This window comes from Siniperca chuatsi, linkage group LG11 (genome assembly GCF_020085105.1).
Source record: "Siniperca chuatsi isolate FFG_IHB_CAS linkage group LG11, ASM2008510v1, whole genome shotgun sequence".
Classification (NCBI taxonomy): Eukaryota; Metazoa; Chordata; class Actinopteri; order Centrarchiformes; family Sinipercidae; genus Siniperca; species Siniperca chuatsi.
The window spans coordinates 2,754,749-2,898,927 of NC_058052.1; the positions used below are offsets into that span (position 1 = coordinate 2,754,749).

The 144,179-nt window shown below is 39.7% G+C and overlaps 2 protein-coding genes across 6 annotated transcripts; one reads left to right on the forward strand and one right to left on the reverse strand.

Annotated features, from left to right (window-relative positions):
- The first annotated feature begins 3,004 nt into the window (after positions 1-3,004).
- On the forward strand, positions 3,005-89,322 carry hspa12a (heat shock protein 12A). Of its 5 annotated transcripts, none has more exons than XM_044214477.1 (12): positions 3,005-3,406; positions 31,730-31,806; positions 34,101-34,228; positions 50,441-50,627; positions 52,262-52,366; positions 52,773-52,889; positions 61,901-62,072; positions 66,570-66,656; positions 69,415-69,519; positions 69,617-69,875; positions 81,900-82,003; positions 83,313-89,322. In XM_044214477.1, the coding sequence occupies exons 1-12, from the start codon at positions 3,364-3,366 to the stop codon at positions 83,942-83,944; spliced, it is 2,016 nt and encodes a 671-aa protein (XP_044070412.1). In that variant the 5' UTR covers positions 3,005-3,363; the 3' UTR covers positions 83,945-89,322. The 5 variants fall into 5 exon arrangements, with proteins under 5 accessions (XP_044070412.1, XP_044070413.1, XP_044070414.1 ...); XM_044214478.1 differs by having other exon boundaries at positions 34,104-34,228; XM_044214479.1 differs by lacking the exon at positions 66,570-66,656.
- An 11,461-nt stretch (positions 89,323-100,783) lies between these two features.
- Positions 100,784-128,724, reverse strand: LOC122884652 (inactive pancreatic lipase-related protein 1-like). The gene is made up of 13 exons (XM_044214837.1): positions 128,702-128,724; positions 128,564-128,618; positions 127,046-127,197; positions 126,128-126,247; positions 121,585-121,719; positions 119,386-119,494; positions 118,529-118,648; positions 118,127-118,243; positions 109,619-109,737; positions 108,131-108,260; positions 107,213-107,327; positions 106,322-106,489; positions 100,784-100,924 (listed from the first exon to the last, which is right to left on the reverse strand). Exons 2-13 carry the CDS (start codon positions 128,616-128,618, stop codon positions 100,855-100,857), a joined length of 1,410 nt encoding a protein of 469 aa, XP_044070772.1. The 5' UTR covers positions 128,702-128,724; the 3' UTR covers positions 100,784-100,854.
- Positions 128,725-144,179: the final 15,455 nt, after the last annotated feature.

The window sequence follows — 144,179 nt, forward strand, 5'->3', positions numbered from 1 at the left end:
CTCCTCCCCCAAAACCTCTCTTTCTCTCTCTAAACCTCTCCCGCTCCTTCTCCCTCTCTCTACAAATCCCTCTCTCTCTTTCTCTCTGAAAACCGAACACGGCAGCGGCGGACGGCCGCCCACCATTGAGTCTGGTTCTGTCCAAGGTTTCTGCCTCCTAAAGGAAGGTTTTTCTTGCCACTGTCGCCTAATGCTTGCTCATGGTGGGATTTGTTGGGGCTCTCTAATTAACATTATAAAGAGTACGGTCTAGACCTGCTCTATAGGAAAAGTGCAATGAGATAACTTCTGTTATGAATTGGCGCTATATAAATGAAATTGAATTGAATTGAAAGTTTGTCTGTAATTGGTTACCAAACTTTTGAAGGCGTGGCCTGATGTACTTAATGGGCCATATATGCGGTTTCTAATTACAGCATAATTTAAGTGTATGGTGTCTACAACATATAATTTCTAGTTTTGGTCTAATTTGATACAAAGTATGGCTTATTACGTCTTATTAGTAAAATAAAGTCCAACCAAGTTTCCTGTAGAGAACTATGTAATTTGTTTGGAGAGATGTCATTATGAGTTCCAAAATTTTATTGACGTGCACAATAAAGATAAAAATGTGAAGAGTCTTTTGCAATTAAACTCCATTGTGACTTCCTCATATTTTAAGGGGGTAGTGAACCCGTGAATGGTATAGGATACCCCCAAACTAAAGGATGGAGAAGACAAGAAGGGAACAACAAACCAGCACGAGAGACTCAAATCTTACCTCTAATAAAATATATGAAACTGAAAATTAGACAGAGAAATGCATAGCTGAAAAGAACATATTATGATGTTTACCCTTATTATATTAAATGATGCCATGAATAATGGTGAGATCACATTGACCATGAGTGATGAATGAGGTCAGAACAACCATGAGTGATGAATGAGGTCACGATGACCATGAGTGATGCAAGAGGTCATGCTGACCATAGTGCATGAGATCCCATGACGAGGGGTGTTGCAATGAATGGGGTCACGTTGACCTTTTGCTGAGGTCACGTTGACCATGGTGAGAGAATGTGGTCACATTGACCCTAATGGTAAATTCAATTCAATTCAATTCAATTTTATTTATATAGCGCCAATTCATAACGGAAGTTATCTCATTGCACTTTTCCTAAGTTCAGCTTGAGGTCACAAACAGATGGCCGGACATTCTCCTTCAGGAGTTTTTGGTAGACATCAGAATTCATGGTTCCATTTATCACAACAAGTCTTCCAGGTCCTGAAGCAGCAAATTAGCCCCAGACCATCACACTACCACCACCATATTTTACTGTTGGTATGATGTTCTTTTTCTGAAATACGGTGTTACTTTTACGCCAGATGTAATGGGACACACACCTTCCAAAAAGTTCAACTTTTGTCTCGACAGTCTACAGAGAATTTTTCCCAAAAGTCTTGGGGAACATCAAGATGTTTTCTGGCAAAAATGAGACAAGCCTTAATGTTCATTTTGCCCAGTCTCTTTCTTATGGTGGAGTCATGAACACTGACCTTAACTGAGGAAAGTGAGGCCTGCAGTTCTTTGGATGTTGTTGTGTGGGCTCTGAATAACTGAAGAACAAAATGAAGACTTTGGAGTGGCCTAGTGGAGATAAGTTGAGCAACTATTTGCGAATGTTTATTCAACATCTGTTGCATAATAGCCGAACCTTATATGGATTCAGATGTGAATTTGATACAGCATTCCAGTGAGGCTGACAGACGAAGAAGAAGAACAAAATGAAGACTTTGGAGTGGCCTAGTCAAAGTCCTGACCTGAATCCTATTGAGATGCTGTAGCATGACCTTAAAAAGGCAGTTCATGCTCGAAAACCCTACAATGTGGCTGAATTACAACAATTCTGCAAAGATGAGTGGGCCAAAATTCCTCAGCAGTGCTGTAAAAGACTCATTGCAAGTTATTGCAAACGCTTGTTTGCAGTTGTTGCTGCTAAGGGTGGCCCAACCAGTTATTAGGTTTAGGGGGCAATCACTTTTTCACACAGGGCCATGTAGGTTTGGATTTTGTTTTCCCTTAATAATAACAACCTTCATTTAAAAACTGCATTTTGTGTTTACTTGTGTTATCTTTGACTAATATTTAAATTTGTTTGATGATCTGAAACATTTAAGTGTGACAAACATGCAAAAAAAAAAAGAAATCAGGAAGGGGGCAAACACTTTTGCACGCCACTGTATATATGTATGTATGTATGTAAGTGTATATCAGTTATCATAACGCTTGTTATCATATCAGTTGATATTGTAATTTAGTGTTGCATATTCCTAGATTTTCAATTCATTAGCACAAATCAGTTGACACACAGTAAGCCTGGAGCTTTTGTGGAGTTTGGCAGCCCCAGGGCAGCTGCCCACTTTGCCAAGTTGGTAATCCAGCCTTGATTGTAGGCATGTAATTATTCCATGACATCCATGTAATTCATCCAAATTAGCACAAAATACACATCATTTCAAGTAGGTTGTACGATAGATGATTGACCGTTCTCTGTTTCACTCAAACATCAGTGTGAACCCTCCCTTCCCATGACTGGACAATAACCCTTTGGGCTGTCATTGGTCTTTGAATAGGATTTTCAAACTCCTAAAAGCTGTTTTGGGAGCACTGAAAAAAAAGTTACAATAAAATATTTGCAATATGTAGTCAATATGTTGAAAGCCAAATGGTACTCAAATCCCAATGATCACAGACTCATTTGGGCCCATGTAGACATACACTGCTGATACACTTAGCCCAGTGGGTTCCTGCTGGATCCCTATTTTACATGTTCTCTTTACAAAAAAATGTGAGACACTTTTGATTGACAATATTTCAGCACCCTGTTGTACATATGGCAAGTTACTCATCTGTCCATTTATTCATAAAGCTTGTCCTTCAAATCTAGCCTACATGAAATCTGGACTCACACATGTCTGGAGAGTACAGCATCCCTACTGCCTGTCTTGAGCAGAACTGCAGCAGACTGGGCAGCAGCAGCATTCCTGGCCTGGACAGCCTGTGATGGGAGGGGCGGACAGAACAGCAGCCGCAGTCTGGGGTCTAACATCCTCTCGGCTGAGGCTCACTGCCACCCCCCCCCCACACCTAAAAATCTTCGGACCCCAAATCTTCTCCATGTGTTTTTTAAAGGCTTTTCCATAGAACAAGAGGCGCCAAATCGAAGTGAAGTGAAGTTGAAAGGAACACCGAATTAGCAGCGTGGAGGCTGTTTTGTTGATGTTTTTTTTTCTTCTTTGGCCCTGTATTCCCAGTAAACCAGGAAAATTGCTTGGTGTAGCTGTATCGGAGAGAAGGCTCGGGAGGAGGTGAAACTGCGGGACATGATGACTGAGAAGGAAACGGCGTCAGAGAACATAATAACAGGTAAATAAGCTAATTTCGTAACCTCTAAACAGTATTTTTCGTAGTTTTTAGCAGTGGTCATCTCTGATAGCAATTAATGTGCGCACACGTACGCAGTTTGTGTTTCGGTGTGGTCGTCTGTGGTATGCATTCACGTGCGCTGTAGTGAGATTTCTGAGGTTCGCGATCAAAGTAAAGGCTGTTGACACAAGATATTGTTGCATTACGGTGCTATTCAATTTGAAAAGTCTTTCTAACACCTCAACTGCAGTGCAGGGAGGCTGTATGAGCTATGAAGCACTACCTTGGCTTTCCAAGGGCAATCTCAGAGTACAGGACCTCGCCTACTGGCCAGCACAGAGCAGCACTCTCCAAACGAACATGGCGATATTAAAAGTGTGTCATTCTGGCTTATGTTTTCCAACTGCGGGGCTGAACTCGGTGTGTCAGGTTGTTTACAGTTGGCTGGAGAACAGATCGGCTCAGCTCGATCCTCCATAACGGTGCAGTTTGGTCACATGGCCCGTCCCACCAGAGTTGTGACTCAATGCAGCAAAAAAGTCTGCACCGTGTCCTCAGGTAACGCAGTGTTCATCACCCGCCCAGACGGTGCTGCCGGTGTCTGACCAGGGTAGTACTGAGGTGCGTTTCAAATCACTGTCACAAATGTCCGCGGGTTTTATAAGTTGACTATGTTTTTGTCTGCATGATGGATATGATACGTTTGTCCAGTCGTTCTTCTGTCATAGGTACATACCGCAATGTCATAACAGTCAGATGAATTCCATTGGAATTTCTCTTATTTTATTGTTGCTCGCTTGTCTGAAAGCACAACCATACAGTAATTCCTAATCATTATGCAAGATACTTTACAAATACTCATACAGTACAATTCGGCATACACTCAATACACCAAGCAGCGTTTACTTGAACAATGTTTCAACTTTTAGGGTTTCTCCATCGTGATTTCACATCATAATCCACTGAGGAGGGCGATAGTGAGCAGTGTGCGCCATTGCCATTAAGTATGAAATTTAAAATGCTGCCATGTAGGTATGCTGATCATTTCAGTAGCTTTTACTAATTTGTATGACATCATGCATCTTGCTGAGCTTTAAAGAACACGCTTTAAATTAGGCAAAAATTAAATGGAGTTTTGTTGGTTTCCTCTCAAGAGATATTGGGACTAACCTTTCCCAGGCTTTGCAACGCTCCAGTATTTTGTAATGTAACTGACTGAGTGCCATAGAGACTGCACCTTGATTATGTTTTGTAGGAATGAGAGCTGATACCAGACTTTGTGTGATTTGAACTCCTAAAGCTAAAAATGGTTCCTTGTGTTATTGAAAGATAAACTTCTAACTTGTGGGTTCACAAGATTAGATTTAGCATCTAACCAGAACAGAAGTGCAAAAAGTATAAAGTGTATGAGAGTATGCACGTATAGAGGTAAAATATAAATAAACAGTAGATATATAAGCTAAGATAAACAGTATGAACAGTCTGTAGGGGCGGGGCTGTCACCATCACCATGGTGCAGAGTTCAGCAAGGTGACTACTGAGGGGAAGAAGCTGTTCCTGATCCTGCTGGTTCTGGAACAGAGATTCCTGTAGTGTCTCCCAGAGAGGAGGAGGGTAAAGAGTCTGTGGCCAGGATGAGAGGTGTCCCTGACGATGCTGCGCACCCTCCACAGACACCGTTTGTGCTGGACAGCGTCATTGGCAGGGCGTGGGGTACCGGTGATGCATTTGGCAGTGTACACCACCCTCTGCAGTCCTTTCCGGTCTGAGACAGAGCAGCTGCCATACCGTACTGGATGCAGTTGGTAAAGATGCTCTCAATGGTGCAGCTGTAGAAGTTCACTAGAATCTGAGGAGACAGATGGACTTTCTTCTGGGGTCTGTCGGTTAGGAAGTCCAGTATCCACTTGCAGAGGGAGGTGTTGATGCCAAGGTTACAGAGCTTGGTGATCAGTTAGGAGGGTATGATGGTGTTGAATGCTGAACTGAAGTCAGTTGGTGAATTGGAGGGTGTCCATTGTGTGTAGTAAGCAGATTTTGAGATGAGCCAGGACCAGCCTCTTGAAGCACTTCATGATCGTGGGGGTGAGTGCAAGAGGGTGAGTGTTTTGGCACTGGCGCGATGAAGGTGGTTATGAAGCATGTGGGAACAGCTGCTTGGGCCAGTGGCAGGTTGAAGATGTCAGTCAGAACTTCAGTCAGCTGCCCGGCACAGGGCCTCAGCATGCCATCAGGGCCAGCAGCCTTTCATGCATTAACCCTGCTCAGTGCAGCACACACGTCGGTGAGGTGCTGGTGGTCTGCAGGGAGCACAGCCTTGATTGATGCCTCTTGGTTGTCCCCGTCAAAGTGGACATAAAAGTTGCTCATCAGTAGGGCTGCCCCCTAATAGTTGACCAAACCGTTAGTAGATGAGAAAAGTCTTAGTCGACCAACTTTTCATTAGTCAGGTAGTCGACTGAAAAAAACACAATGCTCAAACTCCATTTGGGATGGAGCTCCGTCTTGTCACTGGGATGGAAGTATCAGGGGATTGTTGCATCACAGACCTTTTCTCTTGTAACACAGGAAGTCACTTACCAGTGCACTGCTGCTAAACGTACTAGCTGCCATTAACTAGTTAGCTAACTTAGTGGTCCTATTTGCTGACTCTACCCGGACTGGGAGCTCGGATAAAAGAGGCCCTTTGTTCATGATTTGTACATGTTGATGTGCTGGCTGAACCCTCTATGGGCAATGTCAGACTGAAGATAAAGCAGGTATGTTGTTAGATGCCAAAAGTGCTGGACAATGTATTGGGCCTCCAACCAGCTCGTGCCTGCCCCAGCACTGCCCTAGATTCAGTGTCACTTCCTTCATTGTTTTCTGTTCAAAAACCCCTCGCTTCACCTGCCCACTAAACAGCACATTAATTGACATAGTAGAGTGGACTTTGGTGTTGCTGTTGCTTTTTTTTTTTTATTACATATATTCGTAAGCGTAAAATACAATTAAACTCATTAAAAAACCTAGTGCCAAGACTTCACAAGGTTCGTAAAAGTTCAGGAAGCACCAGGTTATGTATTGTTGACCTCCTGCAGTGGAAAGGGCTATAAGTGACACTAGAATAAAAATATCAGTCTTACAGCATATATATTCTCATCTTTGCTGTGTCCTGCAAACTCACACAGGTGCTTTCTAATTACCCTGACTGATTAGACCTCATGTCAGGTTAATGTTAGGTGGAGTTTGGAATTACCGTGCGTGATGTCACAAATTTCAGTGGGCCAATAAGAATGATCACAGGGTAAGTGGTCCTGCCCTGACATGTGCAACAAAACTAACTGGAGAGTGATGGAGATCAAGGCCATTTTGTATACACCCACACAGTGCTGAGAAGAGTCAGGTCTAGTCAGGCAACATAAGTGAAAGTACCAGTGAGTTTTTTAGGGGCTTTAACTGTTCTATTTCTTTTAATTCACTATGCTCATCCATTCTATAAAAGAAAAGGACTGGTCTCATTGTTGTGGGAGACTTAAACTCAACACTTTCTGCAGTTGTCTCTTTACAGAAATTATGCATTCTCAGCTGCATAAAATGTTGCAGGCCATACATTTCAATGTAATGTCATTTAGTAATTTTGTGAGCTCAGTGCTTGTTGCCATGGTAATACAACTTCCAAACCTTCCTTTCATGTTCTTAAATTAAACTGACAGATAGATAAGTCGTAGATAAGAAAATGGTATCAGTTAGATGACTCATGCAAAGAGACACAACATTATACATAATAATTAATTTTATGATCATCCATGAGTGAGAGGTCAAAGTTAGATGTCACTCTGCTGAATCATGTCTTTGTCTTTTTACTAACTGCTTGAAAGCAGAGTCAAATTGCAACATCTTCTTTACAGGCAACTGTCCAGAATGTCCAGTGACTAAGCAGACATTTGCTTAAGAAAATAGCCATCCAAATCAGGGATAGCTCCTAATTTCATTAGTTTCCAACTACTGCTCCAAACCGCGAGTCCTCATTGTGAATGATGAAATGAAAAGCAAAGCACGTGCAGTAGGCATCACGTCTCAAAAATTCGGAGGGGCACGACACAAGCCGCGATGAGTTGCAGAGCCTTCGTGCTCGACACAAGAAATGTGATGATGTCATTTTTGGCACACGCACCCTTGGGCTGGGAACACTGCGTCGAGCATAAACCGAATTTAAGGTGTGGCTCATAGCTGATAAGGCATTTTCCCTTTAGTCACCAGTCCTTCTCAGATTATTGATAGATTTTCTGATATCTCTGGGGACTGTAGTATAGAGCAGTGCAGGGAACACGGCAAATTGACGTCAGTTGGAATACCACTCAGCTTTTTAACTAGACCGTAAAGAACATTTCTACATGAGAAGTAATTATTGGCTAATAAAGTGTTTTATCGAGCATGCTGGTTCAATGTTTCAGGCATATCAAAAATGTATCTACACCCACCCAAATACAGCACTGTTGAAACTATGGATACTATAAGTTCAAAATCAAGGCATCAAATAGAGTATGTCAATGTCAGGCCAAACAGGAACACCTCACTATAAGAGGAACAAATGTCAGCTAGAAAAATACAGCAGGATGTAAAGGAAGTGTTAGGATAACTCAGGTTTCCAATTTTTAAAGGTGGACAGTTCTGGGCATCGTCGCTGAACAGTGGTCCAAGGTGTTTACCATGTTACAATAGAATCCTAGGTTCTGCTTTATGTCACATTGTTCATCGCATGATGAAGTTTTATAACTTCAAAATAATATAGAAAAGTATCGTGATTAAAAATTCCAAATTGCTGAAATTCCAAGTTTTCTGTGCTAAACATTCAGATTATCACCGTAGAACAAATCCTTTTCACAGGTCACCCTTCCTCCTGTCCAGTTGTTCCCACCATACGTATTAAGAAGGTCTGGGTGATCAGTTATTCTGTGGCTCCTATACAGCTCATTTTATGTTACCTCTCAGACCGAAAATGGCAGTGCATTAAAGTGTGTGTTGCTTCAGGTACCAATGAGAAGATGAAACATGGACCAGGCTGTTTGAGTAATAGATCCAGGAGGTTGGAGGCTTATCAGAAGCTTAGCACTGCATAGAGGTTTATAATACTCTGGGGATTTTACAACTCTGGAAACATATAAGGTGACAACTGTTTTATTCTTTATCTCAATGGTAGCAAGGTAAGCAGTACGTTGTTCAGATTACAAAGTAGTCTACCAGGAACATGTGCTTGCATTAGGGGTGGGCGATATGACCTAAAATTTATATCACTGTATTTTTTTTGTTTTTTACGGTAATGGTATTATATCACGGTATTACACAAAAAAGCGATACTCCACTCAAAACATGATTCTACCTCTTTTCACTCTATTGGCAATGTAAGGGAACATATCTTAAGAAAGAAAAATTATTAAAACGTTATGTGTTTATTGGCTCCACATAGGAATGAAAATGAGGTATACATGTGTAGCCTGCCCCATAATGTAGGTTAATAAGTAAATGTAATATGATTCTCAGAGTTAGACAAGGGGTAGGATTAGGCATCTCAACAGCATTTATTTGGCAGAAAACCCAAAGTATATTATATAAGTACAATAGTCAGTGTACCACGGGACATGTCTATCAAGTACATTTACATACAGCATATGGCCCTCTACCTGAGAATCGCCTGAGAATGCTGTAAATGGTGTTGCTGAAAAGTTCTGCTGAATTCTGAGGCAGACAGGCACGCGGTTTAGTACATACTTAGTTGGGTGTCTGCATACTCGGACACGTTCCATATGCACAGTCAGTGCACTTCTAGCAAACTCACAGTTGAGACCTGAGCTCTGGGTTTCATGAGAACAGATGCTAGTGATGTTTTAATGCTCACAAAAACAGTGATTGTTTTTTTTTATTGAGCATTCACTTGATACATCACAATATAGTGCAATTGAGGAAATGCTGAATCTTTGTATTTTTTAACATTTTTGTCATGAAGTTCCACTTGTATCAGTCAAACTGACTTTCTAAGTTGAATATATCAAGATTACTATTTGCTGCTGCAAATCAAGTTCAGCTGCAACTAAAATAGTTGAAGCTTCCAGTCTGAGTGAGTTGGATAGAAAACCAAAAGGTACTTAATTTACATAACTGTGTTGTTGACGTCTATTTGTGAATTGTGTGGGGGAGGCTGTCACACAGGTTTGGTTGGTGGTGGAGTGTCGAGGGGATTTAACACCCTGACCATTAACTTGTCTAAGACCAGCTCATACCACTTGCACTCATGAAGACTGTGTGTGACACAGGGAGCTGAACTGTGCAGTCTGTAAGTATTCAGACAGTTTTGTTTTGGCTCTGTTATTGGATTTGAAATGAAACAATGACTAAGGCATGTAAATGTTGACTTTAAGACTTATTTTGAGGATGTTTACATCCACATCTGATGAACTATGTACAGAGGCAAACAATGAATAACACATCACATTACACATGCCACTGTATGTAGGATTTAATACAACTACCTTCAATATGTTATCAAGTTCAAGCAGCACTGGTCATTCTTTGTTAGACGTGGAAAGAATTTGTACACTAATAAAATTCTTTTTGGCACTTAATTTCCTGGCGATTTGTCTAATTAAATAAAGTGGTAAGGGTTGGAATGTAAATTGACTGGTAGTTCTCTAGTTCAGCTCTGTCTTCATCAGAACAACCTGTACCACAGCACATGCACCACTGCAGATTCTGCACCAAACTGCCTATCCATCTCACACTCCATCTTTCCTCATGAACAATACACTCAGAGTGCTGAACTCATTCACTTGGGATAACAACTCACTCCCAACCTGGAAGGGACACTTACCATTTTCTAATATCTTATCGCACACCGTACAATAAAATGGCACCATAAGATGTTAAAAGTGTGTTTATATGTTGAATTTCGCCATGTTATCACGACAGCTTCCATGTCATTGACTGGCACTGCTAGGCCCATCCTCTTTGAACATAAAGCCTAACCCATGCCTGAATTGTTGTCATATGTACTCATATGGCTCTCCGGCTATGTTGAGGTAGGTGCTGGTTAAATGACTATTATTTAGCTTTAATGTCTTGGAGCTCTGGATGCTCCATGCCAGGTAAAGTACTGTACTGCAGACAGATGAATCTACAGCTGGTACATTTTAATATATAGTTTAACATTATTCACTTTAGTGATGAATAATTCCCTACTGAGCTGCTGAACCTCTTTATATAGTCAATTTTTCCCAGTTTTTCATAGTTAAGCATGTTCTTTAACATTTTATTGTCAAATCTATTAATAATGGTAGTAGTAGTTTGAACTGAGAAACAATTTATTCAAATAGTTCTCTGAATAGGGAAAGATAAATGACATGAATTTTAGGGCAGTAATACTGCAGCTATGATATTGCATAAAAATACAACAAAAGAAAAATCCGACATTGGGTGAGAAGGCTGACACATATACTCTTTTTACACCAAAATTAGCGCATAAATGGCGTTTTTTTAAACACGGGTAACGGCCCCTAAAATTATTAACAGCTGATTAACAGCTATCCCATCCCGTTGATGAGTTTGCCTCTCTTTTTTTTCCTGATGTGTCACGGTTGACTTCACAAACGCGCCGGAAAACAATTAGTAAACAGTAGAAAGCAGCATAGTGGCCAGTCATAACGATATGGTGGATGCTGTGTCTAGTCAATAGAATTCATAAAAATAAGATGTAGCTGCAGTGTTTCTTGTTTAACAGCACCATGCTAGGCAGGTGACAGGTGTGTTTGCGGCGTTTGTGTGCTCTGAAAGACATCACAGCGCAGATATAAAGTCACACAGCTGATGGACTGTTAACCTACCATGCTAATATTACATAAACATATGGATGTGACCGATGGATGTTTACAGACATCCTTAGATAGAACAGAAGAAAGAGTTGTGCCGGAAAATGGGTGTAAATTAGCGTGTCCACCCGGGTGTCATGTTTCTATCACTGCTGATCGGAGCTGGAACCAATAAATACCCATGACTACTGCAGAGTAATTTGACCCAGGAATGAATGCCAATTTTACCCTTTCCCACTGAAGACAAAAGCCAGATGTTAGTGGGTTTTTTTGTCCAGTGTGAAAGGGGCTGTAGAGACAAACAACCATTCATGCTCACACTCACACCTACGGGCAATTTAGAGTCATCAATTAACCTAACCTGCCTGTCTTTGGACTGTAGGAGGAAGCCGAAGTGCCCGGAGAAAACCCACGCAGACAGGGGAGAACATGCAAACTCCACATTGAAGGGCCCCTCTTATAAATACATATTTACATAAAATTAAAAAAAAAAGGGAGGGAGGAAAACAGGACTCACTCATTTGGAAAATGAAAATAATGTTAGGAAGTCTGTACTGTGACATATTTCTAAATATTCTCTCTGCAGATATTAAAGACAAGTCTTACCTTATGTTGACGCATGAAACCTTTTGAACACTTTGTTTCTACAAACTATACAAATTTTGATTAAATACACACTATAAGCACCAAGAGTTCAAAAGCAATATGCTGAGTCTTCAGTGAGATGGTGATTGGTTTCATATGTTGCTGTGGCATGTCAAGAATGTAAATCAGAGTGTTTGCTTTTTGGTCAAAACAAAAGTGGTGCATTTCCTTTGCTGCTGCTGCGAAACTCGTCCACATACCACTGATCTACAGTGGTGTGCAAAAGTGTTCGCCCCCTTCCTGATTTTTTGCATGTTTATCACACTTAAATGTTTCAGATCATCAAACTAATTTAAATATTAGTCAAAGATAACACAAGTAAACACAAAATGCAGTTTTTAAATGAAGGCTGTTATTATTAAGGGAAAACAAAATCCAAACCTACATGGCCCTGTGTGAAAAAGTGATTGCCCCCTAAACCTAATAACTGGTTGGGCCACCCTTAGCAGCAACAACTGCAAACAAGCGTTTGTGATAACTTGCAATGAGTCTTTTACAGCGCTGTGGAGGAATTTTGGCCCACTCAGACTTTTGAGTGGCCTAGTCAAAGTCCTGAGCTGAATCCTATTGAGATGCTGTGGCATGACCTTAAAAAGGCAGTTCATGCTCGAAAACCCTCCAATGTGGCTGAATTACAATAATTCTGCAAAGATGAGTGGGCCAAAATTCCTCCACAGCGCTGTAAAAGACTCATTGCAGTTATTAGGTTTAGGGGGCAATCACTTTTTCACACAGGGCCATGTAGGTTTGGATTTTGTTTTCCCTTAATAATAACAGCCTTCATTTAAAAACTGCATTTTGTGTTTACTTAGGTTATCTCTGACTAATATTTAAATTTGTTTGATGATCTGAAACATTTAAGTGTAACAAACATGCAAAAAAATAAGAAATCAGGAAGGGGGCAAACACTTTTTCACACCACTGTATATTGTGTATCTACTTTGAACTTGATGACCACATTAGTCCAGTACACAGGTCTGTAATCTCAGTAAGACAAAGATGTCTTTTGTCTTCCTCCAGGACTGTAAACAATGGTGTAAATAAAATTTTACTCTTATCAAACCTTTTATGAATGGCCATTTCGTATGCATTCATTTGTAAAATGTGGATAGCCTTGAGTCCTTAAAGCCCTGTTTTTCAGTAATGTATACAATATGTTACTCTGTGTTTTGGTGAAGAAAAAAAGTAGAGTGCCCGAAAAACTGGATTATAGCTCCCCAAAAGGTTTTATTGGACTCAAAAAGACAATTTATATTAGCTTATCACAGATATACTGGTAACAACATATACGTATGCTGGCTGATAAGTAAAGAGAAATTGCAGTTCAGAAGTGCCAAAGTCACAAATTAGTTGGGCTACTCATGTAGACAAACACAGGTAATTTAGAATATGATGTCTTTGGACTATGGGATGAAACTGGAGCACCCAAAAATCCATGCACAGGGAGAACATGGAGACTGCAAGAGCAAGGGGATCCATTGGCATTCTTCAGCTTGTCTGCCGCTTGCAGTTTCTGTTCTGTATTGGAAAAAAGCAAAATACATCTCAAACTAATACACACATTAATGTGGAGCAGACACAAATTTAACCTTGTTACTTGGAATTGAGGAACATTCTCCCTGCCTGTGGTGGTCTTAACTACAGTGGTATTGTACTGTCATAACATTACCGACTACAGACGCTGTAGTTGGTATCTGTTCATATACTGGAAATACACAAGAAAGAACAGCAGCCTCCTGATAAGTTATTAGTGAATATGAAGCAGAATTAAATGCTTTTTCAGTTAAATGTAAGTCAGCTTGGACAGAAATGTATCTGTAATATGTGAAGCTGCACTGCTAAACTGTTAAATAATTCATAGGCTGTTTAAAAATGCACACAACCCAAGAAAAGCTTGGCTGCAGAATCAGATCTGAAACATGAAGGTATTTGGTGATGTGTGTTGTTGTCAAAGATTACTACAGATAATGACGTGCTGACATGGATGTCAACACAATAGTGACTTATTTTTGTCTAATCTGGGTTTAGAGAATTGTCTTCAGTAATCAGGGACTGTTTAAGCGGAGACTTTGCTATTATCAGTTTTTCCATTACAGACAGGCAGGAAGGAAAGCCATTGTTCAGCAGAGAGTTTTAAAGCATTTCCTCAGAGTGTGACCAAAACGCTCTGCCCTCTCTAGCAACTTGCTCTGTCTTTCTGTCAGACATCTCTGTTCAGTTTTATGTAAAAGTCTTTGTTTCTTTGTTGTAATGAACAACGCAGCACTTGGGTCTTTTAAACATCTGTTTCACTAAAAGTAAAAGTCTGGCTACTTTGAAATGTGAAGCAAATTTGAAGGTAGTTAGTACAAGGAAATTAATGATTTAAAAGTCTAGTAGGCAGTCATGAATCAAACTACTGGTCTGTCTGAGCAGGTGGCACTTCAGAGTCTAAGTTAAGTTAGCAAAGAAGGAGCTCTGGTCAAAAAATATCAATATGAAGAAGATATCAGATATAATGGAATTCTTTTTCCTTTCATGTGATAAAATTAATGATCTTTCCTAGCTTTAAGGTTTAGGGTAGTATGACTAATTTGAACTTGCATTGTAAAAACTTTATTTCAGCACTGTTCAGGAAGTGATAAATGTAAATGTAACTTCCAGGTACTTTTAGCAGTTAGCGGCAGTATTGCCAATTTTGATTGGTCAAACAGGTGTGTCATTACATCACAAGCACCACTGCAACAAACACAACAGTAAGCGACACAGTGTTTCCCACAGGATTTTGTTAGACTGTGGTGGGTGGACCTCTAAGGGGGTCCGGGGGCATGCTCCCCGTAGGAAAATGTTGTACATTTTAGTTAAATGCATCAATCTGGTGCACTTTATGAGCAAAATTAAGAGGCTAGATCTCTCTCTCTCCCCCAAGAAAATTTTATGTTATTTGACTAAAAACTATGCATTTTCACATACTTTTGGACTATTATCATTACAATATTTATTAATAAAACCCCCCACAGGTTGTAGTTTTTCACATTGCACTCAGACATTGGCAAGAAAAAAAGTGAAACAAATATGCTCTCTGATGAAATAAGCGGAATTATTGTAATTCAGCCACATTGTAGGGTTTTCGAGCATGAACTGCCTTTTTAAGGTCATGCCACAGCATCTCAATAGGATTCAGGTCAAGACTTTGACTAGGCCACTCCAAAGTCTTCATTTTGTTCTTCTTCAGTTGCTGGATTTTCTTGCTCTAGTAACTACCAAGATGGCCATGAGTAGCAAACTCAAATCCAGTCTTCAAAACAATGATGGATTGCCTTCCATGGGTGTTAAGATAGCAGCAAACTATGACTGTGTGAATGTTTTAAAGCCTGCTTCAGACACTGATATTGTGCTGCCCTGATTTATCTCAGTGTGACTGTGGAGCAGTCCAGAGAGCACATCTTGCTGTTAAGATGTCTCTATTAGAGACAGTCTGCCCGGACTGGGATAAAGTTATGAAAGTTGTGTGTTTTTGTACAGTAATCAGTGAGGCCCCGAGCAGATCTGCTAGGCCGAGCATATCTGGTACTTACACTGGCCCCCAGAAACACTCCGCTCTGGCGGCGCTGGGTGTATAAAGAGAACTGGATACAGCGACTCACAAGCACTGGGTGCTGCCATGGCTGTATTATTAGAACTGGATACCGGATCCAAAAATGGTGCCTATTCATTCCAATGAGAATTGCTTGTTTTCTAGCTTCTGGATTTACTTCTGGGGTATGCGGCTCACTGAATATACACAGTAGTATTTCTCCCACTGGCGCTGCTCGCGAGTGGCCACTAAAAGAAAAAATGGCTGCAAGGCTGAGTGGCGGCACCGTATCCAGTTCTTATTATACATCCATGGTTGCTGCCCCTTGGCAGGCTCCCAGAAAGTTGGCCAATCAGGGCTTTTAGGGAGGGGGGGCTTTAAGGAGACAGGAGCTAAAGCGGCTTTTTTCAGACAGAGGATGAACTGAGGGTCTGACCAGTATAAGATAAATAAGAATTTTTTTGAACTGTGAATCATGCAAAGCTACTCTAGTGGAGTCTCACAATAAAAATATAGAACTGGAAATGAGCATAATAGATCCCCTTTAACATATATAGTCACAGGTCTTGGTTTTGGAGGTTTGCTGAAAATCATGCAGTGCACTCACCCCCACAGTCAGACTAATGTATATTCCACTTGACAGAGGGTGAGAACAAGAATGCCTTAGATCTGTTTAAAACATCATGCCATAGAGGAGTTGTGTAGTGTCACTGCAGACTGATATATCAGGCTGATGTTAGCCTTCAAAAAACTGTCAGTGTCATTCACCTCTGATATGATGAATATTTTATAATAACCTACCTGAAACAATTTCATTAGTATGGCACAGTACTATCAGTATAACTTTAAGTATCCCTGGGTGTTTTATCCACCATGACAACAATAAAGAATGTGTTTCCTAAAAATGATTAGATTTTAGGTGTTGAGCAAGCTAATAGCAGCTTAATTCCAAAAATGTGATGGCATTCATCCTCGAAAACCCATATCATTGTATATTATAGTGTTTGTCCAGATCTGTGTGTGCTTTAGATGTGACACAGTGTGTGTGGATTTGTATGCGTGTGTAGTGGCTGCAGCTGTTGTCAGGCTGTTTCTCTGCACTGTGTGTCTGGGCTGATGGCCAAGTGGATGCAGTCAGCTGGGAGAGAGGAGGGTAGTTTCTCTCTCTACATGGCATGAATGAATGGGACCTCAGATGGGCAGAAGAAACAGCACATTCTCTCCCTAAATTCATTTTGCTGTCGCCCTTATGAATGTGGCTCTTTCATAGTCTATTTTTTGTTGCACTTGTTTGTGCCTCTCAGTTTGCCACAGTGAATTTAATGAGGCTCCTCTTCTGCTATTGTAGGTAACAGGCGGTGCCTTGCTTTGTATCTGTCTCTGTGTTTCATCAGTCTTAGACACCACTGCCTTCTGAATCAGGCTCCTATTGTACATCAGGATCTCCCAAGATTATCTGTAAATTTATTAACAAGTTTATGAACATGTTACATTTTAAATATTAAAACCACATACAGTTTGCCGATTGAATTATAGTATAGCTACACTCTGTAGCTGTCAGACCTTGGGGCATAATTGAGGTCAACCTGTAGAATGTCTTTTTGAACAGAATTTGTATTTGCATGATGAACAGGCAAGATGTAAATGGCCATTGGACGCAGCGGACATCTCATCCACAAAAATTAATTATATATGCAGACAAAATAATTGATGAAAATCCTAATTGACCAGCACAGTGTGTTCAAGTTAGATTGCTATCTTGATTGGCTGGAAGAAATCTTTGGTTGGCCTCTTTATTCAAATGGCAATACCATTTTGCAATTGGCAATTTAATATGCAAAGTGACAATGCAATCCTCAATTCAGTTTGTTCAGTTTCTCTTTATTGAAATGGAAATTTATTTTGCAAATGGCAATTCAATGTGCTAGCGAAACAGCGCTTCCAGTCTATTTCATTTACTTGTCACCACGCTTTTTTGATGTCAAAATTCAAATGGAAATGCAATATGTCAGTCCTCTCATCAAGGCGGGTCTTCAGTTAGGACGTCACTTCCTCGTTCAGTGATTGGGTAACAGCTGGCACTTCACTTCGACAACGCCAACACTGTTCTTCTTGATGGGTAAGTTGCTGTCTGCCTGACATAAAGTCCAAATGTTTAACCTAGAGTTCAGACATTAGTTTATTACAGGAGGGCCGTTGTTGCCATTTTGTGTTTATCTATATCCTCATGCTGAGGCATTACAAGCTAATGCTAGCTAGGCCTGGGTAAAGAGGCCTGGGTAAAGAATTTCCCCTCCGGAATCAATAAAGTATTTCTGATTCTGATAAAGTTAGTAGTTTGCTAACAACCTAAGCTAACGCTAGCAATGTAGTAAGTTTAGTTTACTGCTATCTGTCTGGGATTTAGATAGTAGTTATTGAGTGTGTTGATGTTTCCTGTTATTTTGATCTTAATATGCAGCAATGATTGGATAAGTAAATGTAAACCAATAGTCATTTCTTTATGTGTGCTGATAAAGTTAACACTTGAAAAATACTGTAAATTTGTCCTATATTTATTTGTCCTAATACCTATATTTATTGCAGTTCACGTGGAAGATGTGGGGCTTTGTTAGTTGAAATTATTAGCCACAACACAATACAACACAATTGCACACAAAACATTTTTTTTGTGTGCAATTCAATTTTCTTCAGGTGAGGAAACCAGGCTGGTTCAGTGGGTGTTGAACATGAGGAGAAAGAAGTGGACTCCCTCTGGCACTTCCTCCTCTCAATTCACTCTGCAGCAAGCACTTTGAGGAGGATCAGCTCGTCACAGGTAGACTGATCTCATGCCACTTAAACAATGGAGAAATGTAGCCATAACACTGCTCACAAACCTACGGGCCTTGTCTGTCTTCCCCGGACTGGCAGCAGCTGTTCTACCTGCATCGCTGGCTGAGGCAGATAATGCAGTGTGGAGGGCAGTGATGCCATGCAGGTGATGCAGGTCCGAGCTGGATACTGGTGACCTCCTCAGGTCATTCAACTGCACTGGATGAGGAGGACATCTGGTACTGGTTTTACTGGTAGGGACTGGTCAGAGAAGGTTCTTGACCTCAGAACAACCCAGATATCATCCACACCAAGGTTGGTCCACATGGTCTCCACAGCTCTCTAAGCCCCACGCTGTACTGATGATCCAGTCTTAGGCTGTGGATGGAAAATACATGTAAATACAATGCAATAGTACCTCATGTAGCCTGATGTAGGGTAGTGACAATAAGTAAAAGTTGGAAAACCCTGACTAGCTAGCTACCATATGTTAATATGACTGCAGTATTCTCCTGAAATACTGAAGAGAATTATATCGTCCAGAACAGTCTGCTATAGTGCCTTACGATAATCAGAGAAAAAAATAAAAAATACTGACTTGTGTGGTATTGTGTGGGTGCAGCATGGTCCCAGCTGTCAGAAGAATGCATTTCTCTGGAGGGGAGAGAATTAAAATTTAATCATTCCAATAACTCTCTGTTGATCGTGCTATATATATACTATAATACTACTGTAATATGATGTAAATTTTTGCCAGATTTAGACAAAAGGATCATGTTAATTTCCATCTGCTGTTTCTGGAATGAACATTAAGGTAACACACTAATAATACAATAGTAGTGTCATGGTTTTGGGGTTTTTTCTTGTTATTTCCTGTTTTATTTTGTTATATTCTCCCTATCTTTTGTGTCTGTTAGTTTTGCTTCCTGTCGTTGATTGCTTTGAGTGTTTTCACCTGTGTCTCGTTGTCTCCCCTACCTGAGTGTATTAAGTCTGTGCCCTTCCTTTATTCAGTGTCAGATTGTCATTGTACCCTGTGTCAAGTGTACTGGCATTTGTTTCCTGGACTATTTTTCTGTTTCTTTTCGACATCACTGGATTTGGGTTTTTCTGCCTGTTCATTTACGGATTTGTTACCTGTGTTCTGGACTGCCTTTTCTGAGTTTGATGTCTGCCTGCTTGCGAATCCATGTAAACCCTTATGCAGCCATTAAATCCTTGAATTGCATTTCTCTGCCTCCGTTGTCTGCATTTTGGGTCCTACTCCTGTTTTTCTGGTTCCCCTGCTTGACAAAGTAGTAGCTTTGTATTATGGTAAATAAAACCCAATAATAAAATAAAACTATCACTGTTAATGCTTAATGCACCAAGTTAATATTATATTAAGTTAGCTAATGTGAATAGTGTGAATTCACAAAACCAAATTTGAATGTATTTTTGTCTTCATATGCACAATGAATGATACTGAACTGATTGGATTAACCAACTAAATATATTAGTAAGCAGTGCAAAAACTATTAATCTACAAGCTTCCTCTGACACTTCCTCTGACTCTTTTACTCATTGAGAATCTATGTTATGTTAATACAGCAAGCTAGTTGGAATATTGTTTATAATACTCACCGGTCTTGTGAAAGTGAACCGATGACACTGGAAATCCCAGGGACAAGAATCAAGTGGCCCTTCTTTTTCTGCTTGCTGAGCGTGGAGATTGGTGGGTCACTTGGATCATCTCTAACCCATTATTATCATAAAAATATAATAAGCATGTTAGTGACTAGTAGCATTAGCTTTTCAGGACTAACGGAGGAGGCACTGCCATGGCCTAACCTTTGTCCAAAGAACACGTGCCAGCTGTGGTATTTTATTGTTGTATAGCATAATAAATATTATATATTATTTTTTTAATGGAACTTGTTTATCTAGTGAGCAATAAATACGCATCAACATTGCAAAAGTGTTATCACCTATGGTCTTTGACAGGCTACATTACAGTAACGTTAGGCTACAGGCTCCCTCGAGTAGCCCTGAAAAGGGACCCCTTGGCCTAGTGGCTTGTGTTGTTTAGGAAAGTTGGGTTGATAACGGATTGAAATGCTTTTGTGTTTACCACAGAAATTATTCTGCCATTGCTGTTGCCGCTAGCACTGTAAATTAGTGAGCAACCAGCAGTAAACTTAGCTAAAGTTAGCTTACATTGCTAGCATTAGCTTAGGTTGTTAGCAAGCTAGTAGATACGAGATAAAAACATAATGCCAACAACGGCCCTGCTGTAATAAACTAATGTCTGAACTCTAGGTTGAACATTTGGACTTGATCTCAGGCAGACAGCAACTTACCCACCCATAAAGAACAGTGTTGGCGTGGATGAGGTGAAGTGCCGGCTGTTACCCAATCACTGAACGAAGAAGTGACGTCCTAACTGAAGACCCGCCTTGATGAGAAGACTGACATACTGCATTGCCATTTGAATTTTGACACCAAGCATTAAGCAGCAAAAAGCATTATGACAAGTAAATGAAATAGACTGGGGGCGCTGTTTCGCTGGCACATTGAATTGCCAATTACAAAATTAATTTCCATTTGAATAAAGAGACCAAAACACTATGGCAATATGAAATGCAATTGATTGAGCTTTCATTTAAATATTTAATCAAAATAATTCAAACTGAACTGAGGATTGCATTGCCACTTTGCATATTGAATTGCCAAATGCAAAATAAATTTTCAAATTGCATGACCAAATTGCACATTTAATTGCCATTTGAATAAAGAGGCCAAAAAACATCCATAGAAATCAAAGACTACTGTCATTTGATGATCAAGCATGTTGAGCATGTTAAAGAACAGTTATTTTGGGAGTTTCTCAGTTGAATTTTTCTTAACCTTAAACAACATCCAGGGATTGCAACCAAAAAATAACAAAGATTTTTGGGGTTTGAGGGTGTACCTAACCCCAACGTCCCGGGTTCAAGTCCATATGGTGACACGTGTCCCCTCTCTCTCAGTGTAACAGCTGACAAAAACACCACGGCCCGGTATAGCCCGTCTTTGTTGTGCCAAGTCGTGATCAGCTGTTCCATTTCGGCTTCACAGCAGAGGGATAATTGTGTTGGTGGTCCCTGAGGTAGGCCTCCTTCCTCAAACCAAACCATGACTTCCTTTAAACTAGACAAAGCATAGCAAGTCTTGCTGTGTTCAGCTCATGTTCACATCATATGGGATAGATGGTACAGATGGGAAGACATGCGAGCGTCCATGTCATCGGACAGCTCAAGGCGGTTGTATGATTTCAGGGATGGTCATGTGAGAGTTAAAAATACAGGAAGAAATGCTAAAGACAGCCACAGTGAACTGTAAGATGTAGACATGCAGGCAACAGGCTCTTACCTGCATACCTCCTACATGTCATAATGGTAAACAACATCTTTTACCATGCTTTGCTGTCTTACTGAAGACCATTCGCATTCTGAGTGGTCGCATTTGCTCCTGACTCGGCTCAGCTTGAGTATCCCCACCCTTACTGAAAGATGGTAAAAACCCCCAGTAAGTACCGTCTTAGGTGTGAAGCAGCAATTAAGTGCTCGATCAATTATTTAATTAGATAAATCATTTATTTAGATAGAGATAGGTGGGGAGAGACAGAAGGGATGACATGCAGCAAAGGGCCCGCTGCCTTTTTTGTTGTTTGATGGCCAAAGGCAGGAATGACTTCCTGTGGCGCTCTGTGGTGCATTTTGGGGAGATGAGTCTTTCGTTGAAGGTACTCCTTTGTTTGACCAGCACGTCATGGAGTGGTTGAGAGACATTGTCCAAGATGGCATGTAGTTTGGCCACCATCCTCCTCTCTGACACGACCGACAGAGAGTCCATCTCCACCCCCACAATGTCACTGGCCTTACGGATCAGTTTGTTGAGCATGTTAGCGTTCGCTACCCTCAACCTGCTGCCCCAGCATGCAACAGAGTACAGGATAGCACTGGCCACCACAGACTCATAAAACATCCTCAACATTGTCCAGCAGATGGTTAAGGACCTTATCCTCCTCAGAAAATAGAGGCGGCTCTGGCCCTTCCTGTAAAGAGCTTGAGTGTTCTTAGCCCAGTCCAGTTTATTGTCCATGTGTACTCCCAGGTACTTGTCATCCTCTACAATGTCCACACTGACCCCCTGGATGGAAACCAGGGTCACTGGTGCCTTGGCCCTTCGTAGGTCTACAACCAGCTCCTCAGACTTTGTCACATTGAGCTGGAGATGGTTCTGCTCACACCATGAGACAAAGTTACCCACCACAGCCCTGTACTCAGTCTCATCACCACTGCTGATACATCCCACCACAGCAGAGTCAACAGAAAACTTCTGAAAGTGGCAGGACAGTCCCCTGAGGGGCCCCGGTGTTGCTGATCACACTGTCTGACACACAGTGCTGCAGATGCACATTTTGTGGTCTGCCAGTCAGGTAGTCAACAATCCAGGACATGAGCGGGGGCAACCACCTGCATCGCTGCCAGCTTCTCACCCAGCAGGGCTGGCCGGATGGTGTTGAAAGCACTGGAGAAGTCAAAAAACATTATCCTCATCATGCTTGCCGGCTTGTCCAGGTGGGTGTAGATGCAGTTCAGCAGGAAGATGATGGCGTCCTCAACTCCCAGCCGGGGCTGGTAGGTGAACTGAAGGGGGTCCAGGAGGGGGTCTGCTGTTCCAGCACCAGTCTCTCCAGGGGCTTCATTACATGGGAGGTCAGTGCCACCGGTCCGTAGTCTTTGGAGCCACTGGGACGTGGTGTCTATGGCACAGGAACGAGGCCGTCTCCTTGGTCTCCCTGATCTTCACCTTGAGGTCAGCCTGGTTTGCCCTCACCTCCTCCCTATTACCCTCGGTAAAGGCCTTCCTCTTGGTTTCAGGATGTCTTTGATGTCCTTTGTTACCCAGGGTTTGTTATTTGGAAAACAATGGACCATCTTAGTTGGGACAGTGCAGTCCACACAGAAGTTAATGTAGCCAGTGATGCACTCAGTAAGCCTGTCAATGTCCTCTCCATCCCAGTTTATCACCTCAAAACATCCCTGAAGTTTCTTATAGGCCTCCTCTGACCATCTCCTAACTGTCCTTGTGGTCGCAAGCAACCTTTTAACCAGAGGCACATAGCAGGGTTAGAGGTGAACCAGGTTGTGTTCTGACCTACCCAAAGGGGGGAGGGGGGAAGAGCTGTATGCATCCTTAACATTAGCATACAGCAAGTCCAGTGTCCTCTCCTCTCTAGTAGGACAACTCACATACTGGGTGACATTAGTCAGTGTTGTTGAGACACTGACATGGTTGAAGTCACCTGAGACTAATATGAGTGCAGGCAGCATGCACATTGGCGCATGCGCACGATATCACACGATTTTTACCAGGTGTAAACGGCTGCTGTCTTTGTCATCGTGGCTGAAGAGTTGCTGGTGACGTTTTCTGAGTGCAGGTTAAAAGCCTGTATTGGATTAGCTGCTCTTTTCATCAGGCAGACCCTTGGTGAAAGTGACCTTAGTCCAGCAAATGAAAGGATGAATGGACTGATTGATTTGTTTTAGTCAAAGCATCAAGTACGTGATCATTGTACTAACATGCTCTCATGGCTCAGGCCTATGAGTAACAGTTGTTATGAGTGCGAATAGATTGGAATGCGAAGCCAACAGGATGTCACTGCTCCTGCTGAGAGAAAAGAAAATAAGAGTCGTAACCTTTTCAGCTGCACAGTCAGTGCTGCAATGTCAACATGAGTTCAGCAGGCTTTTCAAAGGAGTACAAAATTTCCTGTTTAATTTGACTTATCCTTCTCCACTGTGTGGAGCATGGATGTCTAGCCCGCCAGGACCCTGGATGCCCTCATCTGTGCTGTTAATACTGTTAAAACTAAAAATAACTTTGTTGTTAAGTGCTAGGGTTGTAACAGGAAAACCAATTACTTTTCATAAAAGTATGGATTACTTTAATTATTATTTCTATCTGAGAAGCAAAAGCTGGCACATTAAATTGTATAGACTGATTGTGTATTCATATGCATTTGTATTTTAAAAAAGTACTTCCCTAAGCAGAAGTTAGCTTATGCAATGCTTGAAATGACTTTCAAGTGTCAGATGGTGAACATTAGACCACTTCAAATACTAATACTAATATATTGGGGCCACTGGTCAGGTTGTTCTCTCCTAGGGGGGCATCTTAAACACGCAAAAAAAGTATTTATTTTAAACAATAAGTTTTGACCATATGCATGCTGAAGCTGAGAGTACCTGTCATATTGCTCTGCATGTTTAGAAGAATAATAATAACCGCTTGAGTCTGTATTCCTGAAGAATTTTAGCAACTTTCTTCTAGTAGATGAGACAGTAGTCACATTAATGTTGATGAAAAAAATAACCAGTTGTGTTCTCTCTCTTTAAACTGTCTGCGCTCCAGGTAAACTTTTATTTTTGGTGCTGGTGGTTTTATGTTGACAAGTTGCACAGTCGGGTTCAGCTTGCTTAAAACATTACTGTAAATGTGAACAGACATTTTTAATGCTTCAATTTTGCAGCCTTGCCAGAAAATTATTAATTATTTATTTGCTGACCAGATATATAAGGCAATAAATTCTATACACCCCTGCTCTCTAACACTTCAGTAATCAAGTAATGCCATATTGTATTGTCAGTATGAATGGAGGGATTTATGTCAGTATGTAACTGCCTTGAACTATTTTATTTAAAAGTTAGTATTAAAGGTCCAGTATAAAGGATTTATTGGCATCTAGCGTTTGCAGTTGGAACCATTAGGAGAAACTACGGTGGTCGTGAAACTTGTGGAAAACGCAAAAGGCCATATCTAGAGGCAGTGTTTGGTTTGTCCGTTCTGGGCTACTTTAGAAACATGGCGGTGCAACATGGTGGCCTCCGTGGAAGGGGACCCGCTCCCTATGTAGATAAAAATGGCTTAGTCTAAGGTAATGAAAACACGATTCTTATTTTCAGGTGAAAACAAACTTATAAATATTATATTCCATTTCTGCCAATAGCTCCTCCTCTAAATGTTACATACTGGACCTTTAAAAAGCACTGAGTGAAACTGGAATTGACACCAATACTAATGATTTCTACGGATGCCAACCAATTCCTGTAGTGATGACTAGTTAACCATCATTAGTTACTTCATCACCATGAGCTACTGACATGTTGATAGGCTTTTTTCCTTTGTTACATAGTGTTTGACCTCTGTAGAAACATAAGGATTAGGGATAGGTTAACAGGTTGGGTTAACCCTAAACAACTGGAAACAAAAAAGCTAGGTTTGACCTTCATACAAATTACAGTAGAATGAAGCAGGGACCAAATTCATTCTACTATATTTTTGTGGATTATTCAAAAATTTCAAGGCCAAACACACTTTAAGCAAATGATTGTAATGTATGTAACACAGTAAGTGACCTATAGCCTAAGCGCTGTACACAATATGATTGGTATGAGTTCATCTCTTGTTAACGTTTTTGTGTTGAATTAAAAGTAGGATTGAATAAATCAACGTAGATAAAAACCGTTGGCATTCACAGAAGACAGCTGCCTGTTTAGAACTCAGTAATGAAATTTCTTATTATATGGAGGTAAACAAACTGAGCTAGCACAATAAAAAAGAATGGCTGAGCCAAACCTCAGTAATACAGCACTTGAGATATAATTTACTACTTGAGCAATCACTTTATTTCTCTAATCGTGATTAGATTTTTATGGCCATTGTTGGGAATTAATACTCAAGGTTGTAAAGGTGATTTTGGGAGTGGGCTGCCGGGGCTGCAGAAAGATGGGCTGGATGGTGGCTAGATGGAGTCTAGCCACAGGTGGTCTGTAATTCTGCACCGTAATTGCCTGGCAAAGTGTATTATGGGTCTTAAGACCACTCATCCACTCTGTAGGGGTGGACAAGAGAAAAGGGTGAGTGAGGCGGAAACTAGGATGGATAACATGATGTCCCGTCGTGAGACAATTCTGCCAGACACTTACAATATGTTGAGGGGGTGTTATTATTGTGTGTTCAAAGAACACTTGTGAAGGCTATTAAGGCAGACTAATGAAAATGATGGTAGCAAATAGGGAGACAATCTCCAATTCAATTGAAATGTCATTGTGTTTTAAAGACAGGTGCAACAGACGTTTTCTGCTGTTTGAATGGAGTAGATGTTGTTAGTCTGCAGCTCTGCACCAGGAAAGGAGCCATCTTTTCACTTCTCGTACATTTACAACCTGAGACTTTCCAGAGTTTAGTTTCAGAGCCTCTGGAGTCATTTGGTGTTCAGTTCTTGGTTCTGGGCCTCTTTGGCCGTGCTGGTTGGACACCCACTGTCCAACCAGCACCTCACAGTAGTTCCTCAAGCCCCTTTCTCGTGAGTTGACGGTCTGGACGTTGGCATGTAAATAGTCGGGAACATTATTAATTGTTTCTTACAGTCGGGAACAATGTGCAACGGCGATTTTGTTCTTCGTATCGTGCAAGATGGCGAGATGAGAGAGCTTCTCCTGATTCGAGGGGAAGAGAAAATAAGGAGACAGGTTATTAATGTTAATGTTACCACCGTACTTTGTCCTTGCTGCTTTCTACTTTTTATTAACCCTGTTTTTGTGCGTTTGTGATGTCAAATGTTTCACATCAGAAAAAAACAGAAAGGCAAACTCGTCTACTGGCAGTGGGAAGGGAGTCAATCACCTGTTTTTAGCGGGTTTACCCACGTTTAAAAAACCTGCATATACGCGCTAATTTTGGTGTAGCGCTCATTACCCTCCTGCCAGTTACAGGGATCAAACCAAGAAAATCTTTAGCCACCTGACCAATCAGCCTCGATAGCAACTTGTTCTGCTCTGTTTCAATGGCATTTCTATAAAGTGTGTTTGTTATGGAGGATTAAAGTCCAAGTAGAAAATTAAAACAGATACAATTAAAAGATTGTTATTTTACTACACTACTAGGAATAATCAAGCCATAATTAAACTTAAAAAAGAAAAAGGAAATTGAAAAAGCAAATTTTAAATGTAAAATGATCATTTGAAAATGTAAAGTGGCAATGAAAAAAAGTGAAATTTAAAATGCAAAAGCTTAAATGGAAATGCTTAAACTGAAAGCTTAAATTGTAAAGATGAAATTGAAAATGGCAATGGAAATAAGATAAAGGAAACATCAAATATGAAACTCAAAATGGAAATGGAAAAGCTTTAATGGAAATACTTAAATTAAAAGGTTAAATAGAAAAAACTAAATACTTTTTTTTTGCATTTGCACATTACCATTTGGCATTTTAAATTTCATCTTTTCCATTTTTCATTAGGCATTTGCCATTTGGTATTTCAAGCTGTATGTAAATGAGGAGGCATGGCCCAAATGTAAATAGAAAAAACAGGGCAGGGTAAAATGTGTAATGTAATGTAATGTTAATAAAAAATTTGCTTCTTAAACTGCAAAACTTTAAATTGGAGCGCCATGGCTCGAGGTGTGGAGCTGAATACGGTATTTGGAAAAGTACAAATTATGGGTTTTTACGAATATTTATTTCGTACAAATATTTTTAAAATGATTTGTTTTCGCTAAGAAAAAATAGTCAAATAAAAGCGTGCAGTTCGGGTCTCGTAGCATAGGTAGCAAGGTGACATTGCTGTCTCCGTCACTCTAGAGGTAATTGGCTTAGTTGACTGTTGTCTGGGAGACGGGTTTGAGACCCAGTGTGGGAACCTTCCGTTGCTGCAATAGTTTATTAACACTTATTTTAACATTTTATTGTCCTAAAATTAAAAGCGTAATGAAAAAACAGGATTGTTACACCTATTTCCACTTTTATTCAAATACAAATACAAATAATTTTGCTGCCTCAACAAATGAACAGTTAGATTCTGTTAGACAGCAGAACAAATGACTAACTCCACATAATCATAACTGAATTACTGTAATAGTAGTTATTAAAAACCTGTGGCTATGAGTGGCAGCCAAATGAGCTGTCATATCTTTCTAATTTCAGCAGGGGATCTGCTAAAGTAGAAGCAAATAACATAAAACACAGCAAATGTGTACTGTTACTGTATAGTCATGTAAAGTCTGTTCGTATTTACTGGTTAAGATAAGATAAGATTGTACTTTATTGATCCCCTAGGGGAAATTCAGGTGCCACAGCAGCAATTACAGGGACTACAGAAATGTAGAGTAGGGAATAGCAAGATATAACAAGCAAAATACAATAAGCAAAATAAAACAAGGTTATATTAGGTAGGTATTATAGATCATATAAAATATAAAACACTGTACAAGATCAAATAAAATTCAACTTCAATTAAATGCAAATACCACCTAGAATTATTATTATTATTTTTTTATTTTTTTAAATAGTAGAATAGTAATTGTAGTGTTAATATTAATAAATGAATAATAATAGGAATGACAGCTATAGGAAAAATAATGTCAGTATTGGTAACAGAGCCATAACAACAACTGTAGTAGTGGTTGTCGAGCAGGAACAAGGGGGCAGCAGGTGGCCCACAACCACAGATCCAGTTTCTGCGGCTCCAGAGGCAGAAATACCTGACAGAAGGAGAGAGGAGAGAAACGAGAAAGCACAAAACTATGGGAGAGAGAAGATGTCGAGTTAGTAACATGCAGTAATGGGATAAGAATGCATACAGATGGAGAGGGTGAGAAGGAGAGAGGAAAGAGGTGCGTCATGGGAAGTCTCCCGGCAGTCTAGGCCTATAGCAGCATAACTAAGGGATGGTTCAGGACTCACCCAAGCTAGCCCTAATTATAAGCTTTATCTAAGAGGAAAGTCTTAAGCCTACTCTTAAATGTGGAGATGGTGTCTGCCTCCCGAACCCAAACTGGGATCTGATTCCACAGGAGAGGAGCTTGATATTGAAGGCTCTGGCTCCCATTCTACTTTTGGAGACTCTAGGAACCACAAGTAACCCTGCATTCTGGGAGCGCAGTGTTCTAGTCGGGTAATAAGGTATTTTGAGATCTTTAAGATACAATGGTGCCTGACCATTAAGAGCTTTGTAGGTGAGGAGAAGGATTTTAAATTCTATTCTGGATTTTACAGGGAGCCAGTGCAGAGAAGCTAATGTTGGAGAAATATGATCTCTTTTCCTAGTTCTTGTCAGTACATGTACTGCAGCATTCTGGATCAACTGGAGAGTCTTAAGGGACTTATTCAAGCAGCCGGATAATAAGGAATTGCAGTAGTCCAACCTAGAAGTAACAAATGCATGCACTAATTTTTCAGCATCATAACCAGTGAGCACTTCTAGGAACACTGCGGCAGACCGATGATCCAAGACACCAAGTGATCCTTCACTGTGATGTTCAGATGAAATATCGTCTGCAGGAAAGAGGACAAGTCAGTGCAACAGAAAAACAGTGGAGCTTGCTTCATACACTGCACTGCTTCAGCAGTCTAACCCTGGTGCAGAGTGTATTGGATCATGTCTGTGTCTTATACAGATACACTGTTGTGGAGCAAACAGACTTTCACTCGTCTTTATACTTGTGCATACAGTGAAGTGATCATTGAACGTGATTTGATTTAATACATGACCATGTTTCCTTGTTGCTGTGTACTCGGGTCTAATTCAGTACTTGGAGGTTATGATGATGCTCAAATGACAACAAAATGTGCAAGCTTTTCTAAATGAGGAAAAGGGTTATATATTGTATTAAGATACTAGCAGAGACATTTTAGTGTAGATATGTGCTATAATGTTAGTTAACAATCCATTTTGGCATATCCATGAGTAAACTAGATGTCTGTCTGCTTACACCAGTTAAGTTACGTTAGCACAATCAGCTGGTCTTCACTGTTAGCCAGCGTCTCCAGCGTCTCCTGACGCAAATAACAATAGCGCGGGAAGATGATTTTTTTCTCAGAGCATATTGCTCTCTAACTGACACTGTCTGTTTATTGTTTGCAAGTGGCCATGGTATCAACGTAATGTTAGTCATGCATGCCAGCAAATAACAGCTAATATAGCTTATCACTAATGTTAGCCTCTAACCTGCTGCATTGTGTGCTGCTTTCTCGGCGTCAGACCCATAGGGAATTACAGCAGTTGTTAACGCTCCTTTCCCTGGTGACTTTGTGTGTGAGGCCACATGGACAGAAATGTTAGAACACTTTCATAAAGTTGAAGCCATTGCCTTATAAATAACAGTCCTCCCTCCGACCCTGCTCACTCTACTTCCTCCGTTTTCTGCATTTTCATTGCAATGTGGTCTTTAGCAGTCAGCTCCCCCTGCTGTCCATAAGGTGCCTCGGCACCCCAGCCATTTCAAACCCTCGCTCCTGCCTTTGGGCCACGCCTCCTCATTTACATACAGCTCGAAAACATAACATTTCATAATATTTTCATAAAAGAATGTCAAATATTCTCTGGTTTCAGCTTATCAAATAAGATAATTTGCTGGGTTTTTTTTGTCATATATAATAGTAAACTTAGTATTTTGGATTGATGGTCCAGTCAAAAAAGGAATTTAAAGATGCCACCTTGGGGTCTTGGAAATTATAATAGGCATTTTCACTATCTTATGACATTTTAATAGGCAAAATTATTAATAAAAAAAAATCAAGAGAATAAACAGCAGATTCATTGATAATGAAAATAATTATTAGTCGCAGCCATACTTTTGGCTCTAGGCTAGACTACAATTTCTTTTTTTTAATCAATACCAAAACAGCAAGACAGTATAACTCACTCACACACACACACACACAGACTCCTATCACACTCATAACTGTCCGCAACAGCAGGTAGTAACTAGAACAAACCTGAGGCAATTCTAGCTCTGTCATTCACAGACACACCCACACACCTTGGGTGGCAGAGCTGCCATGCAAGCTGCCCATCGGGAGCAGCTTGGGGTTCAGTGTCTTGCTCAAGAACACTTTGACATGTGGACAGAAGGAGCCAGGGATCAAACTGCCAACCTTGTAATTAGTGGACGACCTGCTCTACCTCCTGTATTATGATTATAAGACAATAATTTTCCTCTCTGACACCTATATATTTTCGTTGTTTGACAGATGATTCGTTCTCAGTCCGTTTCTGCAGTAAAGATGTCAAGAGATACTTTGAACTCATTTTCACTCGTTGCACAGTACACGAGCTGTCAGAAACTCCAGTAGGTTAAAGCAGGCTAACTAAACACACTTAGTGCTGACTAATTCTAAAATTGACTAGTCATCAAATATAACACAACCTACACTTTTTCAAACGTAATTTCCAGAAATAGATATTGTCTTATATATACCAATTTTGCCTTTGAGTACCTTTTTAAATCACTATTCAAATAAAATGTATTATTATTATTATTATTAATATGGTTGTACATAGCATGTAAATAAACAAATAAATGATTTAACATACAAAATTAAAGGTACAGTGTGTGACTGGGACATGAATATCTTTCTCTATCTGTCTTCCTCTACAGATGCGATGGCTAATCCTTCTCCAGCAAAGAGCATGGGTGACCCTGGAATCACCCCACTGTCTCCTTCACACACTCAGGTTACTCAATTCTCTTATGCACATGTACTAATTTCTGTACTTACTATTATTCCATACATATGATTTGTGTATAATAAATGACAGTACATGTACAGTGGTGTGAAAAAGTGTTTGCTCCCTTCCTGATTTCTTATTTTTCTTGCATGCTTGTCACACTTAAATGTTTCAGATCATCAAACAAATTTAAATATTAGTCAAAGATAACACAAGTAAATACAAAATGCAGTTTTTAAATGAAGGTTGTTATTATTAAGGGAAAACAAAATCCAAACCTACATGGCCCTGTGTGAAAAAGTGATTGCCCCCTAAACCTAATAACTGGTTGGGCCACCCTTAGCAGCAACAACTGCAATCAAGCGTTTGCGATAACTTGCAATGATTTTTTTTACAGCGCTGTGGAGGAATTTTGGCCCACTCATCTTTGCAAAATTGTTGTAATTCAGCCACATTGGAGGGTTTTCGAGCATGAACTGCCTTTTTAAGGTCATGCCACAGACCTTCCAAAAAGTTTAACTTTTGTCTTGTCAGTCCACAGAGTATTTTCCCAAAAGTCTTGGGGATCATCAAGACTTTTGGGAAAATACTCTGTGGACAAAAATTTAACTTTTCGGAAGGTGTGTGTCCCATTACATCTGCCGTAAAAATAACGCTGCATTTCAGAAAAAGAACATCATACCAACAGTAAAATATGTTAGTGGTAGTGTGATGGTCTGGGGCTGTTTTGCTGCTTCAGGACCTGGAAGACTTGTTGTGATAAATGGAACCATGAATTCTGCTGTCTACCAAAAACTCCTGAAGGAGAATGTCCGGCCATCTGTTCGTGACCTTAAGCTGAAGCGAACTTGGGTTCTACAGCAGGACAATGATCCAAAACACACCAGCAAGTCCACCTCTGAATGGCTGAAGAAGAACAAAATGAAGACTTTGGAGTCCTGACCTGAATCCTATTGAGATGCTGTGGCATGACCTTAAAAAGGCAAACCCTCCAATGTGGCTGAATTACAACAATTCTGCAAAGATGAGTGGGCCAAAATTCCTCCACAGTGCTGTAAAAGACTCATTGCAAGTTATCGCAAACGCTTGATTGCAGTTGTTGCTGCTAAGGGTGGCCCAACCAGTTATTAGGTTTAGAGGGCAATCACTATTTCACACAGGGCCATGTAGGTTTGGATTTTGTTTTCCCTTAATAATAACAACCTTCATTTAAAAACTGCATTTGGTGTTTACTTGTGTTATCTTTAACTAATATTTAAATTTGATGATCTGAAACATTTGTGAAACAAGTGTGACAAACATGCATGTTTGTTCTCCTGTCAGCATTGGTTCCTCAAAGCCTTCCTTAATATTAACTAATCTGTCATTCAAATCTTTTGACAAAATATTTTTTGTTCAGATACTGTTTGACTACTACAATACCTGTCTTGGGAGAGTCATATTATATTTTATCTATACAGCAGAAGCTTTCCTTCCATACTTGTGTAAACAAACAGTGTCTGGTTTCTTTGCTCTTCCCCCTTTTCACTGGCTATTCATTGTTTCTTCTTACTCACTCATGTATCTTACATAACAATGTTATAAACACCACAGCAGGAGGACTAGATTGGGTCACTGCAGCAACAAACAGTGATAGGACAGTCCACAAAATACAGGAGGAACATACTTTCTGAACCAGCAACTCTTCCGCCACTATGCAGCTCTCTATCTAACAAAATAATTTAGAACATGATTATTTTAAGAAATTAATTATCCTACTGTAAATAATACGGTGTAGTCCCTCATTCGTCCAGGAGTGTTTATCAGAGAAAGGTTTTCAGTCGTGAACATCTGGACACTGTTTTCAGAATCAAGATGTTTGGCTCCCATCCGGAAGTCATTCTCAATTGTGAATGACTTCCGGATGGGAGCCAAACGCCTTGATTCTGAAAACAGTGTCCAGATGACTACGACTGAAACCTTTTCTACGATACTGTAAATAATGATCTTTTCATTACCAGGTCCCAGTCATGCAGTAATGAATTATAATTATTATTTTAGTGCTGCTGTGTGGGTTCATGTCTGTATTAAGTAATGATGCTAGTTTACTATTTTGAAATTATTGATGTTATTGATCTGGATCCATTGTTCTTCTGTGATTGCTTTTGAACTGTTGCTGTTGGTGGCTGTTGTGAATGTGAATGGGCTTGTTACAGCTTAAATTGCTTGTGTTTGTTACTCTTTTATTGAAGGCAATCAGCTAGTCTCATGACATGTCATCGCATGTCCTAACCCTGTCAAACTGCATATTTTCTGTACAGCAGAATGACACAGACCAGGTACCATCAGGGCTGTCCTTCGTGGTGGTGGTTGCCATTGACTTTGGCACCACGTCCAGCGGTTATGCTTACGCCTTCACTAAGGAGCCAGAGTGCATTCACACTATGAGGTAGGCCAGCCCTGCAATGCAGACACTGACAAGTGTGGGGGTGGGCTGGAGTCACATCAACATAATGTTATTTTGCTGATAATGGCCCACTTGCTTTGAACATAGTAAAAAACAATAAGTACATGCCTTACATATGCTGAATAAAATAATCCTGGAGTCATTGTAATGATTTAGAAATACCAAACAGAAAGAAAACGTAATTTGCAACTGAATTGATACATTACATCCCTATTTTTTGAATGAATTGGTCAAATCAAAAGGCAACAGATTTGTTCTTAATAGGCCCTGAAAACAGCTTCTTACTGTGAGCGATGGTAATACCTGTCCCAGTGGGCTGGAATCACCGAAGATACATTTGGTGAGTAGCCAAACGTAACAAACATTGTCATCTACACTATCTTCCTCCATTTTCCCAGCAATGTACGGCATCTAAGAAAACAAAGAGCACATTTATCTGTTGTTTTAAAGATTGTGACTGTTAGCTAGCTAGCTAGCATAATTCACGTCAGTAAAGCAGCCGAGCCCTCTCGATAAGTGAAGTTTTGTCAACTAGCCAGCCAAAAGTTGGCTTCAACTGATTACTGTAAACTCTGATAAAATGGTAAATCTCACTGAATGGGAAATAACTTAGTTAACTAGAAAGTATACGCAGATGAGAGCAAATCATCCACCAGTCATTCTATAGAAGTTTTGACTGGACTGTATTAGTTGTAACCCACAGAAGACAATCCACAAATGTGTACCATGACCCACAAATATTTCACTATGCACAAACCGTTTTTTATTTGTGTTGTGTAAAGTCATATCCACAAAAATAAAGAGTGATTTGAATATGCATATATGCATAACTTACTCTGTAAAAACATATTTTAATTTAACATAAAAATGATGGAGGTTTTACAAACGTAAATAGTTTCACCACAATTAGAATCATAGCTAGGCTAGCGTTAGCATTTAACAGAAGCCTGGAATGGTATAGCCAATCAGAGGCAGAGTAGGGACGGGTCTACAGATGACTCTTCTTTCAGTACAGACTGTACCGTCAGCTCATGTGAGGGTTGCTAGTAACTGCACCTCACATTGCGGATTCCTTTTTACAGATCTGCTGCTGTACGAATTTGACAAAATTCTACAAATAAATAGGAGGGAAGTCACAAATGTCACGTGGCCCACAAACTGACAGGAAGCAATCTACAAATGCCAAAACCCTTTTCACATGTTAAAATGGATCCACAAATGCATAAATATCACTCATGCATTTTTTGTGGTGAAACTACAACCTATATAATTTTTATGTGAAATTAAAATACATTTTTCAGAGTAAGTTATGCATATTTGCAAATTGCTCTGTATTTTTGTGGATATGACTTTACACAACACAAATAAAAAAATACATGTTGCATAGTGAAAATATTTGTGGGTCATGGTACACATTTGTGGATTGTCTTCTGTGGGTTACAACTAATAAGTCCAATAAAAACTTCCATATCATTCCGTTAGAATGCTGGGTTGGAACTGGTTGTTTACTAATGCACGATGATAAGCACTTTGAGTAGTCAGAAAGACTAGAAAGGCGCTATATAAGTACAGTCCATTTACCATTTACCATAAGCACTGATAAAACAATGTTCATTACTAATTGAGTGCCAAATAGCTAGGTAGTTAGAGAATACAAGAAGGCAATAAAATAATTATTTAACTATAGCAAGTTTTGTCTTAAAGCTTTTGGCCGTGTTTGGATGCCAAACAGTTATTTGCCTGGTATACAAAAGAGTCATATATATATGTTATATCAGAAAGTCATGTGTATGTTGTACAAACATGCACTCCGTTTATTCTTTCCATTACAATTCCTCCCTTTTTAGCATAAATGCAATGCTAATCAAACTAATTAAGAACAAACGCTAAAAGTAGGAAAGGGAAAATCAAACAATCAAACAAGTGGGGAAAACCTCAAGTGTCAGAGGAAGAAAAACCCCACATGTACTTATTATCTTATCAAGCAAACTTCAATTCAATAGCCTATCATTAGCAGTCGTTATATCATAACTGGACGCAATAGAAATGAACTAAAAAAACTGAATGAGAGACTAAATCAAAGAACGAAGTCATAAAGAATAAGCGTGCATGAATCAACAGAAATGTAATCATTAGGTAAATAGCTCTAGCAGTAATATATGATTTCATGAACATGTTATTCTAAATTCGCATCATACTTCAAAATCCAGTGTGGTTATATGCAATTTTATTCTCCTCAAATCATATCATTGTCAAACGGTGGAATCCATTCAATAGAGCTGGATGTTTCTATTGGCATATTCACATACTAACCCATATATGATTTAATTGCAGTAGCAATCATAGATCTGAAACACGGAATAACACAGCAGGTCAAGAGGAGGAAGAGCACAATAATTAGGAGCACAGGTGCCAACATTTTCATCAACACGTTCTTCCATCCTCCCATAGTCAGCCATGACCACATGTCCCATCCTCCCACACTCTGGGAGTCTTGGCTTTTCTCCTCATGCAGTATGTCGTTCAGGTGGGAAACAATATGAGTCATATTGTCTGTGATATCTGGAACATAGGTGCAACAATCAGTCCCAATAATATGACAAACTCTTCCTTGACTAGCCAGCATCAAGCCCAAAGCCATACTGTTCTGCAGGGCCACATTTTTGATCCCCCTGCATGGTAAGAGTGAGGGTGGAAAACCCCACCTCTTCCAGGGGTGTCAAGTTCTCAAGATCTACAGACAGGTGGTCTATCTTGTGTGCAGTATTCACAGTCTCCCACCACCCCCGGTGACACTCTCGTAGTGGATCGGCATGCTCTATGTGGTAAGTAATAATGAGCATAGTGGGTGTGGAAATGAGTGGGCAGAATGTTCACAGATGTTATCAGCTTAGCAAGGTAACAGGTGCCACACCACCCCGGTCTGAGAGACTGATAAACATGTTGTCCAAATACCCACACGTGCTCTCTTAGGGATCCAAATCCATCCTCTGTAGGCATCAGGACGATGGGATTGTCGCTTCCTGGTTTAAGCTGGTGGTGTCGGTCAGATTCAGCTGAGAGATATATGGCTGAGGTCCCCTGCATTCGTTTTGGGCTCCCTTGTTCCACTCAGTGCCACATGTTGCAGTGACAGTATGTTTGCATGCTGAAGTCCTCAGGAAGTGGTCTCTAGATGTATAGCACCGTCTGGTGAACCCAGCAATGCCAGCCTGGGATGTTGGATTGGTAATCATGATGGGCCGATGAATCCCTTGCTGGGTTATTTGGCTCATGTTCCAAAACCTTGCTGGGTAGCCATCGTAGTTGGTGATGCTGATGTTACATAGCTTGAGTGCAGCTCTGGTTAGTCACTACTATAATGACAGTAAGTCATTATAGTTGCATACCATGCGTTGTCTTCCAGCTGAGCTGGGATGTTGGGGAAGATGGATGGCACCTCCCTTTTGACCCCTCCTTCTTCTAGGGTTATTTGTGATTTGAATTTTTCCATTAGTGAGACTGATGACAGGACGATGATGACAGCGAGTAGCACCCCGCCTCCGTGGCCTCTCAGTCCGTCACCCCTCCATCGCCATCTTTCGTTTCAAGTGTCATCTTATCAGTTGTGTCACCTCTGCCTACCCCCTAATCAGTGTGCCCATGATGTTGGTTAGGGAGGGTAGTGGTTCTAGGTGGTCCCAGTGGAATTTCTAGGTGTGCTCAGAGAAATACCACCCCAGGACCGCTACTCCCCTCCAATACCCCCTGAATGCACAAGGGGAGGAAGGCTCGGTTCACTCACTGATCTTGATCTACACTTGTCTGGTGATTGGCTGCTGGCCCCGGCTCTGGTACTCATTTGCAGTGGGTGGTGTGGATCCACGTAGCTCTCTCTGCCACCTTTACAGCCGTTTCAGTGGTGAGCAATATCTGGTAGGGACCATTCCACCTGCGAGCCCGCCAGCTCTTTCGTCTGAAATCCTTCACCACAATCCAATCACCACGCTCCAAGTCATCCACTTTCCTCTCTGCTGCCTTTGGAATGGCTTCCTTCACCTGTTTGTGAATATCAGAAAACACAGAGTTTGCACAATAGCTTAGCATCTCATCCTCACATTGGCTGGTGTCAGGAAGTTGTCTTTTTACTGGTCCAATACCAATGTTTAATGGTCTGCCAAATAGGATTTCAAAAGGGTCTCTCAGGAGGCACATGGGCCGCCTGTGGGATTTGAATACTTCTCAAGTTATTAAATCCCTTTGTAAACCAGTATCTGTTCAGCTCCAGCATCATGCTCCCTTTTGCCGATGGGTCAACACAGCATAATAATGGAACAGATACTTCGGTAAGCATGGTTTGGCATTTGGTACATACCACACTTTGTGATAGTGCAGCCTGCCTTTCGCCACACTGTTTTTTCCTCTGCCGTTGTTCTTGTCTGCAGTTCCTGCAAATCAGCTGTAGGTGTCAGAGGTTCATTAGTTAATGCAACACACTGAGTGGTTGGTGTGTGTTTGGCAACAGCTTTTGCTTTCCTATCTGCTCTGGCATTCCCCTGTGAGATAAGATCAAGGTTGTTAGTGTATGCTCCATATTTACAAATGGCAATCTGTTTAGGTAACAGCACAGCATCCAAGAGTTTCGCAACCAGTCTGTGATGTGCAATGGGTTTGCCTGTAGATGTAAGGAACTTTCTGTTTGCCCAGAGTCTTCTAAAGTCATGTCCCACTCCCCCTGCATATCTACTGAAAATGTTCACAGTTTGGTCATTAGCACATTTACATGCTTCTGTTAATGCAACTAACTCTGCTGCCTGTGCTGAGTAGTTTGATGGGAGTGGTTTAGCCAAAATTGTTTCATGCAATGTTGTTACTGCAAACCCTGCAAGATTTTTACCAGTTGCTGGATCTCGTGATGCTGAACCATCACCAAAGAGCTCCAGATCTGGATTGATCAATGGTGTTTCCTGCAGATCTGGTCTGGGGGAGCAAGCCTCTGTTATCACTGCTACACAATCACACAGTTTACCATCTTCCGCTGTAGGGAGGCGAGTTGCTGGATACTCACTGTACATCTCTTAACAGTGATATTAGGCATTTCAAGCAAAATGGTGTTGTATCTTAACCACCTGGCTGTTGAGAGATGTGATGTTTTCTGTTCAAGCAATATCATTGAAACCACATGTGGAACAGTGTTAGATCAGCATAACCCACAATTTCACATGAGGCTATAACAGCTTTCTTTGCAGCAGCCACAGCTCTCAAACAATTTGGCAGCCCACCTGCTACAGAGTCAAGCTTGCTGGAAAAATAGCCCACTGGTCTCAGTTTCCCTACCTTGTTCTTGTAGTAGCACAGAAGTGATGAACGCAACCCTCTCATCAATAGTCTGTGTGAAAGGTCTGTTACTGTCAGGGAGACCAAGAGTTGGGGGTGTCTGCAAGGTGATAGAGCAGAGCTAGTGTGTCTTTTACACAAGCTTCTCTTGTTTTTGAACAGATAATAAGATCTACATATTGTTGGAGTGCACTTCCTTCTGTCAATTTTAACATTTCCAAATTGTTCTTTAACGCATCGTTAAAGATTCCAGGACTCTCCAAATACCCTTGGATGAGCTTGGTGAATGTAAAACTCTTACCTTCAAAAGAGAACGCAAACCAATACTGCCTGTCAGGATCCACTGGGATGATGCTGAAAAAAGCATTAGCCAGGTCAACAACTGAAAACCACTTGGTGGCACCTGTGAGAGTATTGTGTGGGGGTTGGGAACATTGGGTGTTCGTGCATGTACTGCTGCATTTACCGCCTGTAAGTCTTGCACGAACCTCCACTGTTGTGGCTCTCCGGCGTCCTGGAGTTTTCCGTATGGGGAAAATAGGAAAAACAGGTGTCCAGACTGGAGATTTTGCACATGGAATTATCACTCCAGCTTTTAAAAGAGAACCAAACACCGGTTTAATACCTTCAACAGCCTCCTTCTTCAAAGGATATTGGTTCTGACACGGCCTGTATGAAGATTTTGGTGTGATTACCTCAGACTCAGCATCTTTGATTAATCCTACATCATACTTGTGTTGTGCCCACAAGCAGGATGGTACCTGATTTAACTGAATTTCTGAGACGTCTTTCTGAGTCTGATGTCTTTACCCAACCAGCAGCTTCCTCACAACATCTGGTCCAAGGGCCCAAGCATTCCCATGTATCCTGCTTTGCTTTGAACTGGGGGACATGAGGATATGAGTTAGGGACTTGAAACAAAGATTTACAAAGTGGATCATTGAAAGCTACTGAGACAGTGCATCTTTTATTATTCCAGTACCACCAGGTCAGCTTTATTGTGTTTCTCTCTTTGTCTTGCCTGAACCATGTGTCCTCGAAATTTTTATCAACCCCAAGGTGTACATGTGATGTCCAGTGCACTCTTGTGACGACTTGATGTCTATTCGGGCATAGTTATCTGGAAAGAGAGCTTTGACCTCGGTGGTTAGAGTGTTGTTTACAGAGCCAGCAGATGTGTGAGGCAGCTTCCATACATAAGCTCTCTGCTACTGTGTTTCACATACTTTGATGCAGTGTCAGAAATTCTGGCTACATTGATGCTTCGGGAGTGGAAATCAGGATAATTCCTAATCTTATCATCATATCTCTTCCGATAATATTGATCGGGCATCGTATAGATTACAAAAATGTTTAAAGCGTTTCTCAATTTCTTAACTGCATGACAGTGGTGTGGTCTTCAGTGGCTTGTGTGTGCTCAAGGTAAGATATAGCCTCACTTATCAATATCTGTGTGTGTGGTTGTGTCTCACATGCTTGTGCGGGAGTGTGTGTATCAGTGTGTGTCTTATGCAGGCAGTTGTCTATGTGTGTGTTCACATGCTCTTTTGTGTCAGTGTGGGTGCTCTTATGTAACTGATGTGAAGAATGCTCTGTCGTCTCCAGTTCAGTGTTCAAGTCAGCCCCTTCCTGACCTAGCGTCGACACCCCGTCTAGTCAGTCAGCCTGACTGTGATTCTCTGGGCAGTCCTTTGTCCAATGTCCCATTTTGCCACATTTGAAACCGTCAGAAAGCATCAGTTCTTCCTCGTCCTCTCCCCTTTCCTCCACGTCCTTGTCGGCCTTAGCCTCGGCCTCTGTTCTGATTCTTGTACGCCCTCAGCTGCGCCATCTGTAATCTGTTTGCCAGCTGCATACTTGTTTGTCTTTTGCTTATCTTTGAGGAATATTTATGCATGGATAGCGTGTCTCTCTATTGTCTGAAAATCAGTTGTGAAGTCCCATCTCCTGTTGCCACCTACACCATCGGTGCAATCACTTTTAAGGAGGTGCAGGAGTTTGATCGGGCCAGAATTCTTTGTTGCTTCGAGTGTGATGAGGTTTGGAAAGGTGATTGGGGGTGATTGGACCACCCCAAGGTGATTTGTAGGCCTCTTTGTATGTTGGAGATGTGGGAGTGAAGGACTTTGTTGATCCTTGTCCTACCGTTGCCTCATCCGGGCCTCTGAGAACTGGGTATATTGAGGCCACAGTCTGTGGCTGAGGCCGTGCCACTGCTGGTGCTGCTGCTGTAGCTGCTGCTGCTCGTTGTTGAGGCTGACTTCCTCTGACGGGGGCCAAGTCCAGGTCCAGCTTGGCACACTATGGGACATACTGAGACACAGAGGTGTTTGTTGGATCTGTCCCTGCCTTTTTTAAAATTTTTTATCCCTGATATGTGCTTCTTGTTGCCACAAGCCTTACAGTCTGCTTTAAAATGCTTATTTATTTTCTAATTTGTCTCTTAATATCTCTGTCTGTTTGAGACAGAAGCTGCCGGTAGATGGAAACCCAAATTCATTTATTAAACTATATTACTGCTGTGCAATATCCACCGCCTAATAAGCTGGTTAAATCTGCTACACTTAACTTGACAGTACACATGATTGCACTACTATTACTTATATTATTACATTGTACTGTACACTTACTTAGCATTATACTTCATACCCACTTGTACTTATTTTGATTAGGTGTATTATAGTGTATCATATTTCGATTTGCTTGCAGACATATTTATTATTATGTCTATTTCTATTCTATTAGTACTTCTTCTCCTGTGTGATGTGATAGTGAGCAGTTGTAACAAAGAGTTTCCCTTCAGGGATCAATAAAGTATTTGTGATTCAGATTTTACCCAGATGTCCAGCTGGTCAATGCTGTGCTTACCATAATTAGTAATCATGTAGTTTTAGGGGATTTCAACGAGGGTGATAGCAGATTTGATTTTTCATTCTCAGAAGTTTTGCTATTGTTAGACCCCATATTTATTCTTTAACCCCAATTCCCCAACTACAATAACTTTGTTTGATGTTTTAAATAGTCTCTTTGTGCTCTTTAATATTTTGGCTCGATTATTAGGAGCGCTTCTGCCACTGTTAAGAGGAGAAAAAAGGACCTTGAAGCTGGCTGCTAGGGGAAATAGTTTACAGACTCACTTGAGAAAGGAAAAAATTAACCCTTCAATTCCCCTAAGAGCAGGCTGTTTTATTGCCTTCTCAGATTATCTATTTGGCATTCACTCCTTTTACTTACTCTATCTATTTTTCACACATTCACTCTTTCGTGCATCCATTAATACACTCACATGCATCAATATTTTCACATGTATAACTGTTTAAGCACTTTACACAACACACCCCAAGTCACCACTCACTCCTCCCTTTTTAAAGATGTGTTCCAAACTACGAATCTTTAAACAACCCACGAGGGAACCTAATGTGTGAGGCAAGAGTGTGTAGAAAAGAATTGTAGCCAAAGTGTAGAAAAGAACCGGTCTGTAAGAAATACCCCTGTCTGACAGTGAAAAATCTGGCCAAAATACTGCAATAATTCACACAACGGTCCCTGACCTGCCCTGCTGACACGTCTGTCACGCACACCCCTTACGGTAGTGAGAATCGGCATACCCCGAGCCCCGTTGAATAAACTCACCAGAAAGAGAGTGTTGCCACAGCCACTAGGTTCACTGGATCACAGCGGTGAGCAAGCCCCCGTCACTCAGGGCGGCATGCCCCCACATCTCCACCTTTCCTTGCCGGGGAGGTTGAGGTACAGAGTCCCAGACTCCAGTCTTAACCTGCAGCTCCGAGCTCCCAAGTCCTCTCACACGAGTGAAAACGCAGACAACACCAAATTGTAGTGGTAATTCTGCAGAATAAAGAAACACTCAAGGCAACCACTTGTCTTTCTGCAGGTTTACTTCAAACGTCTGCAGACGGACTCACAGCAGCAAAACATACATCAGTATAATCTGCTCTGAATGAGTGGAGAGTGAAAGGAGCATCAGTTATTTATCCAGTCATCAGGGTCAGGCTCCTCAGCCCGGGGAGACGAGTGTCCCTGAAGTCTGGACACAACAGTCAATAGCATGTTTTGTAATTCCATATCATCATTATCAATGAACTGTTCTCATCACGCAGTCCAAACAGTCATACACAGATCAAGTATTGACACCAAACAGTTATGTGCCTGGTACACAAAAGAGTCATATATATATGTTATATCAGAGAGTCATGTGTATATTATACAAAAATACAGTCCATTTGTTCTTGCCATTACAAGCGTTATCTATAATAATAATAATATAATAATGGTCCATAATGATGTGAAATTGCATTTTTGCTGTATTAAGTTACAGCTAATACAAACTGAACATTTCATACTGCTGCAGCTTCACATTAAAAGCATTTAACTGGCGAAACACAAGTTGACTTTTATTACGAGGTAGTCACAGGAAATGCAATGTGTTTGAGCTTGACCTCTACTACTGCTACTGACCTCTATCGCTCATCAAAAATGCGTCTAGAAAGAAGACAACAGACACTTTTTGACAGCGGATCAGTTTGAAATATTGCAGGGAATAATGGAACAAGAAGGAGCAGCCACAGTGAGCTGTTAGATGAAGAACTGCAGGCGACAGTCTGCATACCTCCACTCCTTTCACTGTGTCCAGCTGTTCGCAGACACATACCGTGTGCAGCATAAAATCAGATCATGGTTGCTCACAGAATGATGGAATAAGGCCAATTTTTGCCTGACTTCTTTATTAAAATGACAATAGTTTGTTTTGCTGCCCCTGTCCTGACAAATAGAGCTACTGCTCAGAATGACTTCCAATACGATGTGCACATGTGCAGTGTGTTTCAGAGGAGAAAAAAATATTCCAGAGGACCCACTCATGGTGGAGAGCTCATCCATGGTGGAGATAGCAGTCTTCTACAGGTAAATTAAATTAAATAAGATTAAAATGTTATCTCTAAAATTAGCAAGGAAAAATATTATATTTCTTATTTTTCAGGTGTTTCGAATAGCTTATAAGAATAAACATGGAAATAACGTGTTTTTTTACTTTTTTGCTATGAAGTAGTTCTGTCAAAATTAATGTGTTCATTTTTGAATTAATTTGAAATATTTAACGGGTTAAAAAAATGAGCGTGATCACGCATTACTGTCTTTCAGACGCTGTAGCAGGCTTTAAAGCTAGAGTAGAGATACTGGTATCATATGAAACTAGATGACCTAAGGCAACTTCACCTGCAAAATCCTCCCTCGCAAGGATAGTTTTCTGCTTGCGGATACTGTTCTGTGTACTGCATAGCCTGCAACATGATCGACCCTGACACAGAAAGTGACAGTGTGAGCATGGTATAAATATAAATTCTGAAAATGTATAGAAAGAACAAGATTTATTGGTGCTTCTAGTAATAGAAGATAATATAGGGTTCCAGTACTTCATTATAGTCCACTGTTACATGTATCGTGTCACACATGAAATTGACAACATGATGGTAATTTCTGTCCCTGTAAATGTTTGATTATATAAAATATTTTGAACTAGTACTCTCAGTCTTCTATCTTCTATTGAGAAATATCTGACCACTATTTTTCTCCTCAGGTGCAGTGCAACATTTGTTTCTGATGGGTACATCATGACTGTCTGAAATCTGTCCATGCAAATGGAAATGAAAATTACATTTGCTTGAAATGTAGAAAATAGAAATAAATAGGTTACATTTTCTTGAGGAATTGTGTGTGCTTATGAGATAACAAATAATAATAAAGATAAGTCATAAATGTGTGTGTGTCTACATGTGTTGGGTGCTCATTATGTGCTACTCTACTTTTAACCATATTTATAGTAGTCCATTCTGATAGATATTTCCTACCTTACAGAATGAGCTACTCTACTTTTAACTACATTTATAGAGGTAATAGTCCATTCAGATAGATATTTCCTACTTGACAGAACAAGTTACCTTACTTTTAATCCCATTTATAGGGCAACATCCTGTGTAACATCACCTGTAATGGAATGTATTCTTTTGTCCATCTCCATGACTGTCATGTCCCCTAGACCACTTTACATTGAGAAGACATTTTTGGCATTTATGCTTAAAGTCAAACATTCCCTTTTTGTGTCTGTCACTGTCCGACATGATGCTGACTGCTGTCGTAATATTTTCTAATTTTTTGGGTCACCTAATACTGACTAGTGACATTGCTACATTTGTTATGTTTACTACACAGAGTGTTGGACAGCATAGCCACTGAGCAAAACATCCCTAGTTAAACTCCCTAATGGGGAAAAATGATCCACTGGACTTGGATAAATAGAGAAGTTTGCTAGGGTCTCTAAAGGATTCAGCTGTGATTGGACTTTGAAGTAAAAGTCAGGTGTAAGCTGACTGGATTGATTGGTTTTGGTTCGCTTTAAGTAAATACTATGGTTTTGTCTGAGAGAATAGACAAGTCGGAAATGCAGGTGTGACAGCGTGGGTCGAAGCGAAGGGTAGAGGTGGTGAATCAGGAGCGTCTGAGGAAATGGAAAAAGCAAGCAAGAATATGGCTTCTATAGTCTGAGCAACATGGGGGATGCTGTATCCGGAGCGGATGATGTGGTTGCAGACTGACGTCAAGTCAAGGGGAAGGCGGCGAGGACTTGAGCTGGCTCTTGACGAAGAAGTCCTCTGAGAAGTGAAGTTACCTAAGGATGGCTGGAGGCCAGACCCGGGCTGCTGTTTAGGAGTTTAGGGAAGCTAAAGCCGCGAGGGTAAACTTTTGATGGTATGTGTTTTGATGGCCATCATGAAATGGGCATAGATAACAAAACAGGGTGGAGGGGTGGTTATGTTGTACTGGTCGTGAAGGTAGCAGGATCTCCCATGCTGACAAGTAAGATGAGACGGTTGAGGGCGATATGCTGTTGATGATGTCACCCGGAGGGGCCAAACCTCTGAACTTTTGAAATTAGAAAAATTAAAGAGTCAGCGATGGTGTTGGAATGGCCGGGAACATGAGCTGCGTGGAGAACATATAGGTGTGTAATGGAGTGCCATGTTAGGCACACATGAACTGGCTTAGTGTGGGTGGGAATAGAGCAGCAAGAAGCTGGGTGAGATGGGGCACCACATGTGGGACATGGTAGGGCTGCACGTTTGGTGAAGATGCAGCAGGAAATTTCATTGTCAAGTGGGCCCCTGCATGTGTGGCCTGCTGAAGATGGGCTGTGGCTTTGGAGGCAGAGTGGATGTGATATGGTAGAGCCTCCAAAACAGATGGCCAGATTAAGGATGATAGCCATGTAATTGTCTATTTCCTGCTGGTAGGTGGGAAATTGTGAACAAAATATCTCTAAGAAGTGCTAAAGGTAAAACTTCTTTAAGCAACCAAGTTGGAATGGGGTCTAAGAGACAGGTTGATGGCTTAGATGAATTAATTGTTGAAGTTAGTTGAAGAAGGTTGATAGGAGCAAAGCAGTCAAAATATATATCAGGTTTTACAGTTGTATCTAAGGTTCCTGTGTTTGAAGATAAATTGGTACCGGTTGAGGGCAGGACGTGATTAATTTTTTCTCTAATGGTTAAAATTTTATCATTAAAGAAGCATGAAGTCATTACTACTGAGGGCTACAGGAATACATGGCACAATAGAGCTGTGATTCTCTGTCAGCCTGGCTACAGTGCTGAAAAGAAACCTGGGGTTGTTTTTATTTTCCTCTATAATTGAGTGTCGTTTGCAGTGAGCCTGCAGCACTATCAACAATATGGTCAATTTGGGAGGGGCTGAAATTAGCATAGGAGTTATATTGAGACATTGTACAGAATTAAATGCAGATGGGATCGCTTACTTAAATTTAGCTACAGCACTATCAGATGATCTAGAGTAGGAGTTTTTGCCTAATGGCGTGTAGTCCAGAAAGGGCACTGGCATCCCGGTGCCAGGTTCCCCTGCTAAGTCTGGCTGCTGTGGTTGCTCGAAGTAGGTGACAGGGGGCACTGGCATCCCGGTGCCAGGAGCCCCGGCTATTAGTAAGCTGCTGCGGTTTCTGGAAGTAGGTGACAGGGGGCGCTGGCATCCCGGTGCCGAGGACTCTAGCTGTAGGTGCAATCAATTAAATTGGGCTATCAGTATTATCAAAGATAATAAATAATAACTAATTGATTCAGTCTCACAAAATACACTAAACTATTAATTTGGAACTCTGATTAATAATTAAATTAATAACTACAACCAAAATCAGAATCAATTGCTAATAGGTTGAAGGATTAGGAGTTCAACATAGAAGAGGTTGGCAGCATTCACTCTTATGCAACATTAAAGAAACCAGCATGTATAGCCACAAGAATTTATTAAAAAGATCATAAAAGCAAAAACACACAATATGAAATCAAATTAGCTAAAGAACACAAGGAGTGTGTATGTGAGAGAGGGAGCACGCGCGTGTGTATGAGTGTGTGTGTGTATGAGGGTGTGCATGTCTGAGTGCGTGCCAGAAAGAATGTGTGTATGTTTCTTTGTTCTGCCTCCATACGTCGCATGTACACGAGCAAGAACACACGTGGTCAGAACAAAGAAAGCATGTGAAGCTGGAGCTTCAGATTTCCTCTCCGCGTGTCTGGCTATGTTTAAGGGCAATTCAGGGTTTATGTGTGTGGTCTGTGTAGGATAATAGTGCCAAGTTAAAAGACTTAGTTGCATGCAAAGACTGTGTGAAGTATAACGCTAACTGACATCAACTTAGCATGTAGCTACCAAATAAGCTAGCAGATGAGAACACATCACAACAATAAACCTAATCAATACATGTCACGCTGCCATAACTAAGAAAGTTGATGCTGATGAGAGTGGAAAGAGAGTTAACTAAAGGTAAGTGGGGGGTTTTGTTACCCGGTCGGGGATATCCAGGAGATATCCGGTAACAGGTACCGGAAGTCACTGGAAAGAGAGGTGCGACTGTTTAAGTCACACAAACTAATTCACATCTGGAGTCCAGTGGTCCCATCAGAACATTAAATTTAAAGTCTCTGCTCACCACTGAACCCTCTCTGGACAAATCATCACTACGCACTGTATTTGCAAAAGTGCCAGATTACCAAGGCAACAAAATGCATAGTTTCCTTTTCAATTAGTGTGTTTACTTGCACTAAATGATCAACTTCACTCTCTTGTTTCCTTGGACCTTGCCTGTACTGTGGACTTTTGTATTTTTGCCTGCTCCCTTTGTTTGCTTGTTGTACTTGTTCCCTGTTTTTGACCGCTGCCTGCCTTAGGCCTGTGGTCATTCCCTGCCGTTGGTCGCGGCCTCCATGTTCTTTCCCTGTTCTGCCCTTGCCACTCTGGAAGAGCTCAGATCCCCCAGTGTTTGCTTGCAGTATGTAATAAAGATGGTTGCTATCTCATCCAAATACCACTTCCTTGTGTTCTGCATTTGGGTTTTTAAAGCGAGCACATAACAGTTTTTGCTTGAACACTCCCTCCTTTTCAAAAAAAAAATGCATTCATATCCAAAGCGCACCCCCAAAAATAGACACTCCCACTCTCATCTGTGACAGATTGTTGCTTCATGCCTTGTACGTCCATCTTACCCCCTGTCTTCATCAGATTCACTTCAGCCATATTTTTCAATCTTCAGTCCATAATTAATAGAGTTTAGGAACCTTTTATGTGGAAAATGCAAAGAACTGCTGTTGCAAAGAACACTTTAGACTGGGACCAGAATCAATTGATAGTATAATTAAGTGGCTGTACATAGAATTTACTAAGTCAAAAAAGGGCATTTACTGTGAAGTAATTGTTTAAGTATTCAGGTAACTGTTGGCTTGCTGTAGTAATCTGATTTGGTAGACTTCAAGTATGAGAAACCTTGGAGTAATTGTGGTAGGTTATTAGAGAAACCCAGACAGCATAGCTAGATTTCTGCTGGCGAAACCTGATTTTTCAGCCAGGTATAACCAGGTTTCTAACAGGTTTTTTTTTTTCAAGAGTGCATGTGCATGACAAAACCTTTAGACAGTGGCTTGCTTTTAAGGTGCAATAAGTATGTTTTTTTTTACTGCCACATAGCACAAAATTATAATTATTTCTTGTATGTTCTTCCTGGTAAAAATTGCCTGGTACAGAACAGCAGGTACATTTTACATGTATACACTTATTGGAAATAAATCAAAGAACAGTAATAGATTGTGTTAGCAGTGATAGTCACATTTACTGAACAGACTAAAAACAATGGGACATACAGAAACACTTCTGCACCAACAGAAAACTGAAGGCAGAATCAAAACAGCTATAAGCATTTATAAGCATCAAAATCAATGAAACTGATTTTCTGGATTACGCTCACAAAACAGCACAGTAAAGAACACAACTGTCACAACAACAGCATAGAATTGTTGTTATTTCAGATGAAAATGTAAGAGATATCCCACCAACCACATATTTCTTATCAGTTAAAAGCTGTTCCATCCAGTTTTTCCCAGATCTCCCAAATTAGTTCCTCTTTATAGCCATTCATTATACCCATCATACACTTCTCCCAAGGAACAGAGATAACACTAATAATAGCTGCCCTCCATTTGTCCAGAAACACTGTGGTAGCTCAATTAGCCTAGAAGATAAGTTCATATGCCTTTTCTGACAGAATTGAATGACTGATTTGAACCTCATATGAGTGTTTACAAGTTAACTGTGAATGTTACAAAAAGCATGAATTGAAATGTGCTGACTTTTCACTATCCATATAGCATCTATTACAAGCTATTTTTGTACCTTTTCACCTGGGAAATTATTAGCTGACATTTTCAAGGTGCTAACAGTTCCAAAAGTCTATATTTCATTAATACAAAAACAGATATACAGATTTATGGTACATATATTGATAACTGACTTCTCTGCTCGCAGGCGTTGGGAAGGTGGGGACCCTGGTGTGTCCAATCAGAAGACTCCAACCACAATCCTGCTGACTCCAGACAGGAAGTTCCACAGTTTTGGCTATGCAGCACGTGACTTCTACCATGACCTGGACCCCAGCGAGTCCAAACACTGGCTCTACCTGGAAAAATTCAAAATGAAGCTTCACACTACTACAGTAAGGATACAAGCACACTGTATACACGCAGTGATTAAATGCAGTTCTCCAGGTTACTCTTCTTGCAAGCATGCCAAGCAGCAGTACAAGCACACTCCATCATCATCACCCAGTGTCTTATCTTGGCTGATGTTATGTACTGTGTTACAGTTTGGTGAGCCTGAGCTGATACTGCAGCACACTGTTGACTTTTCTGCCAGTGGCTGTTGGCCCAGGGGTCCCTTACTGCCCATAATTCTCTGCAGGACATCATCATGATGACACCATCAGCATCTGTGTCTGCTGTGGTGCTGTAGTCAGACACATGTTAGCAGTATTAGAGCACATGTTAACCTGTTTATACTGGTCATTTATTAAAACTCAGAGCTGGTCCAGTCACCATTTTCATCAGACCACAATAGTATTAGTAATTATCCCAACACTTGCAGCATATTTTGAGTAAAAGTAGTGTATGGTGTTTAATAGTACAGCCAGTTTGGAGAAACAGACAGATGCTCCACCACAGACGCTCAACAGTAGCTCAACTTAGATTGATGTTGATTTTTTTTAGGGTGAACTTTTTTTGGCGGTTAAAATACTTATTACTGTTGATACCCATTCACAGCAATACAGAGCTGAGCGTCTGTGGCAGAGCAGTCTGCTTCTCCAAACTGGCTGTACGCCGAGTACCTCATACAACCCCACTTAAAAAAAACTGAAATATCCCTTTAAGGCTGGCAATATTCTATATTTATCTTATTGTCAAAAAAAATCCCATGTGCAAACCCAAACCAACAATTAATTGATCCTACTAACAAGTATTGTGTGTGTATCCAAAGCCTGATATATCTTATTCCTCCCATGTTCCTTCACTACCATGAACATACACACTGTAGTTTATTTGGATACAATCTCACATACACCACCTGCTGCCCTAAATACTCTAGAGCACCAAATATGGATTAATCCGCAGCAGATAAAAGTCCCCAACAAATTCACTATTTCCTCCTATTTAAGTAGTATTTATTAAAAACTACCGTGACCAGCGGTCTTAGGAAATTACTGAGCCCTTTTTAAAAATGAAACTATATATTTGTGAGCTGTTTTTAAGGATTTACATCTTCAGTAGGAACCAATAAGCCTGGGGCTGAGAGCCACAGACAGGCTAGAGAAGTATTGAAAACTTGGTTGGTTTTGGTCTTTTCATGGGATTTGTTAATGATAAGAAAAATATAGAATAACACCAGACTTATTGTTAAGCTTGATGATGGAGCTAGAAAAAAGGTCACTGGGTCACCAAAATCATTAGGAATCATCCTCTGGTGACCATGAATATTTTATGGTAGTCTGGCTGCTGGCTGTTGAGATACACCGTTGATGACTTAAGTGTTGGATCAATGATTTAATTGATGACCAACTGACTGACCAAAATCATCATCTTTAGGCCCTGTCACTAGGACAAAAACAATTATACTGAGCAGTGTCACAGATCCGCAGTATGTCAGATCCACACAGAAGATGAAAATGTAATTGCAAATCTAGAGATCATATCCCCTCTTCATATGGTGAATAAGTCTATGTACTCTTCTTCTGCAGTGTTTTGATTTTATGTCCTTCATTCAACTCTAACTTCAATGTCTTCTACCTGCAATCAGAATCTGTCCATCGACACAGACCTCCAAGCGGCCAATGGGAAGCGAGTGAAAGCTCTGGATATCTTTGCATATGCACTGGCCTTCTTTAAGGAGCAAGCACTAAAGGTAACATATCCTTGTCAGTACTGATGTATCTTCTGTTGTATTACACACACAATGCAGTTTCTATTTTGATAACTACCTTCTGTAGAATTTAGGCTTAATCCCAGCATGGACCCTGAAGCCAATGTTCAGTTTGCTCCACTTACTTATTTTCAATATAGTATTCAAAAATACCTAATCTGACAAGTGCAGGTGGTATTTTGTGACATAATGAATAGCTCAGGGAACATGTAATTTTTCAGAGGGGGATGAGTAGAAAAGGGAAAGCGTAAGCAATAAACCTGCTGCAGTAATTCTTGTTTATGAATTTTAAAACATTTTACCCAAATGGTCTGAGCCCACAGTGTCACACTAACCCTCACCATGAGTTTTCTAAACTGTTGGTTGTGTTTGACTTTTCTTCTTGCAGGAGCTGAGTGATCAGACAGGCGGCGAGTTTGACAACAATGATGTGAGATGGGTGATCACTGTTCCTGCCATCTGGAAAATGCCTGCAAAGCAGTTCATGAGGGAAGCTGCCTATAAGGTAGGCTAAGAAGCTTCATTGATGTTTGTACACTGACATTTGTTTCCAGACCCCAGCAGGCATTTCTAGTCTGAACACAACTGGTTTGTAAATGACTGATTCCAAATCTTGAAGGAAATTGTAACAATATACTGAGAATGACAGCATCTGTTATGATGGTTAAGTAGAATAATGTCTGTGTTAGAACATTCACTGTAGAGAGAGTGAGGTGGATGCTAAGGGCTGCTGCAGTGTCACACAGTAATCAAGACTCGCAGTCATACGTGACTGCCGTATACACACATACAGTGACCTACAGACTGTGGTGAGGACATACAGAGTCAGTCAGACAGTCATCATTATAGAGACACAAAGAGACACAGAGAAGAGAAGGAAGGAAGGAGAACTACCGAGAGTGATAGAAAACACAAAAATAAACCCTCAACCAATACTTCAGCTAACCTCAGGACCAACAAGGTAACACATCTTACACATTTTAAACAATGTGAAAGGGGTCAGTCTGTGATATTACAAATGTAAAACCATCTTTGTGATGTTTAATGAATTGTTTTTTGTCATTAATGGAAAGAACAGGAATGATGTGATCACTCATTTGATTCTATAAAGTGTTCTCTAGTTATCTAGTTATGTTCCTTATATGCAGGAAAGTTAGATCAGTGTCCATGGTAACGTCCAGATGTATTGCTTGAGCTGTCTGAGATAGTGTAGTAAATTGCAGGCTCTCTTTGGTATTTTAGACCAATAACTAGGATCTCTTTTCCTGATTTCAGGAAATTTTGGGTCATCTATAAATTTATGTCAGAGATGCAGGTTTGAAACGATTAAAGGGGGCTCAGGATCAGCAGCTATATAGAGTTGGGTGCTCCATATGAAGTGATTAATCTTCAGTATAATTCGCTAACAGAGGGTTAAAAAGTAATAAATAGCTCTGAATATCAATTAGCTGTCAGGGCAGGTAGCGAGACATAGTTATTTTTATGTATTAGTGTTTAGGATTCAAAGGACTTATATAGGGTGATTTCCAATTCTGTTAAAGTAGCCCTGCAGTAGATATACTATACAGGTTATCAAAGGATTAATAGTGTTGGTTTTCAAAATCAGATCAAGTAGAGGTTAGGTTCGAACTACAACCCCTGACTGGGTTAGCTTGCAGGGTGTGTTTAACACTCAAGTACCAATCAGTAATACTAATCATATACAGTATATATAGTATATGCTGTGTATGTGTATATTTTGAAGCACATATAGGTGTCTCATCACAGAATCTCAAGAAATAATGCCTTTGTCTGCTTGGTCAGGTTACATTTATCCTTGCACTCAATGGAGGGTCCTCACAAGCAGAGAATTTTAAACCTGTGTGTCTCCTCAGACCATTAGTGTATGTGGTCATCTGGGTGTGGCTGCCTGCAGTGAAGAAAGAGGCAAGAGGTTGGAGGAGGAGAGAGAAGTGACAGGTCAAGTGTAATGAGTGGGGGAACCAGGGCTCTGCATGTGTGATTGTGCGTTAGTGTGAAATTTATGTTGGGGGGGGGTTGATGAATCTGGCTTGTACATCCCCCCCTGCATTATTGTAAATTATGAACCTGAATAGCCAACTAGCCTTTTTTGTATTTTGTTTTTCTCTTTAACACTGAGATTCATATGATAGTATTAGATTCCCATACATTAGAAAACTGATGTAAATGACTGCTACACAAACATGTATGAATATGATAACCATCCTTTCATGATGCTGTACTGAAAATTATCACTACTGAATCCCCAAAATTGCAAAGGTATCCTGCCCCATGTCCTTCATGAAAATGGCATCCAGGAGCATGACTAAGATTCAAGTAGTGCTGTTAAATATAAGCTAGATAGAAGAAAATCCACATATAACAGTGCAAAGGAATGTGAAAAACACCAGTGCTGTCATCATAAAAATTTGACTGTTGCTACTTTAGTTGTAGCGATTTGTAGTGTTTTATACTTTCACATGGAGGTTGACCAAAGTTTTTGCCAGCTGGAATGACAGACATGTGATTCACATGTCCAGCTACTTTTGTATTCGAGCACTTTCAATGTGTCTCCCTCATTTAACAATGGTTAAATGTGTGGTTCAGAGATATGAGTGTATCATTTATTAACTCAGCCATAAATGGCTTGAAGGAAAGCCTAGAAGACAACGTAAAATGTGCTTAAATGGCCCTGCAAATTTTGAATTGTTGCCACACCTCATTCACATTTGAGAGACTAAAAGGCAGTAATGCAAATGTTTGTCAAAGCTTCAACAGCTGATCTTGAAAAAAAATTTAAATGTACAAATATAAGGTCTTAAAAGGATAATAATATCTTAAATCCAGGTGATCTTAGTTTTTTTTTCAAACTACAACCGGTCATGTCTCCCCTACACTACACAGACTTACTGTCACTTATCAAATTATGTCCTGCTTTGAAAAATGGGATTATTCGCCTTCTTTCTGATCTCTCATGTCTGTGTAATAAGTACGTAGCTGGAGTCAGGACATGGTTAGCCTAGCTTAGCATAAAGACTGGAGGCAGAAGAAAACAGCTGGCCCTGTTCAAAGTTAAAAAGTACACCTACAAACACCTGTACAGCTAAGTTATTTATACAATGTGTCTTGTGTGTTAAATCCATACATCAACAGAAATGTAAAAATGACACACAGGGTTTAACTATTTTTTACAACAGTTTAACCTGCCCAGCACTTCTGTGCAGTGTCTCCAGCTATAGCTGAGGTTATGAGATATGATATGGTTTTGGTTTTGGTCTCTGTACAGGCATGGTACCAAACCTGGCAACCTCACTGTGACGTCAAGCTGTTGTTAGAAGATAAAGTTCTAACATGTAACTCCACCTAAAACCACATATTGTCATTTGTTCATTTCTGTAAAAAGTTTGACTTCTGTGTGTCGGTTAAGCAAACGAGATATGACATGTTAATTAGTAAGCTTTAAAGTTGTTGGTTGGTGTATTTTTTAGCTTAGGACAGTGCCAGGCTACCTTTCAGTCTTTATGCTAAGCTAGGCTAACCACGTCAGTTTTATTTTGTTTTTGTGGCCACTTGGGGACAGAACTCCGCTCTAGTGTACAGTGGCTTGAACGACACTAAAAAGCTGCTGGTGATAAATCTCTGTGGGTGACACCTTTCACATTACAAATAGTTATATGATCCACTGATTATGTAAAAATATTGATTAGAGACATGAGATTGATCAGTCCTCTCATCTAACTCTTGGAAAGAATGCAAATAAGCTTATTTTCTAAAATGTTGAACTTTTCCTTTAATTTCTTGATTCCAGTTGTAGAAATTATTTCAAATTATCATCAAAAATATTACTGTAATACGTCTTAAATTTTGCTCTAAAATCTTAAACCGAATTAATACATTCAGGTTTTTGAACACAAATTCCGGACTGATTCAGATTCCTGTTTCCCTGCTGTCTTCCCTGATATAATCCTTTTGTATTGATCACATCCCTGGTGTGCATGCTAAAAGAGGAAGAAGAGAGGAGGGGGGATGTAGATGAGGGCAGTAACAGAAAAAAGGAGGAGAGCTTTTAGCTGTTATCTGCAGTGGGGCAGGAGGCAGGGATGTATAACGAGCTGACAGAGAGAAGATGTGAGTATAACAGAGGTAGAGAGAAAGTGAGCACTCTGCTATGCTGGGCGTCTGCAGTGACTCAGCATCAGGCAATGTGGATCCTTTGATTCGATGTTCATGGAGGACAGAGGGAGGGAAGAAACGAATGAGCAGCAGCCCACTGTAACCACTCCTCCTCTGATCGCATCATCCGTTAATTCTCCTGGGGCGATGACACAACACACAGCCCTTACTCTTGCACTTTATTCACCCCTTTTCTCTTTTGATCCATCCCTAACACCAAGCACCATTTCTTCTCTGGCTCCTCTATCTTTCTCAAACAGTAAAAGCAGTACAGCTGTATTGGACTTTAAAAGGAGCCTACCAATAAACTAAGAAAGAAAGAAGAAACTGAAACAAAGCTGTCTGTGGTTCTGAAACAAGCCTCATTCCTCACCAGCAGCTATTAATCAGAACACAAATTTTTTGCATTTATCTGTGTTGCGACTTGCAATGGTTAAAGGGGGTACCAAATTGTGTAGGTGCAATCAATTAATTGTGGCTTTCAGAATTATCAAAGATAAGAGTGTGGCTCTGTTAAAGGGCCAGATTGAAGTGTATGTATGAACTGTGTAGAATAAATGGTGCCAGGTTAGAAAAGAGGATAGTTAGTTGCATGCAAGACCCTGTGTCTGTGTCAACATCACTTAACATGTGGCTACCAAAATAACCTACAGTGAAAAGCAATAACAATAATAAAACTCAATGAACCAAATCAATACAGATACATTCACAAAAGTAACACAGTCCTGTGCTTAGCCATGCACTCTGCTATGCTATGTTATACCTAGTTATGTGTTCAATGGTTGCGTTACTAGTCCGTAAAGGAAGAAATTGCTTTGAAGTTGCTGTGAATATCTGGCAGTCCCATTGGATTAGCCAGGCAGGGAAGAATGTTGGTTCCAAATGAAGAAATCTGTGCTGTTGCAGACTGTGTGTGGCAACTGTCGGCACTAACTATTGTTGCAGGAATATTAAGCAGGCCCTCGTGTCACTGCTGTAGGAGAGAGAGTTCAGTTCTGCAGTGTCTGCTGTTAGCAGGCCACAAAGAGAGGGAGACAGCGGCTGCTGTCTGCTGCAGTAGAAGAGTTCGGTTAGCACTGAGGTTCTTAAATTAAAATGAATTAATTAAATTAATTTAAGATATTAGACATATACCTGACAATTTTAAATGTGTTTCCAGTGTTTCAGTCTGTCTCTATCAAACCTGAATTATTACTAACTAGCAGCTGTCAACATGTCGCACACTAACAGCTTGTCAATACAGTCTGTATTGATTAAGATAGGAGTGAATACTATACACTGTAGACAGCTGTATAACAGCTCGCGTTTTACTCGCGCTTCAAGTCTTTTTTTCTTCCATTTTACACATGTAATAATAATAATAATAATAATAAAACTTTATTTATAGAGCACTTATCAAAACAAAGTACAAAGTGCTTCACAACAAGAAAAATAAAATAACACAGTGAATGACGAAATATAAAGAAATAAAACACATGAAATACAGAAAAGCAATAAAATAAACAGTAAAATAAACAGCCAGTCCACGTAAAATCAGGATATGCTTTCAGATAAAAATGTGTTTTGAGACGAGATTTAAACGAAGACACTGACTCAGACAACCTAATTTCTTCGGGCAAGTTGTTCCAGAGCCTCGGGGCCCTGATAGCAAAAGCTCTGTCCCCCTTAGTTTTCATCCTGGACTCAGGAACAGACAGGAGACCCCTGCCCGAAGATCTCAAACTACGTGAAGGTTCATAAGGGATTACAAGGTCTAAAATATAATCTGGGGCCAGGCCATGAAGAGCCTTAAAAGTAATCAACAAGATCTTAAAATCAATCCTAAAACCAACAGGGAGCCAGTGTAAAGAGGCTAAAACAGGTGTTATGTGGTCATACTTCTTGGTCCTGGTTAACAGCCTAGCAGCTGAGTTTTGTACAGTCTGCAGTCGTGTCAGAGCTTTTGATTAAGACAAGTGAACAGGCTGTTACAATAATCAAGGCGTGAGGAGATAAAAGCATGCACAACAGTTTCTGCATCACTAAGATTTAAAATAGCTCGTATTTTTGCAATGTTTCTGAGGTGATAGAAACATGATTGGACAAGCTTAGTGATATGTTGCTCAAAACATAAATTGCTATCAAACAGGACACCAAGATTTCGTGCAACAGGCTTGATATGTTGTGACAGGTTACCAGTGGATGGCAGTATTTGTTTAGTGATGTGTTGGGGCCCAATAACAAGGATTTCAGTTTTATTTGAGTTGAGCTGAAGAAAATTTATCGACATCCAATTTTTATGTCAGACAGGCAGTCCTGCAGAGAACTCAGCATACTAAGGTCAGTGGGCTTGACAGGGAGGTACAACTGTGTGTCATCCGCATAACAATGAAAAGAAATACCATGTCTGCGGATTACATCACCCAAGGGAAGCATGTATAAGGAGAACAATATTGGTCCCAGAATTGAACCTTGAGGCACACCATACTTGATATGGGAAAAGGATGACTTGAAGTTATTAATGCTAACACAGAATTTCCTATTGGACAGATAAGATGCGAACCAGTCTAGTGCAGTTCCAGATATGCCCACCCAGTGCCTGAGTATGTCTAAAAGAATGCCATGATCAATTGTATCAAAGGCAGCACTTATGTCCAACAGCACAAGAATTGAACACATGCCTGCGTCTGCATTCATTAAAAGGTCATTAGTGACTTTGAGAAGGGCTGTCTCAGTGCTGTGGTGTTGACGAAAGCCAGATTGGAACTTTTCAAAGGTATTATTGTTTTCCACAGCAGCAAGGAGCTGCTTAGATACAAGTTTTTCGAGAATCTTTGAAATAAAAGGCAATTTGGATATTGGGCGGTAGTTATCCAGGAGGGTGGGATCAAGCCCAGGTTTTTAAGACTGGCTGGACACAAGCTGTTTTAAAGAAATCAGGGACGCAGCCAGTAGACAGCGAGCTGTTAAAAATGATTTGTAAAAGGGGCGCAATACAATCCATAACTTCCAATAGAAACCTAGTTGGGATTTTGTCCAGAGGGCTGGAGGATACTCTCATAAGAGACATGATGTCTGCGAGTTTGGGCAGAGTAACAGCAGAAAAATTGCTCAAAGAAGCCCTGAGCGGGTGATCCACATCTAAAAAGGCAGGATTGGGGGTGATATCAGATCTTATTAACTCCACCTTACCAGCAAAGTGCAAAAGAAACTTTTCACAATCAGCATCACACTCAGCAGGGGCACAAGGAGAGGCAGGGTTAACTAACTGATCCACAGTCTTAAACAGGAATCTGGGGTTGTGCTGATGGGCAGAGATAAGTGCAGAGAAATGGCATGTTCTTGCATCCTTCACCATCCTATTATAAAGGCGTAATAACTCTTTCATGGCCACAAAGTGGACCTGGAGACGTGATTTCTTCCATCTGCGTTCTGCTCTTCTGCAATTCTTTTTACAGCTTCAATACTGTCATTTAACCATGGCTGTTTTCTAGTCTTTGAGTTTTGTCTATTTTTAAGAGGAGCTATGAGATCTAAGGTTGAAGAACACTGGTAGTTAAAATAATCAACCAAATCGTTGGTGTTGGAGGAATCGGGAAACACACTGCCCGGAGGATTGAACCGTGTACAGAATTTTGAGGCACTATGCTCATTAAGGACGCGTGTGTACTTAGAGCGGGATAAGACAGAACTGGCAGCCTCTAATTCACAATTGAAAACAATGCATAGGTGATCAGATACAAACATGTCCCTGGTTTCCACAGATGGGGTTTTCAGGCCCAAAGTAAAGACTAGGTCTAAGGTGTGGCCACGGGAATGAGTTTGGCCAGACACATGTTGTTGTAAATTGAAAGAGTTAGTGATATTTAAAAAATCAGCAGCAAGGGCATTGGAGGAGTCATCAACATGAATATTAAAGTCACCACAAAGAACAATTCTATCATAATTTAACACAAGACTGGATAAAAACTCAGGGAGTTCCAACAAGAAGGAGCCAGCTGGTTTAGGGGGGCGATATATAATAGCAAATATGACTGGGAGGGGGCCACCAAGTTTAAACATGAGCACTTCAAAGGAGGAAAAATCATTGCAAGCTATGAGGTCACACTTAAAATGCTTCCTATAGACAGTAACAAGGCCCCCACCTCGACCACAGACCCTAGGGCAACTAAAGCAGTCATAATCAGGAGGGCACAATTCAGCCAGCTGACTGTGATCACCAGGATGTAGCCAGGATTCAGTTAAAAACATAAAGTCTAACTCAGTGGAAGAGATAAAGTCATTTAAAATAAACATTTTGTTAGAGAGGGATCTTACATTCAGAAGAGCCATCTTAAAAAGTCTGTGCTGGTTCAGATTTGATGTTGAGACTGGAGGTCGGGTTCTGGCCCGGATCTTTATTAAGTTATTATTGTCGCTGTGTCGGTTGTGTCTGTTTCGCACTAAGGACCTGTCCGAAATTACCACAGGAATGTTAAAGGTGGCACTAGAGGCATCCGGGCTCCAGATAGCAGCACTATGATCAGTCCACAAGGGGGCGGTAGTGACAGCAGAGAGTACGTGGCTGTTTATTGTGGGCAGAGTAGAGGAAGAAGAAGAGCGAGGGGAAACAGGTGATGTAAATAGTCAACTACGTGAGGAGGACAAACTATAGTGGTTGTGTGTTGGGCTCTGAGCGCTGCCAAAATGTGGATGACCTACACTAAATCCTGTGACAGAACACTAAAGCTGCTGCTGCTGCACTGCTAACATGCTGCTTTGGCTACACAGGTTGTGTAGACATTGTACAGCAACTTTATACAGCCCTGCAAACCATTATTACTCAGCAAAGCACTGGTCACAGAGCCTTTGTCTGGCATAATGACATGCCTGACATACTTTCATGTGAAACTAACTACCTCTGCATTCAGTACTAATGAATATACAGGGGTGGGAATACTATGTTTTCTGCCCTCCAGTATGTCAGATGTTATGACTGCAGGACCTCAATAGCTTGCCAAGTGGACAACAGAGTCAACATGGACACAGGTCCCACTGTGTTGTTCACACTGCATCACCTTTTCATACCACACAACTCTGAACACTCAAACGACATTATCATGTTTCAGAAATCAGTCAAGACATGGACAAGAAGAGCAACAGAACTTCTTCAGACAACTAATGTCTCTTGTGGTTGCAGTAGAAACAAGTGTAAAGAAGTCTAAAACAAACCCTAGACAACTTCAGATATAGACTGCCATAGTATTGTGGACATTTAAAACACGTCGCCATTCCGACTAACACGTGGAAAAGAAGTTCAAACAACAAAAGTTTATGTTAAACGTTAAAAGTGTATTTTCCTGTTTGTATTCTGCCCTCGTGTAGTCTGGTCTGGTGTCCCGTGAAAACCCAGAGCAGCTTATCATCTCCTTAGAACCTGAGGCAGCATCAATCTATTGCCGCAAGCTCCGCCTCCACCAGATGGTGGACCTGGGCACCCAGACTACCCAGAACGGCTTCAGCCCCACTGACAATGCAGGGAGTGGAATGACCCAAGGTACGTCCCATTAACACTGACATCAAGTGGTGCTGATTGTTTTAATAACATGATAATGCTTTCATACGTTATTTATCATCTCTGACTCCACGCTTCATTGATTATTAATCATGCACACCTGTTGAGTAGATTTTTCTGAATGTGTGTGTATTTAGTTTCTCTTTAAACACTTCCTTTGGCAGCATTAGTATTGCCATTGTAACATACAGTTTTTCCTCCTGTTTACTGTTGTTTCTTCCACAGTTTCTCCAGGTCATAGTAAACATGCTTTCTGTTTAAATTCAGACAGGAAATGCATGAGGGTTCAAAGGCACAGTGACTTTTTATTTCTTTCCAGCCATTACATTTCAACTTGCTTTGGCTTCTTTTCTGAGATTCTATCCTATGCAAACAGCATATCTTGATTTACTGGGAATACTGGGAAGTTCAATAATAAATAATTCATATCTCTGGTTTTATTATAGGTGCCAAATTTCCTCCCAGCTCACCGTTGATGTTTTGAACTGGGTTGAGTTGCAAGACATCAGCAGTGACCTGGGAGGAAATTTCAGCACTATAACAAAATCAGAGTGTCTATCCAGCTGTCAGTTATCACACCTACGAATACAGTAACTGCCAATTAACCTAAAAAACATTAACATTATAGTAGTGTGCATCATAACATCATACAGTTTGCATTTTTTTGATAAAAGTTGGTAACACTGCTTAAGAAAGTTGTAAAAAGTATTTTTTTAAACTAGAAAAATTGCATTTCCTGCTGAAAATGTGTGGGAATGCTGACAGTTGAAATAAACTGCAAAGCATTGCTGAAAATGCAGAAATCTGAAATTAATTTGCCTGAAAAATCTGAAAGCTCAAATGTATTGCACTAGACTGCTCAAACACATGGAAGCCGAAATGTAAAACTGGTAGAATTGGGAGTTAGAAAAGTTAAGTTGAAAAGTTGAATAGACACATAAATGTCCTTAAAGAGCATACAAATTTTACATTTGCTCACCCAATACACACTCATTATAAAGTGAAAAGGACTGTAAAATGCATAAAACATAAATTGTGATATTGCAAAAAATACAATAGCTGAAAGTCTTGTGATCAGTTTAAAGTTTAAGTGATGTCTGTAGTTAAGTTTGCAGAACTAGTTACATTTCAAAGTGGAGTATGTTTGAGGAGGATTTGAAGATTAATATACATTATATTAAAAAAAACTTAATATTTTAAAAAGTAGAAAAGGTAGAAAAAAGTTGAATACAAGCACACTTGTCCTTAAAGAGCTGAATCTTTTGATATTTAAATGGTTTCTGTAGCTGAAAGTATGCAGAAGTAGTTGCAAAGCAAAAAATGTATGGAAGAATAATAATAACGCGCTACTACCTACAGGCGAAATTGTATCAAATGCTACAGTTTGCAACTTTGCTGAATTTTGTCACCATGGAATATTACATTGAAGAGATATGGCCGTTAATAAGTACTATGGTAGTGTTTTACTAATGGCCACAAGGTGAGGCAATTAAATTAAATTTTATTTATATAGCACCAATTCATAACAGAAGTTATCTCATTGCACTTTTCCTATAGAGCAGGTCTAGACCGTACTCTTTATAATATTATTTACAGAAACCCAACAAATCCCACCATGAGCTTGTTCAGCATCTGTACAACTTTACTGAATTTGGTTACCATGCCTTTAACAGGATTCAAACTCACAACCTTGGAATCTGACAGGGGAACACATGTGGCAATATCTTAAAACACTGTACTATTGAGACACACTGTTAGCAAACAGCACAAGATGACTATTTTTTTTTAAATGCATTTCAATCTAAACACTAAATAATAATATTAAATAGTGAGGGAGTTGAATTTAATGATGGTATATGATAAACATACGGCCCTGAGGCAGTAGCAAACCCAGAATAGGGAAAGCTGACCATTACTAGGGTTTAACCACAGAGCCAGCAGAGGATCTCAGACATGTAGAGCACAAATTCACATTTTGTTGATAAAAAATGTATTTGTCTAAAATTAAGATGTTAGGTCAGAAATTTGAGCATTATTAGTGGCAGGAGGTTTTCCAGAATGTGTGCAAAATGTTTGACGTAAGAGAGAATCTGTAAGTTTAATTAACAACATATTGCCAGCTCCTGGGTTCAAACCCCCAAACTCTGGATCAGAAAGGGGCACCGAACAGGCAAGATCTTAAACCACTTGGCTATGCAGAAACACTGTTAGTGGACAGCAAAAGATGACTATTTTTAAATGAATTTAAAAATCAATCTAAATATTATACAATAATATTAAAGTGCGCAGGACATGCATTTAATAATGAGCACTTGTAAACACACAACATGCATGAATTGCCACATTGTTGGCAAGCATGACTTGCCAGCATGAGGATTTTAACCCTCAACCGTTGTATCCCCAGAAGTGGTGACTTACTGACTGGGCCGTTGGAGAGACATGGGTTCCACACACCTTCTCACAAGTTGAGGCAATGATATGAAGTGTGCAAGACAGGTGTTTTTGTCTGTTTAAACTTAAAATGCTTACAACAATCAAAATGTTGAAAAGAATTCTGACAAAAATCACACATCATTCTGCTGGTTTCGGGTGTATTGTCAGATATTTTGGCGATTTTTGATCCAACACTGGGCAAATAAGAAAATGTTGTGCATATAGTACAAATTACTGCAAGCTATTGGATATTACTGCAGCCTCACCGTTTGACCGATCTGAACACAATTTGAAACACTTGATGTCTACCATCTAGAGAATGTCTGTGCAAATTTTGGTAGCATTTGCATGAAGACTAGATATAGATGTTAATTGATTTTGCATATATTGAAATATATAGAGTGACGGACTTCTGAATTGGACATAGGCTGCAGTGAGGCAAAGTATTGTCACGATTCAGTGGATGGGCTAAAAAAGTTTCAGCTCCGTAGGAGGTACGGGTGATTTTTTTATTAGCAAAAAAATGTAAAACACATAATAAGTGACCACCATGAATGACCACGATTTAAATTACCTTAATATTTACTTATTAATATTCTATTTCTATTTTTTATTATTATTATATTCTTGCAACCCTATTTGAATATTAGGCGATACGACATGGCGTCCTGACCCCAAGGTTGTTAAAGGATGCTGTATGTTAATCTTTTGGTCTGAGCTGAGTATGTTAAAATGCTACATTGAGCAAGGATGTGAGTCAAAGTCCCTAAGTCCATATTTAATAATGTACCAGAATGTTATAAGAGTTTTTTCAGCTCAAGTATTTAGGTGTTGTCGGCAACTCAATGGGAACAGTCAACTTTTGACTTTCCCATAATTGACATTCCCACTTAAGCATCCTCTACCTAATATGTTTCACTGCAAATGTTACATCTGTCATTTAATGTCTCTTATTAGACAATCATTTCCTGGCTGATACTGCTTCGCACTGTATGTATTAATTTTATAGTGATAGATTTGCTGTGACAGACTATTATTGAAATAATACTAAATTCAGATTCAACAGAACATTTTGTAATAAAACTTTAAAATCATTGTTTAAAACTGTCTTGGGAGGTAATTGTTGTGCATTCATATGATGTTGTTGGATTGTTAGGCTGATGTAATATTAACTGTAGACCTCTCTCGTGCGCTCTGCAAAGCTAATGAGAGTTGGAGAGTTGTCCTTCCTTCTCTGTATTGTTTCCTCTGTGTAAGAGGAAATGTCCCTCTGACATTAACTTGTGCCAGGTCTTCCTGCTATTAGCCAGTACACCTCAGGTCACATTGGTTTCACTGTACTACAGGTTAAATAGCCTGTAGTAGTATACTGTGGTTGTTAGATAAATAAAAACATAATACATTTTTGTAGAAAATGTTCTTTTAATCAAAACCACTGATGCAGAAACATGTTTACTTGTTTAACTGATTGTTTTTCTCATCAGACTTTAAGTAAACTACAAAGACTTTTTGTAACATTGCCTTTATGCTTTTTCTTTCCCATGCATGAATGTAGAATTATGAACCTGCTGGGTTCTTGGCATGGTTTTCTTTAGAAAGTCAGATGTATCATTTCAGTCAGACTAAATTAAGGTGCGATAAACACAATAAGGTTCTTGATTAATGCTCAGAGTGGCAGCACCTGCCAGTGTCTTGATGTTCTGTTTCAAGTTTTAAACCTGTCACTTTCACTGCATGTTCACACTGTGAGCAACAGATAGTCCTAGAGGCTTTGACTGCATCTTTATAGTTGTATATACTCATACACATATATATGTGTTGAACAGGCAGATTATCTATTCATTAAATTCATCAGTTCTTGAAAATATATATCACAGATTGAATAACTTTGATCTAAATTCTATAGGAATCAGACTTGCACACAGTGTGGATACATGTGCATCTCAGCCTGCCGCTTGCCTCACACACCACTATATATGAGCCACACAGCAGAGCTTCACGCCTTCATCACACTCACCAGAACATTCTCTCTCTGTTAACAACCAGCTAAGGAGCATGTTCGGCGCAACCGGCAGAGCCGCACCTTTTTGGTGGAAAATGTCATAGGGGAGCTTTGGTCGGAGCTGGAAGAAGGTAGAGTCTTTCTCTTCTTTTACTAATCTGTTATGATTACCTTTCCTTCTTCTTCTAGGGTAAATGCTTTTGCCATTTCCTATGCTGCCAATCTGTCATATTAGGTACTAGCTTTAGATTTTTGATTTAGATAGAAATAGAGCATGTGGGTTTTTGGGGGGAACTGTAACAATCTAAAGATCTGTATAAAATGTAATATTTACAGAAAGGCATCAAAGGTTATGGTTTTAAATAATGTGTATTATTTTATTACTTAGCTAAAATTCAATGTACAGAGGCCATGCGTGTCTCTACTTTACCTCCCACGTTGCTAAAAATAGGTCAGACACACCAGCAGGCAGATGATCAGAAATGTTTTAAACAAACTCCCAGGTTAGTCAAATTTATTTGGAAGAGAAAACAAGGGTGAACAGTAAAATTCTTAGCCAAACTGTCTGTAATCATCCACCACAGTTTACAGACTAACGTCCTGGTTCACAGTTTTCCCACACTCTCAAGCCACACGTTTTTTATAACTGATAACCTCACGGCGAATCAACTCCGCCCAGCTGATGCGACACCAGGGTACGCTGGGATAGTAATAAAGTGGACCCACTCTCACGCTGTGAGTTGCAGACAGAGTGGTAATAATCTCTATAAACAGATATCTGCATATGAATGCAGAATCTGTAGGCAAGGGACAAGATTTTGGTATCGGAAGGGCTCTGGTTTCCCTTTGTAGTCCGAGTAGCATTGACCAATCACGTTTGAGCGGGTTTTGGTTGCATGCAGGTAAACAGTCCGTGTAGAGAGCAAAAGAGGCGGAACGGATTGGCCGAAATGCAATCTCAGAACCCATTGGCTCTCATCTGACGACGATTTCGCTTTTTATCAATCTCGGAACTCTAGAGATTAGCTTTTTATTCGCTTTTTTAAAATGTATCTGCATTCAAATCGTCGTCAGACGAGAGCTGATGGGTTCCGAAATTGCTAATCGGACTGTAAACAATGACCGGCGCACGGAAGAGGAAGTCTAGGCCCGGATATCCATTATCCAGATATTCGCTGGCTACACCGGAAGCCCCGAATCATTGGCCTTTGCCAATGACCGTATATAAAGATCTCAATCACCCCCTGGTGGCTGGCTGCAGTCTAGGTCGATGTATGTTTAAGTGTTCATGTTTCTAATAAGTTTGGTTTTAACAAGTTATTTGATGCTATAAAAAGGGGTTTCACGTCATGATTGACAGGAGTGAAAAAGGCATGTATTTTGAGTTACAGTGAGAAAGTATAATCATAATGTACTCCTCATAATAAGTAATATACACTAGACTTGAACATAAACAAAAGCTAACACATTCATTTACAGTGATCTTAATAAAACTAATGACAGTGTGACTTCTTAAAATATATATATATATATATATATATATATATATATATATATATATATATATATATAAAATATATATTTTGATATTTTGATACGATTTCTTATATGTTGTGATTGAAGTTGCAGATGGAACATTATCTGTTGATAGTGCCATAAATAATGTGCCACAGATCTACCAATACTGAACTTACAGTTTTCATTATCATCATTGGATGGAGGGGTGGGAACCTGAGGTGAGATAAGAAAGTGATATAGTAGTCTATATGATACTTATTATAGTAGCATGTTAATGAAGTTAATTCAAAATGCTTCCACACTATAGAATTAATTCCTCAAGTTCAACTTTTAAATGTTCTCCATAGCTTTCATTATTCATAGCTTTCATAGCATTCATAGCTTAGCTTGGACACTTTAGCTTTCATCAGTTAAGTTACAGAAAAAGCTATTGCCTAATAGTTCCCTCCAAATCACTCCATTGCCCCATACCAAAGGTCTACTCTAGGGATGGCATTGACAACGTTAATTTCGGTAACATTACCCGGGGTTGAATGGTTGTGTGAAGTTTCAGTACTGTAGCTTATTCGCTTTCTTTCAGCCTGCTAGCTAGCAAGTTAGTCGAGTGCCATACTTGACTCAGTCACGGCCAGGACTGGAGACTCCAGCATGCGGGTCCAGCTCCGCTAGCTAGGTTAACTTACAAAAAACATGATAGAATAAAAGCCATTAGTCTCCCCCATAGTTAAGGCTAACATTAGACTAAATAACAGCATTCAGACAGTTATTTAATGTTATACAACTTAATTGTCATATATGCTCCACTTACCACTGTCTTGCTTTATTTTTTCCTCATCCTCTTTCTCTTTCTTTTTTCACTTCCAGACGGATAACTCCTCTTCATTTTCCTTCACTGACTTTCAATTCAAACTTCATGTATCATGCAAGTTCAACAGGAATGACATGAGGCCCCTTCAGGGAGGTTTCCTACATGAAATGTCATTGCTAAAAGTCCATTGTTTGTTTAAGGGTGAGGGGGTGCGGTCACTGCAGTTGCCACATGAGACGTTGCTGTGGAGTAAAGTTTGTGTGACCTTGATTCACACAGTGAAACACATTCATCTGATGTCCAAACTGTCAGCTGCTGTCAACCATCTTGTTTTTGCCAAAGCCAATCCAGTTTCTTTTCTTTCATCACCTCACTACTGTGCTGCTGACAATACAGCTACAGAAATGTAGGTCAGCAGTACTCTCTGTTGCCTGGTACAAGAAGCTGAAGCGTCACAAAGAGTCACGTCCTTGAGAATGTTCCTAAAAACAACAGAGCTGTGGTAGATAAGAGGTAGTGGCTGCATGTCAGATATGTTCCATTTTTGTGTATTCTCTGTGCAGGTGACCGTTATGTGGTGGTGGACTGTGGCGGAGGAACAGTGGACCTGACTGTCCATCAGATCCGTCTTCCAGAGGGACATCTAAAGGAGCTCTACAAGGCCTCAGGTAAAAGGACATATAACACTTTTTCTCTCTGCTTTATGCAGCTGAGGTTACATCTTCTTTTTATTTGATTGACAGTCATAATCTCCTCTTTTCCCAGGTGGTCCCTATGGCTCTATCGGAATTGACTATGAATTTGAGAAGCTGCTGTGTAAGATCTTTGGCCAGGATTTCATCGACCAATTTAAGATCAAGAGACCGGCCGCCTGGGTGGACCTGATGATTGCATTTGAGTCTCGGAAGAGGGCAGCAGCCCCTGACAGAACCAACCCCCTCAATATTAACCTGCCCTTCTCCTTCATTGACTACTACAAGAAGTTCAGGGGCCACAGTGTGGAACACGCCCTGCGCAAGAGCAAGTGAGTACATGCAGAAAACCAGGGACCAAAGCCTGAACTGATATATAGGTATCATATAAGATGGAGGGTAGATTATTTTTCAAGCTGGAGTCAGGAGGTTGTTAGCCTAGTTTAGCATAAAGACTGGAAGCAGGGGGAAACAGCCTGTCTAAAGTTCAAAAATACACCTATCAACACCTCTAAAGATCACTAATTAGCATGTTACATCTCATTCATTTAATCTGTACACAAACAGAAATGTAAAAACAACAATTTGTGGTTTTAGGGGAATTACATGCTGGAACTATTTCTTGGCAAACAATAGTTTATGCATCTGCCCAGCACTTCTGTACGTCTCCTATAATGCAGACTGCCAGATATGTTCTGTGGGCACAGGTTTTGGTGCAGACTTATTGCAATGGTGCCAAACCTGGCAACCTCTCTCCAGGAAGCTGTGCACAGTTATTGCACCCAGCTGTTGTTCCCCAAGATATACAGTGGTGTGAAAAAGTTATCGCAAACGCTTGATTGCAGTTGTTGCTGCTAAGGGTGGCCCAACCAGTTATTAGGTTTAGGTGGCAATCACTTTTTCATACAGGGCCATGTAGGTTTGGATTTTGTTTTCCCTTAATAATAACCTTAATTTAAAAACTGCATTTTGTGTTTACTTGTGTAATCTTTGACTAATATTTAAATTTGTTTGGTGATCTGAAACATTTAAGTATGACAAACATGCAAAAAAAATAAGAAATCACGAAGGGGGCAAACACTTTTTCACACCACTGTAGTTCCAGCCACCATTTCAGTTTGCAGACAAATTATACAAGTGAGATACAGCATGTTATTTAGTGAGCTTATAGGTGTTTGTAGGCTTTTTTCAGTTTAGACAGGTCAGGTTAGCAGTTCCAGTTGTTATGCTAAGAGGCTAAGTTAACCATGATATGAGATTATTAAGCACATTTACCAAAATGTTGAACTATTCCTAGCAGTTTGAAAGTACTTGTAGTTGGTAGTTGTATGTTCTTCTACAAAAAATCTTAATTATTATTGGGTGTGAATGCTGAAAGCATCTTTATTATTTAATTATTATTATTATTATTATTTCGCCCATTTATTTGCAACTTAACTACTTCCACATTTTTCAACATAGAAACTTCATTCAAACATTAAAATATCTGATCTGTAAAAAAAATGTAAACTCTTCTCTTCAACTTCCCACAATTTTCACTCTTCATGCATAATTTATACATCAAGAATAAGGGAGATTTCTAACCTGCTCTCATTCCCACATTTCTGACACTACACACGCAAATCTCACACTGCGTCTGTAGCAGGTTCTCCTCTCTTTTATTGTATTTTTAGTTAGGTGATAGGAGTTAAGGTCTTTGAGCTAGAAGCAGGAAAATGAGAGGTCTCCATTAAATGAATTGTCTGACCTGTCTAAGTTGTTGTCTGCCTCTCCACTCTCTCAGGGTGCTACAATCACCACGTGTGTGTGTGTGTGTGTGTGTGTGTGTGTGTTTTGGTCTATGAACCTCAAATACAGTGATGATGGGAGTGTTTAACTAGTGACCTGTGAGTTTCTATATTTTAAAGAGTCCAGAAAAACAGTACTTTTACCTCGCAGAAAACACACATCATTCAAACTGGACAGAAACAAAAAATCCTAATTTACAATTCAAATCTACCTCTGTCTCACACACAGAAACACACACACACACACACACACACACACACAGTGTAATTTCAGATATTCAAAATAAAAGCCCAAGATGGTGAAGACCTCCATTCAAACCTTAAGATGTTGCACATCTTTCATACATCCATCCATCCATCCATTTTCTACCGCTTGGTCCCGTTAGGGGTCGCGGGTGACTGGAGCCTATCCCAGTGACTTTGGGCCTTAGGCAGGGTACACCCTGGACAGTGGCCAACTCGTCGCAGGGCTTCTTTCATACATTATTAGTACTATTCAACTTTTAAAGCCAGCATTGCAGTTTAGTCTCAGCTTTTCAACAGACCTTAAAACATTTCATATCTTTCATACATTATCAGAATCAGAAATACTTTACTGATCCCAGAGGGGAAACTCTTTTGTTACAGCAGCTCACTATCACATCAGTGCACGCAGGAATAGAAGTACTAAGTAAAAAAAAAACCCACTATAATACAGGTCAGATAAATTACGTACCAAGTGGGTATAAGTATAAACTAAAATAAGTGTGAAGTACAAAGTGGGTTTACCAGTTGATGATAATAATACGGTATAAAGTAATAGTGCATGAACTGTCAAGTTAAGTGTAGCTTATTAAGATTATAATGAGATTGAGGATATTGTACAGCAGTAATAGAATTATGAATAAATATCAATAGTTAGGGAATTTTAAACTGAAAAGAGTATATTGCACAGCAGTATTAACACAGAATATTGCACAATTATGTCAAGTATTGTGTATAGTATAGTGATGTTAATGATCAATGTCCAGTTTAATGACTTAGGGTCATATAGACTAACACTTAGAGGGAGGAGTTAAAGAGTTTGATGGCCACAGGCAGGAATGACTTCCTGTGGCGCTCTGTGGTGCATTTTGGGGGGATGAGTCTTCCGCTGAAGGTACTCCTTTGTTTGACCAGCACGTCATGGAGTGGGTGGGAGACACTGTCCAAGATGGCATGTAGTTTGGCCAGCATTGTCCTCTCTGACACCACAGACAGAGAGTCCAGCTCCACCCCAACAATGTCACCGGCCTTATGGATCAGTTTGTTGAGTGTGTTAGCGTGCGCTACCCTCAACCTACTGTCCCAGCATGCAACAGAGTACAGGATAGCACTGGTCACCACAGACTCATAAAACATCTTCAGCATTGTCCGGCAGATGTTGAAGGACCTCAGCCTCCTCATAAAATAGTGGCAGCTCTGGCCCTTCCTGTAAAGAGCTTGAGTGTTCTTAGCCCAGTCCAGTTTATTGTCCATGTGTACTCCCAGGTACTTGTCATCCTCTACAATGTCCACACTGACCCCCTGAATGGAGACAGGGGTCATTGGTGCCTTGGCCCTTCGTAGGTCTACAACCAGCTCCTTAGACTTTGTCACATTGAGCTGCAGATGGTTCTGCTCACACCATGAGACAAAGTTACCCACCACAGCCCTGTACTCAGTCTCATCACCACCGCTGATACATCCCACCACAGCAGAGTCATCAGAAAACTTCTGAAGGTGGCAGGACTCTGTGTGGTGGCTGAAGTCCGTGGTGTAGATGGTGAAGAGGAAGGGTTGTTGCTGGCCACGCTGTCCGACACACAGTGCTGCAGACGCACATGCTGTGGTCTGCCAGTCAGGTAGTCAACAATCCAGGACACGAGGGGGCAACCACCTGCATCGCTGCCAGCTTCTCACCCAGCAGGGCTGACCGGATGGTGTTGAAAGCACTGGAGAAGTCAAAAAACATTATCCTCACCATGCTTGCCGGCTTGTCCAGGTGGGTGTGGATGCAGTTCAGCAGGAAGATGATGGCATCCTCAACTCCCAGCCGGGGCTGGTAGGCGAACTGAAGGGGGTCCAGGAGGGGTCTGACCATGGGCCGCAGCTGTTCCAGCACCAGTCTCTCCAGGGTCTTCATTATGTGGGAGGTCAGTGCCACCGGTCTGTAGTCCTTGGAGCTACCGGGACGCGGCGTCTTCGGCACAGGAACAGGGCAAGATGTCTTCCACAGAACAGGGACCCTTTGAAGACTCAGGCTCAGGTTGAAGACATGTTGAAGGACTCCACATAGCTGGGGGGCACAGGCTTTTAGCACTCCTGGGCAAACGCCATCGGGGCCTGCAGCTTTGTTTGAGTGGAGTTTCATCAGCTGTCCTCTCACCTGGTTAGTAGTCAGGCACACAGCAGAGGTTACAGGCGGGGGGGGGGGAGTCATCAGTGTAAAGAGGGCTGTTAGCCTGAATGCCAGTTGAGGGGGGAATAGGACTCTCCCAGGACTCAGAGGAGCTTGAGGTCCGACAGCAGCTGAGTTGGAGGGGGATGAGCAGGAGCCGGTGTGTTGAATCTGTTAAAGAACAGATTAAGTTTGTTGGCCCTGTCCAAGCTGCCTTCAACTCCTCTGCTGCCAGTCGGTCTGAAGCCAGTGATGGTCTTCATGGCGCTCCAGACCTCTCTCATGGTGTTCTGCTGGAGTTTCCACTCAGGTCAGCCTGGATTGCCCTCACCTCCTCCCTATTACCATCAGTAAAGGCCTTCCTCTTGGCATTCAGGATGTCTTTGATGTCCTTTGTAACCCACGGTTTGTTATTTGGGTAACAATGGACCATCTTAGTTGGGACATTGCAGTCCACACAGAAGTTAATGTAGCCAGAGATGCACTCAGTAAGCCCATCAATGTCCTCTCCATGAGGCTCACAGAGGCCATTGTGGTGCCACAATTGAGAATGACTTCCGGATGGGAGCCGAAACGTCTTGATTCTGAAAACAGTGTCCAGATGACTACGACTGAAACCTTTTCTACAATAGTAAGAATAGTTATTCTGTTCTCCTTCTATTTCTAACATTTTCAATTTATTTTCAATTAAATTTTATTTATATAGCGCCAATTCCTAAGAGAAGTTATCTCATTACACTTTTCCTATAGAGCAGGTCTAGACCGTACTCTTATTTACAGAGACCCAACAATTCCCACTAAGAGCAAGCACTTGGCAACAGTGGCAAGGAAAAACTTCCTTTTACGAGGCAGAAACCTTGAGCAGAACCAGACTCACGGTGGGCAGCCATCTGCTGCTGCCGGTAATATTGAAATGGTTTTGGTAGTATTAATATTAATAAAATAATTATAGTAATAGTAGTAATAATAATAATAATAATAATAATAATAGGAATAACAATGATAATAATAGTAATAAGACAAATAATTATTGTAGTAGCGGTTGTTTGAGCAGAAACATGGGGGCAATAGGAGGCCCGCAATCATAAATCCAGACTCTGCAGCTCCGGAGGCAGAAATACCTGCTGAAAGCGACAGAAGGCGAGAGGAGAGAGACGAGAAAGCACAAAACTACAGGAGAGAGAAGATGTAGAGTTAGTAACATGAGACCTCATTAACTTCTTTTTTTCATTTAGAATATCTTATAATGAAATGAATTACCATATATCACAACAACAATTGGTATTTCATTAAAAAATTAATTATTTACCTTCACTTTTTACCTGAAACATATCCCTTTTTAACTCTTTTCATACACCATTTTAATATGTTCCACATTAATATGAATTGAATTATCACTACTAATTTACTGCAAACCATTAAAGTGTGTTAACCCCACTAAAACCAAATGGCTTTAAAATCAACAGAGTAAGTGCAATGGACTTTTATTGCTTCACCATGCTATCAGCTGTTCCACTAACCAAAGCTAGCAATTAGTTTAGCAAACTTTTTAGAACATTAATACAATGATACAATATGCACCAAGGTACACTGGAAACATTAGACAACATTCTCATAACCCGATTGTTTTTTTATAACTTTTGAACTTGAACAGCAAGTGTGGTATATTCTCTCCTCACAGTGGCTAGAAACATACTAGCAAAAAAACGTGCTTAAACTCACTGGAGTTTCAAACTCTAATAACTTGACAGAAGCTGTCCACCTCAAGTTCAATTGGCACTCTGATAAAAGAACAGCTTATTAGCGTTGATATATGGAAATAAACACAATTTTAAGACTATTCTGTCATACCAAGATTTGTTTAGTCGGTTCGCAGCACATTTTCAAGACTAGAGCGGAAGTGAAATCCCAAGTGGAAGTGAAATGAAGTTAGTGTATTGCACTCCCCTTTGGGAACAACATGTAACTACACCTCTAAATGATATATAGGGTTTTAATAGCCCTATGTTTTTTATGGGTTACATATCTATGGAGGAAAAAGCTAATTTATTTGAAAATGTAAAGTGATGATGAAAAAAGTGAAATTTAAAATGCAAACGCTTAATGCTTAAATGCTCAAACTGAAAGCTGAAGAAAGATGAAATTGAAAATGACAATGGAAATATGCACAGGGAAACATCAAATATGAAACAAATGGGAAATGGAAAAGGTTAAATGGAAATAATTAAATTAAAAGCTTAAATAGAAAAAACTAAATCTTTTTTTGCATTTTAAATTTTATCTTTTCCATTTGACATTTTAAATTTCATCTTTTTCATTTCCCATTAGGTGTTTGTCATTTTGCATTTGACTTTTCAAGCTGTATTTAACTGAGGAGGCATTGCCCAAAGGCTAGAGGGAGGGTTTGAAACGGCTGGGGAGCAGAGGCACCTTACGGACAGCAGAGGGAGCTGCCTACTAAAGAGCACAGAGAGTTTGGCAGAGCAGTGTGAATGGTCCAAACTAGAGGAGGAACCGCACCGTGCCCTGCCATCCACATTTGCTGCTAGCAATGGATGGGAGGAAGTCCAGACATTTGGAATCAGCCTGTTTCATGTTGATTTGCACACTTCGAGGCGTCTGTAGGTAGCCATGGCAACAGCAGAGCCAGCTGTTTTTTAAGTGGAATTTGTATCAGCACCATGTTGTTGTGTATAGATGACACACAGAGGTGTAGTCAGAAAGAGAAGCTGCTCATCTCTTATTTCCACAACCTCCACAATATCACCGCTTATACTGTTACTGTGGATATGTAGATTTCATATTAGATCAAAATACTGTTACATGCACTTATTATGCTATACGATATGCTACATGTACTATGAAATGTACCTGACTGAGCTGAGGCATGGTTAAGTGGTTAGCATAGTTGATGGATGAGTAGGAGACTGAGGTTTGAGACCCAGTGTGGGAATTGCCTCTTGCTGCAGTATTTATTGAAGAACACTTATTTTAACATTATTATGATATTATCCTAAAATTAGAAGTGTAATGAAAAAAACTGGATTGTTATCCCTTTCCACTTTTATTCAAATACAACTAATTTTGCTGCCTCAACAATCTAAACAGTCTCCGTAGTTTTCTCTGGGCCCCTGCCAAACCTGACCAGTGATGACATGTTTAGCTGCCTGTCTTCATTCCGCCGCTGGCTGTCGAGGTGGTGTCCAAGCAAACGGTGTGGGCTTTGTAGATAATTGGTGGACTTTTTGGGGAAGACCTGGTCTGATTAGGAGAGACGGCATTCATCCCACTTTGGATGGAGCAGCTCTCATATCTAGAAATCTGTTTATTAATGGACCTAAACCATGACAATTCAGAGTTGAGACCAGGAGGCAGAGTTACCCACCCAAAACTCCTTAGTGACGGTGTCTGCCCCCTGACCACCACAAAAATCAAAACTTAACAGAAGACGAGTTATACATAAAAACCTAAACAAAAACGCTGAAATAGCACAACAAAATAGGAGAATTAAATGTGAACTCTTAAACATCAGATCTCTGATATTCAACCGTTCACTAGTACAGCTTTAGATGACAGAGTATCATATTGACATATTTTGTCTTACTGAAACCTGGCTGGGTCATGAAGAATATGTTAGCCTAAATGAATCCACTCCGCCCAGTCATATTAATACTCACATTCCTCGAGGCACTGGCCAAGGAGGTTGAGTTGCAGCCATCTTCGACTCAAGCCTATTAATCAACGCTAAACCTAAACTAAATTATAACTCATTCGAAAGCCTTGTTCTTAGTCTTTCACACCCAACCTGGAAAACACGACAGCCAATTCTATTTGTTATAGTGTACCGCGCTCCTGGTCCTTATTCTGAATTTTTATCTAAATTCTCAGAGTTTTTATCAGATTTGGTCCTTAAAACATATAAAGGAATTATTGTAGGTGATTTCAACATTCATGTGGACGTTGAAAATGATGGCCTTAGTACTGCGTTTTTCTCATGATTAGATTTGATTGGCTTTTGTCAGAGTGTATATAAACCTACTCACTGTTTTAACCACACCCTCGACCTTGTTCTGGTATATGGCATTGAAATTGAACATTTAATAGTGTTTCCACAGAATCATTCATTATCGGCCCATTATTTAATAACTTTTGAACTCCTATTACTGGACTACACGCCATTAGGCAAAACTCCTACTCTAGATGTCTAACTGATAATGCTGTAGCTAAGTTTAAGGAAGCGATCTCATCTGCATTTAATTTGGTGCTTTGTCTCAATATAACAGAGGACTCCTATGCTAATTTCATCCACTTCCTGATTGATCTGCCCAGGCTCCATAGATTCCAAAGGTGGTAGTGTCCAAGCATAAATCTGTAATGAGGCTGTGCACGGCTTTTTCATACACAAGCACTATGTTCAGTGTAGTGAATCAATACATTGCATGGAGCAGAAGAGGCTGGTTCATAGAGGAGAAGAGGCTGGTACATCAACCCCTTAAAATAAGAGGGAAATGGTAGTTAAAGCTGCATTAATCAATAATTTTTATATTTACAATGGATCTATGGAGCTAGGTGTAATGTGAAAGGTGTTCCATGTTGAGATGAACTATAATTAACACCCAGCAGCAGCAGGTAACTGTTTTCAGTGAGAAAGCTCTGATAAACCCATTGTACACTACCTGCTCAGCACCAAACAGCAGACAGTCACAGTTAGCAACTAGCTGGTGAACATACTGGAGAATTTAGCAGATAAAGAGCCAGATATTTTTCTCAGGAATTGGTGGAGACCAAAGAGAACTAAAAGGAAAGTGAATATTGGACTCATAATAATTAAGTGGAGACAAACTGCCTGCAAACATGCTCCCTATAACAATAGTTACATGTGACCCAAAAATAATAAATGCTGCTTTAAATGTCGTGCATGTAAGATTTTCTACCCATTAGAGGGTAATGATGTCCCATAATGATACTGACACTTACAGCATAATAGACCCAGCTGTCCTCTGGTAGTGTGGGACACAATAATAATAATACATTTAATTTATATAGCACCTTTCATACATAAAATGCAGCTTAAAGTGAATTCACAAAAAAACTATAGACTGTATATAAAGATGGACGAGGCGTTGCCACTTCCTCCCACTGTACAAAAATGAAGCCAAAATATCCTCGATATGGGAGCTGCCATCTTGCGCTGGTGACGTCATTTGGAGCCAGAGTCTGTGCAGTAATGGGGGTTGGAGCAGCGGTATCGAGGTCCCGCCCATACACCCGGCTGACTCAATCATGAGCAGGGCTCAGCTGTCATTCATGACTATGAGAAAAACACATAAAAAATAAGAACATATTGAGGTACACGAAGAAATAATACTTGTAAAGTTGTTATGAGTGTCAACAAAAGATAAATTAAAGCTGCAAGTAGCGCTGAACGGGTCCTTGTCTCCATGCATGCCTCAGGGAGAGCGACAGCCGTGGCCTTGTGATTGGAGGTCGGCTGACACCGCTCTGATTCTTCAAGACCATTGGGCACTGCGTGAACGAGTTAAATATCACTTCTTGTGTCCACTATGTTGCACTAGAGAACATGCACTAATCATACACGATGTTGTCATGTATTGAGGTATCACTATTACAAATTTTGGTACGAGGAAGGAATGTTACTAATTTTGGAACCCAGATCTCGCTGCATTGCCAAAATAACACTGCTTGAGAAAACGTAAAAAGCTTCCCAATTTAGCATCACAACGATCTTTAGATTACACTGCCCAAATTTGAAGTTGATCTGATTCATTCTCTAGGAGCAGTTCGTTAAAGTACGGAGCCTTTTAATGGTGAAAAATGGCATGTTAAATTCAAAATGGCTGACTTCCTGTTGGGTTTACGGTATGGCTCCATTTCGTACATCTAGGTAAAACGTACCACAGGGGCTGCTTCGTTTAAATTTTGTAGGGGGCGCTATCGAGCCATTTTGTCATTTTACCCAAGCCCCAGACTATACCAGAAAACAAAACACTCTCCTTCTGATGTGTGTGCCAAGATTGGTGAGTTTTCTGCTATCCCTAGTCGTTTTGAAGGCTAAAAGTCATTAGGGGACACTATAGAGCCGACGTGCCATCCCCAAGCCCAAAAGTGAATTCAAATTGAAGTATTTACCAGTTCAAGTCTGGGTGCAAAGTTTTGTTACTTTTTCAGCATCCTAAAGGCCTGTTTAAAAAATTTAAATTGACGCCGGAAATCCGCAATGGCTGACTTCCTGTTGGGAAAACAATGAAATATGTTATTTATGATGAGAGCAATGATCTACCCAAATCTCATGAAGATCAAAGCAACTTTTTCCCAACTGTGGCATGCGTTTCGGGGTGCTATAGAGCCCCCTGGCCACGGCAGTTGTGAGATGTGTACAAAATTTCAAGAGTTTTCGAGCATCCTAAGCTCCTCAAAAATGTGAGCAGAATAATAATAATCTCTATAAAAACAATAGGTTCCTTGGGCCCTAAATATATAATAAAATATAATATAGAAGATAATAAAAGATATAATAAAATATTAGAGGACCGAGAGCCATGGAAAAAACCCAAGACAATTAAAGGATACAACCAATGAATTAAGTCAGAATCAAATAGAACAGTAGCATAAATAAGATGGGTAAAACTGTCTGATAAAGACGAGGGTTTTTATCTAAGGTGTGTTTTGAGCTTTTTCTAAAAGTCACTCACAGAATCTGATTGTTGGATATGCAGTGGTAATGTGTTCCATAGTTTTGGGGCATAGGTGCTAAAGGCTGCTTCAGTTAGTTCCAGATTGATAGTTTATTGTATTTTATGAGACTCAATCAATTAATTGGCTATCATTTCTCTTCTTTAAGAAGAGTGGTGCCCACGAGGACTTTATTCATTAAAGTTATTTATGATTATCTTTGATAATTCTGATAGCCATAATTAATTGATCGCACCTACACAAGTGGGTGCCCTGCCTTTAACCATTCTAAATCCCAACATTACTCAAGAAATTAACATTGATTAGTGACAGCTGATATGTCCTGCAGCCTGCGTCACTTGTCATTTTAACAGGTGAAAATGATAGTTTAAAAATGAGAAGCTGCTATCTGAATGTTTCTCTCACTTCTCTTTGGTAATGATAATTTGTGTCAGAGTTTAGCAAATATGTGCATTTTGCCAATGTCTATGTCTGATATCAGAGTCACTCACTGATGCGCCCAAATAATTTTTCAAATTCACATACTCACATATGAGCGAAATACTTGCACTGTAGAGTAGGCTGTCATAAAGGAGAGCACTTTAACCCTAGCAGAAATATTGTTTTAGGATCTTTGACCAGGCTAACACTGAGTTCAGGTACTGTCAGATGGGGCAAAAAGACATAGGAAGGTGGGTGCACTAGTGGCATAGCTCTAGAGATGATAATGTCGATCGGTCCACCACCTTGTTCCAGATTGAAATATCTCAAGAACACAAGCAGTCAGATGATCAAACAGGTTGGAAATATCCATTACAGTTTACAGACCAACTTCATGCTTCAACTTTGATCTACAGTACTGTACTTGCTGTAGTGAGTGCACAAAGATTATTAGTGACATTTCAGGTGCCAGTCGCTTACAAATAAAGTGGTTAACAATCTGGCTAAATTGTTGACTTGTTTGCAAACTCCCTGATCATCTCACTGTTTGTATTTCTTGCATTGTCAGTTGACAGAACCAATTTTCATAATAAGATCCAAATTGGAATTATTAACCTTAAAGAGTAACTTCACCCAGTCTAATAATCCTGCTTGCCCTGCCCTGTGATCCTCTGACTTTTCCTGTAGGGCCACCAGAAGGCCTAACTTTTATTTGTCTAATACTTTGGTCTATAACCAAATACCTGCAAAACTGATGACATACCCATCAGCCTCAGCTTTACTTTGTGTTTAATGCTAATTAGCAAATGTTAGCATGCTAACATACAAAGATGGCGAACATGGTAAACAGTACTTGTTAAACATCAGCATATTAACATTGTCATTGTGAGCATGTTAGCATTTTGATGTTAACATTTAGCTCAAAGTTGTGCTTTGCCCAAGTACAGCCCTCTCTCCCCTCCCCCTTTTCTCTCCCCTCCTCACTTCTCCTCTCCTCTCTCCTCTCTCCTCTCCTCCTCTCTTCCTCTTCTCTCCAGTGTGGATTTTGTTAAATGGTCGTCTCAGGGGATGCTGAGGATGAGTCCAGACGCTATGAATTCCCTCTTCAAGCCCACCATAGACCACATCATCCAACATCTCAGTAAGCTACATTGATAACCTCAACACACACACTGACATATAGCTCATCTTTGTGGTCAAACAAGTCTTGTAGCTGTAAATGAAATAGTATTTTGTCATGCTGACATTATTAAAATTGCCAGTTTTTGTCTCCTGGTAAAACTACAGAAAACAACTACTACACAACATTTAAGATAGTCATTGTGTCTTCACTCTTAACTCGTGAAAGTAACTAATGGAAAACTATATATTATACAATGTATACCATATAATGTACTTAATTACACGACCGCCACAAGTGACTGTAGATACTAACAATCTCGATTGAACCTAGTAACAGTAAGACATTCTGAGTAATGTGTTTTTGTTGCTCAGTTTTCTAAAGCTTTCTAAAGTTGGTCTCTCCCTAAAACCAGCCAACCTGCATAATTCATAGTTTCTGTAACCAGAGGAAAGTAGGTCACTTTACTTTAGCATGGATCGATCTGTTTGGATTCTAATTGGTTTGCTCAAGTTGTAAAACATGTTTGTTACTTGTGTGGCTTTCTTTTATAAGGACAGTAACTGAAAAAAATGACAAAATGTTTTATAAAAAAATAAATTCTGACTGAGGATCAGAAGTGTGAATATAGAAGACAAAAAGCTCCCTACAGTTGACCCAGGGTTCATAAATGTGTAAATTTCATCTACTTTTTGCAGTAATAGGTATTTTCTGTTCACTAGTTTTCATACAAAATACATTACAGTTCAATGAGTGCATTCATTTAAAGCCTAGCAGTTCTAGTAGAGTTCTAACCCTACAATGAGGACATAGAAGTTTATCTGCAAAAAGTAAAAATGAAAAGCAGCACATGCTTGCTTCATGTAGTATTTTACTATCAGTAAATGATCAGCACATTAATTCCGAGACTAAACAATGATTGGTACGGCAGCTTCCTAAGTAAAATGCACCATACGGAGGAGAAAAACATATCCTAATACATCTTAATACTTTTACTTTTGTCTAGAAATTAAGCCAAGATCACATAAATCCCTGCACCTTTCCATTGTGGCAGCCTGTAATTATATTAAAGAATAACTTCACCCAGTCTAATAATCCTGCTTGTCCTGCCAACTAGTGGTGACAACATGCTTTCAAGGGAATATGCTTATTAAAATCAAGACAGTATCAACATCCTACAATAACTGTTACATATAAAATTTACACCAGGGTACAGCTATGAACAACAAAAACTTAAATACATCATTAAGTACATCATATTATATGCATGCCTTCCTGTAGTACTGTAGTCAGTTGTTTTCTTCATTGAGATTCTGTTTTTCTCATCCAGCCGAGCTGTTTGAAAAGCCAGAGGTGAGCGACATTAAGTTCCTGTTCTTAGTGGGAGGTTTTGCTGAGTCTCCCCTGCTGCAGCAAGCTGTCCAGAATATGCTTCAGGGTTGTAGCCGCATCATCATACCCCATGACGTTGGCCTCACCATTCTGAAAGGTGCTGTGCTGTTCGGCCTGGACCCCAGCATCATTAAAGTCCGTCGCTCGCCCCTCACATACGGGGTAGGTGTCCTCAATCGCTTTGTGGAGGGCAAGCACCCTCCAGAGAAGCTGCTGGTGAAAGACGGCACGCGCTGGTGCACCGACGTTTTTGACACCTTCATCACCGCTGACCAGTCTGTGGCACTGGGTGAGATGGTAAAGCGGAGCTACACACCAGCCAAGCCCTCTCAGCAGGTTATCGTCATCCATGTCTACTGCTCCGAGAAGGAGAGCATGGGGTTCATCAGTGAGCCCGGCGTCAGGAAGTGTGGGACCCTTCGCTTGGATGTGAGCGGAACGGAAAGCACGGCTCCGCGCCGCGAGATCCAGACGCTCATGCAGTTTGGTGACACAGAGATTCGGGCCATGGCAGTGGATGTGTCCACCGGACGCACTGTCAAAGCTAGCATTGACTTCCTTAGCCATTAAGAAGGGAAAAAGAGAGCTAATGTTACAAAATTGTTGGAACCAATGGAAATGGAAACATACAGCTTACACACATACACACACGCACACACACAACAAGCTGGGGATATTTACTGGAAAGTGGTTTATGTTAATGAATCTCAAGGCTCAGTCACTTTCAGTTTAAGCGTGGGTGGTAGATGGTTTGGATTAAAGTGTTAAACTTCACCTTAAACCTGGGCTGACATTCAACAGTAGAATCCATGTTATAACAAGGAAAAGAAAAAGACAATCTGGATGAGTTCAGTGTGTTTTAGGTCCATCACTTCACTCCATCCCTGTGCCATAGCGCCATAGTGTTCACACACTCATAACAAAGACATATACCCCATGCTGAGGCTATAGCTTTGTTGAGTCAAGTTTAAGAGCACCTGATAGGAAAGATAAAGGCTTATTCATTGTTGATGCTTGATCACTTCTCAGCCATAATGTATTACAGGACAGCCTTTCAAATCTTCTCTGTGCATTCCAGAGGAAAGGTTCCAAAGAATGCATCTTTACATGCTTCAGTTTCTTTTTTTTTGTTGTCACATTACAGCAAATCATTGTAAATCTGTGCAAATTTTGTTTGATAAAAGTATAAAAACGTCATAATAACATGTCATCAAGCTTTGATGGAAGGTCTTAATATTGTTCATGTTCTCCAAAAATTACACAAGCTCCAAAGTACTCTGGAATACTGAAGCATATCAGTTGGTATCATAAAGGTACCGATATCCAACCTTTCCTGGAAGATAGAAAATCAGTCTAAAAAGTGACAGCATGCTTTGGAGAATGACTGGCAATAATGTCAAGTATATCTGATCTTTAATCAATAGGCCAAATCAAGCAAAACCACCAGTATGTTCCTTCAAGATTATCCACAAAACCTGAAATCTGAATCCAAGAATGTGAAATGTGCTGCAGGCTCAATCTGAAAAGCAAGTACAGCCATCAAATGGGCTTTATTTGTTTATGCTTCTGATTATTACATGTGGACAAAATGCTACTTGCCCACTTATTTTGAATCCAGGTGTGATTCTGCACAAAGGTGCAGGCCAATTGAGACGATGAAGTATGTTTATTGTGTATATTTAGAGCCAAGTGTGTGTGCTTTCACATGGACATCTCTCAACATTTTTTTCTCACCAGCCATAGCATTAGAGACCGAGGCAGGTTTGATTGCTGTGTTCATTCAAAGTGAGATTGGATGTGTCGCTAGTTATTCTTTTTTTGCTATCATAAAAGAAACTTGAATACCTCCGTCCTTAAAAAAGCATTTCAGTGAACAAGTCTACTGTAAGTTAGTTTTGAAATGTTAGCAGTATCTCAATGTGTCCTTTTCAATCCCACCTGCAGTACAAGTTCTGATGGGATTTCATAATGATTTATTACATATTCAATGAAGAAATATTAAGACAATATGTTCAACCTACTGCGAAGAAGTTGCGAACTGCGAATGTTGTTTCTGTTAGTAAAAAAACACATTTCCAGATGATTATGAAAGATCTTAATTAAAAGAGTGCCTAGTATGAATAAAATGTGATGTCAAGATTTACTCACCCCTCATTAGAACATACAGTGCATTCCTTTACCCTCCCAATGATATACTTAGCTTTACATATAAGTGTAACTTCAGAAGTAATCACTGAGCATCACACTGATTGTGAATTCATCTGAGGCCTTTCCCACATCTAAATGTTCAACATGTTCGCCTAACGTCCTTGTGAAAAAACGTCACAGTTTAAATTAAACGGGCATTACTGTGAGATACGTATCTCTTATCTAATCGACCTCTGCTAGCAGCCACAAGAAACTGCAACAACACTGGTAGAAAAAATCTCATTGTCCTCGGTCCAGCTTGGTGATTTAGTGACCTTTGGTTGTGGCTAGTTTCATCCATGGCAAAATGTTCTGTTGGTGTTACTTCTCATTTGACAGCAGGGTTATATAAAATTGGAAGGTGCGACAGCTAAAATGATTGCTTCCTCCATTTCGGACTGATTCTTGGTTTTCTTCCTTCAAAGGTCAACACTGTCAAAACAGTTAGCTATTGTCAACGGTGCAGATTCATGTGTGAAGGTCATTGTATGCTTCAAAGTCACTATAGTAGGCCACTGCCTCCCCAAACTCTGTCCAAAAACTCTTTTGCTTTTGTTGGTCTTTGTAGTCAAGTCAAGCCTAATATCACAATTTGCCTCAAGGGGCTTTTCAATCTGTACAGCATACAACACCCTCTCTCCTTAGACCCTCGATTCGAATGAGGAAAAACTCCCCCCAAAAAACCCTTTTAACAGGAAAAAATGGAAGAAACCTCAGGAAGAGCAACAGAGGAGGGATCCCTCTCCCAGAATAGACAGACATGCAAAAGATGTCGTGTGCACAGAATAGATTCAGAAAATCATAGTATATACAGTTATGATGAGAAATTGTAAAACATAAATGAAGAGGAGGGATCCAGGAGGAAAACTGAGCAGCTTCATGTGTCGCCCACTAAGGCTACATCCACACTACTGTTTTCAAAATGAAAACGATCTCCGTCCAGACGAGCATTTCAGCCTCATTTTAGAAATAATCCCTGTCTATACTAAGACTTCTGAAAACACATATCATGTGACTGTTCACATACAGCAGAATGCAAACGAAGAACAGCAGTGGGGAGGACAGGTAGTGACTGACAAGACCCACTCAAGAAGCGAATGTGGGTGTCTGCGTCATTGTTTCCTAAAGCCTCCATTTTTGCACTCACTTGATTTATTACCTCAGTAAACACTTTCCTAATGATTTCATGGTCTCAGTGGCTAGTTTCAAGTCTTCTTCAATACAGCATGATGTTCATTTTGCAAATTAGATTTAGAGTAAAATAGATGATAAAGCAGGGTATGCTCTAGAGCGTGGCTACCTTGTGATTGACAAGTCGCTACCACAGTGACTTGTCAATCAGGATAGAGGCAATGCGTATCCACTGCATTGTGTACATTTAACTAGCTGTGAACTTATTTTTGGGTGCTGTCGGTGTTTTCGTCTATGAACTTTGACCCGTTCACAGTGTGTTTTCAGTTCATGAAAGTTATATGTAACATTTTGGTCGCCTAAAAATGTCTTCTTCAGCATTCAGTTGTACTAAAAGACACTCTAAAAGTCGGTTGTTAATTTTTTCCGGTAAGTACATTTTGTTTTAAGCTTGTTTTTCACTAGCCAAAATTAGCATCCCAATTAATATCACAGTTAACGTTAATTAAGGATGCACCTTGCCAACGTAGCTAGCGCTAGCGTTAGCTGATAACTTAGCGTTTGCTATGCTCTCGAGTTCCATCCCCTCATCCAAATACAGTCACTTCCAGTAACTGGTTGCAAAAAAACAAGATGGCAACGGCCAAAATGCCAATGTCAAGGCTTCAAAACGGTTATGTCACGGTGACTACGTCCACTTCATTTATACGGTCTATGGTCCAGACTAGAAATGCAACCCCGGAGTTTTCAAATGAAAACAGGGCCACCTGCGTTTCCAAACGTATCAGTTTTCAGGGCTCGAAAACACCACAGTAGTTTGGACGCTAGGCGTAAACGTAGCAAAACTCATGCGAAAACATAGTAGTGTAGATGTAGCCTAAGTAGGATCTGAGCCACACCACCTCCTCTCCACCCATAGAGACCTGGAAAGAGGACAGGCCAGACAAACAGTCTGTGTGAATGGACAGGGGACAGTGTTGGCTGACAGTCTCTCCCTGAAGTCCTTCATGGTGTGACCAAAGTTGTTGCAACGCTGCTAATCACTGCGTAAAGTGGGCATGATTGTCGTATTGTCTGTTTCAGAAAGGCACAAAAATTGCTTTTTGATCCAAAGAACACTTAGTTTGAAGCATACTGAGGCCATCAGAGTTCACTAAAGTTGAACTCGACATGAAAGCGCAAATGTCCTTTTCCTCCATGAGTGATTGCACTGATTAGTATTTCGTACGGAATGCTGCAGGTCCTTCCTGCTGTGGCAGTTACAGTTGGATACTTCCAGTTAAACTCGTATACCTGACCACGTGTCACTATATCCTAACACAACTCAAGGAGGCAGATGTTGTTTACAAGACTTTATGCTAGTCTCTAAGCTTGCTGATTAGTGTGGAGCTAGACATCCCGAAACATCCCGTAAAGAAGCAACATATCATCGTGATAAATACTGGAAGAACAATAAACCTTCTGTAAGTTGTTTGCTCGCTCAAGAAAAAGGCCAAGTTATCGTTGAGTCATTGGTATCGATCAACGACCCTCACAGGTATATTAGTAATTTTGTGCTACAATGTTGCCATGATCTTGATATCTTAATAATAAGATCTTATTGCCAGTTTTTAAAGCCATTTTCTTAGATTCTTTATTTGAACGTAATGTACAAAGTCGCACAAGCTGCTGTCTTCTGCACTTTTTCTGCAATGCATGTTTCGCATGTGTCACATAGGAATGACTAAACAACAGCAAGCAACAAACAAGTTGATTGCTATTACTAATACACAAAATCAAGGTTTACCACTGATGATGATGGTGGTAGTGTTTTCTGGAATAAACTGTGCTTCTCTGCCTTATCACAGTGTTGGAGACTGGCTGGGCTGTGTGTAATACTGCTGCTTTCTAAGCTGATGTAATTGATGTTAATGCTCGTAACTGACGGCAGCTTGTAACTACCATAGCAGGCCAGCACTTTACATACTTTACTGATAACTAACCTAATAACCTTTTATTCCTTCTACACATCTCTGTACTCAAAGGATGGATATCAAGTGGAAGGATTTAATAACATGTTTATATTGTTTCTTTCGTTAGATAATTACAATGTATTTTGTGCAACCTTGAATATTATGTGATGCACAGATACTGTTATGTAGCAGCTTTATACTTAAAGCAATGATAAAATTATATGAAGACATGTTTAGCTGACATTAGCCTTCTATTCTCTGCCTGTGAGGAAGCATTTGACATTTCGGCTGAGATGTCAAATTTTTGGTCAGTCAGTTCAGTCAAGTTGTTCAGTGGATGTAATTTGAGGTAGCAGTCTAGCCAGCTTGCATCATGTACAAGTATCTGCTTAACACTATCTAAAATATACAATAATTCAGAAAATTGTACAGTTAAAAATACTGAGCTTGTAGTTAGGATAATCTCAGCCACTCTCAAACTTAACACAATGTACACTTTGTTCTTTTAGTTATTCATTGATGATGCGAAGGAGATTGTTTATGTAATTTCTTTTTATCCTGAGTTACTTAAATGTCTTGCTCTCTTGCAATTGTCACACAGTAATGAGTGTATTTTGATCAATGCCAGGTATTCACTGTCAGACTGTCACCAATAAACTGTATGTGTATTTCAAAGAACATTCCTTTGTGTAGTGTTTTCTGCTCCTTTAATCAGGGTTTTTACTTTGATTGCAATGTCAAGGCAGGCAAAAAACAAAGTATTTACAAAGTTTGGCAAGAAGGAACATTTAGTGATCCTTAGATGCACGGCCATATCCAGGATTTTACAAATACTGCGGTCATGACCCCCAAAGTTTTAAAATGTATTAAATTATTTTAACATGTTTTTATTCAGTTAACTGTTCAGTTATATTGCATACATTTATTTTACAACATGAAGGTCTCTGTCCTGTGAAAACCATGTATCTCCAAAATGTTAACTTTTTTTGAGCTTAAAAAAACTGTTCTGTTTTCAGCTTTGTGACAATGCAATTTTCAGATAATCCATTGGGTTTGTAAATGGTTAATTTAGCCAAAGAAGTAGGAGAATTTCGTCAACCCATAAAGAAACCGTTAATCCTCCAGGTCATCTGAAAAACTCAAAATCACCAAATTTGGGGATGTATGGTTTTCACCAAATAGCAACTCTGCTCACTGCCAGGAATACAATTCTGGTGAGGAAATAATTACTCCTTTATTTGTTTGTTGGCCAAAATGTTGTCACAATATCGAGTGTAAATACCCTGGATAAAATGAATATACTGGATTAAATATACACCAAATGTAGAATGTAAACAGAGGACATGGCCTCAGTGTCCTCAGTGGAAGCTACATGCCTGCTTACATGAATAATTGCTACATTAAAATCTAGAAAACATGGTGCTCCACTTTTGTTGAGATGGTTGGTCATTAAGAAACAATGCAAAAAAAAAAAAAAAAGAATGGATCCATCTTAGCTATCCAGTCTTGGATCTGGGGCCCATATTAGGTTGCACCATATGAAAGTATACAAAAACCATGTCTCCTGGATTACACAATCATTAAATTTTAACATCCGGTCTCTTAGAGAAAAACTAGTTAAGTAGTTAAAAAACTGTAAACTGGACTATGGGCTGAAGTCTGGACAGGTGGTGGATACTTTGTGAGGCAACACTGCCACCAAGTGCCACCAATGAGGAATGAGCTTCAGATTTAAAATGTCTTCTAAATAGTAAATTATAGAAAATATTATACCTGGTACCTGTAAACAGTATACAAAAAAGAGACAAGAAATATTTTTTCTGTTTTTGGTGAACACTACTTGTAATAGAATAATAGAAATAACTTCACATAAGATGGAATGCTATTTTACCTGTCCAGTACAAGCAGAGTCTTTTACTGTTTCTCACTGAGCAAGTATCTTGGACAACAATAGATGCGTAGAACAAGAGTAAGAAAACAAGTGACTGCATTACTAAACTAATCTGTACAACACCTTGTCATGATCCTGCCAGTCTCCTCTGTCACTCTGTTATCTGTCTCTCTGTGTATGTATGTGTTTCTGTCTGGGCGTGGCTACCCCGGTTCCTCCTATCACCTGACTCTCCTGCTCTACCTGCCACACACCTGAAGCCCATCCACAATCAAGATGCTGCAGTACTTATACCCTGGCTCTTCATTCCAGTTTTCCTCAGCTAGCCAGCCGATTTGTGATTTAACTGCAAAGCCTCTAAAGAAAAACAGCTCTCTTTTGTTGTTTCTGCTGTGCTTTGTAGGTTACAAAAACTCCCATACAGGAACAATTTTCCATTAAACTCATTTTTTCTCTTTTAGTTCCCCTTAAACACCCCCACCAATGATTCACCCAGTGGAATATGAAACTACACACAGGCACTTTATCAGTAACCAGAATACATTTACACAGTGAGTGTATTATTCTTACAGAAGTGGTGGTAAAGAGCCACTCAACCCTTTGCAGGGCAAGGTTGTTTATAGCTTGGATGTGGTGTGTGTGTGTGTATAGGGGTTAGGGGAAGGGGACTGTGGAGAAAGGGTGAGAGGGTTGGATAGGTGTGGCCTATTTCCCTCAATAGTTATAGTAGTATAAGTACAGTAGTTGCTACGGCAATCTAGAGGGACCCAAACTCTCCAAGTGGTCCTTTAGTTGCTGGCTCAGCTGCCCTCCCACATACATGCTCTCTTCCAGTTAATGGCAGGGTTCAGAGCTACAGGACTAACCAATGAAATCATGGGACAATAACAGGGGGCTTGACACACTTGTTAAAGCTTCACTTGGTTGAAAACAGACAGAATGTAAGTTCATTAGAATTTGTTTGTTTGAATTGAATATTTGTGTAACCTTCTTAAGTGTTCAGGTGTAAAGGTACGCCTGAACACTTAACATGCACACACTCACGACCTCAGCCACCTACATGCCCACCCACCCACACACATACACACACACACGCGCGCACACTCACACACTTATGCTGGTGTTGACTGAATGAGGCAGACTGAGGACAGCAGTCGACTCCAAACAAAATTTGATGTGTTCTCAGACTGTTGAATATGGCGTATGCTCACTGCAACTCCACGCCTGTTTAATGGTGTTCATGCTTGTCAGAGATGTCAGAGCTTCAAGTGAACATAGAGCTATACTAGAATTTAACTCCATGGAAGTAAACAGAAAGGACACAGCCAGCAACCAAACATGTCTGTAAAAAAGTGAACATGCACAGGCATCATGTGTAGATTTTGAAAATTAATACTTTCACATACAACAGTCCCTATGTGTAGAATTGAAAAAACTTTGTTGACTGAAAAACTAACACAAACACTTTCCGTCTAGAGAACTAAAGTGCAAGCTCACATGCCACGTCTGAAAAATGCCAACACCCAGTTCACTTCCCTCAAACATGATGCACAGTTCAGTTGTTAGCTAATGCAACTATGAGATTGTTGAATGAAATTATGAACATGAATACAATAAAATGCTTTGACTTTGGAGTCAAACTGTCACAACCACACTTATCTGAATTATAAAATGTGTTATTATTTTGGAAGGGCTATGACACACAGGTCTCCAGGGAGTTTTGAGAGAGCAACAAGGAATAATAAAACATTGTATTAAAATAAATGTATGCAAAAAAAAACCTGAATTGGATACAGAACCCGATGCACGCTATTAAGGCACAGTGTCCCAAGGAATTCTGTTCATACTGAATGATTCTGCAGCACACAGTTCACATCCAATGCCAATGTTCAGTGCCAAAGCAGGAAGTATTGTTTCAATTATGTAGCTAAGCAGAAAGTAAGGATGTGTGAGATGTGGGAGACTGGAGTTGGAGTCCTGATTTGAGTCATAATTAATGTTCACCTTTTTTAAAACTGTAACCAAGATCTTTCCTTAACTTTAGGCATGTTTTAGTTGTGCTAACCTTAACTATGCCTTAACCATTTGCCCACAATCTTTCCCTAACCTTAACCATACTGTAGTTTTCATGCCCAGATATTGTAGAAAGAAGAAAATAGAAATTATAGACAATTATTTTTTAAATGTTGGAATTCAACATTACAAAACATGGTAATTTAAAGGTTATTTGGGGTTTTGTACAATTGCCCAGTATCTTGATAGCCAATAAGGTTGGCTATGAAATGGACTAGTGGGCCATTCTGTGGCAATTCCTCTGCTAGGCACATTACAGCACAGGGGTAACAGTCAAACTTGTATGTGTGGGACAGGTACTAGCTGCTTTGTGACCACCTCCTGACAAAGCACCTCCAGCCATTGAAGGTAATATACTGCACAGCTCACTGATTCTTGACAAGTGGAACAAAACAGGGTGCAATATTGACAAAATAAAACCTGATGGCCAGACAAATTAAATTACATTTATGTATCTAACATTTACTAAGCTACTGAGCTATGCTTTGATACAACCTCCCAACTTTTATTTTTTATCAAAATGTGCTTTTTACCTTGCCATCACTTATTAATTTTCAAGCACATTATGCAAGACCTATAAGAAGTATAGTAAACATAAATTTTTACCAAGACTGACAGAGGCCACAAAAATACTTTCAATATGTATGTATGTGTAGAATTTTAACTTTATCTTTAACAGCAATCAAGATGTTTTTAATATTTCAAAACCCATTCTCATATTAGGACAGATTACATTTTCACATATTACCAACAATTCCTCAAGAAATATGAAATATTATAATTAAATATTATCAAAATATTAATCTGATGTAAGTGACAGACCTGACAGAGTTGACACATCTGATAGTGGTGACGAAAACCTGAATTTGTCATTTTAACTATCAAATTAATTTAATTGAATTACTGCATTAAAACAAACACAACAAACTGTGAGTATGTTACTGTTTATAGACCTTTTTGTTCAAGTTAACAAATGATCTATAGATGTATATGTAGACGTTTTATCTCATCTCAGAACAGTGCGTCTGCTGTGCATCTGCTATTGTAGCAGCAAAACAGTGAAGATGGCCCAACCGGGACTGAATACCTGAACACATCCTCCGAGACCAATGGAGACCAGTTTGTCGTCGGTCTTGGAGGCTGTGTTTGGTCCAGGTCTGGCCGTGTTCACTTTAGCAACAAGTAAAGCTATCTGGTCATCTGGAAACTCTGTAAATCACAGAGAGTTAAGGCAGAGCAGCTGGAGGCCATCAGAGGGAAAACCAGAAAAAATTTTCTCCATAAAATATGATCCAGGTTCAATAAAATCAGTGAATAAAATTATAAAGTTGTGTTTTTGTACAGTAATCAGTGAGGCCCGGCACCCAGAAACACTCCATTCCGGCAGCGTCTATCGTTTTTGCAACCTAATTTTTGTCTCATTTGTGGTCTGATTAACAGTAAATTCATCAAATTCAGTGCCCCGTATCTGTATCCGTTGTCATGGGTGGGTGCCGGTCATTTGTTGATGTTAGTGGACCCCATCTCTAAGCTAATGTTAGCAAGTGTTGCACACTTTTGGCGCTGTAGGAGAGCTTAAGAGAGACAAGGCACTCAGGAGCGCATAAACGTCACATCCTTTGGAATACCTTTAAACATCCTAACAAATGATTAATAAAATCTGAAAACATACGATCAGAATACAATCAGACAGACAGAAAATCTGATGGAATTCACATCTGACGGTGTTGACACATTAGGCATTTCTTTCACAAAACAAATGGAGTTCATGTAGTGGCCATTTTGTTTTTTATGTTGATGCTAATAGAACCTACTTCAGGAGAATAACATGAAATAAACATTTAAAATAATTTCCTCAGAAATTAGAAGGAATTCAAGACAAGACATATCATGGTTGTGACACAGGAAATATTAACATTAGGATTTAAAATATTCTAAACTATAAAACTTACCGGAGCCTGGCTCACATTGATGAACTCTGCAGAGGTGGAATGTGGCTCCTTCAGAGTGACAGCTGCCCCTGATATTGCCTGATTTTATTGCTTTATTAGTCTGACAGTGTTGACAAAACATGGGGATACAATCAGTGAGCTGATATGAGAAACAGCTGATGAGTGAGTAGCAGACCGCCAGCAGCAGCAGTAGGAGTGAGGCACAAACTTGGGTACTCCTCCAAAGAGGCATCCTGAAGTGTCATGACTTGACTTTGTGGCACATGAGCTTGCTTATTACACTGTGCAGATGTATTTCTATTTTAGTTTAATTTAGTTTATTATTTTATTTGACAGGGAAAGTACATATTAATAACATTTATGAAAATATGCCAGAGTTAGCCAGATAGGCTAATTTTCATCTGTAGTCCCCGGGCAGGCAATAGTTGAAAGCACAGACATTAAGAATTGAAAATACAATCAATGATAAAAACAGTGAAAAATATGCAGATACAAACAGAGACAGGAGAGACAGCTCTTATGACACAATTCAAAATCACTGAATCTACGCCTCCTCCCAAATGAGTGATCACTGCAAGTTCCAGCCCTCTGAAAAACCCCCAACCCAAATCTCTCCTTTGTGTGGCTTGTCCAGGTAAGTTCTCACGTTTTGCATCTTCAAGTGTGCCAAGCAGAAATGGGTTCATTTTTACCCCTTGTGGGTGGAGGCTGGAAGCTGGAAAACACTCTTTGTAACTAAGGTCAGCGAATTTTTTTCCCTCGTCAGCCACAAAGGGCAGCAATGAGACCATTCCGCACTTAAAAACAAACTTGGACAAGCCACATGCTTTATCGGAAGTGTTTTCAAACAATATGTTTCAGTTTGACAAAGTTTGTGAAATGCACATCTGGTTAACTTCCCCACCATATATACATATATAGGTACAGAGTAGTGTACAGCCACTTCCCTGAGCTTTTCAGTGGGAAGCTTCCAGGACTGTCCAAGTAGACATTCCCAAACAGATAAGACGGTGTAGTCCCTCATTCGTCCTGGAGTGTTCTATCATAGAAAAGGTTTCAGTCGTAGTCATCTGGACACTGTTATCAGAATCAAGACGTTTCGGCTCCCATCCGGAAGTCATTCTCAATTGAGAACAGACTACGACTGAAACTTTTTCTATGATTCCCAAACAGAGCTAACATATTTCTGTTGTCAAACTACAGCTGTACTAATGAATTGATGCATTTGGAGAGACTTTTTCTAATGTGACAACCTTGCCAGCCTGTTATGACATATTTGAACTTACAAATTCAGAAATGGGACATAGATAGAACCTGGCTGGTGTGAGCAGCTATAGCCACCATGACTGACCAAACACAGAGGAAATGGCTACAATAATTTGGTAACTCAAACTCTAAAAAAAACCCTTAAAAGTCCAGACAAATTTATGGAATCACAAATTGTGAATGCATTGCAAAAACAGCACAGCAATTATCTACTCAAATTGTTGAATACCAGTGCAAAACAGCTTTAGCACAAAAAAGTCAGCATCTGGTTTAAAAAGACTGTAATGACCCCTGTCCGACTCATCTGCCTCTATTCAACCTCCCTCCTGCTCACTATAATAGTATAATACAATTCCTTTGTGTACTCTCATATTACTGCTGAATCCATTTATTATGAAGGTCAAAAAATACTGTGGTATTCAAAATAGTTTTATTATGGAGGTAAAATGGATTTACCCTTTCTTCATGTGACAGCTTCAAGAAGGCACTGGACAACTGAAATCCTTAAAACCCTTTGGTAGTTTACGGTCTCTCTGCTCCTTTCAGCATTGTCTTTTATATTAAAACATAATGTAACATGTTCTGTTACATCCTTGTTGTTGGACATTCATTTCTTTCTTTCGCCTCAACTTTGCAATAACATGCATATGAATTCTTTACTTCTATTCATGCTGAATTGTTCTTGACAAGAATACAATGTAGCTAAAGGCCAGGGGTTAAGTTTGTTGTGCAAGCATTCCCCAGGGGAGCTATTTTTCTCTTGCCACCTTCATCTATACCTCACTAATTCATGACCTGTCTATAAATGCTTTGTTAGTATCAGTGCCACCCCCGAAGCTACTGGCTTGAAGATCAAAAACAAGCGCTGTCATTCGTAAATTTCCTCAGACAAACACACATAATTACAGGAATTAGCCTGCTATTTTGTCATTAGCCTTCACTTTCAATGAGCCAATAATGAAAAGAGAAACAAGAGTCAGAGACAAAGACGGATGTCTTTAGAGGATTTCAAGACACTTTCTCCCCCCACCTCTTAGCCCACACATTCAATTTGCTTTTTTATTAATATTATTAATGCAGTCAAGCTTGAAGCTTTGAAGCAGAGAGTTTTTTCTTCTGATCGGTATTGTGTGAGCACTGATGGCTTAGCTTAGGGGAAGTCAGAGTGATTTCAAATGCACTTTGTTAGTACCATGATGAAAATGGCAGCTTGCCTTTTTAAAGCTGTATATTTGTGAGCATGATTACGGGCTGTGTGTTCAAATAAATGAAGCCAAAACAATGACACACAATCAGGACTTCATAAGCCAGCGAAAGGCCATGGACAGATTAATAAGTGCTTTGCAGACACACACACACACACACACACACACACACACACACAGAGGCCTTTTGGAATTACAGATATATGTGACACATTAGACAAGATTTTGTCCGGGACCATTCTGTATCCAAATGAGCAAGAGAAAGCAGTGATCTCACCATGTAATTTACTGTTGATTTGTGTTTGCACAAATTGAGCCTGATGTCTTTCAACATTAATAAGGGTAATATTTTACCTCTCCTTGTCCTGACAGGCATTGGCAGTGAGGAACAGCTTAGAATAGCTTTGTGAAGAGAGAGAAAGATAAGGGATGCTAACAGTTGGACATGTGAAGTATCCCTCATAATGCTGCTCTTGTTGAGCCTGTGACAGTAATAACACTGCAGTAATGGGGGACTATAAATAGCAATGAAGTTGTCAGAGATGGTTTTATGCGAATAATTCTCAGTCTACTACAAAGACTAAGAGATAAATAATGAATGGAGACTGTAAGCTTGCACTCTGATTTCGTCACTGATTTTTTGAGATGCAACAGTGTTCGCATTTTGACAAGCTAACTTAAATAAGTAAGTAAGACATTATCAGTCTGTTTGTGTCTAATTCCTAGTTTGCCTGAAAATGATTTGCAGGGACTTGCTGTGTGTTAGACAGACACAATCTCTTTCAGTTTGCCTTCACAAAATGACGCCGTACTATGTTTTCTATCATTTTGTGGTGGTTTTGCACCTCTTTGTGGAGGTTTGTGTCTCTCTGTGGTGGTTTTGCAACTTTGCAGTAATTTTGCATCTCTTTGTGGTGTTCTTGCATTTCTTTGTGGTAGTTTTGCTTCTCTTTGTGGTGGTTTTGCATCTCTTTGTGGTGGTTTTGTAATTATTAAAAATAATAAAAAATAAATGTGTGTACATGAGATCCATATTAGAACTGCAACAATTAGTCGATTGAAAGAAAATTGATCTGTAGCTATTTTGATTTCACTAACAAAAGACCACGGCAGTAAAAATATGGATTTAGAATAGCTTATTGTGTATTATGGATGGAGGAGAGCCAATATGATGTAGGAGGAATGGATTAAGGTTGAGGGTAGCGGGATGAAGGGATGAGGGGAGGAAGGGTGAGGGATGAACGGATGAGAGGAGAAGTTAGGGTTGTGGATGGATGGATGGAGGAGTACGATGATGGACCAGAACCAGCTGGTGGCGGGAAGACAGGAGGGAACCAGGGGAGTAGAGACTCTGAGCGGGGGAGCCGTCTCTTCATGTGCTCTGATTTGGATGGAGCCCCAAAAAGAAACCTCGAATGGAAAGAAGTATGTGTGTGTTTCTGATGTCATTCAGATCATTGCGGATGAGAATTTTGATAATGTGGTCAGGGATTCCCTGCCTGGAAGCATGTGGAGCTCGGAGGATATTCCAGATCAGGATAGGATTTGGTGAAAGTGGATGTGAAACCAGAAGCGTGCGGCCACTTCACCTGTCTCTGACACGAACAGAGGGTCTTGGGCGGAAGCTTGACTGGCTAGTGAGTCTTCAGTTTATGTTGTCGCGTGCAGGTTTGTGTAGACTGGCTTTGTCCGGACTGGCTTTGTCCAATGTAATGTGGTTATGTAGAGATGGAACAGAGGTGGCTATAGAAAGGAGGTGTGACAAGAAGGATCGACCTTGAGGGATGATATGGATGGCATATTGAGGTGACCTAGAAGCAAGAGAAGTTGGTGTCTGGGCCATCTGTGAGCCAGAAGGAAACTGAAATGAGTAAGGAAATCCAGTGGATTTTCTCGGTAGGCAGGGATGCTTGGAGTCAGAGTGCAGAAGTCAGAGTGTTGAGGCCGTATGATAGGGGAGAAGATATTGGCATGACTGTGAGAAAGTCATCTAGGAGATGGATGACATACAGGAGTTTGTAGTTGTCAGAGTGCTTCAGATAAAGAGTCTATCTTTGGCTGTGAAGTATATTTTTGGGCTGTGAAGGTCAGACGCACTGGGAAGTAGTAGGCGCCCTTCCAGAGAATGCTGAAAAGATGCCAGGAGTCAGGGTGGATGGTAAAGACTTTGAAGGTGCTGGTGATGTAAGCGTTGGACAATCAGGCTCCTTGGCCTGCAAGGCGGATGAGAGAGATGACATGATTAATTGTCGTATGCTGCATGGAGAAGTCCGAGCTAGGAATTAGATTATTGATGCTTGGGACAGTGGAGCCATGGGGGGATGAGAGGTCTATGATGAGCTATTTTTCCATGAATATTTCCTAGTAGCTACGTCAATCACTGATTCTGAATGTGAGGAAAGGTGGACTGGAAAATGGGCCGATCATGAATGCTTCTTTAACTTCCTGATCCAGGAGTTTATCGACTGTGTCGGGCTGCAAATTGTAGCATGTATAAGACAGACATAGGCTACAATTAGTTGGCAGTGAGGGTGCATGCTGTGGCTAGATGGGATGGTCACAATTCAAGGAAGAGCGAGCTGCAAAAACACGGCAGTACAGCTCGGGATCTAGTATTCCCCGATGTGTTCCTTGGTTGTATTGCTGCAGGTGTTCAGTGGCTTGAGATGCAAAGAGAATGTGGTAAGTGTAGAATCCATAGTGAGGATCAGTAAAAAAAAAAGACATTCTTCATCTCGGGTTTTGTGAAATTGTGATGGACATTTTCTGACATTTTACAGAACAAATGATTAATCAAATGTTGCAGCCTCAATCCATATCTTGTACTCAGATTAAAAAAGATAATCTTTTAGGACTTTGTGGGTGCTGTAGTGTTACTCTAAAAAATTGCTGATAAGGTTTCTTAAATGCCATCGGGAGTGGTGACCTTATGGTTATCGGTTATCGTTCCTTCTGTTTCAGGCTGTTTTAAAGTAGACTCAGATATACTTTTTACTCACCTGCCAACAGCATTTAATTAAAGTTTTCAAGAAATATTTCACTGGCCAAAGTAATTTCAGTAAAGTCCAACACATCTGTTAACTGATTATAAGCCTAATGTGTCACAAAAAGTTAGTTAAGTGAAATTGACCTAAGATTAGACAGAGGGCCAAGTTTGGATTGGTGTTTGGCTAAGTTACACAGTCTGCAGAAATGTACCAAATGTGACACTGTTGAATTTCTAGTTTCTGTCCGGTTTATTATAATGAAATGTGTTTGTCTTATAAAGGCAGGTAAGCCCTCTATTTTGTTTTAGTACGTGCTAGAGTGCAAATGGTGTTTAGTGCTTGCCAGTTGAACTTGTCCTTATACACTGCTCATCAAAAAAAAATAAAATAAAAAAAATAAAATATATATATATATATATATATATATATATATATATATATATATATATATATATATATATACTTACTTATATACAGTACATTAACAATATGTTTTCTGCATCAAGGTCAGGAGTTGTGGCTTTAAAAGGTTTCCTTCTTTCATAATTCGTAATCTCTCAATACAAACATGCTGTAGGGAAGCTAGTTCAGTTTGGGTTTTCATCACCACATCCTTTTCTGTTTTGTTTCTAATCTGTTTCTTTAAGTGACTTCACAGTTGTTCTGCTTCAGTCCTCTGCTCTTTCATTGGGCCCCCTTCATTGTCTGATCATCATATAACACTGCTACATCCTGCACAACAGCAAGGATCAAATGAGAAAGAGCTGAAGAGGTTTGAATGCAAAAATCTTTATTGAAAGACCCCATGTGACACTGATTTGTCATATTTTGGCTAGCTAAGCTTGGCATGGAAGCACAGACTGGATCGCATTTTCCACCACGTTCTCTGTTCCACAGAATAAGACACTGTGAAAGAAGAAGGAGATAAAAATAGAAAGTGAGTGAGACGTTATTGAAGAGAGTGTGACTGAATATTTTGGTATATATAAGTATTATTTAAATCCATACAAAAGTGTCTTAACAGAAACAGTTAGAGACTCCTCTACCTCACTGATATGAGCACTAAAATGAATACTAGTGTGCAACAAACACAAAACACAAATAATTCCAACCATAATAAATAAATCTAGAATTAATAGTTTTTGTACAGTTCTGTCCAGTTGTGTTCTAGCATGAACAAAATCTTCCCCCATCACTATATTTTTATTGACAGATGCATTGTTATGATATGACAGAAAGTGGGTGACAAAGCATCAGTAAATCCCATAAAGAGAAATCTTTAGGATGTACTCTACCCTACCATCTCATCCCAACACCAGCCCCGAGCTGCCCTACCCACTAGAGGGCACTAGGGGCAGTCCCATGGTGCCCTCTAGTGGCCTAAGCTAGTCCATGTCTTGTACTGTAGCAAAGTAGTACAGGGAACTGCTAGTTTGACAGCAGAAAAACAGCCAAGCTCTGTTCAGTCCATATAAATGTTTACATTTTTCCTTACTCCATCTGTCCACAAAATAAAAACACCTTTGAATACAATGCAGTCCAGTACAACACCATGACTAACTATGACCTCAATGCTAAAACATATTATTTAAGTTAGTCTACAGCTTCTTGCTCCTCCCTGTCTCTCCTCCACTGCTACCTCAACAACCTGGCTCGACTAAACAATGATATAAGGAGAGAGGGAGAGATGATTACAGTTAATTGGGTGGGGTATTAACATGATTATAAATTCGAGAATCGTTAATATTCCCTGACAAAGATGTGCAAAAACCTGTACAATTTAAACAATACCATACTGGTAATGGCAAATAGTTGTTTATTCAGTGAATGCATGGAGCTGTTCCATCTTATTTCATTGGATACAGATTATCCAAATATTGTTGACTATTGCATAAGGTGTCTGAACATTAATATAAAACAAAAAGGTGATCTATTAACTGTGTGAGGGGAGTAATAGATCTGTTTATGTGATAGGCCAATTAAAATGGGGAGTTGTTTGGGGAGTTTTAACTACAGTTGACCTCTCTGCATGCACACTGGTGCTCACACACCACGTGAACTTGCAGCATCAATACCAGTTTGAATATACTGTAGGTGGAGAAAGGTCTGGAGGTGGATTATGCGATTCTAATCCAATACATGTCTTTTGTCAAATTCAGTGAATATCTCCTCATGGTCCGCTACCTGTGCGTTCTGTGTGTGCACTGAAAAAAAATCTGATGTTTGTTTCACAGCCCTGGCTCTGTAAATGGGAAACAAAGTGGCTCTGACCGAGCAACACAACACTATTCCAGCCATGATTTATGTGTCAGGTAGCCTTAAATGGGCAAGTCCACGGACATTCAGCTTACTTTCTAGTTTGCTAAGATGTGCTGTTGTGATGTTTGCTATAGCAGCAGGAGAGTTGGAGTCTGGAGCTAGTTTGCTGGCTGGGAAACCGCCTCATCCTCTCTGTATGTTAGCTTCACAGCAGCAACTGTCACAACAGTTTGCTAACACACAACCTAGCTAACGTTAATTATATTACTCGCTGTGTCGTTGTTTGCTCTATTTCATGGTATTTGTCATGGTATTGGATTTCTCCAGAATCGCATACCCCACCTTTAAAACCATGTAACTCCAATTTTTGTGATTTTGAGTTTGAATATTTGTGATAAACTGAAGGATGAAGTGTTCCTTTATGGGTTGAGAAAATTCTCCTACTTCTCAAGCTAAATAAACAATTTAAGCTGCCCTTAGATTAGCTGGAAAATGCATTGTCACAAAGCTGAAAACAGGGCTGTTTTCTGAGCTCATGAAATGTGGACTTTTTAGAGATACGTGGTTCTCACAGGACAGCGACGTTACAAACATATGATGACCTTGTAGAATATGATGCATTGCTGTAGATTAAACTACACAACATTATGTAAAGTAGTTAAAATTACCTCAACCTTAAAATCTACAGTGGTAAAATGCAACATACACATTAATGCAGCAGTAATATTAATCCAGAAATCATCATATAGTAAAACACTGATAGGGAACATTTCACTGCAGAATGAGTATTTTTACTTCTTGATACTTTAATTACATTTTCTGATAATACTTCCATACTTCTAAGGTTTTGAATGCAGGGCGAATGGGCGACTGTGGCTTAGTGGAAGAACGGATCGTCCACCAATCGGAAGATCAGCGATTCGATTCCGGCTTCCAACAGCCCACATGTCAAAGTGTCCTTGGGCAAGACACTGAACCCGAAATTGCTCCAGAGGGCTGTGCCTTCGGTGTGTGAGTGTGTGTGAATGATTTACTTTCTTTGAACTGATGGCAGGTGCCATCAGTGTGTGAATGTGATATATAGTTGAAGCGCTTTGAGTAGTCGGAAAAGACTAGATTTACTTGTAGTGGAGTATTCTCACTGTGTGATATTGCTACTTTTACTTAAGTAAAGGATCTGAATACTTCTTTCACCACTGATTATGATACGATATGGACCAAGGTCACTCACTGCTTAGCCAGGAAGTTGCGCCAGCATTAGGGAACTATACTAGGCTACAAAAACAATGTCTCCCAATGTCTGTGTTGACTGACCAGCAGTAGCTAATGCATGCTACTCCCTGCTTACCGCTTCAACCACTCTCTTCCTGCTCACTCAGTTCCTCTTCTTCCCTGTCACACGCCTGCTCCTCACATGGCCAGTCACCTCTCCTTCCACCTGTTGCTGCATAATGGCGAGTAACGTTTCTACTGTCGCCATAGCATATCTTTGATTTTTGCATATTTTTGCATCCGCATTTAGATTCTTCATTTTTTTTGGCCCACAACTTCTCCGCACGCACGTTCTTTTGTTTTTGCTTATCCATCTTGACAATTGACAAAGACGCCCTCCTTCGTCCACAGATGTTTGGTTCTGAGTTGACATTCGACACGGTAAGAGATAGGATTGGGGCAGCCTAGGGTTATTATAGAAAATTAACCAATGGGCCGCTGCTCCTGCTTCACCGGTCATTAGCAAATAAATAAATAAATAAATAAATAAAAAGCTAACGACTGGACCGGCCCTACGGTGCATCGGCCCATCGGGAAAATGCCCCTATTGCTAGATTACCAGTCCAGCGCTGCTACTGAGTGTATATTTGTTCATGCATAACCCGTGTAACATTTAAAATATATAAAAACATGACAAAAAAAAACAACATTTCCTTATTTGGTGTAATAATGATGTATGGTCATTCTGTGTTTTGTCACCTTCATCAAATTTGCAAGCCCAGTTTGTGGTTAAAGGGACAGTTCACCCCAAAATCAAAAATACATGTTTTTCCTTGTAGTGCTATTTATCCATCTAGATTGTTTTGGCGTGAGTTGCCGAGTTTTGGAGATATCGGCCGTGGAGATGTCTGCCTTTCTAAGAATATAATGGAACTATATGGCACTCGGCTTGTGGTGCTCAAAGCGCCAAAAAATACATTTGAAAAACTCAACAGCAATGTCTCGTTCCAGAAATCATGACCTGGTTACTCAAGATAATCCACAGACCTTGTTGTGAGCAGTTTCATGTAGGAATTGGTATTATTATTACTACTGGTAGAAAGAAAATGGTTGATTTTGGGGTGAACTGTCTCTTTAAGGGAAGAGTTACCACTTCAATACTTTTTCTAGATATTGGCTTTTAATGAGGTCAGAAGAAAAAAGAAAAAATATATTTAATAGAAAAGAATTGGTTGATTTTGCAATGGGTGCTGTGGGATGCCAAACAACAAAAGATAGCTCCATCCCCATCTTGTGACTATTCAGGTAACCACTAGGCATATTGTCAACAGTAGCTTGATGATCTGGAGACAGCTGATACACATATAAGTAAAAGATACAGGGAAAGTAAATAGGAATGCTAGGACAGAAATTGCTGTGAAAAGTTGTGAACTTGTGAAGAGTGAGAAATAAACACCAACAACACTGATCAAATAGTTTTATGATTATAAATAGTAATTTAATTATATTTTGTACTAATTCTATAATTTGTTTATCAGCACATGAAACTTCTTTGGGTGAGCATTTCATTAAAACTTAATGTCATTTAATAACTTAAATAGTAAAAGTTGCTGATTTAATTTTCATAATGTATTTACACTAGTTTGTAACCCTGTTGATATTATGGGTCACAGACCTTTTGGTTGAGGAAAACATTTAGCTCTGCTCTGGACACACTTCAAATCAAAATTGTGCTATTTCAATTTATGCTTTGTAAAATTGCTGCTTTCCTACAACTGTTTTTTGCATTTCTTAGTTCTTTTTGGGTGATAACAAAATGAATGAATAAATTACATTCTAATTTAACATCTTGTTATGGACAACCGCAATGTGTGAAACTTCTCAAAGATGAATAGATAAAGAAAACTAACTAATGGTTGTATAAAAATAACCAAAAGCCATATAATATGTAGTGCAATCTTTGTAGAACTTCATTAGACTTGCTCATATGCGTGGTATTCTGCTGTTTTTTGGGCAATGGATTCTTCTTCTACTACTGCTGACTTAAATAAACCTATACACTTCATACTATTTTATATACACTTAGTTTCACCGCCCTCAGTGATTAGAGTTTTGACCTTGTTGACTCATTATTATCAGTGTCATTTAGTAGTATCATCCTGAATTTACCTAACTGTCGCTGTATTTTCATTGGAAAAGATCTAATAAATGTAGAAAAAAATCCAATAAACGAATATAATCTTTCAACAAATATACAATAGAATAATGTTAGATGTATCATATTGACAGCAGTTTCTAATCAGAAAACTTTGTATTCAATGGTAATATACAGTTTTGTTCAAATAAAAATTCAACCACTACTGATTTGTTGAGCATGTTTTTAAAAAAAATATTACAAAGTCATCAACATAAGCAAGCCACATGCCACAACTTTCTGGTTCTGAAACCTCAGTGCACCCTGGGAATTGATGTGGACCTACCATATTTCATCAGAGCAGTAGAGATTGGCTGACTCAGGTTAAGTACAACTAATTTTTTGACAAGATATCACAGATCAAAATGTGCTCTACCAAATGGTTGACAAAACCAATAAAATGGTTTTAGTAATTGGCATTTACTGTTTATGGCAAAGCACCATTATCATTTAGCACCACTGATATTATATACAGCCTAATTGTCTCCTTATATCCACCAATTGTCTTGAAGAAAATGGCTGATGATTAATAAGATATTACTGTGTAGGTGTGCTTGATTTTCACTCTTTGTGTCATCTCACATTAAGGTGTGAGGAGTTCCACCTGACGGTCGTTTTTACAGAGAAGACAAACTTACATCTTCTGGTCTTTTCCTCTCTGCAGCTCCACCTTGGATGCACCGTACTTGGGTTTCATGGGGTTAAAGATGTAGTTGTTCCACCGAAACTTCACCTCTGTCACATCAACCAAGTCTACCTCAGTGTTGATCAGCACCTCATAGGTCCAGCCAGCTACCAGTTTACCCCTGGAGAAATGTCACAACAGATCACACTCAAAACACACTTCATGAAATGTAACAATGTAATCTTTCTCCTTGAATGGCTTTGACAGTGCAATCTGAGCACCATTACTGTAACATCACATATTGCAGTGATATAATACCTCCTACAATAAGAGTACTTCAAAGACTTTGTACTTTCGTTGCAGTTACTACACACACACACACACACACACACACACACACTATACGTTAAGAATCCAACTACTTTTTCCTTTGTGATCACCGACTGCAGCAGACCAAATGTGAAAGCAATATTTCTGTGTCATATTATACATGTTTTTTTATTGGTTTCATCTGGTTTGTGTATCACTGTGAAATTTGATCTGTGCAAACAAAATGCCACAAGGCAAAAGGCATCTAGTGGCTATTAGTAAAACTCCAGCTTAAAACACTTAATGCCCATTGCCTCAGCTCCTGGCAGAGATACTGTAAAAGAGGAGAGGTGTAAAATTACACCATCAGTGAGTATCTGCAACTGACCAGATCTGTCATTTAGGCAGCAGGGAGTCACATGATCAGATAAGAGAAGTTACAGAAGGTCAAGCTCTCAGGCTTGGTCAACAAAGAGAAGCACAACACCCTAGACAAAGAGGCAGGTCCTCTTCAGTAACTTTACCTCAATCAGTGATGTCACATGGACTAAAGCCCCTTGGTATGTTCAAAAGGATAATATTATAATGTTCTTACACATAAAGCTGGTACTCCTTGGTGCTGTCATTGTCTCCAACGAATGCTACATACATGCTGCCTGGGTTAGGCCAGCGAGGACCATCCAGGGTTAGCATCACTCTGTAGCTGTAACCTAGAAATGGAAAGAAATAGTAAGCAGTCACAATATTTCACCATAGCTCTGGCATAGCGTCATAACATCTTGATGGATGCATAATTTTCCATGGGTGGGGACTATAAAAGAACACAGGGAGAAAATATCTTCCAGTCTACCTGATATCTACATATTGTTGTTGGAGGGAAAAACTTGTAAATCTACAACATGGTGCTGGCAAAAAAATATTGAACAAATCTTTTCTAAAGATACTTTTTCAAGTTTTGTCTGTACCATGTCTGCACTGGTATGTACTGCTTCCAGGAAATAGACAAAGCCTTGCAATCTGACACTGACAAAATGCCTATTCTGCATTATATATTACCAAGTACTATATGACGAAGTTTAGCCTGCTTTAAGTAGTGCAGGTGGTGACTGACTGATGACTCATGTTTTCCCCTTGGGGCTTACCGTAGCTGTCACACTCAAACATCACAGCACTACACCAAGATATAAACTTTTCAGGAGGTTAGAAAAATGGCTTTGTTTTCATGGATGACAATGTATTTTTTGACTCTGCCAAATTCAATTGAAAAGGATTTTTATAAGGATAAAGGATAGCTTATTGGGATGGAGAATGGTACCAGCCGATAGAAACCTCTATATGTTATCCTTCAGCTGAGATAAAAGCATGAAAAACACCAAAACTGGAGATACCAATTTTTCCTCCGGACAGTAATATATGAAAAGGTTTCAGTGGCTCTTCACATTGAAATCTGAAGTGAGATCTTGTGTAAGTCACACTTTTATTTTTGCCAGGACAAGAAGGGCAGGGTACTTACAGCCAAAGGGTTTTGAACTGCCTGTGTTGAGGAAGAACTTTGTCTTCGAAATGCCATCAGTCACAGTGAACTTGTCAGCATGGTGGCCCATCAGAGGACATTTGTTGTCTGCACATGGGAAACACTTTCCCTGTGAAGACAAGGACAGTGAAGTGTTAAGACAAGGACAGTGAAGTGTTAAGAATGAGCTCACCCTGTGATGGAGTGTAAGAGCTTCTCCTGTCAATGAATAGTCAGGGAAAAGTGACAACTTAAAGACTTTCACCCCTATACTCCTTTAAAATATTGCAGATTGCCCCCTTATAAATATGAAGGTAGAGACTAGTGCTGGTTTTACAATAAGTTACTGTGTGGTAACAGGCTGGCTTTGTGGATGTCAGCTATGGCTGCAGGAATAACACCAGGGAGTGTTTATGAAGTGAACGACAAGGAGGTGCTGTCATCTCTCAACAGAGTCACATGAGGTCATGCTCTGCGCTCCCCGGGCCTCCTTTGATCTGGACATGTGTCCAAAGCAGGGATAAACTGTCCAACAGCTGCAGATATAAGCAGTCCCCATGGAAGACATGAGGGAAGCCCATTTACATCACCCGCTTCGCCGCAACAAAAATGCAATCTTGCCAAATCGACTTCTAAAACCAAAGAAATGGTTCACAGCCATATCAGTGTCATACAGCAACAGGTGGCAGTTCCATACACATGCTTGGATGGTGGAGATATGGGCCCCTTCTCCTTCTCTTGTCTGAGCCCATCTGATAGTCCTGTCTGAGTCACTTTTTAAATTGAGGACATAAAGATGCCTCCCAGATCCCATGTCTGTGGCCACTACCACCAGAAGCTTTGCAGGGATGGTTAAAACTGCTCTAGAAACCATTTTATGTAGAAATCCAGCAATGTTTCATTAAAGAATTGACTGTAACACAGAAGAATGTCCCGCTAACTGTTTGCATCTATTGACACAAATTAATTTCAGGAGTTGGGTATGATCATTGGTGGAAAAAATCTTTGACTTCTACTACACCACTCACTAATCGTCTGTTAACACCAGCATTTTTAACAACAAAGTTTCAGACTGAAAACAATAATTTCAGTTGAATCTCTGCAATTAGGGGATTCACTCATGGAGGTATTTGAAGTAAAAACGTTTTTTAAAAAAAATCTACAAAAGTGATGGAGGAGGGAGAAGATCAAAAACAATTTAAATATTTAGAAGATAAAACAAACAAGAGAGAAGTGAGAGAGAAGCACAAACAAACTATTTACATATTTTCAAGCTATAATATCCTAATCCAGAGATCAGGAGAGAAATATTATAAATATATAATATATTTAAATATTTTTCTCATCTTTTCCCTGATGGTCTGAATAAGTAAATACTTCCAGGTTAACTGACTCAGTTTTTTTAAAAATACTTTGAACATGCACCAACCAAAGACAATATTTAAGTTTATAGAATGTGCAACACTCTTAGTTGAGCCAAAGACTTACAGCAGCAAAACTGTCCTTGTCAGAGCAGGGGAATCCTACAAAACCTTGGGGTTTAACCACACTCTCGCTGTAGTACTGGTAGGCTCGGACATGGTTGCATGCATCAAACTTCATGGTACCTGGCAAAAGATTGGAACAAGTGATGATAGTGAAGAGGAGAAGAAATGAGACGGACATGGTTTTAAAAGAGAGTAAGGTAAGAAGGAATAAGTGATGAGATGTGAATGCAGATTTGAGTCTTGAATTTCAGATAGCGAAGTACAAACTCATGACCCTCTGACTAGGGTTGGGTCAGAATGATAGTTGAGTGGCGAGAAACATTTAGAGACTAAGAAGCTGTCAATTAAAAGGGGAGATTTATATTCAAAACTATCTGGAATCGCCTTGCTATAATTTTGAAAATCAGCAATGATTTGCACAGAAAAAAGGGTATAAGAAGAAGTTTTGAAAGTCAGCACCAGCAAAGCAATAATAGGAAGAATTTTAGAGTCAGAGTGAGAATGTGAGACAGAAACAGTGTCAGGGAGAGGCAGACAGACAGAGGTCACGGCTCTGTCTATGTCTGTTGCTTTCTCTTCCAGTACAGGGCAAACGCCAGGCACTCCAAGACCTTCAGCTATGCAGCTCCGGCTTCCACTCTCCCTCTCTATAGGATCGAAAGTGACAGATTCAAATGTGCCAAAAACACCCCCTCCAGACCCAGGTAGGGGGTTGGGGGAGAGGAAGGCACAATGCAAATACTACCTAGAATTATTAAAATAGTAATGTAATTGTCGTGGTGATATTAATAAATTAATAATAATAGGAATGACAGCTATAGGTATAATAATGACAGTATTAGTAACAGAGCCAATAATAACAACAACTTTAGTAGCAGTTGTCGAGCAGGAACACGGGGGAAAGTGGCCCACAACCACAGATCCAGACTCTGCAGCTCCGAAGGCAGAAATGCCTGCTGAAAGCGACAGAAGGAGAGAGGAGAGAAACGAGAAAGCACAAAACTACGGGAGAGAGAAGATGTCGAGTTAGTAACATGCAGTAATGGGATAAAAATGCATACAGATGGAGAGGGAGAGGAGGATAGAGGAAAGAGGTGCATCATGGGAAGTCTCCCGGCAATCTAGGCCCACAGCAGCATAACTAAGGGATGATTCAGGACTCACCCAAGCCAGCCCTAACTATAAGCTTTATCAAAGAGGAAAGTCTTAAGCCTACTCTTAAATGTGGAGAGGGTGTCTGCCTCCCGAACCCAAATTGGGATGTGATTCCACAGGAGAGGAGCTTGATAACTGAAGGCTCTGGCTCCCATTCTACTTTTGGAGACTCTAGGAATCACAAGTAACCTTGCATCTGGGAGCGCAGTGTTCTAGTCAGGTAATAGGGTATTTTGAGATCTTTAAGATATGATGGTGCCTGACCATTAAGAGCTTTGTAGTTGAGGAGAAGGATTTAAAATTCTATTCTGGATTTTACAGGGAGCCAGTGCAGAGAAGCTAGGACTTATTCGGGCAGCCTGATAATAAGGAATTGCAATAGTCCAACCTAGAAGTAACAATGAGCAGATGGGGAGAATTGTGGATCACATTCTTGTTGTAAAAATTGATTTGGAGTTACTTTATCTTTTAGAATTCATTGCATCTCTCATTGAATATTTTGATTGATTGGCATCATTACAGTTATTCATTTCATATTATGTAGGCTACATCTAGGTAAACATAGTCTAAATAGGATGCTAGTACAGGCTATTATTGGCTCACTTTGAGCACAGTAACGTCTCTGACAAAGATTTTGAGATAAAGCTGTTTTTGTGGATTGAGTAGGAAAATGCTCATTTAAGTGAGGGCTCTCTGAACTGCAGCAACATTCTAGATTTCTACTGGGGTCTAGAGGGTGTCAAATATGTTTTCTGTGCAAAAATCTTAATTTGAAAAGGTAATTAGCTACTGGAGTTGTCAGATAGATGTAGTGGAGTAGAGGTAGAAAGTGTCAAGTACCTCAAAGTTGTACTTAAGAGCAGTACTTGAGTAAATGTACTTAGTTACTGTCCACTCCTGAGCAGTAGAGACACAGGGAGCGAGGACACATTTGTGGTTGGAATAAACCTACTAATAGAAAGGGCATAGAGCATTGGCAAATAGCCGGAAATTAATCAGAAACTTTGGCAGATAACAGATTGTTAATTTGTTACAGGTAAAGGAACAGTTTCCTGACATGCTGTGGGAGGAGTCAATATGTTGGTGGTGGACTCCAATAGCATTGGCACGAGTGCTGGAGCTGCTGTGCAATGATCCTAGAGCAGCTGCTACAATCCCATTAGGTCCAATACTTAGAATACCAGAAGGATTTGAGATAGTAGGGCAAAATTGAGTAATAATAAATCTGTGACTGCATATTACCATCGTCCCTAGAAGGGCTAAGTAGGAAACAGGCAAATTGGGTTACATTGTCAGAACCCCGGCAGGTGACAGCTCAGAGAGGCTAGAATTTGACCCCACAAGAATACAGCAGCTGAGAGAAATGGCAACAAGAACAGAAGGAATACAGCTGAGAAGAAGAGTTGGGGGAGCAGGATACGAAAAACCATGTACAGAAGCAGGCATAATGCCAGTGGGCGTAGACAACAACAGGCTCATGTGCCCCAAAATATCCAAAGCAGCATTAATATGTGCCTTGGTTGTTCATGGATATGGTGGGACTAGCAGGCAGACTCCCAGACCTCACTGAAGGGGCAAACAAATGGATTACTGCACTGGAGGAAAGCATGGCAGGAGTAACATTGGCCATGGGTGACATCAAAGCCTTGCTCATGCATGAGCCTGGAAAACACATGACTGAAGAAATCTTCCACGCAGCAAATCTGCAGTTGGTGGTAAATGGGAACACAGCAACGTGGTATGGGCTGAACTAAGAAAGCAGTATCCAGAGAAAATGGACCCCTCCAGGCTGGATGGAGAAAAACTAAAAGTGAATGCCCATTCAAGTTTCTACATGCTTTTCAGAGAAAATGGAGAGATGAAACAGGAAGTGCTTGGAACGCTAACCAAATAACACCACACAAAGTCTGTTCAAGGTGAGGGTGAAAAAGGCCATGCCACAGGTACAGAAACGACTGGACAGCGTCGTGGGGCTTATGAAAATGGAATGGCCACTGTTCTCTGAGCATATAGTGCACCATGTGGAGAACTGGAGAAAAGAGAATCAAAGAGAGGAGGCGGCAAACAGACATCTGGCCAACAAGCTAACCCAACTGCAACTGAATGAGCTGACCAAACAAAAAAAAGGAAAAAGTTAAGACTCAAGCTCCAGTGGTGACAGCAGATCAAGCCCAGATGCAGCAAACAGAGACACGTTAGACTCTAGCTAAGCCCCTGATCCAAATCCAGGCACAGGCTCCACAAGGACCAGAGCAGGCAGGCCCTATTATCTCCACGCCACTGCATCACTGCCACCAATCCATCTCCATGTCAACCAAGCTGGAGACACTGGAAGCAATTACTGCCCCAGAGCACAAAGGGGTGGTCCACCTCAACGTAAAGGATGGAGGGGTCAGCAGGCACAACATAGACGCTCCCTGTCCAACCCACAGCCAAACCAAGCTAACTAATTTACTAGGAAGAGACATTTTATGCCCTTTAAAAAAGGTCAACATCATGTATACACAAGATGGCCTCTACATAGATTTTCCTAAAAATCCACCAGCAGGAATGATGCCAGTGCAGATACAGCAACAAACCATTAATCATGTCCAGCCCACTGTGTACTGGCTAAAATTGATGCCAAAATCGGAACTGCTACAGTAGTGGCAAACATGGAAGCCATGGGTAGCATAGTGGAAAAAGCTGTCAAGCCACAACTACACACACAAAAGAGAGAGAGAAAAAGAGAGATTAAGCCAAGGAGCAGCTGCAGCGGAGACATTCCCATCTGAGATGACGTCCTCAACTCCACTCCACTCCTACTACTAGTGGCAAAAGAACATGAATCTCAAAACTTGGTCCAATGGTGAAAACAGCTCTGCAAGAACAAGAGTGGAAGCCAACCAGGAACAAGCACATTCACACTTCCTCAGATAAACAGTACATAAGAATATCATTAAGAAGCATGCGATGAAGCAAAAACAGAAAAAGTTTTAATAAACAAAAGAACACCCACACAAATGCTGCTAATGCTGATTTAGCAGGGGTTTATGTTAATAAACCCCTGCTAAATCAGGTTTCACGGTCTCAGAGTCCGCATGGAGAGAGGAGATCTCAGAGACTGGCTGCCAGACGGACTAGCAGTGGCACAATGAGTAGTGGGTCATTAGCAACAAGACAGGAAAGTGAATCAGACTCAGATGATGAATCCACAGATCAAGCTGCAAGTCCAGCAGAGAGTCAAAGGGCTAGCAGATTCAGGAGCAGGGCCTTCAGGGTTATCAGGGCAGACACCCTAGGAAGAGAAGATTATGGAAAATAGGAATAGTAATTGTAATCATGTCAGTATGCAGAAGTTCAGTGTAAAATTTACCAAAGTCAGAACCAATCACAAAGCAAAAGCAGTTGAGTGAGTGCCCTGGCAGTAGAGGTTGTGGTAGCACAACAAGGTAAACTGCCACTAAACCAGTTAGTCAAGCTCACTTATGTCAGATCAAACACGTATAACCAAACCTTGACCCTAGGTCCGGAAACAATGAAATTGGACAATCTTCCTGCAGATGAGCTGTGCAGCATTACGGGGGTGGTGAGTTAAATGATAAATTGTTCAAAAATCCAATGCACTGATGTTGAATCTTTGACCGAGCAGGAAGCCATTAAATTAGTAAAGCCACACCAGAGATGGCGTACATGTAGGAGTCCACTAAAAAGGACTTCAGACAATTGACAAATTAAGAACGAGTTAGGAAAACAATCTATTCTATCAGTGGATGCGCTATTCAGCCCAGCAGGTAAGCTCAAAATTTTGTGTAGTGTGCTATAACTTTAGGATTCCTCAAATGATGCACATTCCAGGTTTTGAGGCAGATACATGTGGTACTGATGGAGTTTGTTTTGCATATTGCGTAATAAAAATGGCTGGAGGTTATCAGGGATGGAGTGATGACAGGTAGGTGTGCCCTAAAGTCTTGACAGATGAACTGGAGTCTTGGGTGCCTATAGTAGTTAAGTAGTTAAATGGAGCCTTACTGATTGTTATGGTTGTCATGTGTTGTGTGTTTCCATTGATCCAAGTGCTAATTAATAAAATTACTAAGTTGGTAACTAAACAATTTCTGTTCAGATTCATAATAAGATAGGAATTGACTCGCATGAGCATAGGTCAGTTGTTTGAATGTGACCCGTTGCATGAAAGTCAGAATGTGATGTGGCTATGAGCTCCCGCAAGTGGGTAGTTGATGTCTAGAATACCACTAATATGGCAGATTTAATCTGACAAACACAGGAAAACTAAGGAGAAGAGGTCAACATGTTGAGAAATTTCTGAAAAAAGAAGAAACATTCTGCTGTTTTTGCGTGTATTGTCAAATATTTTGGTGACATCTGATGAAAAACTGAGCAATAAAGAAAATGGTGTGTATACAGTATTAATTACAGCAAGATATTGAAACTCACTCACAGAGAATGTCAATTTTGGTAGCATTTGAATGAAGACTTGTTGAGCTATAAATGTTAATTGGTTTAGGTTAATTTGAAAATAATAGAGTGACAGACTTCTGAATTGACCATATGTTGCAGTGAGGCAACTTCTGTCACATTTCAGTGGATGTGCTGAAAAAATTTCAGCTCCATAGGAGGTATGGGTGATTTATTTTGATTTTTCGAAGTTTGGAATGTGAATTGTCTAGAAATCTCTAGCAATGTAAATTTGTTGTAATAAGTTATGCCCACATTAAGAAAACATTACCAAATTTAAAGCATCAACTGAGTCATGAACCTAGTTCGTGCAAACCGAATGTTGTACGAATCGATGTAGCCATGTCATAGTTTTGGGGTTTTTCACTTCCTGTTTTACTTTGTAGTGTTCTCTTCTCATGTGTCTTGTGGTTTTACTTCCTGTCTTTGTTTGCTTTCCTTCCAGTTTAGATTGTTGACCCCGCCTTGATTGACCTGTGTCACCTGTGTCTCGTTGTCTCCCCTACCTAGTGTATTTAGTCTGGGTTTTTTCCTTTGTTCATTGTCGGTTCGTTGGCCTTGTCATGTGCATTCTTGGTTGTACTTTATCCCTGTGTCAAGCATCCCGGCATTTCTTGTCTATGAGTTCTGTTGAATTGATTCTTTGTTCCCTTGGACCTTGCCTGGATTATGGACTTTTGAACTTTGTCTGCTCCCTGTTGGATTTGTTTGCCTTGTTGGACTTATTCCCTGGTTTTGACCACTACCTGCCTGAAACCTGTAGTTATTCCCTGCCGGTGATCGCAGCCACCGTGTCCTCTCTGATATCTGCAAAGCTGCCTTCCTGTTCTGCCTGCCACGCTACATGAGCCAGCTGCCCTTCCTGTTCTGCAAATAATTTCACGCTACACAAACCAAACCCAGGACCTACACCCAGTCAAGATTTTAAAGCCACTGCCATATATTTAAAAAAAAAAAGGATACTGACATTTATCTACAGAAAATGAAAAAATATACTGAGGCTTCATTAACAAGAACAGAATTTTCTCTGAAGGTCTGTTTACATAACATTCAAGGTCTACATGTACACATAACAGACCCAAAACATGATCACAGGATATTGAATGCTGACATACTTTGAATTACAGAAATATGGTTGCAACACAATGCACCATAAAGTAAGGTCTCAATCAAACAGCAACATAGTTCTGGTTTACAGATAAAAGCCTACACCACCATGTTGTTCTATCACAAAAACCACATAATTTGTAACACTCTACATGTGCCTTTTAGTGACTTGGAACCCTTAATGTTTAAAGTTCAGTCTCTGAACCACAATTACATAGTGCTGTATAGACTATCACACAAAATTAGCCTATACAACAACAAACAAAACCTGACTACTGTAGTTAGACATTTTAATCAACTTTCAGGAGTTTTAATGACAATGCACTTGTTTCGAAATCCATAGAAAACCTCATGCAACAGCAAAGTTAGTCAAATTGTAACGAAACCAACAGCAGAAAATGGGACAGTGATCACATTTACATAAAAAATGACAATCCTAAGATTGTAAATGTGCAAATAATTTCCACATACCACAGCTACCATGAATGTATGCCTATGGGTTTCTTACTTGCTAACTAGGGCCTGCAACATTCACCACTGAAGGTGGAAAGTCTGTACTAGGGTGAGGGGGGGCTCTTTTAGTGAGCTTATGAGCTTTTTCATGTGTATGACTTAACAAGCTATACACTTGAGAAAACATTTCCGTCATAGTAGTACAGCACTGCAAGAGACAAGCCTTCAGTCTTAGGAGTGTCGCAGCTCAAAAAAGTAGAAATGTCCATCCAGCTCTAGTGTTCTTTAGTTTACAGATCCATCATGCAAAATCCACTGCATTCACCTTATCATTCACTTGATCCTGCTGCTTATTCCATGTCTTAGATTACTCATTCTATTTATTTTTTACTTTTGCCACAATTTATGCAAATTGGACTTGCAATCTAAGATTAGTTTAAAAAGTAGGTTTCCCATATGTCACGATTGGCGCCAAATTTTGCACTGAGCAGGGACATGGGAAAGTACTGGCCCATGTTTCCAGTTATTTGGACAATCCTATGTCAAGATATGATATCACTTCCAGCCATGATTTGTGTGTCAGGTAACGTTAAATGACTTGCCCATGGACATTCAGCTTATTTTCTAGTTTGTCGAGATGTGCTGTTGTTGTGATGTTAGCTATAGTAGCAGGAGAGTTGTGAGTATCGCTGTCTGAAGCTGGTGTACTGGCTCTGGGAAACCGTCTCGTCCTCTCTGGCTGTTAGTTTCGCAGCAGCAACTGTAGCGACAGTTTGCAAACCCATAACCTAGCTAACGTTAGTTATATTACTTGCTGTGTTGTTGTTCGCTCTATAGCATGGTATTTGTCATCGTATTTCTCCAGAATTGCATATCCCAACTTTAAGTGGAATCAACAACTGTTTAGTTACACTGACAGTAACCGATGCAACTAAACACAATCCAGGCAATGATTAGTGGTATATACAGTAAACGTATTTTCTAGAAGACGGGGTTACTAGATTGGGTGATGTTTTCTAATCAATGTGAAGGACAAAAAGCTGCTCTTAGTTGAAGTTTTTCCCAGTTCAGCTCTAGACCACATGGACATGATAAATGGCAAAATAATTGTCAGAATTCTGGCAGTAGCCTATGCAAGTTTTATTGAACCAGCATTAACAACTAGACACAACAATGGAAAGAAAGCCAAATAGCCGACTTGACTGAGTATGAAGGACTGCAGTCTTTGATTGGGCGGCAAAAAAAAAAAAATGTGACTACACCAAAATCGTCATTGTGATCATTGCGTTTCCACTTTGTTTATTAAATTGTGTTTGTGGGTCTCGATTTATCTCACCCTCCCAGATGGCATCCAAGTCAGTGGGATTCCCTTTGTTGACGGAGCAGCCGGGCATCAGCTCTCCTCCGTTGGGGTAGAAGTCAATGTGGCCCACAGACTGTGACATCCCCAGACCTGAGAGAATGGAAACAGAAATCACTTTTTGTATAGACATAAGATTCTTTGATTTAAATTTAAAAAAAAAAAAAAAAATAGCATACAATGGTTCATTGAAATTGGCTGGAAATATTTAAGAGCACTGAATATTGTTTTTACATTTTTTCTGTAAGGATTGTCACATTCTAAAACTACTACTACTTACAAGTAGAGTATACTACTAATTTGAGAGTTTGAAATGAAGACATTAAGTGAATACCTCCTACTTAGATCTCATTCATTGTGATCAACAGTGATATGTACCAAGTTTGGAATTGAAAGGAAGTCCATCGCTGTGAATGACATCCACAAAGGTGGCGTCGCTGGTGTCCAGACTCACAGAGGCATTAGTGTCCTGGAAGTAAGGTTCAGCTGGGTCCAGTCCTGAGCAGAGAACGAAAGGTGTGAAAACATGGAGGGAATCAATGGAATTTCAATGTAGAAACTCAGCTGTCTCAGCAACCTAAATCACATGATGGACTGCAACAAAGAAGAGCATCCTTTGTCCAAAATTAAGATGCTGTAGATTCACCTGGTTGCCAAAATAAAATAGTGGTGTCGGACAGGGATACCTTTTTGCCCCCTAGGAAATAACAATTCAAAATGAGCAAAGTCCAAGCTGTCAGAAGATAATGTGATAAGCTGGTGCAGTCTATGCGTTGCTATCAGAGTCAGAAATACTTTATTGATCCCCAAGGGGAAACTCTCGTTACAGCAGCTCACTATCACGTCAGTGCACACAGGAATAGAAGGACTAGCAAAGAATATAATACACTAGGTCAGAAAATATATTAAGTACCAAGTGGGTATAAGTATAAAGTGTGAAGTACAAAGTGGGTTTACCGGTTGATGATAATAATATGGTATATTTGTGTTTACTTGTGTTATCTTTGACTAATATTTAAATTTGTTTGATCTGAAACACAAAAAAATAAGAACTCAGGAAGAGGACAAACACTTTTTCACACCACTGTATCCTTTTTTATCATTTTCAATAAACTAGAGTCATCCAAAAAATGTACAATAGCGATCTCTCTTATTATTATCTCTTATTTCTACACAACAGTGAGTGACTTCAACTAACAGACCACTATAAAGTGTAAGTACTGCGGCAGGTTTACCTGTGATGCGTGCAAGGCCAGTGATCCTGCTTCCAGCATCTCCTGCAGCGTGAGCGCCGAGGCTGTGTCCGATAATATGGAACTTATCAGCATTCTGCTTGTAGTTGCCCTGCATCATGCAACATGTTAAATTCAAAGATACTGTATCTACCACACTATCGTACATACAACATACAGTATGTCCTTCAACCACAGTGTGTATGTGAGAATACCCTCTCAGCTTCCAGTTGTGTCTATCTTTGCCCTTTCCACCCTGTCTCTTGTATAATATTATCCTTTTTTAAATCTGTCTCTCACCCCAACTTTATGGAAGTACAATTCTAAATTGCTAGAATACTCTCTTAAGGGAACCTGACCAACAGCTAAGGGAATACATTTGTATGCTGTCTTACTCAGATGAGAATATAGGTATCAATTTTATCTTTCTGTGTCCAATACAGAGATAGGTCCAGGATGTTTAGCCTAATTTAGCACAAAGACTGGAAGAAGGGGGAAACCGCTAGCCTAGCTCTATCAAATTATTATTATTATTATTATTATTATTTATTTATTTATTTATTTTTTTAAACATACTGATCTCTGTACAAGGAATCAGACAGCAACAAAGGGTATTTCCCAAAATGCCACTTCCTTTGTGAAAGAATACCAGTGTCTGACAGTTAACGGCAGTGTTGTAGTCAAGACCACCTAAACTGAGACCACGTCATGACCAAGACCAGAGTGTATCGAGACAAGACCAAGACTTTGAGGGGTTGAGACCAAGTCAAGACCAAGACCAAGGCAAGGCGAGACCGAGTCAAGACCAAGCAAAAACAACAATTTGTCACCACATGCACTGTCCCCTATATCCCTCAATATATGTTAACTAAATTAGGTGGCAAATAGCTGGCAAGCAACTGAAACTAGCAGCCTGAAACAAACAGTATATACATACCATAATACTTAAATTAATAGCCCAGGCTTTTATTTGCTTCAATCACTGAACTCAACCTGCCTATATATGGGACAGGCGTCCATATGGGATAGGACAAAACTCTTGCTCAGCAAAGATGGAAAATACTATCAAATTATTAATTCATTAATTATTATTATTTAAACTAGTAAGAATATTACTTGTATAAAAGTTAGGCTATCGAATAACAAATTACGAATCATTCATTTGATCTAGTTCTGATGCAGAGAGAGAGAGAATGCACCATGTATCAAAATACTGGTAGCCTACCTTAGAAAGGATAAAAGCTGAAGGTTTCTGTACTTATTTAACTTGGATTAATTTTTATGAAAAAACGTTTTGATTCTTTTGATCAGTGGACCCTTACGGATTAAAGGAATATACATAAATCAAGGAATGAAGACATACTCTGACTTTATGACCGCTTCAAAAGGTAGGGAATCACCCCTTTTTGTTTCGTCTCTCTTGTTTACCATGACGGTAAATCTGAATGAACTAGCAGGTAGAGCAGGTGCAGTTTGATCATTTTGTTAATAAAAGAAGGCTTACACTGAATTGCCGGGCAAAAGCAACTCTCAGCAGGTAAGCAGTCGAAGATAGAAAAACAAGTCCAACAGTGAGCAGGCAAAATCCACAGACAGGTAAGGTACAAGAAACCAAGGTGCTGACAGAGTTACAACGACGAACTGACCACTGAACAAAGGAAGGACACAGACTTAAATACATCAGGGAAGGAGGCTCTTTCAAAATAAAAGAAATAACAGAACACAAACCCAAAACCATAACAACTTTGGTGTTCATGGTTTCCGTAAAATGAACTGAATGATTGAATTGTGGGGAATTTAACTGATCTAACAATATGTAGCATGTTCATATTGACAAAAGTTAAAACATTTATATTTGTATTTGCAATCTAAGCAGCCTAAACTAACTCAAGCGGGCTTTCACTTCCTTGTAGTGCGTGTGAAGAGGGGCAGGGAGGGGTGACAGCCGTTAACAGTAAAATTCAAATTACTGGTTGCATTTGAAGCAGGAAGTTTTACATCCAATCACAGTAATGATATTAACAAATAAATCAGACAATGCACAGGCAATTCAGCAATATCCCCGCAGTTGTGGTCTTGAATTAAAATCCCGAGTCCTCTTTGTCTGAGACCAAGACAAGACCGAGTAAAAATCCAGTCGATTCCGAGATGAGACAGAGACCGATCTCGAGTACTACATCACTGATGAAGTGCTGTATTTACCATGAGGAATGTGATCATGGATGCCACCTGAGCAGACACCACCCTGGCATTATTGGCAGCCTGGGCATACTGAGTCTTCACACCTTTCTTCCACTCCACAGCAATGCAGTTCACATTCTCCCACTTTACCATAACCTAGACACAGCAACACATTAGTCAACACAGATTTAATGAAACTTAAGGTTAAACGGTCAGTTCACCCAATTTACGAAAACATATTTTCTTACTTACCACTAGTAAGTAAATAAGTAGAGTAAGATTTATTCATATAGTACTTTTTAAAATAAAAGTTACAAGGTGCTTCACAATATAAGCATTTGGCATGAAATATCAAATAGGCAGGACAGTAACAAACCCAAGAGAACTAACAAGAAACATCAACAAAACAGCAAAAACATCAGTTAATGAAAGCAAGGGAATATAAGTGAGTCTTGATAAGTATTTTAAAATGTCAGTTGAATCTGATGATCTAATAGTGACTATTCCAAAACTTAGGGCCCACAGACTGTTGCAGGGTCTTTTGAGCACTTTTTGAAGCTGATAATTAGGACCTACCTCTGTTTTATTTTCACTTACTGTGAGAAACTTTTGGGACATCCAGCCTCTCACAGAGTCAAGGTTAGACTACCTCTAGTAGTACGAAGACATTCGGATAGTTTTGGTTTCATTTGTCCAGGTTTTGAGATATCAGTCTCTTATTTTTCTGTTGTCAACCAAATACAATGGAGGTGAATGGAATTTTGTTTGTGGTTCTCACAGCATGTCCTGGGGCCCGTTCTTCATACGTGGGTAACTGAGTTATCCAGATTAAAATGTTGATGATTTCACGAGTGTGGATCTTTTGGTTCTTTGAAGCTGGTTTAAAATTCATCTGGAACTGTCAGAGCAACAAGTCCTTAAATTTTCAAATAAAAATGTCTAGCTTTCCTAGATTTATAATGAAAGTCTTGATATAGTTACGATTTTAGAAGAGAACATGCAGGTTATTATAAAAATCACTGATCTGTCAGTGTAATTATCACAATAATTTTTTTATAATGAAGAGTTACCTATACATGATAAAACAAAATAAAATTAAAAATAAACTTTTTGTAAACAAAAAATAACCATATTTAGTTTGCGATACTGTTAGCAAAAAGAAATAAACTCAACTAAAAGATTGTTACAAGACCAATGGAGCCAGAACTTATGCCATTTAAAAGTCCAGTGTGTAGGATTTAATGGCACCTAGCGGCAAAATTTCAGTTTGCAACCATATGAATACCGCTATCATCACCCTCCCAAGTGTGTAGGAGAAACAACAGTGGCCACAAAACTAGTGAAAAACGCGAATGGCCCTATCTAGAGCCAGTGTTTGGTTTGTCTGTTCTGGGCAACTGTAAAAACATGACAGTACAACTTGGCAATCACCGTGGAAGGGGACCCGCTCCCTATGTAGATAAAAATGGCTTATTCTAAAAGGTAATGAAAACAACAATTCTTATTTTCAGGTGATCATACACTAATTAAAACATATTTAGAAATATTATATTTCATTTCTGCCAATAGCTCCTCCTAAAATGTTACACATTGGACCTTTTAAGTTGACATTAAAATGGGAATTTGTCATTTGCAGAGCTCACTTTGTTGAACATTATTCATTCAATTAAAGCTGCTTTTTAAGAGATTTTAGTAAGGTTTCATTTTCATAGCAGGCTTATGATGATCTAACTAACTAAAATGGAAGGAGTCTTGTTTGTTTGTTTGTTTGTTTGTTTGTCCGTCCTTCGGTTTTCTCGACAACCGTTCATCCGAACGACTTCACACTTGCTGAGGACCCAAGGAAGTGCAGTGTCGAGGGCGAGCTCTTGAGATCTACGGGACATATTTATTAGTAGTGCGTTACTACTGCAAGAAGTACACACTGTGTAGTGTACTCCAGATGCAGTGTGCCTGCTTGCTCCGGGGAACAACATCACCTCAAGTCGCACTATTGAGGTATGTAAAATCTGGGGCTTATCCATAGACATTGAATGCGGTGTGAGCTTTTGCACCCAAATGACACATTTACTCTAGCAATGCTAGGGGACGCAACTATGTCATGACAGGTGTATTGCTCAGGACCCAAGGAAGCGTAGTGTCAAGTGTGAAGTTGTATGGATTAGCGGTTCTCGAGTAGGCTGCAAGCAGCAATGCCAGAAGCCAAGCAAAAGGCCTGTTCCCAACAGGCACTGCACTAACCACTCAAAATCTCTAATGCATCCACTGGGAACCCCAACCAATCATGCACCCAATATCACTCATAGTCTAACCACAGTCACTGGTAATGTCTAAGTTTAACAGTGATGAAAGTGTGGAACCAGTGGAAACATTGTGGAGCACAGTGTAGAACAAAATACCCCCGTAACAATGCAGGAACGCACATAAAATTAGATTTATGTCCATGAATCTATTGCCCCAGTGCATGCTGGGAGGCGGCTGCGATCCAGCGGCGACGAGGGGTTGGTGCTGCTGCGATACAGGGGAGTCCAGGAGCGAGTGATGGCTGCTGCGATCCAGCAGGGACTGGAGGTGGCAGCGGGGAAGGCGAGCAGCTGGGCAGGTGAGCAGCTATGGGAGCCACGCTTCCGCCTGGAGCATTTCCCGGAAGGCGTCAAGAAAGCAACAGACTGAAGTGCCCCCTGGCTTGCAGGCTGAGATGCTGACTGGAGATTAGCACGTAGGAGGTAAGTATGTAGGGATATGAACTGGGGGCCAGCAGGCTGTGGTGCAGTCCGATGGCTGCCAGGACCACTGAGAGCCAGGTAGGTGCCTAGGTATGGGTTCGGGACTGGGATCGGTGGATGAGTAGCAGGCAGGGTTGCAGGCTGGCGTGTCTGGGTACGAAGGAAGTCAGTGAGCCACCCAGGGATGGCCTCCCTCAGCCCAAGCAATGTCGAGAGTCTGGTTTCAACCCGACATCCGATTGCCTCTCTGCGGGACTTGTCACGTATTTCCCCCCCATATGTCCTCAGACCATCTGGTCCGCTTCCTTGGACAGTTAGGCTAGGTCCATGATTGGTTGGATCATTCTGTCGTATGTGGTGTAGTAGTGGTATGTGGACCCAAATGCAGAATATCAGGAAGCGGTATGAGGATGAGGTAGCCGGATGACTACAGTGTGTGAAGTGGTATGCAGGCAGGTACAGGTAGGCAGACCGGTAGGCAGACAGTTCAACAAACAGGCAATAGGCAGATAGGTTACCAGCTGGCAGTGGTGGAAGCCGGGAAGTGAGTCCAATGTGGCTAAACAGTTCAATAGGGTGCAGGCAAGGTACAAAATCCAGAATCCAGCCAAGGTCCAAGGGAGACAAAGAATCCAATACAGAACTCACAGTAAGAATGCTGGGGAACTGGGCACAACACAAATGTCAGGAACAAAACTCAAGACAGGCGAACCATCAAAGAGCAATCACACCATGCATTAACAACAATGATCTAACACTGAACAAAGACAGAGACCTGGGCTAAATACCCTAGGGGAGGTGAGCCAACGAGACACAGGTGCAAACAATCAAGGAAGGGCCAACAATCGAAACTGGAGGGAAAGCAAACAAAGACAGGAAGTAAAACCACAAGACACACAAGGGAAGGAGAATACTACAAAATAAAACAGGAAGTGACAAAAACCTTAAACTGCCACAGTGGGCCTGAATTAGTCAAGCCATATTTGAAGAACAGGGCCCTGGTTACAGGATATCTACAGACCTCACTGTAAAGTGTTTTCATAGGGGCCGCTTCTTTGCTAGAAAGTAGTTCCAAGTAAAACTGTTGACACCGTGCTTTTTGGATTATCCACAGTAACAGAGACACTGTTTCTGGAAAGAGATGTTGTTGAAATTTTTAAAGCGTATTTTTTAAATTCCGTGAGCCCCACAAACAAAATTCCATCCACCTCCATTGTATTGGAGTGGACGCAGAAATCTCAGAGACAGCTATCTGAAAAACTGGACAAATAAAACCAAAAACATCTGCATGGATGGATACCACTAGAGGGAATTGATAAAATGTTTTTTTGTTTGCTTGTTTTGTTTTGTTGTGTAATTTAGGTGAACTGACCTTTTATGGACATGAGAAATTAATTGGCATTGTGTTCATATGCTGAAGGCAACAGCAGTGGGAAGGTAAGACCTGTAGTTTAATGATCATCCTACCAAACAGTTAGAATTGATTACTTTTCTGGGATCTGTTCATTTTGTTCCTGCTCTGTCATCATGAAAGACCTTTATTTTTGTTGTTTATATTGTGCTTACATGGTGCTTATTCCTAAACAAATTTGTGCACAACAAATAACCACAAACTAATTAGAGAGATGAGGGGTCAATAGAGGCATACAACTCATTTTTGCCAAGGGGCCTTCTTGGGTTAATTCAGTGCTGAATTCAGAATTCAAATTTTCAGTAACATACTCCCAGTTTAATATTTTTATGAAGCCTCTTGATCAAGCTGTCATTCTGGGTTCTTCACATCTAGTATTTCTTCAAAGAACATCCGTGAAGGTGTTTTGCAATGTGTGTTTTCTTACCTTACACATCTCCTGTGGCCAGTCCTCATCTCTTTTTTTCAAATAACCAGGAATGATGAATCGAGTCTTTCTCATCCCACTGTAGTTTGATGCCTGAATGGTTTGGTCAGTCTTAATCTCCTGTTTCAATAGAAAAGTAATAATGAATACAGTGAGAGCTTAAAGGATAAGTCCACATTTTTTCAAATCTGTCTTAATACAATACTCACATGCCCATACAGTATGTACATTAAAAGCGTTATTGGTTGCTGTAATTGTTCCTTCTGTTCAGAGTGGCCACAGAGATCCCTTCTTAAAGCGATTTCAATAAAAAAGATGGGGAACAAAATCCACAGCCTTGTTTAGCTGAAGTTAATATGAGGTTTCAGCAGTCTGAGGTAGACATATAAAGTGGGTATCTTCCAAAGTTGTGGTCTTTTTAGAACCAAAATCTGTCATGGTTTTAGGGGTTATGTATAGTATTTCCTGTTTTTTTTAAATGCCCTTTTCCCCTCTCATGTTTCTGGTAGTTTTGCTTCCTGTCTTTGTTTGCTTTTCCAGCCAGTTTGATTGTTTGCTCCGCCCTGATTAGTCTCAACTATGTCTTGATGTCTCCCTTCACCTGAGTGTATTTAGTCTGTGTGCTTCACTTGTCTCTTTATCAAATCGTCATTGTCCCTGTGTCAAGTGTCCTGGTGTGGGTGTGGGTGATTACAGGGTGGTGAGGCCGTGACAGGCTGTGACATGAATATTGTTCTAAGAGACTTTAAAAAATGTTAACCTATTCTTTCATTGATTTACTATCTCTACAAATACATACATACACACACACACACATACACACATACATACATACATACAGTTTGCACATCAGTGGTGAGACACAACAGCTCCTGACTGTTTAGCTGTTACCAAGCAAAAGAAAATAAAACCATTTGCCTGGTAGTAGCGGTTCTTCTGGGTAAAGAGGAGGAAGCGGGTGCCAATCTTCTCAGGCTGCCAGGGTAAGATGGAAGCTGGTCTCTGAGCAGTGCCCCCCCAGGGAGGAAGGTCATCAAAGCAGCCCAGGTCATTAAAACAGACCTCTGCCGCTGTGGACATGGAGGAGATAGATAAAGATAAGATAAACTTTCACACTCCCATGTGGAGTGAATTTCACAATGATATTCATGTAGTTTTGATATCACATACTGGCAACTCAGATAAAACATTATCCTTTCAATTCATAAAGTTTTAAAGCTTTCTAGGCTGAAAATTTCCTTCATAGACTTTTACGGAAGAAATGACAGATTAACTTTTTTTTTTTTTTTTTAAATAAAGGTTGCAAACAGTGTATCTTGGCAATAAGAAGTCCAAATGGAGTCAAAAAGGTAATGTGGTTATTTATGATACATATTTATATTAGAAGTGAACATTCCTACCTTGGTTATCTATTAAAACATTTACATGCACACTAGTATCTCGGCTAGTACCATGGTTTTAAATTCAGGATATGATGTTTACATAGAACATTAGAAAGGTCAAACCACAAATTCGACATTTACATGGAGCATGTTAAAACTGGTTATTTATATGCCTGTTTACATGTATCTATTATCCACATCTAGCAAATATGTCATATCTGTTCCAACTGAGTAAATTGAGCAGTCAACCCAGTTTGGTTTCTGGCTGCCTGGACTCTTAAAGCCCACATTACCACTGATTTTCACTTTTATCTCAGCATGATGACCCTCATTACATCTTTTATCATCACATTTTTTTGTAGGACTGACTAGCTCATATTTAATTTTAGTTACTATCGGAGTAGTCCAGCTGGCATAGTCATGATTATGAAAAGCATACATGTTGACTCAAAGGAAAGATCTTAAATTGAACTGAAGCTAAATTCGGATCATATTTTCACCACTGGTAATAATAATATAAATTGTTGATTCGTTTTTCAGGAATATGGTAAAATTTTACAAGCAGCAGCCTGCTGGTGGTAAGTCATTCTGTGCAGCCAAGCCCACAGAGCTTTATTTGGAATTATAGTGGAGATCTCAATCAATTTTATTTCAAGATACCAAATATTTCAGGTTGAAATGTGTTAAAATAATGCATAAGACATTTAGAATATTTGCATTTGATTGAATTGTGCAGCCATAAAAGAACATGGAGTCTCAGGTCTTAATATTTCACTCAATGTTAACATCATATTGCTTCAATGAAGAGCTGGAACAAGCTGATAAACAGTATTTGATACTGACAGACAGGATGAAATAAGATGATTTTAACAAAGTTAAAGCTACTTAAGGGGAAACAAAGAGGAAACTTGTATGTTAAGAGGTTTCACATGCAGAAAATCAATAGTAGCTTGAAATCAAATAAAAAATTTTAAAAAACATGCCAGCTTAAATATATTGCTCACTTAGTTTGCCATTTCAGTAAAACTGAATCCAAAAATTAAAGTCAATTTACCATATGATGCGCCAATGAGGAAGCAGAGCAGACCCAAACTCCACACCTGTGACATCTGTTGGACATAAAGTCCCATGAGAATGTTTGGTAGTAGAGAAGTGAAACAGAGATATGAACGGGATCATGCTGTGTACTTACCTCAAAGCCAGACAAGAAAGTAGTGAGCTAACTCTGCACTGCTTTAAATACTCCAGCCAGATGCCTTTTTGCCCACGTAGGAGTGGGAAACACACAGGTGACAGACAGATTAACATGTAAGACTCAGGTCAAAAACAGGTCACTTATTAGTTACATGTGTGCTTCTTACATACTTGATGCCTTCATCTGCGGTTCAGAATTTGAACAGATGTGTTGATCTGGAGACACACACATTTTCCCATGTGCTAGATATCTTCAGTCAACAGGATTTCATAATCACAGGTCTATTCTGTATCAGCAGCTGTCAGAAATAATCTACAGTGGTGTATAACACAGATTTGGTATACAGAGCACACAGTCACACTCAGGCTGAACCTGTAGCTGACTACTCACCAACTTAACAGAACGGTATGAATAATCTACCACATAGAGGACAATATAAACTCTGAAAACAAGTAAAACAAGGAATGACACCTGTCACTTTTGATATTTTCAGATGATATTTTCAGTAATGTAAGTCAAAATACACATTATTTAGTAACTACATCTGGGTATGGAAAATACTGTTTGTGTACTGACTGAATTGTGTTAATAGTGCCATCGATCTACCTGTATCAAAAACTTTCAAGAATTCAAAAAACATAAAAAATAAATGAGGAAGAATCCCTCGTTCCCCAACCCATGCATCACCCACCACTCAAAAGACATCCACAACCAAAAACTAAACTGGACATTGATCATTAAATCTCTGCCATACTTGAAATAATTGTGCAATATTCTGTGTATTACTCCTGTGCAATATTTAGTTTTCCTATTTTAGTTTTTCCTATTTATTGATATTGATATTATTCATACCTCCATTACTGCTGTGCAATATCTTAATAGTCTCAATAAGCTACACTTAACTCGACAGTACATGCACCACTGCTTATTACTTATATTATTACATTGTATTATTATACCGTATTATCATCATCAACCGGTAAACCCACTTGGTACTTCACACTTATTTTATTTTATACTTATACCCACCTGGTACTTAATTTATTTTCTAACCTGTTTTTATAGTGTATTGTATTGTATTGTATTTTTTTTGCTAGTACTTTCTCCTGTGTGCACTGACGTAAAGGCGAGCTGCTGTAACAAAGAGTTTCCCTTCGGGGATCAATAAAGTATTTCTGATTCTGATTAAAAGTTAACAGAAATTAAAACAAAGAAAAGTAGAGATCTGGGTGTAGCAACAGAACCGATTACAACAGGGTATATAAAAAATCAGGAGTTATAGACAGCTGTTTGGACAACAACTGATCCTCTAATTACTAATAGATCAATCAGTGTAGCAAGAACTGGAACCTGATACTGAATGCTTGGTCAGATTCTCAGCCTTGATTATGTTTCTTTGTTTATATATTGGCTGATTTAAATTCTAAATGTGTTCATTTTATTCTTTATTTTAATTAGACAAAGTATTAGGCTGTACATGTTAAGAAGATATTAAACATTGATGCTTTTGGACAGTTATCTGACGTATTTTGCTAATTAAAAAAAGTTTCATAGAAACATAATGTGCGTTCTCAAAAGTTTCATTGTGTTTATCCATACCTTCCAGGAAGCTACTGGTTTCTATACATTTCAGTGTAACAAATATTTATTTGAAACTGTCACTGCCTGGAAACACTGACTTTCCAAATCAAGCTTCATTTTCAACTGAATTACTGCACAGTGATTACAAAACTATGACAAAAATACCGTAAAGGCAGATATTATGTTCATGGCAGTTTACCCAAGCAAGTGTTTATTCTCATAGCATCATGGAAAAAATAAAAACTACTATCTGCCTGGTAGGGACTGTGCGGGAAAACATATTCAACACACTATAACACTGTATTATGCTTTGGTCATAGTCAACAATAATTTAATTTTGTAGTAAAAATGCTACAATATGCAAAAACACTGGTATGGTCCTTTTAAAGTAAAGGAGACAAATCATTGCATTCTTGTTTATCTCATGGTGATTAATGATATTTATAACTATATTCCTGAACAGTAACTGTACAGTGTAAGAGGTTCCCATGTTTGTCCTGCTTAAGTGTCCTTGTGCAACACTTTAAGATTCAAGATTTTATTTACCCCAGTTGATTGGTCTCCTCTTCATTGCAGCTCATAAGCTGTTGGACTCTTCTTACCTTTACACTAAAGTAACTTGACAGTATGACAATATTGTATACTGTAAATATCTGCAACACTCTTAAGTGAAATACTCATGATGTCAGCATGACTTATTTTGTGTCTTTAGAAACCTTGAGATGTTGGCTGAGTTTTGAATAGAAACAGTGTACTTGATCAGTGTTTATCCACACAGCATGAGTTTGTAATGATGATGGGTCTGGCTCTCTGTGTCCACGGCAGGAGAAAGGTTGACTGTCCCCCTGGGATCCAATAAACTACTGTATTGGGTAACACTTTATTTTTAAATCCCCCTATTTAGCATTTATAAGCAGTGTATAAACTTTTATTAAATGGTTTATAACAAGCTATAATGTAACTGTAAACAGATGTGCATTTTTAAGTTCTTATTAATGTACAGTATTTGTCAACAGTTATAACTTCTCCTATGAAGATGTATTTAAGATTATTACAACTGGTGTTTTACTATATTGTCATTCATTATCTGTTTATACAACACTTCTGGGTGCCCACAGGCGGAGCTATAGTTGTTAACAAATACATTAATAAACACTTACATCTACTTACAACTACATTATAGTGTGTTATAAAATACATTATACTGTGTTATAAACTATTATGTTTTTATACTGCTTAGAAATGCTAAATTAGTGGGACTTAAAGTAAAGTGGTTACCTTGTATGGATGATGAAATTGATGTACTTGCGTGATTCTTGCAAATTTTGGGTTGTATCCACATATGTGAATGCACTTACTGTAAGTTGCTTTGGATAAAAGCATCAGCTAAATAAATGTAATGTAATGTTATAGATATTGACACAAGAGTCATTTATTTTTCTTACATTTTTGGACATTTTATATATGTCCAGTAGATGGCATTAGAGAGCAAGTAAATATACCAGTGTCTCCCCTGTTTTCTCTCAGACCTCAGTTTAAGTAGATTCCTACCACCAATGTCTTGTTTAAAGTGCAGACTTTATTTGTCTTGAGTCATGATGACCACCATGTAATATCACATATGCTTTTAACAGCGTCAGTACTAAAGATAGATGACTGATTCATCATGTATTAGTTTTTTTACAATAGCTAAATCACATTTCTCTATACGAGTTCACTTTGCAAAACTCTTCCCACAGTCAGCACAGCAGAATTCAATGTGGACTAAACTGTAGATCACTTTTCATTGCTTTTATGCAAAAAGCATTCAGTGACCACATCTTTCAAATTTCCTGAACTGTTTTCTCACTTAAACGCAACCACCACCAAAACACTCCATTTCCATGTTTACATACTATTATCAAAACTGTTACATTTACATTCAAAACCTAACAACTAAAATGAAATTTAAAAAAAATAAATAAAAATGCATGAACTCCTAATTGGGACACTAAGAGCCTATTTTTATTCCTTGATGACCTTTATGAAAGACTTGTGCCAGGTGAGGAAAGGGGGCAAGTGAGGCAGCATCCAGGAACGTTTTTTAATTGTATGGGATTCTCTTCCAGTCACAGCATGGTTTACAGCCCATTCCAGGATGGTGTCACTTTTCCTTCCACCTTACTCTCCATTCTTCAACCCCATAGATGAAATCTTTTCCTCATGGAAGTGGAAAGTTTATCACCACCAGTCACATGATCAGATGTCCCTCTTGGACACAATGAATGCTGGATGTCTGGACATATCTGCAGAAGATTGCCACTGATGGATCAGGCATGCAAAAAGATCCTTTCCCTGGTGTATTGCAAGACACCAAGGTGTGATGTGGATGAGAACTTGTGACTAGGGCTGGGTATTGTTTAAAACATTTCGAAACCAGTACCAAAACCAGTACCCTTAAGTGATACCAATACCAATAGAATACTTCATTCGATACCCATCATGTGAATGGAAGCATTGGTGGGATATATTGGGTCTCTGTAAATAATATTATAAAGTAGTACGGTCTAGACCTGCTCTATAGGAAAAGTGCAATGAGATAACTTCTGTTATGAAATGGCGCTATATAAATAAAATTGAATTGAATTGAAGCATTCAGTTGCATAAAATGCCACCACTCCTCCCCATCAAATACTTTTTGAAATGCATGTACATTTTGAATGTATTTTAGTGCGCATGCACCAACGTGCATGCTGCCTGTTGCCGTAGCTCCGTCTCGTTGTCTTACCCTTCAGCGGAAGACTCATCCCCCCGAAAAGCACCACAGAGCGCCACAGGAAGTCATTCCTGCCTGTGGCCATCAAACTCTTTAACTCCTCCCTCTAAGTGTTAGTCTATATGACCCTAAGTCATCAACAAACATGCAATATTCTGTGTTTAATAATGCTGTGCAATATACTCTTTTCAGTTTAAAATTCCCAATTTATTGATATTTATTCATACTTCTATTACTGCTGTGCAATATCCATCGTCTCATTATCATCTTAATAAGCTACATGTAACTTGACAGTTCATGCACTATTACTTATTACTTGTATTATTACATTGTATTATTATACTGTACATACTTATCATCAACCGGTAAATCGACTTTGTACTTTACACATATTTTAATTTTATACTTGTTTCCACTTGGTACTTAATTTATCTTAACTGTATTATAGTGTAATATATTCTGATTTGCTTAGAACTTCTATCCCTGTGTGCACTGACGTGCTGACGTGACAGTGAGCAGCTATAACAAAAAAGTTTCCCCTCGGGGATCAATAAAGTATTTCTGATTCTGATTCTGAAAGTGTTCTTTAATTTTAATGCAAGAGATAAGTGTAGAGAGCCAGCATAACCGACCAGCCTTGTTTATCAGAGTGTTGAGTTACTGGAAATGAGTCAAGCATAGAGGTTGTATTGGGCTATGTGTAGCTCTGGTTTACAAAGTTTACCCGATAAACACACCGATCTCGTTGGCTGTCGCAGTCCCTCCTGCCCGGCCTGCCTGCTGCTCCCTTCGTGCTCTCTTCTCTGGAGCCGGCTTAGCTGCTGGAGTGTCTCTGGGCTAGGCAGAGCGGACAGGCCAGGTGTCAGCAGGGCGGGCTGCCACACACTGGTCCGGAGCTGGGCTGCTATGTATAGTTTTGTATTGCATTACTGGAATTACTTTTGTTTCATTTTCTGCATTTAGAATTACTCTATGCAAAAATGGCAACCAAAAAGAAGCCTATAGAAGCCTATTGCAACATTTCTGATTAATTTCTGTGACATATTGTAAGGTAGCACAATTCTTGCTATAAAGAAGTGACCTAATTTTTGTTGTAATGGCATCATGGTTTATGCTACAGAAATAAATAAAAGATATTTTTACAAAGACAATACTGTCACTAATTTTAATGCTACCTGTTATTAGTGTATATAATGAGTGTTACTATTGGCAGACAAATGTTGTCAGTGTTCAGGTACATGAGTTGTACCTGAGATGTGTATGAAGTGTTTTGGTTGCATTAGTGCATTTTGAAATTGAGATGAAGTGTTGTGCTGAGCTGCATGTCGGTAAAGAGAACTGTGTGAAGAGTTTTGAAAAAGTCAGAAAAAACTCGTATAGAGAAATGTGACTTAGTACTTGTAAAAAAACCCTGTAAAATCATTCAGTATGTCACACTAATTACACTAAATGTGCAAACATATCTGTAAAGTGTTCAAAACATGTTCAAAATGATTTCTATTAGCAAGCAATTATCAGTATATATCTTGATGATATTGTTGTGGGTGGTACTTTTCCTAACATGGAGACTACAGTTCCCACAACTCCTATCTCCCCTGAAGAGGATAATCCTGAACTGGTCCCAACTGCATATTGACGACAAATTTAACTGTTGTGAGTATGGCATTGATGGACACTACAACACTTTCATATTGCATGTCTATACATGGACGTATAGAACCTTGATTGTTCATGTAGAAGTTCCATGTCTACATTTTGGAATTTACTGGCTATAGTTGGAACTTTGATTTCCATTCTTGGAGCAACAGGATCTGTGAATGGAAGGTCCAAATGTGTTTCTGACCTTGGACAGCCAACATATGACCCCTTCCAGTAACCAGTCATTGTAAAATCCATGTCTGAACTTGGATCATCCATGTACAGTTGGAATGTATGTAGTCCATATACAGTATATTTCATACTTGGGTAACATGATGACAATAAGTAATCTCCATGCCAACTGAGAAAACTCCATCCGCTGATCATGAGATGCGGTTGAAACCCCGGGAAAAAACTTGTAAGTAGACCTTGAGTCAAGATAATTTTGTCAAAATCAATGTATATAGTTGTAACTTTGATTTCTATAGTTGAAATATCAGATACTGTAAATGGAAGGTCCAAATGACAGACTTTTTGTATGTTATTCTAGCAATATATTGTAATGTTTTTGGTCTCAGTTTTTAATTTGGAGCAAGTCAGCATTTTCCCCATGACCCCTTCCATAACTAATCTAAATTCATTCAAACGGTCCCTGAGCACAAAGGCAGTGCAGCAAAAAAAGTATCTAAGACATGAGACACTAATATAGGGAATATTTTGCCTGAGTGCAGTTTTTAAAAAAAATGTTTTCTGATTTTTGGAACATTCAGGGATTTTAAAATACCTTCCCAATCAGTCTTTCAACTTCCAAGTATAGATTTGAAACTTTTAGGAGTCTCTATTTTAGGAGTCTTTTGAAGGACAAAAACTCAGTGATGCTCTGTAAAATGCAGGTTGCTACAGGCTGTCATGATATTTGTACTAATTTTGATGTACTGTTATGTCATTTATGTTTAAAATGTGTGTAGCAAATTTAAACCCATCGCCTGCCAGAAGACCAGCAGCTCAGAAATACTGAGCTAAATCAGAACGGTCAGATTGGGTAAACAGACCGGCAGGGGCCAATCTATGCCAGATGAGGCAGTGAGAGTGTTGGGGTTTTCTCTGTGAAGTGTGTTGGGATTTGGACCTGGGTTAATCCCATGTGAAAACAGCCCTGGGTGCACTCTGCTCTCCTGGGCTCCTGGATAAATACCGGCCAATTAGAGGTGTGTGTGTGTGTGTGTGTGTGTGGGTGTGGGTGTGTGTGTGTGTGTGTGTGTGTTTCTTTGGGAAAAGTTTCTGTTCTCTTTGTTTGTTTTTTCATACTGTTTGGATTTAAACTCACATAAATCAGAATCTGCTATGATGTGTGCAAACACATTTTAGTTCTAGGATTTATGACATTATGAGACTTAAATACATGCAATCAAACATTAAAGGATAAGGCTGGCAATGTTCTATAGCTTTCTTATTGTCAACAAGTCTCATGTGCATACTCATCCAAACCAGCAAGTATTGTGTGTGTATTCAAGTCTGATTTGGCTTATTCCTCTGTGCCATAGAGCTCAACTGTTGTCCAAAAACTATTAAAACACACAAATGAGCCACACTGTTGAACTGGGTGACATGTTCATTCATAAAGAACACACACTGTAGTTTATTTTGACTCAAACCCACACACATCTTCCTGCTGCCACAAATACTCACTACAACAGTGGTTCCCAAACGTTTTTGTCTGATATGTCCCCACAGTCCTGTCAGATACTGCCCAGTATCCGTTCATGTTGGACAATTCCGTACCCCACAATTTACGACCAATACCAACGTTCAGTGCCAGTGTAGGACTTAACTTAACCATGCAGTAGTTGCTATACACAGGTACATTAGTCAGTGAATGTAATCTGGGGTTTTGCAAAACCCAATATTGACCTTTCAATATATAATTCAATATAAACATAGTGATCCTGGAATTGATGATGTTTAGGTTTGGTCTCTTTCTTTCTTTTTTACAGTAGGTTCGCTTAGGTTTGCATTTGTATTACCATTACTACAAATTTTCCATTACTTTTAACTATCCATTTCGACTTATCTGCATTCTGACTAACTAGTTTTCACACACTCTCAATCCCCACATGTAGTGTTCAGGTGCAGAACCGTCGTAGTGGAGGGAATAATGGAACTAACAGGACAGGGACCCAATACTACAGATGCATTTGTTTGGTTGTTGATTTGGTTATTTTCAGAATGGATGTATTGAAAGGAGAAGGGGGCCAACTTAGATTCTAATGCAAAGGGCCTAGATTTTCATGCTACACCTTTCTTCAGGTTTTACACTGACTTTGGTTGGTGGCAGGCATGTCCTGCAGTCAGCTTATCATAACAGGTAGTTTGCTGGTTATTGTGACAATAAATATACTAAAGATCAGTGTCACACCAATTTGAAATCCTATTTGTATGTTTATTTTTCAACGTTTTAAACCAAGTCATAATTTCTACTTCTTCAAATCAGCTGAGCTACTCCAATCTTTCCATGCACTCCCTGGCAAATGAAAATGTAGCCCCTGGGGCACAAGTTGGTTGGGAAACGCCTAATGTGTATTAATCCACTGCTGAAAATTGTCAACAACAAATGCATTTTTTTCTCTTCTGTTTGAGTAACATTTGCCTTAAACTACAGTGTCCAGCTGTCTTAGGAAATTACTGAGCCTTTTTTTAAAACAATTAAAAAATATATTTTGGGGGTCTTTTTTAAAGATTTACATATTCAGTGGGAACCACTGGGCTTGGGGCTGGAGCCGCAGACAGGGTAGCAAAGTCAGAAAGTTTTGAAAAATGGACTAACACACTGTTGGTTTGGGTCTTTTCATGGGACTGGCTGACAGTTACACAAATATAGAATAACACCAGCCTTACGTTTAAAATGTTCATAACTGTTATGGCAACATGATAAAATAAAAAAGATTAAAATGAGCCTAAATCAGACAATTAACTCATAAGAAAGAAAAGGTTGTTTTCAAGATTTGGTTTCCCACATGTAAAAATAGAAACTAGTCAGAATCCAGGCTGTCAGCACAGTGTGTGTGCCTGTATACCTGCAGTACAGAATCACAAATAGTACTTCAATCAGTGTGCGTGGCATGCATGTTGGCGTTCATTATTAGGATAGTGGGGGAGTTCTAAGGCAAACGGGAAATTACATGCAAGACAGCACAAGCTGGAGGCGCTTGGGAAGAGGACAGAAAAGCTTGGTAGGTTTGGTCTGCGATGCAGCGGCTTACTGTAGGAATGTTAATCCTCCTAATGTATTACAGTTGGAGGAAGAGCAGGACCACAGGCTAAACCAGGCCTTCAGGGCACTAGGAGGAGGAGGGAGAAAAAGTGGAAGAGGAGAAAGATGAGAAGGTGAGCGGAAAGAAGAAAAAGCATAGGAAGGGGCAGAAGTAAAGGTGAAGAGGAAAAAGATAGAGAAAAGAAGATGATGTACAAGATCAATAAAAAAGTGTGGTTATTGATTGATAGTGAGTGTGAGAGAGAAAGAAACAGTCTACAATTTATTATTATTATTATTATCCCATCTTACTTATCTGTATTTATTTTAATATCACAATTCTTCTGTTTATGTAAGTTTTTATTTTATGTGCATTATTTTAACATGCTTTGGCAACGTTAACATCTTTAACATCTTTCCCATGTCAATAAAGCCTAATTGAATTTGAAAAGAGAGAGAGAGAGAGTGTGTGTGTGTTCCAAACACCCTCAGGAAAATTAAACAATATGAAAAATGCTGCATGTCATTAGCACTGTTACCTTCGCTAAGGTACTTATGGCTAGTTAGCCATATAGCCAGCTGCGTTGAGCTCAACAGCTACGGTACTCACGTTAATATAAAAATCTGAAAATACTGACATGACCATCGACTCGTCCTTTCTCCCTGTAACCACTGTTGCTTTGTGAAGCTCAGCTGTTTTTTATAATCCACTATGAGATTTGTTTTCAGCAAGAAAACACTTTAACTAATGTTAGGTAACACTACGTGCTAGCTAACATAAATTTTTACTGTAGTTGTCTTTCTAATGTTGAGCGCTGTGGGTTTTAATGGCATCCCTACAATGTACTGTACTGTACTCTTTGATTGGATTAAAATGTAAATATCTACATAATGTCTTATAGTGTAAGGATGTTTGAAATGAGATTTTACGATAAGTGTTGCAATATACGGCCCCTATAATTATTAAAAACTCTGATCTGAAGTGGGCCAGTGGGAAAAAAATGTTACATTGGACACTGAGTGGACACTTAGATGACAAACTAAACGTTACCTAAAGCTAGCTAGCATATCCTAAGATTACCATAGATAACGTTACATAAATCTATAGCTAATGTATGTTGCGAAATTAATTAATTTCTCTATCACGGAATTCATCACTTGACATTACTGAGTCTGTCTGAGTCTTACTCCACTTGACCATGGAATATGCAGGTTGTGCAGCCAACTGGCAACCACTGGAATGGAAACGAAATGTTGAACTATTGCTTTAAAAAAAATCAACAAAAATGTCTCTTTCACAAAAGAGTGTCCCGGTTTCTCAAAGTAATCTACATATCTCCCAGACAACAGTTAAAATGGGACTATTTTTTTGGTTAAAAAAAGTGGTTCCTATGGAAATTATTCACAGTCAGGTCTGAAGATTATGTAGTGAAATGGGGACACAGGGGGACTGTTGAATTCTTATTTATATAATGTAATGTAAATGTATTTTAAGAGTTGTAGTTGCATTAGAAGTAGTAGTAGTAGTAGTAGTAGTAGTAGTATTAGTAGTAGTAGTAGTAGCAGCACTGATTTCTTGCACTCTTTGAGAACATGAACATGGACAAATTTTCTGACATTTGGAAAAAAATATTTACAGACCATAGCTTTAGTGCTGCTCAAAGGCTCTGAAGTCTATATAATATTTTTTTGTTGATCGCATATCTTCTGTTCTGTTGCTGATAAAAAAGAAAGCTTTGTTCTGGATCAAACCCCAAACAAGGTTTGCTCCTTACATCCCAACAGGTGTGCCACCACTAGCTATCAGCTGCAGGGGAGAGTTTATTGTGTAGCTGCTCACACCTGCTGTGAGGGCATTGTGTAAATTACAGTTAGGCTGCTATACTGGTTTGCTGATACAGGCCAATATAGAGAAGCACTGTACCACTAGCTTCTGTGTGTAATCTGTCATTGAGGTTTTTTCTTTATCAGTCCGCTACAGTACTTGCTATTAGAATTTTAACCCTTTATGGCCTTAAAGTTAAACTGATCAATTTCATAGCATCGAAAAAAAAGTTTTACCAGCGCATATTATCCGTCATTATAACGGTTGGTTTCGAGATTGTCCTCCCAAGAAAAACAACATCAGCCTTTCGTTCAAATGCCTAAATAATACCTATGTTTTTGTTTAACTGACAAAGACCTCTAGTTGTCATGTGATTTATGACTGTTGTCTGTCAGGAGCAAAAGTAGTTTGATGCTGTTATAAAACCACAGAACAATGTTGGGTTGAGTTTGGGGTGGATGGATGGGTCAACAGAGTGTGTGACTTTGCCACAGGAGACCACTGTTTGTTTCTTGTTTCCTGCCAACACTCAACGTTTTCAATGACTGTGGTCATTCTCTAATATTAATCAAGTAGTTCTTTCAACCCTGACAAGGAAGTCATACCATGAACAGGTAAGTGGCCCTTGAGTTAAGATTTTGTCAATTTAACCAAGTAGCATTTTAATCCCTAACTAAGATCTTTTCCTAACCTTAACCAAGTAGTTTTTGTGCCCAAACCTTACCAAACCTGAACCATAGTGATGGCAGATCAGAAAACACTAATATAAATCTTTTTGTAACAGTGCCTTGTAAGAATTTTAGAAGGCAAACTAAAGACAAACTATGTTGTGATAGGAGTGTCAGATCATTTATTGTATTGGTCCTACTGGAAGACAATAACAAGAGACGCATTTTGTCATTCAGCTTGGAGAAGTATTTATAAGGGTTTCTCCCTTATCAGTGATATCCATCTATGTTCTCTTCTAATGTTATCATTCCAACATTTCAGCTGTAATCTCTGCTGTTCAGCCCTCCCTGTCCTGCTGTCGTTGCAGCTATCTCTGAACTAGCCATGGCCATTCAATTCAGTTCAATTCAATTTTATTTATATAGTGCCAATTCATAACAGAAGTTATCTCATTGCACTTTTCCTATAGAGCAGGTCTAGACCGTACTCTTTATAATATAAAAAAGAGACCCAACAAATCCCACCATGAGCAAGCATTTGGCGACAGTGGCAAGGAAAAACTTCCTTTAAGAGGGCAAAAACCTTGGACAGAACCAGACTCAATGATGGGCGGGCATCCGCCACTGCCTTGTTAGGTTTTGAGAGCGAGAGAGAGAGAGAGAGAGCGAGAGAGAGAGAGAGAGAGAGAGAGAGAGAGAGAGAGAGGGGGGGGGGGGGGGCGCACAATGCAAAGACCATGTAGATTATTTTTTTTAAATAGTAGAATAGTAATTGTAGTGTTAATATTAATAAATTTGTAATAATATAATAAAAAAATAATAAAATACAAAATAAAATAATAAATTCAACTGGCCTCAGCCTTTTAAGCTGGTGACATTTAATTCACAAAGGTCTTGGGCTTGTGGGAAATGGTATTTGGTAAAGGCTAAATCAGAAATATTAAAGAAACAACAATATTAGTATCCCTGTCTAGACAAATGAATTGACCCACACAACATACTGTTAAGTAAGGTTATGTTACAAAGCTGAATTTTTAGTAATTTACATATTACAAATGTCACTGTGACTTTGAAGTCACCTAGTTACCTAGTTTTCCTAAGGTACGGTTACATTAGGCTTCCATCAACCAAAGTTGCACAGCAATGGCCCAAAAAAAGGGACATGTTTCTGATTGCTCTCCAGCAATATTTATTGTGCAGGACACATCACTAGAATACTGATCTCAATTCCAAACACAGTGCATCACTGTTTCTATTGACTGACAATGCAAATTCGCAGGGAAATGTACCAAAAGCAGTGGTGGAAAGTAACTAAGTACATTTACTCAAGTACTGTATTTGAGTACAATTTTGTGAGTGTTTCCATCTTACGGTACTTTATACTTCTACTCCACCCCATTTCACTACATTTTACTGCATTACATTAATCTGATAGCTATAGTAACTGGTTACCTTGCAGATTTTACATTAAAAATATATGATAAACTCAAAATACAATGCATTGTTATAGATAAAACCAGTGTTTCCCAACCTTTTGGCTTCTGACCTCTTACAAAAAGCAGAAAAGTCCAAAAAATTAAAACAGATTTGTGTATCAGAACTTTTTTTTTCTTCTTTGCTATGCCCATTAATCATCTTGCAACCCCTCAGATTTATCTTATGAGCCTTTAGAGGGGCCCCTAGGTTGGGAAGCATTAGACTAAACTTCCTACCTGTATAGAAAGCAGTTAAAACTAGACCTCGACGAGGTGCAACAGCAAAATGCTACTGACGCATTGAGGCATTGGTATTATAGTCTACTAATATGAGTATGAGTATATTTACTTTTGATACTTTAATTACATTTTGCTGATAATATTTCTATACTTTTACTGAAGAAGGATTCTGAATGCAGGACTTTCACTTGAAATGGAGGATTTTTATATTAATGTATTGGTACTACTTTTTGACCACAGCTACATGAAAACACCTGCAATAAATACCCATAGTCATGTGGCAAAAAGATGAATTTGTTCATCTTATCTTCACCTCTAGGAAACTTTTTCCTAAATCAGTGCTCGCAATTAACTCATGAGATTTATCTCACTTTAAACAGGCTGAGCAAACAGCTCATAAAAAGTATCACCAAAAGTTTGTTTAGTTAATAACTTTTAAAATCGTGTATCAGCCAGCCTTAATTTTTACTAATCCCCTACCAGAACAAACAGTAAGAAGAGTTTTCTGAATTACTCCCTCACTCTGTATTTTCAATTACCATGAAGGAGTTTTCAGCTTGAGTCCTAACTGTATTTATCACATTTCTTTGCTTTCATTTAGTCCACCTCCTCTGAAACAATAATTTACCATATCAATGAGGAATAATAAAATGGAAATAGACTGTACTTCCTCAAATTATAACCAAACACTTTATGCAACTAGTAGATTTATGGGCACAGTTCAGCAGAAATGAGCTACTGAACTGACCCCTTGTGGATTGGAAACACGGTTATTATTAAAACGGTTTTTAATAATACACACATGAGCATTTTCATATTAGATTTAACAAGGACAATCCTGCATAGTCAGTTTTTGAGTTAAATCACTTCAATATCAATCTGATTATTGTAAAACTGTATGTGTTTACAAATGGCTGGTCAAAGCTGATTTGTCACCGCATCATGATTTTTTTAGCTTATTTATAAAATATGGGCCATCACGTTTATGTGTTATGCAGATTTGATGTCCCTGGGTAAGACATGAAAAAATGTTTGTTGCAGGATTGTTTGATTGTTTGTACAATAAAATATTTTTGAAACTCTGCATATTGTGTTTCAAACATCATCTTAAATCTCCTTCCCTGTCAGTGGAAGTGTCTATCAGAGGCTTGAAACATGTAAATATTAACTGCCTTTATCTGCTTTTGACTGCAAAAAGTGATCTTGGTTCCCAGGACAGGTTATAGACCACTTGGACAGAAACATGTCACTTATGAGTTTTGGCCTCCATGCTGACATGATGTTGTCTGTATCAAGTTCTAAGCGAGAAATAAAAATTGCATTTTATTCTCATTTTGTTTTGTTTTTTGGAGTCGTGCACAGATTTTGAAATCTGCAAAATTTGCATCTGGAGCAAAATGATCTACAAGAGAAACATCCAGACCATTCTGATGGCTCAGTTAAGCAGATATAATGTAAATGCAGTGCCCTGGCTTTGAATGTGAAATGTTGTTGCTTGGTAAATGCCCCCGTCACCCAAGCCAGCCCTAACTATAAGCTTTATCAAAGAGGAAAGTCTTAAGCCTATTCTTAAATGTGGAGATGGTGTCTGCCTCCCGAACCCAAACTGGGACCTGATTCCACAGGAGAGGAGCTTCATAACTGAAGGCTCTGGCCCTCATTCTACTTTTGGAGACTCCTGGTACCACAAGTAACCCTGCGTTCTGGGAGCGCAGTGTTCTAATGGGGTAGTAAGGTATTATGAGCTCTTTAAGATACAATGGTGCCTGACCATTCACAGAGCTTTGTAGGTGAGAAGAAAGATTTTAAATTCTATTCTGGATTTTACATTTGCTTGTTTTCATTCACTGGGGTCTTGACACAGATGGCTATATCTATTTTCATACAGATCACTGTGTGTAAACTCTTTGAACTGTTATTCCAGGAAGATAGCCTTTGCGAAGCTTTCTTGAACTTACATGTGAATTAAATTTACCAGACACCCCCCAATGCAGACAAAGATATTACATTGTCATAAGTGCTGAAGGGATTAGCCAAATGGGC

Excerpts from the sequence above, each read along its gene's own strand:
- LOC122884652 (XM_044214837.1), bottom strand. The coding sequence starts at position 128,618 with ATGTCACAGGTGTGGAGTTTGGGTCTGCTCTGCTTCCTCATTGGCGCA. Across the intron at positions 109,738-118,126 it reads CTTGGATGCCATCTGGGAGG|GTACCATGAAGTTTGATGCA; the intron begins GTGAGATAAATC and ends ATCTTTTGCCAG. Across the intron at positions 107,328-108,130 it reads CAGTTCAAAACCCTTTGGCT|GTTACAGCTACAGAGTGATG; the intron begins GTAAGTACCCTG and ends TTCCATTTCTAG.
- hspa12a (XM_044214477.1), top strand. The coding sequence starts at position 3,364 with ATGATGACTGAGAAGGAAACGGCGTCAGAGAACATAATAACAG. Across the intron at positions 31,807-34,100 it reads TGTCTCCTTCACACACTCAG|CAGAATGACACAGACCAGGT; the intron begins GTTACTCAATTC and ends TTTTCTGTACAG. Across the intron at positions 69,876-81,899 it reads CACGCCCTGCGCAAGAGCAA|TGTGGATTTTGTTAAATGGT; the intron begins GTGAGTACATGC and ends TCTTCTCTCCAG.